Source organism: Ursus americanus, chromosome 23 (assembly GCF_024610735.1).
Source record: "Ursus americanus isolate L20-20 chromosome 23, mUrsAme1.1.p, whole genome shotgun sequence".
Classification (NCBI taxonomy): Eukaryota; Metazoa; Chordata; class Mammalia; order Carnivora; family Ursidae; genus Ursus; species Ursus americanus.
In genome coordinates, this window is record NC_142149.1 from 1275017 (window position 1) to 1397944 (window position 122928).

The window sequence follows — 122928 nt, forward strand, 5'->3', positions numbered from 1 at the left end:
GTGTAGAGAGGACTTAAAATCTTTAGAAGAAAATTCTCTTTTCAAGGTTCGATATAATTATCTCCCTTCTAAGCAAAATATGAAACGGACCCTTTATTTAATGTTTCCCTATAACATTAGAAATGATCACATGTTGTGGTCCCATTTTAACAGATGGCTTCCTTCCCAGGGTCACCAGCAGCACTGGTGGGGGGAGTCCATCCACCGTCCATCTGTCCATCGGACCTCTGGGCTGCGGTGGGGGCGTGGGCGCAGGCTGGAGGGTGCAGGGGGTGGGTGGGAAGCAAGACCTGGCCAGTGCTCAGGCGTGGGCGGTAGCACGCCTGCCTTGTTCCAGCTGTCGACGTTCATCCCTGTTTATGGCCGAGCAATCCTGCGTCGTGCGGACACGCCACACTCTGGTGGCCTGGTCAGCAGGTGGTGGACGTGGGGTCGTTCCTGCCCAAGCGTCTGCGTGGACACATGTTTCTTAGCTGCTGTAGCAATTGGCGGATAACTGGCAGCTTCCCTCCTCTCTGCCCCGGCGTCCCCCCCAGAAGCAGCCAGAGACAGCCCATGCGGCCCTGACCCATCCCACGGGCTGCACCTGCCGCCACGCCCCCACGTCCCCACGCCCCCACGTCCACTGCCCCCACGCCCACTCCTGTGGCCCCCGGCTTCCCCTCCAGTCTGCCGGAGGAGCTCAGGGCTCCCACTGGGGTGGCGTTCGTGGCTTCCCGGAAGGGTCGCAGTTCCGGCTCTGACATTCGGCTGTACGATCCATTGCCAGGTGAGGCTTGCGTCCTGCGAGCTGAGGGTCCGGCGTCACCCCGCGGCCCGCGGACGTCCAGTTGCCCAGCACCGCTGGTTGAAAGAATGTCCTCTCACCGGTGGGTGGTCTGGGCGCCCGCGTTTAAATTTCTTGACAACAAATACTTGGCATGTACCTTTTTGTAAAGTATGAAGTGTTTCTTTAAGAAAAAAAGGCCGGGGCCGACTGGCGGGAGGCCAGGTGAGATCCCTGCCCCGGGTGCAAGTAATCGGCTTGCCCCCCCCCCCCCCCGCCCCTCCGGGACAGCAGGTGCGGGCAGTGGCCCCCGGGGGCTGAAGGCTGGGGCTGACCCACCGCATTGCTCACACTTTCAGGCCGGCTTTGAGTGCCCACGCAGGAAGTGTGGGGCCCCTGGACTCGCCAGGCCCTCCCGCTGCCCTTCCACCCAGGAGCTCGGGCTCCAGGAAGCCGCAGCCGGTGGAGGCACCGCCTGCCACGGGTCCCAGTGCCGGGAAAGCGTCCCTCCCACCGCACCCGCCGTGCCAGCCTCACCACCGGGGTCCCTGCCAGACCAGCACTTTCTCCCCTTGGTCCTGGTAGGGACAGGCTGGACGAAGTTTGGTGAGATGCCAGCTGCCTGGATTGCCCGGGGCACGGGGACGTAGGGTGAGATGATTCCTTGCTCCAAACCAAAGCAGCTTCAAGGAGCGAGAACACGCCCCTCGGTGGCCCAAACCTGCTCCCTTTATAAGGTGTCTGGGGTCTGAGAGAGGTGGCAGCCTTCCTCCCGGCCTTACTCACCCCGACCCCTCCTGTTTATTATTGGGCTGTGGTTCTAGTTGTCTCAGTGGGGGTTCTGACCTGGGCACGGGGAGTTATGTGCAAGCCCCAAACCCCAAACTGTCAGAATTGGGCCTGGCCAGGGCTCTCTTTGGATGCACCCTGGCCAGGCCCGGCGGTGCCTGCCCCCCCGCCCCCCGTCCCCTGCTCCTAGAAGGCTCGCGTCAGCTTCTGAGATCCCAGGTGCGCGGCTGCTTTGTGCCGACCCCCAAACCAGGCCAGACCCCAACCCCCCGGCAAGGACGCGGGAAGCATGCCCCACACACCAAGTCCTCTGCTCAGAAATGGAACCTGGATCCCGCGCTATGGCGGGTTTTCAGGGGTGAAGGGGCCGAATCTGATAGTTGGCGGCAGGACCGAGCAGAGGAAGGACGGGGGAGACACCGCAGGCCGGGGCTGATTCTCAGGAAACCAGCTCTTCCAACGTGCAATTGCGGAAACTAGAGGTTAGCAAAGATGGATTCTTACCGTTTCTACATACAATGAATTACTGCTGGACTTACGTTCACATTTTTGCAAAGACTATTTTTAAGGATTTGAGATATAATCTCCAGCCGACTCTGTGCTCAGCAGAGCGTGATGTCGGGCTGGATCCCTCGCCCCCGAGATCGCGACCTGAGCTGAAACCCAGGTGCCTCTCAAAGACTATTTTTATTTATTTATTTTAAAGATTTTATTTATTTATGTGACAGAGAGACAGCCAGTGAGAGAGGGAACACAAGCAGGGGGAGTGGGAGAGGAAGAAGCAGGCTCCCAGCGGAGGAGCCCGATGTGGGGCTGGATCCTGGAACGCCAGGATCACGCCCCGAGCCAAAGGCAGACGCTTAACGACTGCGCCACCCAGGCGCCCCTCTCAAAGACTATTTTTAGATACGCGAGCTGAAGTATTTATCTATAAATGACTCCACGTCTGGACTCTGCTTCCAAATAATCTGGTGGCGGGGCTGGTGCGTGCTCCCCGCCGTAGCTGGGGAGGGGGGGGGGACACGCAGGTTGCGTGCTTGCACCGGGTTTTAGCTCAGACCCGCCTAACACCATATTTTGTTGTACACTCGAAATGCTCCAGAGCCAGAGGGTCGGAGGCCCTGATGTCTGACCGAGCTGCCGAGGGGCAGCAGCAGGCCCCGGGGCAGCATCCAACCGTCCGCAACTTTGAAAGGCCTCGGGGTGGCCCCCACACCAGCTGCTGCCCCCGCCCGTCTGTCCAAGAGCGTGTGGGCTGGAGAATGGGGGTCTGCCCAGCCCCTTTCTGGGCTTGCCAGACCACCGGCCAGTGCCCAAGAGCCCAGGACTCTGACCCCAGGGGCTCCTCCCACAGCCAAGAGCGGTGCGCCCAGGGCAGCTGGTCAGATCCACTGGGGACTCTCACAGCAGGGGGAGGGCCGTCTTGGAGCACCTAGGTGCCTGCTGAGAAGAGGCGGCCCCGGGCGCCCACGGTAACTTGGATCCAGAAACTCAACACTGACCAGGCCCCTGACCTGCACATCCTGCCCGCCCCCCTGCCTCACCCCTTCCCTCCCCTGGTTGCCTGTCCCCCCCAGTTCCTCTGCCCACAGGCCACCCCAATGTATCTGGTCAGGGCTGGGGCTTCTTGCTTCCTCTGGGCCTTCAGCCTTGCCCCCCAGAACCGGTGCTGAGTGGGTCTTGTGGCCCCCGGTCAGCGTCGCCGCCCACAGACCAGGCCAGCCGCCGACACACAGACAACCAGACATGGAGCACTCCGCTGTCCTTTATTAACACCTCTGCAGAGCCCCCGCTGCTGGGGGCGTGGACAGGCAGCTCCAGCAGCAGAACTCAGGCGCTGGCGTTTTGGGTCTCAGCTGTGGGGGGCCTGTGGACAGCCACCGTCCACACAGAGCGGGCCCCTGAGGACACCTTGCAGCCTGCCTCTGCCTGGGGAGCTGGGGGAGGCGTGGGCAGCGCGTGGGATACTGCCCACCCGGGAAGGCAGCAGTAGGCTCCTGGCTCCGAGAGCTGTTGGCAAAACTACTTGCAAAAGCAACAGGGGGCTGGCTGGACCTGGCGCCCGCGGGCCGTGTGCTCACCGTCCCTCCGGGACAGGCTGATTCTGCCCACGCGCCCAGGAGCTCTGGGGGCACAGCCACCCTTGAGTGTCAGGAAAGCTATGGTCCCTCTCCAGAAATAAAAGTGCACGTGCACACACCTAGTCCAGGGGGCCACGCTGGGGGTCGGTACCCCCCTCCCCCGGCTGCCACCCAGCTCCTTGACGGAAGCTGCCAGAAGATGCTGCTCAGGGCCCCAGACTCTAGAAGGCCTGGACAGCCCGCCTCCAGTGTTAACTGGCTACTCAGGGAGGGAAGAAAACCGGACCTGGGCCTGGACACCCCCCTCTGCGTCCTAAGTGTGCGGGGGGGGGGGGCCGCCGGAATACCAGATGGGGAGAGCCTGGGGTGGGCGGGCAGGAGGTGGAGGGGACAGGGTCACTGGAATGGGCTCCGGCCAGGAAGGCTGGGTGTGGGCAGGAGCCTGTCGGGGAAGGCCAGGGTGGGGTCCTGGCCGGTCGGAGGGAGGCCTGGGCACCGGGCCAGCGCCCAGCCCACCGGGCCAGCGCCCAGCCCACCAACCCCCCTGGGCTCTGGAAGAACCTGGTGCTGGGGTCTGGACATGGCTCAACCCGCTCCCCGGCCCATCAGGAAAGCACTTTGATGCCGAAGTGTTTGCGAAGCTGTTCCAGAAACACGAACGTGAGCACGGTGTGGGGCATGAGGCGGATGCCTGCAGGCACGAGGCCCTGGGCGGAGACAGGGGGACAGGAAGTGAAGAGAGCCCGGCGGGCCCGCCCCCAGCCCTAGCCCCGCCCCGCAACCACCGCCCCCCACCGCCCCCCACCGCCCCTCAGCCCCGGCAGCCCCACCCCCTCCCTAGCCCCTGCAGCCCCGGCCCCAGCTCGGCCCCCTGCCCCGCCCCCTCCCCCTCCCTGCCCCAGACCCCGCCCCTGCCCCACCTTGTAAAAGGCCAGCGGCCCGAGCTTTGCTGTCTCTACTGCGCAGTGGAGAACACCCTGGGGAAAACACAAAATAAAGCAATAAACAAAGCTGCTTTTTACTTGCGAGGTACAAGTAACACCCTCCCCAGAACTGGCCAGTGGCCCCGTGCAGTGAGCGGCCTGGACCAGTCAGAGGTCCTGACGGCAGGAGGGGCCAGCAGGCAGGAAGGTCAAGGGCCACCCTGCCTGCTGACACAGCAAAACCAGAACAGGGACAGGTGACCCGCTGGCACCCACGCCTGCGGTCGGCTGCGGGTTCTGGGCCTGCAGACCCCTCACCGACCTTCCCTGACCACAGTGAACCCCCGGCCTCTGTGATCACACCACGGAATCAGATTTAAAAACACACATGGTGGGGGGCCCTGCTGGCTCAGTCGGTAGAGCATGGGACTCTTATCTCAGTGTCGTGAGTTCAATTCCCACGTTGGGCGTGGAGCCTACTTAAATCAAATAAAATCTTTAAAGACACACACAGGGCCAAGGGCTGCTCCAAGGCCGGCTGGGAACAGCAACTCACGGAGGGGGAAGAAAGCCTCATCCACATGCCAGGACAAGGGCACGGGGTCACCCAGCCACGGAGTTCGACAGTAGCAGCATGGGGACCCCTCCCTGGTCTCCCGTCCCAGCCCCCACTCACCTGATACTCGCCCTTGGAGTTCATCAGCCGCGTCTTCAGGACGTCCAGGGGCTGGCACAGGATCGTGGCACACCCACCCTGCGGGGGGGGGCTTATCACCAATGGGGCTGCCAGGCAGAGTACGTGGGCATCCTCACCCCCCCACAGACCCACCCCCATAGAAGGCCCTGGGTTGCACCCCCGGAGGCATCCTCGGGGCCGCTGGGGGACACTAAGAACCATGCTGGCTGGGGCAGCGGGATCTCAGCGCCCGTTTACGTACGTAGCTCAAGGGACATCCGCCACACCTGCCCACAGCCCCCTGCCTTCTGCGCCCCGGCCTCTCCCTGGGCCCCCACGGCCAGGCCAGCACTCACTGCGATGAAGCTGGCAACGAAGTGAGTGAGGACGCCGTCAGACAGGTACCCGGTGCTGAGGACCAGCTGCTTGGCTTGATCGTAGCAGGACAGCTGTGGGGGTGGAGGGGACGAGAAGGACTGTGGGATGGGCCCCGGCTCCAGGCAAAGTAGACAGGGGCCCCCAGGGACACCACCAGGGCTGACCAAGCGTCTGCCCTACAGGCCCCTCCACGGCCACCGGGCCAGACAAATGGGGAGGCCCGGACCGGGAGGGGCCTCCCCACCTGCCCAGCCCCCACCTGCGGTCCGAGCCCACGGCCTTCCGCCACCACCTCTCCAGGGTGCCCCGAGAGCCCCACCGCCGGCAGAAGCCCCACCTGGCCCACGGTGACAAGCATCCCCCGACTGGATGCCATGCTCGCGCCCGAGAACAGCTTCTTCAGACCCTCTGCCGGAGAAGGGAGGTCAGGCGCCTGGCCAGATCCCGCAGGTCTCCCCCAGGTCCTGCTCAGCACCCCCCAGGCCCCACTGGCTCCTTGGGCCTCCAAACACGGGGCCTGCTCCTCTTACCTTCTCGGGCCACGCGGTACAAGCCGTCCACGGCGTGGGCGTAGCTGCCAGGGACAGACAACGGGCCTGTGTGAGGCTCTCCCTGCCCACCAGCCCCCACGGAGGGTCCTCCCCCGGGGACAGCCCTGCAGCTGTCACGGCGGCACCCCCCCCCGAGGCTGGCCCTGTCTGTGGGCTGTTCCTGAGGGTGCGAGGGTGGGGGCCTGCCTGACCCCCTCCACTCCATTCACTTGGTCCACTTTTGGTGGCTCACGCTCCGGCCCGAGTGGACAGTGGGCTTGCCTGGGGCCCCATTTTGCCCCTGGACTGTAGCCAGCGCCTGGCTGCTAGCTAGGGTGTCTGTCCGTCGGCAGCCTTGGAATCATCAGGATCTTAAGACTTCATAAAAAATGGTATTTTACCATTAAAAAAAAAAAAAAAAATCCCAGCTCCCAAACCTGTTTAAAGGCCCAAACTCACTTAAACTTGTAAAGCATCTTTCCTGTGACCGAGTACAAGATACCAGAAAGGGGGGGGAGTAGCCAGCCTCCGTCCCAGACCCCCCACCGGGAAAGAACCCAGAGGCCCTCGTGACTCAGGGCAGGGCCCATGGGCGCGGTGTCAGCCGGCTCTGCCTGCCCCCGGTGACGCCACAGGCAACATGGCTTGTTGGGACTCCCAGCCGTGGCCTGGCCCAGCCGCTCAGGTCCTCCTGCTCCGCACCCCGCGGCACCCCCAGAGCACAGCGTGGCCGGCTACTCACTTGCGACGCTGATGTGGGGGCAGCTTCATGTCATTCTGCATCCTGAAACAACCACACCGGCTCAGGGGGCGGCAGGGGCACCGGGGCTCCCCCTGGCCTGCCCCCCAGTGTCCAGGACCCCAAGGTCCAAGCGCTTGTTCCAGGCGGAACACACCACACACCCCAGTGAGTAAGCCCCCCGCCTGCTGGGGGTCAGGAAAGACCCTGACCTTGGGTGGGGCACACACTGACCTGACATTGACCATATCGGCGGGAGTCCCCACGAAGCCTCCAATGCAACCTGGGGCGACAGACCCCAGAGCCAACATGTGGCGACTGGCGATGCCCACCTGCACCCACCCGCCCCGGCCCAGCCGGCAGCTCACCGCTGATGGAGCCCAGCAACACCTTCTTGTAGAAAGGCAGGGGCCCCTGGCTGCCCTTGGTCACGTGGTCCCGCACGGTCTCATAGATGGCGAACCGAGTCAGGGAGTAGGTCATCTGGGGGCAGAGGGGCCCAGCTCAGAGGGTGCAGGTGGAGGCACCCTGCTGGGCATGTCGGCCCTCCCCACCCCAGCCCTTCTGGGGCACAATCATCACCAAATGGGCCATGGGGACAGGGATGGACCCTCCCAAGGCCACACCGTGACCAAGTGACTGAGCCAACTCATAAACCCGGGGATGGCTGAGTCCAGAGTCTCCCTCCCTGGGTTCAGTTTCCCCATCTCTAAGTAGACGCCTTGAGCCAGCTGTGAGAGCAGGGCTGGCCCCGTGGAAGGCAGAAGCACGCCCCAGGCCACCACACCCTGCCGATTCCCCAAGCCTTGTGGTTCCCTTCTCCTAACCAGCCTTAAGAAGGAAGACAAAGTAACGACCACGTCCACAGGGCACCCACAGCGCCGGGGACACGCCAGCCCTCCCCTCCACCTGCATGCGCTCTGGAACCAGGACTCAGGGAAGCCCTCGGCAGGCCCGCAGGGGGGACCCTGGGAGGCAGACGTGCCCTCCCAGCAGTCCTACCCACCCCACCCCCCGTCCAGGAGGGGGCCCCCGAGGCACCTGTCTGCACAGGGAGGCACTGAGGCCGTTGTAGAGCGCCAGGATGCCGTCGGAGCGCACCACCTGCAGCGCCATGCCCGTCATGCGCAGCTTCACCTCCTGCTGTGTCTGCAGGTGCACCTGCGGGGGGGGGGGGTCCCACAGCTGCTCAGAACAGGCCCCGCCCCAGGGCCCACCCAGTCCAGCTCTGCTCTGAGCCCTTTCCCACCACCCACCACTGCTACACCCACATGAGGACCCCATGGGCTGAGTGCTATCAGCACCCCAGTTTAGAGATGGGAAACTGAGGCACAGGGAGACACAGAGGTCTCCTAAGGGTGTCCAGCTAGGTGTAGATGGATTCCACGTCCACACCTGGCACCAACCTCTATTCCACACTACTGTGCTTTCCAAGTGACAATACCGGCTGACACATAAGCCCACCAGGCCCGTGAGAAACAGTTCACATACATGTCTGAGTCCTCACGGCACCGCTGCAGGAGTGGGGGTCATCAGTCCCACTTTGATGGACACTGAGGCAGGGTGTGGACCCGGCAAGGTGACTCTAGATCCCCATTTCTTAGTCATGCCACTTCTCAAGAGGGATCAAAAGTTATGGAGACTCAGAGACAGGCTGAAGAAACATGTTGGGCTTGGAAGTGATGCTTGGAGTCCCCCGGGGGAGAGGGGAAAGGACGCTCCTGGGAGGGCCAGGGCACAGCCACCCCGGAGTCTGTCCCTGTACACCCCACTCTGGGCAGGTTACAGACCCTCCTGCCTCAGTTTCCCTCAGTGTGCTATGAAGATTAAGTAGCTCAGTGGGTGTACCTTTCCCTTCCTTCTCTGTCCCTGCCCAGGGGCTTGGGTGGTGGGGCAGCAAAGGTGGGTGGGGATGGCGAGGGCTCTGTGCTCCGCTCAGCCACATCGGCCAGTTGGACAGGACAGAGGGCACTGGGCCTGGGGGCAAGGTGTCCACGCAGGGAGCAGCCCTTGTCCAGGCGAGCAGCAGCTGCAAGGACTGAGCCAGGGCATGGGGCAAAGGGAGAGATCACAGAGCTGTAAAATCATTTCTCCAGTGGCCATGCCGTCGAGAGGCAACGAGTTCAGCCAGGGCCTCCCTGTGAGGCCGCCTCCAAGGCTGTCCGCACTGCCTGTTGCACCCCCGCAGAGGGCTGATTACTCCCTGGGCCAGACAGCAGTCATCGTCCTGTGGCTGCCTGCCTCCCTTGACCCGCCCTCCCCCCGCCCCGCCTGGAAGCGTTCTGCAGCAAAACAGCACCGGGGGCGGGGGGCGGGGGAGGGCATGGGGCAATGATGCCCAAAGGAGCCTTGGACAATGGACAAGGGACTCGAGGCGGCTCCAAGGGCCTTGGAAGCTGTGCCCACCCACAATCAGACACAGAGCCTAACTCTCCAGGGCCCCACGGTGGGGGTGGCACAGGCGGCACAGTACCTGCGTGGGCATCGGAAGAGCAAACTAAAACAGACACGAGGGGGGAGGGTGCTCCTTCCCAAACCAAAAAGCACCTTTCTGTTCACTGTCACCCCTCTCTCAGGTGGTCACACCATCCTCCAGGCCTGGTCCTGCTCCCCCCCATGCCTCCCAGGCCCTGAGGCTACTAGGAGCCATGCAGGCCTCTCCCAGGACAAGCCAGGTCTCAGGTGTGCCAACGGGGCTACCACCTTAAGCCCCCACATCTGCTAATCCTGCCTTCACTGGCAGTGAGCGTTTTTACTGAAGTCAATCCCCTTCATTTAGGACAAAAAGCTGCTCAAAGAAACGTACTCCCAGGCGGAGGGGGGGGGGGGGCCTGGCCGGAGGCTGAGGTTTGGGTCAACAGGGCCACAGATGCCAATCCCGCCCAGGGCGTGAGTACGGGGGTCAGGCTGCTTCGGGTGGGGGTAGGGACTGCCCCTGGCCCACAGGTCCCATGTGACCACAGTCCAGGTTCCCCAGGGCAGGGCCTCCTGGGCAGACCAGCCTTTGCATCATGGGCCCTTTCTTCTTTGTTCTTTGTAGTGAGAAAGGGGCAGCAAACAACCCCCCCTTGGCTGGCCCTAGGAGACAAGAGCTCTGTGTCATACTGCCCCATAAGCATTTTTCCTAAAAAAAAGTAAAAGGAGCGTGAATGCTTCTTGCTCACCCTCACAGAGCAGGACCTGCGTGGGTGCGGGGTCTGTGGCTTCCAGGTGCCCACCCAGTCCAGGAGGAAGCAACCCAAAGCAGGGATACGCCCAGGCTGTGCACCCCATTCCCTCTTGTGTGCTGGGTACCCACCAGGCAGGGAGGCCACCTGGTCCATGCCCTGGGTGTGCCAGAGCCCACATGAACCCCACAGAACCACCCCAGCAACTCGAAACCAGGCAGAACTGTCCTCAAAACTGCGGGATGTAAATTGGCTCAGAGAGGCCAAGCGACTAGCCCAAGGTCACACAGGTAGTACTGGGCACAACCGGGGTTGGACCGCGGCCCGCGATCCCCAGCAACGGGGACCTCCACTTCGGAGTGGGCCAGGGTCTTCGGGTGGGGGTAGTGAACCATAAGGCAGCCCCATGTCTCAGGCCCTCCCGGGCCAGTGCACCGCCACGCTGGTCTGTGCCCAGGCGTGGGCGGGCCCCGCGCCTCCCCCGCAACTCCTGGCCCCTCGCGCCCGCCCCGCCCCTCCCGCGCCGCCCTTACCTTCAGCAGGTCCAACGGGTGCGTGCAGCAGGCGGCTCCGCAGGAGGCCAGTCCCCCGAAGTACCAGCGCGACACGCGCGCCTCCGCCGCCATGGCCCGCGCCGCGGACGCCCAGGAGCGCCGGCAGCCCGCTCGCGGCTCCCGCTGCCCACAACCCAGCCCCGGCCTCCGCCCGGCCCCGATCGGACCCCGACTGCAGCCCCGGACCCCGGCCCGCACCGCCGCCCGCGCCGAGTTCAAAGCGCCACCCGCCACCCGCGCCCCGCGCAGCCAATGCGCCCGCGCGGCCCTGGGGGCGGGGCCAGGGCAGGGGGCGGGGCCCGAGAGACCCCGCCTCGAGCCGGGGGGCGGCCCGCTTGCCTTAAAGCGGCCGCGGCCGAGCCGCGGGGCCGAGTGGGCTCAGCGGAGCCGTCTGCCCCTGCGCGTGAGGGGGTAGGGCGTGGCGGGGGGCCGCACCGACCTCAGGGAGCCTGCTGGGTGGGTCTGCTCCACTCCCCCCGGGAGCCTGGCGTCCCCCCACCCCGCTCCGCTCCGGCCGCCGCAGGGTCACCCCCCACGCCTAGGGCAGGTCTCCGAAGGTCACCGCCGAGGAGCGGCCTCGGCGCTCCGCCAGCCCCAGCCACTCCCGGAGGCCGGCCTCCTGCAAGCAGTCCGCCCCAGCCGCGGCCCTGACCTTGCACCCAGTGTCCCAGCCCCGCCACGCAGGCCCTGGCCCACGTGCATCTGCAGGAGGTGGCCGAAAACCTCCTTGGAGCCAGTCTGCGGATTACAGGAAGACTAGGAGCAAAAGACACTTCGGGGAGACTAGCGGCCCTCCGGTGCTCCCAGCCAAGGCCAGCCGCAGGTGTGTTCTGACCAGGCCGCCCCAGGCAGCCATCCCGGAAGAGGACGAGGAGACGGGAAGTTCCGAGCCACGGGGGTGCAGCCTCCTGGGAGCTGGCAGGTGGGAGGCTGCCTGCCCCCAGGACAGAGCCACCTGTGTGCAGGTCCCTACTCTCATTCCACCATCCCGCAAACAGGAGGTGCAGGTGTGCTTCTAGGCCAGAGATGCACCTGCTGGGCCAGGTGGAAATCTGAACCCAGGCCACTTCGCAGCAGGGACACACAGACCCCTTCCCCCCCGGAAGAACCTCCATCTCACAGTCCCAGCTTGGCCACTGCAGCCCCCCACCTCCCAAGGGAGAAGGGTGAGGCGCACTGGGGAAAGAGCTCTGGGTCCCCCGAACCTGCCGAGCGCCCCAAGTACCAAGTGCAGCCCTGCCTCTGAGCGCCCCGCCGTTACCCCGCTGAGTCGGAGGCGAAGTACGTGGCCCCGTTTGCTCAGAGCTGCCACTGGGAGACTAAGGAGACGTCTTCTAGAACCCCAGGAGGCCCCTGATCCCTGAGGTCATCAGCTGGGGAAGGGAACAGCTGCAGAGATGGTGTCTGGCCCAGAAATGCTGGGGACCCTGGGAGGTGGGGGGTGTTGGCCACACAGGCATCTGAAGTGGAGGGGCAGGATCGAGAGAAAGAGACTAGCTGCAGACTAGATGGAAACACGGGTGTGAGGTGCAGGTGGGGGAGCACAGCGGGGAGGGGTCACGGCAATTCTCTAGAAGAAACCAGGATGGCTGGCTCAGTTCCAAGGGCATGTGACTCTTGATCTTGGGGTTCCGAGTTCAAGCCCCACATTGGACATAAAGCTTACTTTTAAAAAATTCAATTGTAGAGGCGCCTGGGTGGCTCAGTTGGTTAAGCGTCTGCCCTCAGCTCGGGTCCTGACCCCAGGGTCCTGGGATGCAGCCCTGCATCAGGCTCCCTGCTTAGTGGGGAGTCTGCTTCTCCCTCTGCCTCTCCTCCTGCTCGTGCTCTCTTGTCTCTCTCTCAAATGAATAAATCTTTTAAAAAATAAATCTATAAAAGCCTTTTAAAAATTCAACTGTATTTCTCTATATCAGCAATAAACAAACTGAAATTAAATTAGGAAAAACAATTCCATTAAGAAAAAAGAAAAACAGAGATGTAGGACACACGCCAAAGCTCTGCAAGGAAATGTGAAAATACGTCACCAAACTAGACGGCTTCCACACCTCAGCCCTTTGTTTAAAGAAACAGAGCTAACAGACCGGACTGGTAGGTTGCAGGGGAGTGGCCTCCTTATCCACGGTCCCAGGTGAAGTAAGTAGCATCTTCAAGCACAAAAGCTGCCCAGAAGCAGGTCTCCTTCAGGATAATTCAGACTCAGCCCAAGGGCAAGGTCATCAGGTCCTGACTACAAAGAAGCTAATCTCAGAGGTGGCCAGTGGAAGGGACAGCCCAGAAAGCGAGGGCCGCCCCCTCCCTGTGGTCACGTCCTCAAGACAGGGTCCTACACCCGCAGCGGACAGGGAGGCCCCAGTGCACAGACCAGGACCTCCCCAAGTGAGCTTGGTGGATCCCAGAGGCTTCGGAGGAGAAACTGGAGATCTGGAAAGTGAAATGTGGAGAGCAGCCACGCAGCACGCTGCAACCCACCAACTCCCTCGACCCCTGGGAACGCTCGGGGAGAGCAAAGTGTGGAGCCATCCTGGAAAATGGAAAATGCACCAAGGATGGGGCACCTTTTTTAGAAACTGGTGGCACTTTGGAAGCTGTAGGTCAGCGAACTCAAAAAGATCCGCAGCCGAATTCTCAAATGGATAACAACTGGTGCATAAACCCGAGGTCTTAAGGAGCTGAGGCGAGCTACTGAAAACAAGGCTGCCTGGCTGGGCCTCTTGGGCAGGGGCCTGTCTGCGCGGCGGCATTCCCATGTCCTCATGCTGCCTAGCGAGGACGATGGGGTCACGTGGGGGGCCAGGCGGATCCAGGGTCCCTGGGATGGGCAGGAGGCAGGGGTCAGCTCCAGATCCCCGTCTTCCATGTTTCATTAGCCTGCACAAAGACCCAGCAGGCTAACTCCTCGCAGGATCTGGCAGGCCCTGTAAGGCTTTCCCGTGGTGCCATCGGGGCAACGCAGGATGCACGCCAGACCTACTCCCCTGCTAAGCCCAGGACTCCGGGCTCACCCACCTACTGCCAGGTCGGAGACACAACTTCATTGGCCAGCGGCAGACCAGAGCAGGTCAGCACTGGAGCTGGGGGGATGGGGTAGGACCATCAGGGCCCGTGAGGTCAGGTGGGGGGCACCAAGCGCACACCATCTGAGCACTGTCCTAGCCTGGGGTAAGGCAGACGGAACGGGGGTGGCCCGACAGCCTGATGGCCCTGGGGTGGAGCACCGCCTGCACTTTTGAGCAGCACCCCCAGTACGCCCCATCATCCCAAGAAGAGGTAAGGGGAGGGAGGCTGTCCTCATCATCACCCCAACTCCCCTGGAAAGACAAAGGGGCTCAGAGAACAGACTCTGGAGGTGACCTGAGGAAGGCCGAGGACGGTCCCTGAGTTCAGACCACTCCCCCCAGGAAAAAGCAGTTGGGTCAGCAGGACACTTGGCCAGCCATCCCTGCCCCAGGGCGCCTAGTAGTCACCTGTTGAGGGAAGGCACGCCCAGAGATCTGCTGAGGGTGAATCATTAACTCTCTAGGACGGCCAGGGCCGCAGACTTGGCCAGTAGGACTCTCTGGGTCAGGGAACAGCCTTCTTACAAGGAGTCAGCAGGAAGCATACCCTCTGTGTGCTGGGCGTACCCCCGAGAGCACAGCAGCTCCCCAGGCCTGTCCTGAGGGGTTCTATCCCACACGCAATGTCCCCTTCTGGTCCTGCCATTCTCAGGCACATGCCTCACCTCTCACCTCAGTCTGCTAACGGCCACCCCAGGTGCCCCCTACCCACCTCCCGGGTGATGAGCTGGTATCAGCCACGGGCCAGCTGCCCGCCCCCCCCCTCCCCGTGTGCCGCTGCCAGCCCTGCGAGGTCAGGCCCCTGCACACAAAGGACCCAAAGATCCCCGGCCGACCCCCACACATCCCGCTGGGGAATGATGGGGGCCAGGGAGGAGCCCTGCCACCTCCAGGTGGCTGTCCTGGCCAGCTCCGCCCTGCCCACCTGGCAGCCCACCCAGACACAGCAGTCGGCACACACCACGCCCAAACAATGTATTTTTCTCAGTGGCCACCAGGGGGTGCGTGTTGACCGTGGTATGTTCTAGAGTCCGTCTCCCCAGTGCTCACACAGGTGCCGCGACCCCAGGCTCAGCAGGTCCATCTGCCCGTCCCCGAACGGAACTGGCCCAGATGTCCCGGTGCAGGAGTTCTGTGCGGAGGCCGCTTCCACCAGCGGGTCCCAGATGTTGGGGAATCGCCCAGGTCCCAGGGAGCCCTGTCCACCAGTCCTCAGAGCAGGCCTACTCCAGAACCACGGTGCCACCCACCGCCTCCAGAGCTGCCTTGATCTTCTCTGCCTCCGCCTTGGCAACATTGGCTTTGATTTCCTGGGGCAGGGACTCCACCAGCTTCTTTGCCTGCCACAGAGCAAAGTCAGAAAGGGGGCCTGGGTGGCCGTAACCCAGCTGCCCCAGAAGGGACCAGTCCCAGTACCATTCGCGTGGTAGGAACAGCAGGGAGAGGCCCGTGCAGCACACAGAGCTCACCTGGACGAGATTTATGCCCTGGATGTAGTTCTTGACCTCCTTGATCAGCTTCACTTTGTCCACGGGCTTTGCCTCTGTTAGGCGGACAGTGAAGTGTGTCTGTTCTTTTTGTGTGGGGATGTCTTCTTCTGCCGCCTGGGGGAGGGAGAGACAAAGCCCCGGGTAAAGCAGGCACATTCGCTCCTGGGCCACCCTGTCCTGTAACCCCAAAGCCAGGCTGGCAGCTCCAGCAGGAGGCGCACCAGGCCTGCTGGGCTCAGGGCTAACCGCTGGGAGCCTTCCCTCCCACACACACTCCCCAGCTGAGAGCGGGCTCCCTCGCTGGAGATGCCGCCTTCTCCCCAGAGGCTGTTCTGAATCTGCGCCCCCCCCCCCCTTTGCCGGGCTCAAGTTCCCTCATCCCTTAAAAGGTGTAACTTGTGGACGGGCAGATGACACCAACAGCTCTTATCCAACAGCGTTTCAGGAAAGCAGGGCCGTTCCCATCTTCAGCCAAACCCCAAATCACGTGTGGATGACAAACCAACAGAGCCCCTGCTGTCACAGGTGAAGACGCAGCCCCCCCACAGAGCAGGGGCCACGTGGCCCGGCAGCCTGGGCAGTCCTGGTTTGGATCTGCCCCCCAGTTATTAACAGTATCCCTTCCTTCTCAGAAGCGTTCCAGTTTAGACAATAAATTTCATAGCAGTTCTGTCTCTCCTTGCCCCAAATATTCCACCTGAATCTCATCAGCCTGGAAAGCTACCAGTTCGCAGCACATGGGGGCAGTGGAGCTGATGCCGGTGCAACCGCCAGACACATCTGGGACATGGGACACTCCACAGGACCCCTGACCTGGACTTCTTAGTAGGGGATGGCCAGGGAAAAGGGACTGAGGACAGGAGCCAGACTTCAGAGACCCAGTGACCAGATGCGACACACAGACCTTGTTGAGACTGAGGTAAACCAACGGCTATAAAGTCCGGAACCATTAGCTAAATCTGAACAGACTGAGCCAGAGAATCACTGTTAATTACGTCTGTCGTGCAAATGGCTCATAGCTACGCTAAGAAAACACCTCTGTGTTTAGAGATACGTGCTGGAGCACTCAGAGAAAGGACAGACCAGACACGTGCCTTAAGCTTCAAGGGACAAGCAAAGTAAACACGGCAAAACCTTAATCGTTACTGAGACTGGGTGATACACACGTGGGTCGTTCTTTGTACTTGTCGATAACTTTGGAATTCTCCCAAGAGAAATTGCAACATCCACTCACCAAACCAAAAACCAACAAGAACCACAAGTTAGTGTGTGGCTTCAGGTCAGCTGGTTTCATCGCGAAGACCCAAACCTGCCCACCCCCCCGCCCCATCTCTGCTCCAGCCCTGGGCGTGCCCCATGGCTCTCGTGCCCGCCGGCCCTTTGCTGGGAATGCCCTGCTCTCTTCCCATATTCCTCAAATCTCCCCCACAGTGTCACCTCCTTATTGTGGCCTTCCTTGAAATTGTAACTCTCCCCTCCCCTTAAGTTTCTTCTGTTTTTCCCACAGCACTTTTTATGTTCTGCTATTCAATGAAATTTTTCTTTTTCCTCTTATTTGGTTCGTCGCCAATTTCCCTCCACAAAAAACATGGTCTCCATGTGGGCAGGTCATTGGCAGGAAGGTGGTCCCAAGGAGGCTGCATGGGGCCCACAGCTAGCATACACAGCTTTGCAGGACGTGTTGGCTGATGCAGGCCCAAGATGAGGGACAATGACAGAAATCTGGCCGCCTGGCCACGTGACACAGTGGCACCAGAGAAAAACCTTTTGCATGGAACCCTGGCCTGCGCTCACCTCGGGGGGTGCTGCTGCTGCAGGGGCCGCTCCGGGCATTGTGCCACCCATCGGCATGAGCCCAACATCCTGGATCTTCAGTGTTTTCTGCAGAGAGAAGGGAGAGCAGTCTCAGTAGCTGCCCATCAAATTCAGAAATGCCCACAGAAGCCCGGCACAGCCCTCATACGGAGGGAGCACACTTTGGACAATTTGCTATACTCCCCAAATATACCAGGAACAAGACCCAGGACTGGGCCCGTGATACCTTCAGAAGCTCGTTGAGATCTGAGATCTCCAGGAGTGTGAGGCTGGCGATGTCCTGGACCAGCTGCTGGATCTTGGGGGGGTACTCCTTGGGCGCGCTATCCAGGGGTGCACCGGCGAGGGCCTCCCCCATTCGACGGCTGCCGCATCTCATCAGCCGCACGGTGCAGACACGGGGCTCCTGTTGCCTAGCCCCCCATTCAAACAAGGCTGTCAGCCTGGCACAGACCAGGCGGGGAGGCACGATGAGCTCACGTCTAGCTCCCTGGTCCCAACCCGGGGTTCTCAGATTCCAGGGTCCACGCGGACAAAGGGATTTCCCAGCTACCTTAAAGTCTTCAATGAGCCTTAGAAATCCACCCAAGTAAGTATCTGCAGACATGCTCCCTACAACGTTAGTTTCCGGGTCGAAAAAACTATCCGCCCATGGGAGCAGAACAGTAACTTGAATGCATTTTGCTACACTAAGTTTCTCAGAATCTGGGGCCCTCGGGCGGCACAACGCCGGACCCACCGATAGAAGCCCTACCACGTCACTGGGGCTGCGGGGGAAACTGAGGCCTGGGGAGGGGCAGGGACCTGTGCACGGTCATCCGGGGCCAGGCCAGCACACTCTGCAGCCCGCGAGGGTAGGGAGTCGGAGGATGGGGGGGGGGGCGGCGCTCGCGACGCCCAGCTCCTCCGGGACCCGATGAGTGGGGGTGGCATCTCGCCCGCAGCGCGGACGCCACCCCCAATCTGCAGCCTCAGTTGCCTGCCGAGGGCCCCGACCCTGCCACCCCTCCAGGCTTCGGCAGTCCGCGGTACCTGGCGAGACGGAGAGCAGCGCCCTGAAGCCTGAGACACGGCCCCCAAAGGGGGCGAGCAGCCACCGGCAGCATCGGTCCGCGGGCGGGAAGGTCACACGCGGCTCCCGGGAGGAGGACGCTCTAGCCGCCGGGGCCGCCGAGCATACGAGTTGAATAAGGACGCTCTAGCCGCCGGGGCGGCCGAGCATTCGAGCTGAGTGAGGACGGTCTAGCCCACGAGGGCGTCGAGGAAACGAGTTGGAGAGGACGCTCTAGCCGCACCTCGCCCTGGCTTCCTCTCGCTCCCCGAGATTACCCACAAGGCGGCGAGCCGCGCAGGCGCAGGGTCTTGTTGGTGGCGGCCGGGAGTCGGGGTCGGGGTCCGGCGCTGGGGCTGGACGCTGAGCAGCTGCGGCCCTCTCCTCGCTAGGCGATCGAAGGCCAGAGAAGGCCGAGGCCCGGGGAGGCGGTCCCGGCCCCCGAGCAGTCCGGCCAGGGAGGACAGTGCAGTGACCTCTACTCCCCGACACCTGCCGAAGCCTCGCGCCGGCTGACAGCGGCTGTGGGCTCGTGACGTTTGCTCCTCTGCGGGGCGGGCACGAGGGTCCCAAGTGCCCTTTCTCAGCAGGTCCCGTGCTGGGCGCCACGCCCGCCCTGGCCGCCCGCAGCCTGAAGTCACCTAAGCGCCCAGAGCTCCCGCTGCCCTCTGGGCAGCCTTCTCCTTGGTTTCCTCCTCCCCTTAAAGGGTTGATTCCCGCGCGGAGCACGTTTTCTCTTGGTCTAGGCCGCCCCGGGAACGAGGCCGCGTCCTGGGCCCGCGCGTTTCCGCGGCTGAACCGGGGATTCTCTGCTGACAGGATAGCTAAGGGTTGTGATTGAGCCTGGAAGGGTCGAGTGATGGAGTCGTGGGCGGAAGGGCTAGCGGGGGGGCTAGCCCTGGCTCTGTCCTGCTGCCTGAATCCTCTGAAATCCTGCCTTCCTTTCCGTCCGGCTCCAAGCACTCAGCATGAGGGGCGCCGTCAGCTTAGGCCCTGTAGCTGCAGCCCCAGCCCCTCTGCCAGCATCCGCCCTGAGGGGTCTGGGTCTTCGCTACTTATTGATCAGTCTCTCCTCTCCCGGCTGATAGTTTCTCCGAGCCAGGCATGGAGCAGCAGTTAATGTTACATCAAATCGAGAAGACGGAGCTGTCCTCTGCCCAGCAACCTCCTGCTGTCCTGGCCCTGCCTTTGGCCTGAGCTCAGACAGCCCCTGTTTATCAAACCAGTCCGTTTCTTCATTGAAGAGCTAATGCTGGGGTCACCTAAGAGGTATTTAGGCGTGTGAAACGTTCTGAACTCCGGAGACGAGGGGGTGTGAGTCCGTACTATCTTGAAGTATTTTTTTCCACACGACGACTCTGAGTGGTGCAGAATCACATTCCATCCTCGGGCTCTGCAAGTCTGGGGGAAGTCAGGGCAGAGCAGGCCGGGTGGGGAGGACTGCTGCTGGATTCTCCAAGGGCACGGCTCCGTGGTGCGGTGTCAGGGAAGATCTGCAGCTGCTGACAGAGCAGCGCCCACCCCTGGAGATGGCTATGGAACCAGGCTGGCCCACAGGCACGTGCCTGCTCACCCCTGTCCGGAGCTGGACTTCCTGCCCACAACCTTCCCTCTGAACAGACAGTCCGACACTTGTTGAAAGACGTTTTATTATCAGTGTTCCATTCCGTCTACTCAGGGCACTGGATGAGATGGCAGCTCAGAAGCAGAGAAGCTGGAGACAAGCCCCCACCCTCCTGTGAGTGCCTGCTGACTGCAGGAGGCCACACCAGAGGGCTCAGAAGCACGCACACTAGTCAGACCACAGGCTGCGCAGTCTCCTGGGTGCAGGTGGGAGGGCCCGGGCTGCACTTCGAGGGACCCCACTCCAGCCAGCCCTTATGGGACCTGACACACTGGGCTGAAGGCTCCCTCTCGGAGAAGGTCCTTCCCTCCCACCCTCTGAGGCCCGGCCCTGGGGAAAGAAGTCTGAGACCAACTCAGGGAGATGGGGAGGAGGATGGGGCCCCGGGGGCATGAGGAGTCAGCCGGAGAGGGCAGGAAGAGGGCGGGGACCAGGGTGAAGGGCCACCCCCTGCACGCAGCAGGGACACTACATGGCAGTAAGAGGAGAGCGAGGCAGGAGGATGACGCTAGTTAGAAACGGAGACGGTGGTTCAGAGAACCGTAGTGTTGTTCTGGATGGCGCGCTCCCAGCGGGATCAGTCAAACGAGATGAGCTGGGCTTCGCTGCCCTGTGCCGGAGGGCCCTGTGCAGGCGGTGGCTGGGCTACGGGGGCCGGCTGTTGAGGGGGTCCCCCGGAGGGCGCCATCTGGGGGGAAGGCCCAGGAACCATCAGTCCTCCCACCCCAGACCCCGGCCTTCCCCCGTAATGGCTTCTTTCTAGAACACTCCACCCTGGTCTCAGCCCCAGTGTTCGGTCCCGGCAAGGCCTAGTCCGCTCCAGGCCTCCCTCCTCCCAGCTTGTGGTGGGTTCCCTGTCAGGAGTTCCCGACCAGCATCCACGGGGTTGAGTACGTGCGCGGTGTGGGCACCTGCATGCGTTGCTGCGTGCGGCCTTGTTCTGCCCTCACTGTCTGCTGGGAAGCAGTCCTGACCCGCACTGTCGCCCCCTCCCAGGACAGCCCCACCACCGTCCGTGAGCCGAGCTGGCTGGCAGCCTTGGGCGGGGCTCACCTGCTGGTACACGGGCTGCTGCCCTGCAATGTAGGGCTGCTGCGGGGGCGGCAGCGGTGCGTCCTGGCTGGGGAGGGTGCTCATGAGACTCTGAAAATGAAGCAAACCCCACATGAAGGAACCCTGTATGCCAATACGGGGCGGGGGGGGGGGTGCTTCTGACTCGGAAAATCAAACGCCCGCCAGCGAGGAGAGCGTAACGGTGGGGAAGGGGGTGGTGGACAGGACAGGGGGCCTACCCAGCGCTCCCCCAGCTTCTTTTCCATGTGGACACCCCCCTGCAGTCTCTCACCTGCATGCTGTAAGGCTGGTAACCCATGGACACCGACTGACTCCCCATGTAGCCCATGGCGCCGGACTGTGGAGGCTGGGACATGGCCGGGAGGCTCTGTGGGGCCTGGGAGGCCACGTTCTGCAGAGGGAAGGGTATGATGGGAGAAGGGCTGCGGGCCCTTGCCCGGGAAGGGAGTGGCCCTGCCTGCCTACCTGATAGCCCTGCGTTGGAGTAGGCTGGTAGGATGAGTAGGCTGGACTGGCAGTGGGCCCGGTGGGGCCCTGGGGGGCCGCCTGTGCACCGGTGGCCCCTGCTGGGTACATGTAAGCGCTCACCATGCCGGGATCTGTGGAGGGAGAGGAGCAAGCTTACTGCCCTGCAGCACGACTTCTGCAACCAAGTTCACTCTTTACGTTCTCGCAGAAGTTAAAATCAACGAGGACGGGAGAGGAGCTCTAACGCTGCGTGCAATCAGAAGAAACAAACTAAACTGTGTTGACAGGGCATTAACAGGACAGCACGGGGTGGGGGGGGCGGTGACCAGCTCTCGCACCTTCTGAAACTCAGGGCCTAAAGACCGACAACTACAGACCTAGTGAGCCCGGTCAGGAGGGCCTCTCCCCAGTGGCTTGAGCTAGCATTCCCGAAACCACTTTCTGTGTACTCCAAGAACGAGCAGAGCAGCCAATGGGAGGATGAGAGGCGGGAGCTACAGGCGCGGACAGGGGAGGAAGCCCCGTGCTGCAGCACTGAACCCGGGTGCGCCGTTTGCAGACGAGCCTTGGGCGTGCATGCCCATGTGTGAGCACGCCCAGGCCCCAGGCGCTGAACAGCCCCCACTATCAGGACCAGGGGCTCCCTGGACAGGGGCCACCTCCAGGGCTGAACACATGTGAGCACGGAATGTGAGTGGATGGTCCAGGAGCCGGCCACACCCGGGACCATCTGAGCAGCGAAACCAACTGTGAAATTTGCATAAAATGAGTCCACGCGGATGTGAATGATGAAAGAGTAAAGAGAAGGAAAAGTGCCTCCTTATGGTGGAAGACAACTGACCAACAGGGGAGGAATGCGGTGAGTAAGTCACTGGTTGACAAACACTGTGATAGCCTCAGACGTGACGGAGCAGGAGACACCAAAGCTACTGGGTGACAACTTAGGAAGGACAAGGATGTGTGCAAGTCTCGTCCCCACCGAACAGTTGATTTCCACAGGCCAGCCAGCCCCTTCCTGGGGCTGTTAAGGAACCTTGACAGGCTGCCGCACACCTCGCGGCCAGTGGCTGGCTGTGCCTTCCGGCTGGACACTCCAGCGCCCAGGACGCCTGGCCGAAACACAGCCATGGAGACCAGACACAACCCACAGAGGGGTGGTCTGCAAGACAGCAGGCCAGTGCTCTTCGGGGAGTCAGTGTCATGAACACAAAAGCGGACTAAGAACATTCTAGATCAAAGATGAAAAGCAGCCGAACAGTTAAAGACAACAGCCAGGGGGTTTCCTGTCAGCACAAGGGGTATTACTGGGACGGTGTGGGACAGCTGAACTCGGCGGTGGATGAGGTCACACCACGGCCTCTGTGGCTCCTGACCTGCATCTGTGCCCAGGCCATGAGGAGGTGTCCTGTGTTTAGGAAATACATGCTGACCGCGCTAGGAGCAAAGGGCATTGCCCCCACCACCCGCTCTAAAAAGGTTCAGGAAAAAAAGTTCACGTATATGTGCGCACACGTGAACCTATGAAGGGAGAGAGCAAATGTAATGAAAATGATAACGTTTGGAAAATCTGGAAAACCCTTTGTACTATTTAACTTTTCTGTAAATCTGAAATTATAGCAAAACAGAAACAAAAGAAGGAAAAAGTAGCGGTCTGGGGCTCATCTTGGCTGGCGGGCACCCGCGCCCGCCCCATTACCTGCTCCGGCCCCAGGCATGCTGGGGTAGGGGCTGCTGGCGGCGGGGGCCGGCTGGCTCATGTACACCGTGTGCATAGGGGAGCCCTCCACGGAGCCCGCGGGGCTGAAGGTGCCCGGGAAGCTTGTTGGGCCAGAGGGCTGGTACAACACGCCCGCGGCCGCGGGCATGGCCTGCAGCTGGGGACAGAGAGAGACGGCAGTCAGGGCAGTCCTCGGCTCCGGAGCCCGCAGCCAGGGGCGGCCCGGGGCTGGGTGCGTGCCTGGGCGTAGGGCAGGGAGAAGGCGGGCATCTGGGCGCGCATCTGGACGGTCTGCTTCTGCTGCTCCAGGCGCAGCTGCCGCTCCTTCTCCTGCTCCTGCAGGCGCTGGATGGCCAGCTGCCGCTGCACCTCCAGGTACTCCTGTGGGCCACAAAGCAGCCATCAGGGCTGTCCACGACCTCGGCACCCCCAAGCCGGGGCCGGCCACCACACCTGCTTCTTCTGCCGCATGATCTCCAGCTTCTGGGCCAGCTGGATCTGGCGCTGGCGCTCGGCCTCCTCAGCCGCCCGGCGGAGCTTCTCCCGGTGCTCCTCCCGCAGGGCGCTGAGGGCCCCCCGCGCATCGCGGATCTGCGCCAGCTTGTCCTGCAGCCCCTCATAGTATACTGTGGGGAGAGGGCAGCGCCACGAGGGTGTGGCGTGGGAGGGAAGCGATGGCTGCCCAGATCCGGGCTGTGGCCGCCAGCCCTGCCCTCACCCAGCCAAGCGCTCGTCTGCAGGGCTGGCACGTGGGCTCCCAGGGTCAGGGCCGGGGTGGGATTCTTCCTAGCGCTGATGATTCTACGCTCAGTGGGACATTTCCCCTCGCTAGGACCACCTCCCAAGTTGCCCACGGCCCAGAGATGGACTCTGGAGGAGCTGCTGCCCACCCGAGAACCTTCCCCGTGCCCACAGCAAGCGGCCAGCACACGTGCTCACACAACACCGCGCCGGGGGGCACTGCGAGGCCTCGACAGGGTCCCCCGCGCGCCGCGGCACCTACGCCTGCGCTCGTCCAGCCGGTTGAGCAGCTCCAGCAGCTGGGGGTGCATGCTGTTGATGGACTGGAAGAGGGACAGCACGGCCGAGTCGTTGGTGATGCTGCGGCCCCGCACGTGGTTGCTCTTCATGCGGTTGACGAAGGTGGTGACGGCGTTCTGCAGGGCCTTCAGAAACTGCGCGTGGCTCTCCTCCGACTCCCCGTTCTGGTACTGCTGCTGGGGGTGCACGTGGCCTCCTGTGGAGCAGCCCCCAAGGCAGGGCAGCCCCGCCCCTTTGGGCGCTGAGCTTGGAGCCTGCCGCGCAGGACTCATTCTCTCAGCGGTGCTATGAGGGGGCACCTGAGCACCCCCTTGACAAATGTAAACACGGAGGCTCAAGGGGGCTCAACTCTTGCACTTGGCTGTGGTGCTGGCCCGGATGGAGCTGGCTTCGGCTTGGGCAGCCTGGCTCGCAGCCCCTCTGTCCCTACCCTGTAGAGGGCCTGCCTCCCTCGAAGAGGCCCCGGTCTCTTAGTCCAATGACCAACAGAGCCAAAAAGCCCCAGATAGGACGTGAACTCATCCGGGTGGTTCTAAGCTGCCCTAGAATATTCTGATCCATTCTAGGCAGCAAGTGACCAGGTTCTGGACCACAGCCAGCCCAGAGAGGTTCCTCGAGAGTGGTGGGCTGGAATGGCTTGCCCCTGGGAGGTCACTGCGGGCAGGGCTCAGCCCTGTCAGGAGAGGTGCCCGTGCGGGGCCTGTGATGGAGCCACAGCTTACCTCACCAAAGGGGCCGCTGGAAGGAGCTATGGGCTGAGAGTCTGTCTCCGTGAGGGGGGTCTGCAAGAGGCCAGAGGAGGTGAAGGAGTTGTCCAGCCTGTCTCAGGGCCCCTCGCCCCAACAGGACGGGGGGCCGGGAGTGCTGAGAGCAGCCCACCTCCGGCGCGTTGGCGGGGGCGGCGTGCCCCTCCACAGGCGGGGCGGCGGGCTCCGTCAAAGGCACAGGTGCAGATGGCGTAGGGCTCCTGCGGGCCTCCTCCTGCTTCCTCTCCCAGTAGTTCCGGTTGAGGTACCGGGCAAGCTATGCACACAACAAGCGTTACTCCCAAGGCCCAGGGAGCAGCAGCGGAAAGCACTGCATGTGGGGGCGCCCTCACCTCAGGGTCCATGTCCTCAGCCAGCGGCGCCGACGAGGTCTGGGGAGACACAGGCCAGAGCAGCAGTGACCCACGGGCTCAAACATGTGCCCAACAACTCCTAGGCCGTTGCCTGGGAGGCTGGGACGCCACCACAGTGACAGTGGACCCCGGGCACTGGCCAGTCTGTCCGGGGGCCCCCTGGGGCTCTGCGATTGTGAACAAGGCACAGGGCAGTATCCTGCCAGCTTTCCTTGCAACAACAACGCCAGTCCTGACAGTGGACGGCAGGGCTGTTCTTAGGCCCTCGGCCACCTGGCCCCCTCCAGAGCCCCACAGAGCTTGCCATGACTTCCTAAACCTTCTGTTCCACCTGCCACCCACCCCCTATTTACAGAAGGGGCCGAGGCTAGAAAAAGGTAGGCCACCTTTGACCTCAGGGCTTGCCCACCTCCTCTCACTCTGAGAGGTCTCCAGCCTTTCCAGGGTGCTCCTCCCCTGCAGGGGACCCCTGACCAGGAGCAGATGGCTGAGGAGGGCCCGGCTGGACCCTGACCTTCACTGGCCTGATCAGGCACCATTCTTTCTGGGGCAGCCCTCCCACCCCCTCCCACAGGAATGTGGCCCAACCTGGGAGTGCGCTCACCACGGGCGAAGAGTACAGGCTGCCGGCAGGGGGCGCCGACGAGGTCACGGGCGCGGGCTCTGCCTTGGTGTACGTGGCAGCGGCATAAGCGGACTTCTGTCTCTGCGGGAGACGCAGGAAGAGTCCTGGCGCAGGTGGGCCGACCCGCCACACTCATCTGCCCTCCCCAAACATCTAGGGACACCCCCCACCACCAGGCGAGCCCCCCTCCGGCTCACCATCCTCTCCTTCTCCTCAGCCTCCGACTGTGACAGAGCCAGGGCCAGCTGCAGCTCCTCCTCCTCCTGCAGGGCCGTCTCATCTCGCTTGGGGGGCAGCTAGGGGCAGACGGGGCCGGTGAGCAGGGCCCAGGGCGAGGTGGTGGGCGAGGCACCCCCAGGGACCCGGGGCCAGTACCTGGGATTGCTGGGACAGGGGGCTGGTCAGGTACTCCGGGGGCAGCTCCGTTGTCGATGAGGCCTTTCCTTCTGCTTTCCTGGAAGCGAGAGGGCACTGGGTGACTGAGCACCATCCCCCGGCCCCCAGCATCCCCACGGAAGGACGCCAGTAGTGCCACAGGCCACGCTCTGGAGAAAAACTGGTCGCTCAAACCAGGTCTGTTGGCTTCGGGACGCGGAACCCCAGGCAGGTCACCTGGGCCTAAGCCCCAGCCCCCTCTTCTAGAAATGAGGTTCAAACATGGGAAAAGAACTTTCCAAGGGAGCGGCCCACAGACATCACCTAACCAAAGGATGAGCTCCCATCACTGACGCTGGGAGACGGACAGACGGACAGCACGGGCCCCCAGAGTGGCGGCATGGAGAGGGACAGCCTCATCCTGGGATCACGCAGGGAGCACACAACCTGACTCTAACCACAAGACCTCAAACCCAAACCAAGGGAAGCACCACACCAGCCCAGGCCCTTCAGAAATGCACACGTCAGGACAAAGAGGCGGCCTGCAGATCTGGGTCACGGGAGCTGAAGAGGTGTGACAGCCACCTGCCATGTCCTAGGGGCCTAGGCAGGCCTGACAGGGACAAACCCACTGCAGGACATGACTGGCACTTGCTGGAACCAGACAGGGACACACAGCAGCCGTCAGCGCCAGGCTGGCACCATGTGTCCTGGGCTGGTGGCTGTGCTATGGCACTTCTTGGGAAGTGCACGTGGGAGCTTTGGGGTATGGGGATGGGGTACCCGCAGCTCACTCTCAGAAAGTCAGAATGAACACGATACGTGGGAACACCCATGCAGAGGGGGAAGGGAGACCATGCAATTAAGCCCACACGGCTGCGTCCACACCAAAAGACTCAGGAGGAGGCCGCACCCCACAGGGTCTGCTTCCCACTCCTGCATCTTTTCCCAAAGTTTTTTTTCCAAGCTAAAATGTTAAAAAGCAGACAAACCAATAAACCAAACCCAAGCAACCAGCTGGCAGGCCCCAGCCCTGCACCCGGACGGCCAGGAGACAGAAGCCCGGCTTCAGGGAGCATAGCCGGGCCCCCGGGGCCCCCGGGCCCCCAGCAGGGAACTCACTTGTTCAGCTGCTCGTAGCAGGGCTCGCACACGCGCACCTCCTTCTCGATGCCGAACTTGGGGATGGTGGAGTACTTGGAGGAGCACTTGCCGCAGAAAATCTGGCCACACGCCCGGCAGTGGTGCTGTGACACAGAGAGGGTCAGCGTGCGGCGCGGTGCTGGGCTGCTGACCCCTTGCGCCCACCCTTCCCACTACTGCCTGCTGCAAAGGGCGCAAGGCTGGGCCTCCCAGGGTGGGCAGAAGGCAGGTCTGGGAGGCCACAAGGACCCTAGGGAAATGGCACATTTCCAGGCTCTCAACTGCAGCCACTGTTTGAGGGAAAAGTCAAACTAAAAAGAACAGTGCATGCAAATCCTGTGTGAGTTGTGCTGGGAGATAAGAGGTCCTGCTGATGGTGGGCCCAGGGAGTCTGCTCAGACGCCCTGGCCTCAGCCTTCACCGTCGCGGTCTGTGCTTCAAGAGGAAGAGAAGCAGTGGCTCGAGGGCCGCAGCACACAGGCTGTTAGCCGCGAAGGGCAGCGACAGGGCCGCAGGCCCAGGCAAGACACGCCTGAGCCTCCCGCAGCCCCAAGCTTGCCGCGTTCCTGTCCCCGGGGAACGCAGCATGCCCGAGCTTCATCGGACAGCACAGACCATCGGACTCGGGACCCCTTGGTGACCCCGCTCACCATGTAGCTAGGAGCTGGATTTGCTCCATGTACCACGAGCCCACAGCCAAGAGGAAAAGGACGCGGAGTGGCTTCAGTGGCCTCACGGGGACAGTAGGGGGTGTGGGGTCGGCCCTGGGGTGGGCACACTCACCTTGCGGGTCACCACCCCGAACTGCACCCTGCAGCGGTGGCACTCTTCAGCATCCACCCAGTCGGGGGCCTGGGGGGCAGGCAGAGTCAGGGTCGCGCCGCCCCACCTTCCCAGCCACGGCCCTGTTTCCCACAAATGGGATGCGGCCCCAGTGTGGGCTCAGGGGCCGAGGGCCCGGTCTGCAGATGTAAGAAAGGAACCTACTCCAAACGGACTCTCCTTTCTAAAGGTATGACCGCGAGACTCCCCACAGCTCCGGGTCAGTATTTGTCTTAACTGTGCGAGCCCGTCAGCCACAGCGCAAAAGCACCTTGAGCTGCGTTCCAAACCGAGCCGGCACAGGCCCGGCTGCCTGTCCCACACGTGTTGTTTCAGAGACAAAACGGCAGCTGACCCACTGATGTTCCCCACCAGCAGGGACCCCAGGACCTCCCTTCTGCTTCCTCAAGGCATCCTAACTCCCGGGGCGCCCGGCTGGCTCAGTTGGAAGAGCATGTGGCTCTTGATCTTGGGGTCTTGAGTTTGAGCCCCATGTTGGGTGTACAGATTACTTAAACATTAAAAAAAAAAAAAAAAAAAAAAGCAGCCTAGCTCCTAGATCCCCAGCACCCTGTGAACTCACTCTCTCTGCAGCAAACATGGCATCGCTCTCCTTGAACTCTGGGAAGACGTGTCCTGGAAAAAGGAGACCACAATCACTGCCAGTGCCACGCTGGCATGCAAGGCCCTGACAGCCTCAACTGTCCTCGCCCGGTCTGCCCCGAGACCTTTAGGAGCCATGTCCCAGCTCTGGGCAGCCACCTCCCCAAACAGACCTACAAAAGGAGGCCCAGAGCCCCTGGGGAAGCAAGTGCAATGACCCAGTAGCAGGCAAGGGCGCCCGGGTGCATGAGTGGGCCGCCCCGTCCTAGGGCATGGGGCCTGGCCTCACTCACCCCACATTGAAGCCTCACAGATCTTCCCTGGACAAGTCTGTCCGGCTCTTGGCCCCACACTCCAGCCAACTGTACCTCTCAGGACTCTTAAAACAGATTCCCAAGCTTTTTGGAGGCACAGACCCTTGAAGGTTCCATAAAGCTTTGGGTTGTCTCCCCAGGAAGTGAATGTGAGCATATACCCACCATCCCATGTCCAAGGTCCAGGATTGAGGGCCTGAGGCCAGCTCACTGACATGGACAGAACCCTCATCACAGTCTCCATGGGGTCCGAGCCACCTGTAGCCACCAGACGCCACCCCTGCTCCCAGCCTCATTTCAGGGCCTCGGCACAGGTGGAGGCCACCCCAGCACCGACTCCCCCCCCCGCCACTGCCCAGTGTGAGCACTACAGTCTGAATCCGCTGCCCTCCTCCCCAAGCCCCAGCAGATCCGTGTGGCCGCTGCAGCAGCTGAGAGGAATGCAGAGGTGGCCTTGAAAAGGTCCGCTGGCTGTCACAGCCCCGTTGCAGCCCTCCCAGGACTTCCCGCCATTCTCAGGGCACCCCAGCTTCTGCCCAAGCCGCTCCTGCAGGCTGGCACCTCCTGTGCCTCGTCCCAGGTCTGCGATGGCCCCAGGGCCTCGGACGACAGTCCACGCGGTGCTGGCTCGCTCACACGTTCAGGTCTGGCACACGAACTGCCTGCCCTCCAGGCCTTCTCCCACCCTTCATGTTCAATCAGCCCCCAAGAGGTCACAGCCCCCAGCTCTCCTTCCTTCCTAGGATTCAACGCTCAGGAAGTAGTTCCTCTACTAAATCTTTTCACTTGTGTGTTTTCAGCCCTAACTGCACATGAGGTCGGGAAAGGCAGGGGCTCCAGGGCCCAGAGCAGGCTGCCCCATGAGGACACCCACTCTATGCTCCCACCGCTGCCAGTCCTGCCGTAAGGCGCTGTCCCCCTGCCCCGCACAGAGAGCACACACAGCTGCTCTAGGCTCTGCCTGGCGCACAGCCCAACGCACCTTCCACCTTCATAATCTGGTACGTGTCCTGGACCACTTTGTACTTGGGCTCGTTCCGGAAGGCGTGTGCCCAGGCCTGGATCAGATACAGAATCTTGTTTCGGACGTTTACTTCCACCTGCCTCTGCATAGGAAGGACGAAGAAGGAAGAGAATGAGGAGGGCCACGGGAGACATGAACGCCAGAGATGTCTCAGCACGAGGAAGTAGCAGGAAGACTTCACCACTCTGAGCACGTGAGGCTGGCAGAGGCGGGGAGGGCCCCCCCTTTGTGGGGCACTGGGGCCAAGCACGGACCTACTCCCCAGGCCCAGCCCGCCTCCATGAAGCCTGGTCCCTGAGGACAAACTCATCACAGCAGTGTGCCCACTCGGGGCCTGACTTTTCTTTAATGCCCTGGGAAAAGCTGGGGAATCCCCAAATCCTGGTTCTCCAGGCCCACTGCCCTGTAACCACCTGCTTCTTCCTCCCCTGCCCCAGGAGCTTGGCTAGTGTCAGGGGCCCCTGAGTCTGTAAGCCGGTGTGGCTCTGGCAAATGCCAAACTCTAACAGGCAGTGCCCACCAGACCCGTGATGAGGGAGCACATGTGTAGCTGGCCGCCTCTCCTCAGATCATGGCCAGCCCAGGGGGGCGGGGAGCAGGGGCAGCCGCTCCAGGAGCTGCCCCACGTGCACAGCCACCACTTCCGCCAGCTTCGAGCACCATCAGTCACATTCCTAGAGCTCTCCGGGGATGCTCAGGAAGATGGAAGGATGAGAAAGCTGCTCCACGGAGATGCCAACCAGACTCACCCACTAGGCTTCGGTTCTTTCCCGTAATCTGTGTCCGCTCGTTGGACCCCTCTGCCCTATTGTAAGCCTCCCTCTCCAAGGGGGGCCTAACTGGCTTAGACCACATACAGCACAAACAGGACACTATCATGGGACACGAGAAGCACAGGGTGTGACCCTTCTGCTCTTTCAGCCTGGCCACAGTAAGCACTGGCTGGGTCACCGGGCAGGGCCCAGCTCAGGTCCAGATGGGCTGTCAGCCACGTGAGCTCATGGCCATCCGCACGGGTCTGGAACCTGCGGCTCCACCCACCAACAGCAGCAGAGACAGAGTCCGGGGCTATGCACCTGGCCACCGGCCTGGTCGCCTCACCCCTGTGGGACAGGGGCACCGCTGTACCACCCACTCTGTGTCACACAATCTGCCAGTGTCACCACCCACATCACAATCCCGGCAGGTGGGCAGCGCAAGCCTGGGGGTCCATGGTCGGTGGCCTGTGCAGCATTCTCTCTCAGGGCTCTGGAGGACTGTCCCTCCTCTACAAATGGAGGATGTGAGACCCACTCCCCAAGGTGTCCCTGATGTGCCGTGCCCCCGACCTCCCTCCATAAATACACTGGACTCACACACCTCCCTGCTTAGAATCCTGGCTCTGCATTTGGGACCCACCCAGAAGCCCTTTGGGGCTCCCCCAGGCCTCTGCCTGCACACCCTGCTCACAGCCAGTCCCACACACACAGCTCCTTCCCCTCCTTCTCTGCCACCTAGTGAGGCTTTGAGCCCTGCCCCGGGGAAGCCTTTCCTGACCCCCCCAGGAAGGGCAGGGTCTCCTCTGTCCCCCCAGACACAGCATCCCGGTTTGCTTCTGGTGAAGCCCTGACGTCATCAAGCTGGGATTCTGGAGCTGCGGGGACCACCAACACTCCCCTTCCTGTCCTCGGTTCTGCCTGGCCCTGCTGCTGCCTCAGGTGCCAGCAAAGCCCCAGGAGAGCACCGGCACGGCCTCGGGGAAACTGTGCCCTCCCCACGGTCTGGACCTCACTGCCTCCCGCCAAGGGCGCACCTTCAGCAGCTCCTTCAGCTCCTCCATGGTCTGCTTGTTGGCCACCTCATCGTGGACCGTCTGGCCGCAGTTCTTCACCACAGACTCCATGACCTGCAGGACCCAAGGAAGGGAGCCTCGAGCCACCGGCTGGGCGAGGGACACCCGCCTTGGACAGGCCCCTCGGGCAAGCTGGCCCATCAGGAGGACCCCCACGGCCGCTCCGAGTCAGGCGGCAACCAATACTACATGTGCCCCTTCTCACTCCACTTCTTACCAGCAGGGACAGAGGCCAGACTCGACCTCAGGGCCCTGAGTCTGTCAGCTTCAGCTGCGGCACGGAGGCACTGCCCTCCATCAGGGCTGCTCCTCTCTGCCCTCCCACCCCAGGCAGGTGGGCAAGGCCCCAGGGTCAAGCTGTCTCTGCCATCTGGACACTGGGGCAGTGACTCTTCAGGTGGCCAGAGTGCAGGGGTCTAGTTACCTCCAGGGCATACAAGGCCACGTGAGGATTCTTGTCATTGACTTTCTTTTTGATGGAACTCACGGCATATTTGGCTCTGAAAGAAGAGAATATCGGTAAAAGGGAAGACAAAAAAGAAACCATCCTAGAAGCTAAGTTAAGAAAGGCTCTGCCACCCTCTGGTCCTCAAAATTCCCAAGCAAATGTTAAGTACCTCCAGCCAGTACAGGGAAAAACCTTTCCTTGTCCCCAGATCCCAAAAACCTCAGCGTGGAGACTGCTCAATTCTCCGCCTGAGGCCTAAGGTGGTTCATCAGGGCTGGTCGCTGCGGGATCCTGGAGCATCACTGGGCTCCAAGGAAGCCGGGAGCGCCATGCTGCCGCCCCCCGGCTTCTGAGCAGAGATCCTCCTCACTTACTGTGTGTCCCCCTGGCGGATGAGATCACAGATCTGGAGGATGGACTCCCAGTCCGTCTCCAGCAGAAGCTGGCTGGTCGCTTTGTCTACAGCAAAAACACACCATTACTGGGGCTGTCCTCTGTGATTCCCCGGCTGGCCCCAGAGCTCAGCAACAAAGAGAAGGGACCACCTCCTTCCCATTTAAAACATTTGGACTGAATGGAAAACCACATGAAAATCCTCTTGATGCCCAACAATCATGACAGTGCTGTCCTTTCCAGAAAGAAGGCAAACTGCTTAAAAAATACTAACAGCACACCTGCCGTGCACTTGATCCAAACACTTTATGTGATCACCGCGTTCTGACACAACCTCCTGAGCAACGTCCTATTTCCATCGTCTTTCCCGACAAAGACAACAAAGCAGAGAAGTGAGGTCACTGCCCAAAGTCACACAGCTCACCGGGCAAAGCCAGGCAGGGTTTCACACTACACTCTGCCACCTCATCCCTGAGTCCCTGGTTCTCCCCACGTTTAACCTGTCCAATGAGATCTCAGCTGGGGCAAGGCTGGAGAAGATGCAGCCTGGACTCCAGTCTTCTGCTTCAAATGTTTTGTGGGATGGAGCCAGGCACGACCTCTAGGAAGTATTCCTCCACTAACACCTTTACTCTGTGTCCGTCACAGTTGCCTCACACACACACACATGCTCTGCTCCCCCAGCCCTGCTGGCTCTCCTCCCTGGAGACACATGGGAGGTCTATTAAGGTGTCCACACATAGGATCTGGTAGTAACTTCTGGATTGATCTTTGTAGGGCTGAACCACTCCTCAGCCTGCATGGTCTCAGAACAAGGAACGTGCCTCATCTGCGGTCTCCTCCAAAACCACATTCAAGGAAAAAGCAGGGCAGGCTCAGACCCACCACTGGAGCACCCACCCCAAACACAGAGCCCACCCAGTTTCACTAAGGTGGAAGCCATGCCCGTAAACATCCATTTTCCTTTTCCTAAAACTGGTGCCCTCCAGGAAGGGCAGAAAGGATTGGCTCTCCAGCTCTGACAAACAGAAAAGCCACCTCCCTAAACACCGGGGCCTTCCGGGAGCCCCGTGGGGACAGACGGAGCTGGCCTGCTCCCCCAGGGAAGCAGCGCTCAAAGAGCCTGGCAGGTCCCGGGGACGACACTACCGGTTCCACCCTTTGGAGCCCAAGGTTTGGGGCACCCTCAGTTCCCCTCCACCCTAGGTTTTTGTGGGGGAGGGGGTCTATTGGACTAGGTCACCCGTATTCGTGACTCAGGACTTGTGGCCCGCTCAGTCAGACGCTTGTGGCTCCAGGGCCGATCATTCCCCTGAGGACCTGCCCACCCCTGGCCCAGAAGCAGAGCCCCGAGCACGGTCGCCGCGAGCGCAGGCCCAGCCTCCTCCGCGGACCCTCACCCAGTTGGGTAGGGGCCCGCGCCCAGCGCCCTGGGCTGCCAGGTCCCCGCACCGCTGGCGCTCCCACCCACACCCTGGGGGCCCAGGTCGCTCCGTGGCCGCCCCCCAGCCCCGCTCCCGGGACGCTGGCCAGCCTCGAGGGGCGGGGGCCGCGTTACCTAGGAGACGCTCGAAGGTGCCGCTGCCGCGCCCCATGGCGACCCCGGACCCCGACCCGACGCCGCTGCGCTCTCCGCGGCGAACCGGCGCGCCCCCGACTTCCGCTTCCGCCTTTTCCTCGGGCGCGCGCACGCGCGCGTCGCCGGTCCGGGCCGCGAGCCGCGAGGAGGCGGGCTTTTTCGCTCGTCCCAGACGCTGTGCGCCGATTGGGCTGCAGGCTGCACGTTTTGAGGCGGTGAGAGCCGAGAACCAATGAGCAGCTCGGACGTGAGGCCTATCCAATGAGGGGGGTGGAGGGCGGGACTTGCTCCGAGCTATGGGTGCCGGGTGGAGTCCGGAGCCGTGATGTGTCTCCTGCTGGGGGCTTCGGGGGTCGGGAAGACCCTGTTGGTGAAAAGACTGCTGACTATCCTTCCGCGCTGGGCGGGTGGCCAGGAGGAGGGGGGCAGGGGACTGGTGCCGGGGTCAGGGTGCTCCCGGGGGAGCGGGGATAGGGGTCCCGGGGCGGGGTCCGGCCGCCGCCCGCCTTCTCTGCCCGGCTCGGGATCCTTGACTGCCCGCACAGCTGAGCTCCGGGGATGGGAAGGGCGACCTGGGCGATCCTCCCCCGACGCGGCCCACGGTAGGCCTCCCCTCTCCCGCGGGTTTAGCGGAAACGGGTACCCTTTACGGTTTGCAAAGCGCTTTGGGTTGTTTTAAGTGGAACCTGGAGTCCGGCGGGTCAGTGTGGTAATGCAACCCTCGCGAGGTGAGCGGGATGTCACGGGAAGGGGCCTGCCTCCCGGGACAGAGCTGTGGCGGACGTGGGTGCATGGCAGGGCCCCGAGCCGCCCGCCCCTCGCCACTCTTCACACTGCTCTCTTTGGTCGCCCCGAGGCGAATCCCACTGATGGGTGTTGGAGCTGCGGCCACAGCCGGCTCTGAGGGTTAGGGCGTGGACCTCTGGAAGCCACTTCAGCCTTCCTTCCTTAGAGTTGTGCTTTAGGGTCTAAGCCCTTGAGAATGGCCGTGTTGGTGTTTAGATCAGTGTGAAAGGTGATGCACGTTCCTCTCCAGGAGTTCCCAGTGGGAAAGAGCTTATGTCCCTAATGCTTCCTGTTTTTTTCCACAGGTGGGCACCGACCTTACTGACATCGTGGTCCCAAGCAAGATTACCATCCGGGAGCTAGGGGGGTGCATGAGCCCCATCTGGCCCAGCTACTATGGAAATTGCCATTCTCTCTTGGTAGGTCATGATCCGGGGAACTTTTTAGGCATCATCTAGTGCTGGACCTCACTCCGTACAGGCTGGAGTTTGGGTTCCTGGGCAGTTATGCTAGTCGAGGACTTCCTTTTGGGAACCCAATTTGATCCGTAGTGCTCCTGGGCCAGAGCTGAAGTGAAAGCTCCCGCGGGGCTTGCGGACAGTGTTTCTTCCCTGCCAGTAACGTGCTTGCCCTCTGCATTGTTCCCCTGCCTCTGCTCTTATGTTTATGCTTGACTTCTACATACCTTTCCCATCCTAGCAAGGCCTGTGCCCCAAATCCTAGGACCCTTCCTGAGAGAACTGATGGTCACGTGAGTAGAGAGACTTTCTGTGGGTAGAAACAAGTGACAGCAGGTCACTCTTCTGCAACTCATTTCCCTTTACTTTCGCAGACTCCAAGGACCTTTGTTTAAAAGGCATTTTCCTCCTCTGAGCCAGGTCATGATGCCCAAGGAAGGGGATTTGGAAAGGACTGTCTCCCTCACGGGGTGTCCCTGGCCTGCATTTTCTTCTTCCCTAGTTCATGGTAGACGCCGCTAACCCCACTCAGCTGTCTGCATCCTGCGTGCAACTCCTGGGTCTCCTTTCTGCAGAAGGACTCGCGGAAGCATCAGTCTTGATCCTCTTCAATAAAACGTACGGGTCTGTGATCCTGGAGGAGTGGGGGGGTGCCCCCCAAGAGGGTGGCTCCTGGGGTGGGGTACGGTGGGGGCTGGGGTGGGCTTGTGGCAGCCCACCGTGACAGGGCGCTTCTTCCGCTATAGCGATCTGCCCTGTTACATGACCGTAGAGGAGATGAAGTCTTTGATCAGGCTCCCAGACATCATCGCTTGTGCCAAGCAGAACATCAGCACAGCAGAAATCAGCGCCCACAAGGGCACCGGCTTAGCGGGGGTGCTGCATTGGCTCCAGGACACCCGCAGAACTGACAGCTGACCATCAGGAGGAGAAGCATTACTGGCCGGCTCTGGGGAGGAGGCAGAGAACGGCACTGCGTGGCCTCCAGTGATCTGTCCTCATCAGGGACAGGATGACCCAACATAAGCCTAGGGGATAGGCTTCTGGCCCAAGTTGTAGTGATGGGTAAACTGAGGAACCCCGGTTACAGAAACTCCTGACAGCTGGCCTCTGAATGAAAAGATCGTCCCCAGGGCTTAGAGAGGAGGACAGGCTTGCAGGGTGGCTGGGTGTCCTACTCCCATCCTGGGAGTATTCTTGCTCAGAGGTGTTTGGACTGCACAGCCCCATGGACTTGGTCTCTCGACTGTGATGCAGGCTGTACCTGTTGAGTTTGTGACAGGCTGACGACGTGACCCCCCACCGTATGAGAACATTGTCCTAGGAAGACCTGAGCCTGGAGTCAGAACGAGAACGGTGTTTTCATTCGTTCATTTGCTCAGTGCACGTTTATCGCCAAGGAGGGCATAGGGGATCCCGCGGGCAGGTGAGAGTGAGGAGTGGGTCAGAGCGCAGGAGGTCCCGGCAAGCCCATCCCGACTTCAGCTGAGGGGCTTGCTGGAGAACAAGGGTGTGCTCGTGTGCTAGGGCCTCCATAACAAATTGCCACAAGCGCGGGGACTTGCAACGACCCAAATTTACGCTCACAGCCCTGGAGGCCAGAAAACTGATAGCAAGGTGTCAGCAGGGTTGGAGGGGGAAGGATCTGGAGGCTCCGAGAGAGGACACGTTCCTTGCTTCTCTTCTGGCTTCCAGTGGCTCCTGGAATTCTCGATATAACTTGGCTTGTGACTTGCAGAACTAGAATCCCTGGCTCTGTCTTCATGCGGCTTTCATAGGGCCCACCCTAAATCCAGGATGATCTCGAGATCCCTAATTACATCTGCAAAGACTTTTTTTTGGAAAAACAGTCACGCTTGTGTGTTCCCAGGGTTACAGTGAGACGTCCGTGTGGGGCTGCTGTTCAGCTCGCTGTGGTTGGTTAAGAAGCCCTCTACTCCCGGGTGTGGTTGTGTGTTTTCTGTAAATGGCTTTCTCAGTGGGCAGTTGAGGCTAGTTGGTCTGTGAAGAACTGCCAGACATCTGTCGCCCCCACCCCCCACCCCCGCTGGCATGCAGAACCGAACGGCAGCCCAGGACCTCAGCGCGAGGTTTCCAGCAGTTAGCCGCGTTATTGCGGGGATGTGTGTTCACACTTGGGTTATAAATGATGCCTCATAAAAGCTCTTGCAGCGACTGCAGGGCCACAGGGGCTCCTGTCTCTTCCCCTCACCCCCACCCCATGGAAGCACTCGTCTCTGGGAAGGTCTGGTACTGTGCACTCCTGCGCCACTGCCCCAAGTCACACCGCGCAGCCGCGGATGCGAGTGTCCACCCCGAGGGCGCAGTCCTTACGAATTTCAGACTTCACCCAGCGTAACCGGCTTTCATCCACCCCCCATTTCAGAGAACTTAAACACAGGCTCAGGAGACAAGCACCTGGCTCCGTCTCTAGGGGTGACCCCTGGCGCGGGGTCCCTCTCAGATTTTGGCCTGGCGACATCTCATGGTAAAGCCAGCCTGAGCCAAGTTGGTGAGTTTTGGGGACACTCTGACAGGCTGAGGTGGTTTGAACCTCATTTTAAAAGGCAAACCTCCAGCCACGACCCATTTCCACCTTCCTGCTTTCATGCCACGCCTGGTGGTGTCCAGGAGCGCAGGTGTTTCTCAGGGACTGCGTTCACCCCTGGTCTTGCCGCCCTGCCCACGTCCTGGAATCCTACTGAGCACCCTGGAGCAGCCACGCTGCCCACCCCCTACCACCTGTGCTCCACCATGGCAGTGGCAGCCAGCACTCCCAGGCATCCGATGCAGGGGACAGGGCCCCCACCACACAGAAACACACCCCTGAGGTGCTAGCCTTGAACACAAACACAGCTTCAACTCAGAAGTTTTTAATTTGAAACAAACACCAAAACATTGTAGAGGATACCGAGAGGATCCCCCAGAGGCACACTACCCCACTTTCTGTAGGGCCACCCTGGCCAAGGCTGAGAAGTAGCATTTCCCGAGCTATGCGAGCCCGAGGAAGGAGCCGGGTGTTGTCCTCATGAGGACAGGAGCAGTAGGACTGTTCGACTGCTGGGAGCCCCACAGCTGAGCACACTGGTAACGTCTGGGTGCTCCCTCCTGTGGCTCTGGTGGAAGGTTCACACCTCACCAGGCCCTGCGGTTGGCAGGAATTCCCCACGTAGCCCTTTTAGCCACAGGAAGGTCCTGAGCCACGGTCCTGTCCTTGCCTTTGAGCTGCCTCAGACCGGCTCCTCTTTCCCCAAAGACCTTAAGAACACAGACCTCCTCTCAAACCCACTCGGTGGGAGGTGTCCGGTCTCCACATCCCAGTGAAAGCGGGGGGGGGGGGGGCCTCCACCTGCCTTTGCAGGGATAAGGTGCCAGGAGCAGATCCCAGCAGCCCGACGCTGACCTCTGCCCTCCACAGCCCCCTCCAGCCCACGCTTCCAGCCGTGCTGCGCCATTGGACCACATGGAGCTTTAGTTACGGGTTCAGCTGACCAAGTCTGCAGTGTCTCCAGTGGACTGCGTTTCAGGACAGAATTACGGGATCGTCCTCCCTCCCTAAAGTGGTCCTGGGGTATCTGAGCCTGGACTCGTGTCTTCAGAACAAAGCTGCGATGGAACGATGCCAGGGGTGCTTGACTGGCTGTGTCCCAAACAGGAGCTGGCCACTCTATGGGGACTTGGGACAGACCGTGCTCCGTGTGAGACAGCCTAGCAGATGGTCACTCGCAGAAGAGCCATCTTAGGGAGAAAAAATGAGAGCCAAGGCCCGGAGCCCTCTTCTGCGCTGGCCAGCAAGTACATAAGAGGCCTGGGAGTCCCAGCGCATGTTCCAGGCCATCTACCCGTCCTCCCCAAACCCAGCTGTGGAGGCCCTGGTCTCAAGGTCACAGACGTGTCTCTGCCTTCTTCCCGGAAGCGAGGTGCTGGGAACAGGGCGGCTGTGGTGACTGAGCCCCCTGCCGCTGCTGCTTCTTTAGCGCCCTATAGGCCTGCACGGCCCGCTCTCTCTCCTCCCCAATAATCCGCTGCCGGGCCAGCGATGTGGTCAGAGGCTGGGACACGCCAGTAGGACTCAGAAGCATCCTCAGCATCAGCGACTTCTTCCCAGGCTAAAGAACAGAGATGGAAGGTTGAGGCACAGTTTAGGAAGGAGGGGAGATAACAAAGGGCCCACGTTGGTCCAATAGCCGTATGCCCGGTGAGAATGTGGCATCCCGAGCACAGGCCCCGGACCAGGCAGCACTGGGCGACACACAGGACAGATGCCTCTGCTTACCTGGCCCCGGCTTGTGCTCGTCCTGGGCTGGGCGGTCAGCTCTGGGGGCTGCAGGGCAACCTCACCAAACTTCACCGTGTCTGGGGGGGCAGAGGAGCACAAGTGATGCCTCTGGCCACACAACCACCGCAGTCCCCACCCCCGCTGCGGCACAGGTGCCCAGGGCCAACAAGATCGTTCCAGGAAGAGCTACCTCGGAGCAGCTCCTGCTCCAGCCTTTCTGCTGCCTTCTCCTCCCTCCTCCGCCGGACTCTATCCAGTCGCCGTTTCTGAAACCTGGGGAAGAAAGCACAATGCCGTTCAGGTTCCCAAAGTCTCATCCCACGGGACTCAGAAGGCAGAGGTCACCCGTGCCCAGGAGGATGCCCCACAGCAGAGCCCAGCAAGCTGCCGTCAAGTCCCCTCTCTGGCGACCACCTGCCCCCCACAGCCGTGCGCTCTGAACAGGCCTCTGGGGTTTCAAGGGCACATTCTCATTGGGGGCGACTGTGCCCCCAGAGCACATCTGACGGCGCTGGGTTGTCACAACGTGGGGGCTGCTCCTGGCACCTCGGGCAGAGGCCAGGCTGTCGCTCCACGCGCTGTGCCGCCCAGAACGGCCGCCGCCCCAGACAATCACCGGCCCCGCACGCCGACGGTGCTCCTGCATCCAGAGGGTCTTGCAGAGCAGCACTGGGTTCGGGAGACGGCTGTGGCTCCGGATGGTGTGTGGTTCGGGTCTTCTGTGATGTACTTTTCGTCACTTAGCCCCAGCAGAAGCATGAAGAGCGCTCGGATCCAGGCAGCGCCATGGGGCCGCAGACCCTCTCCAACTTCCACAGCTATGACAGAAGCTTCGGATGAAAGCTTGGATCCGCTCATCTCAAGAGCTGCAGCTGTGGCAGAAACCACCTCCCCACCCCTGCCCACAGGCCCAGGGAGGTGGCACAGGGCTTCCTTCCTTCTCCAGGGCCGGGGGGTAGGGGAGCTACAGCTGGCAGTGGGCTCCCTCCTGGTGCCGGATGCCACCCTCAGGAGCCCTGGAAGGACCTCATCCAAGCCCCCACTGGAGATGCCAGCATCCCCTCTTCACAGATGAGGCGCCAGAGCTGAAAGGTCCCAGGATTTGTGCATACGGCCCAGCGGAAGGCCCTCAAACTTCTTTCAGGGCAACGACCCCAGTCCAGGTTCTCAGGTGGAATCAGCCAGTCAGAAGCAGGGAACCCCAGAGCTGCATGGGATCCCCTACTGCCCAGCAAGCCTTCCCATCAGCCTCATCTTTCCCCCCCTCCCTATTGCAACTGGTCAGGGTGGACAACTGGCCTCTGGCTTCATCTGGCTCTTGTGCCCCCTTGATGCTTTTTCAAACAAAGGCAAAGACAAAGCTAGACCTTCAGAGTTCCGTGGGCTCAGAGGCTCCCTGAACCCCCAGGGTTGAAAAGCTCTGATATAGAGAAAAACACTCAGCGACTGACCAGGTTTCACGTGTTTCTATGCTCCCCCTGAATCATGGGGTGGGCTAGGGCTCCCCCAGTAAGAAAACACTAGCGCTTCAGAGAACAGTCACAGGACCCCTACCCCACCCCACTCACGCTTTCTTCCGCTCCGACTTCTCCTTCTTGGGAGCCGCCTGCACCTCGGGCTGCCGGGCCACCTGGTTCTTGCTGAGGAAGAGCACGTGCTGGGCCTTCTGCTCCATTCGCTGGATGTAGGCCCCGTCAGACTCCCACTTCCTCTGCCTGAATCTGGGGACAGCGATGTCCGGCTCCGCTCCCTTTGCTTCCTTCTCTAATGTCTTTCTGAAGGCCACCTGGGCTGAGGACAAAAGGAGAGGTCAGGGGGTGTGGTGCCAGGCTGGCCGCCTGCCCAGGCTCGTTTCCCTGCCCGGGGCCACAGGGAAGGAAGACCAGACTCAAGTGGGGGCAGCCCAACTACAGGAGCTAAAGATTTACGATGTCCAGCTAGGGCACCCATGGGGATGGAAGCCCCACAGCCCACTGCTGCACATCAGATGTCCACCACAGCTCAGGTGAAAAAGAAAACAGGAAAGAAACTAAATGTTATTTAATCATCAGTGCCGGACTGGCTGAGTAACCACCCTATGATCCTGTGAAGACTTGACTGCACAGACCCAGAACGTTCAGCGACGCACAGGATAAACGTGCCGCTTTTCCGTCGTAAGTATGTGGAGACCTGCAGGACGCTTCTCTGTGGCCGGCACGGCAGAAGATGGACAGCACGCTCTTTCAGGGCGGAAGAGAAGGATTCAGAGACGGGGAGGGAGGCTATGCCGCACCTCACACCTTCCACCCGATTGCTTTCCCACGTAGATGAGTTTACGTGTTCACCAAAAACAAGAGCCAGCTCAGGGAAGCACAGTCAGACTGGGTCACCTTCCACCGGGGCCAGTGCGTCCTCCACTTCTCACCATCTCTTTGATCGCCATAGACCCCCAACGAAAAGTGTGAGGTTTACGAGAAAATTATAAAACGGCACTGATGTAAAAACAAGCTCATGTTTGGGAAAACAAATGTACATACACAAAATACCAACGTGCTGGACTCCATTCCCCAAAATGCCCCGAGTGTTGTCTCTGGCAGAGGCTGGCAGGTGGGCACCCGAGTGGGTGAGGGGTTGGAAAGTTTTTCAGGGGGGGGTCTGACCACGTCCCTCCTCAACCCCCCCAGAGAATATCCACTTTTCTCCCCCACCGTTTCTGCACTCCCGTCCAAGAAACAGCTGTTTCTCACGTGCAAGAACTTCCCTGGCCTGCCCTGTCTGTGCCCTCAATTGTTACACGGGGATCTTTTCTCAAAGTCAGTCTGAACCCACCATCTCTTCTGCCTGATCTGCATTAATTTGGGAGGGGAATCAACAATTCTAACGGGAGGCGCCAGAGGCTCCTTTTGGAGCCTCGTCCGAAACCACACCAGCACCTGCTGCCAGCCACCTCTGGCCCTGGTGACGCCAGCCTTCGGTCAGTGCTCCACAAGCTCCTGCACCTTCAGACCACTGGGTGTCCAGGGACCTCTGCTGCCCGAAGCACGACTAACATTTAGGCAACGAAGTGGACTGGGGCACACAAAGCTGTATTGCCACCCAGCATGAACCTGCACGTTACCTTCTTTCTTCCTCTTTTTGTTACTGATGGGATTTTTCATCTCCTGGCGGCTCCTCATAATCTCTCGGAGCCGGAAGGGGATTTCCTGTTCATCCTGGTTCTTGGGCTTGCAATTCACTTTCTTTTTTTCTTTGCTGGGAGCGAGAACAGGAGGGTGAGACGCGTCCTAGGTTCCGCACAAGCAGAATCAGACACAGAAAGCGAACCTGGCGGGCCACCCCGGCTTCTGAGCCTCACCGGAGACTGCCCCTGAACTGGGTTATCGCAGGAGCCCCAGGAGGGCAGGGACCGCACCCTGGAAGGTGGCCAGTGCCACGCCGGAGAGCCTCGCCGCCGCTCACCCGGCCGATCCTCCGGCGCACCCACTGCCCGGACAGAGCCTGGGGCCAGGTAGGGACTGCGGGACGCTGAGACCCACCTGCGTGGTCCGGGCCACGGCGCTGGGAGCTGCTTCGCCCGCAGCTGCTGTTGCCGCCCCTGCGGCCGCCCAGGCCCCCCAGGCCCCGCCGACCCCGCCGACGCAGCACCTCGGCGCCGGGGTCTCGCCATCTGCACGCCCGGCGCGCCGGGAGTAAGCCACTTCCGCCCTTCCGCACAGTCCCGCCCCATGACCGTCATTTCCGCTTCCTGCGCTCAGCTCTGCGTCCATTGGGGCGGTGCTGCTCCCTGGCGGACCAGGATTGGCCCGAGCGGCCGCCCCTCACTCCGCCTCGGGCGGGGCCCGGGGTGCGCCGCGCGTGCGCCCGGGCTGGGCCGCCGGCGATGCTGCTCCGGAGATTGGTTGGGGCGGGCCGGACGGTGGTCGCCGCTACCCGCGGTCCGGCAAGTACCAGCGGGGCGTGGGCCGGGGCGGGGTGCGTTCGGGAGGCGGGGGCCCGGCAGGGACCGGAGACTGCCGGCCCGCGCGCCGCCTGCTGTCGTTCCTGTCCTAGCCCCGGCTCCGCGGGAAGGCCGGCCCGTTCGGCAGTATCCCTTGCGCGCCGGCTGTGTGCAGCCGGTTGGGGAAGCCGCAGTGAACAAGGAGCTGATCCTCCTCGAAGGAGTTAGGCAGAGTGCATAAGTAAGGTCAGGGCCGTGGCAGTCAGTGTTGGGGGCCCCGGAGGCCGTAGATCAGGGGACAGGACCCTGGGGCCGGGGCCGGAGAAGGGAGGGAAGGCTGCCCGCCCTGCCTCTGGGGCGCTGGGGAGGAGGGCTGCCCTTGGGACCTTTGGGGGATGACCTGGTAGGAAGACAGGGATGAAGGGGCTTTGCCGTCAGTCAGGATGGTCACAAGGGAGGAGCGGGGCTGCCCTGGTTGGAGAGGGAGAAGCCCCTGTGTGGCCCCAGCTCGCAAGCTTCCACCCTGCCCCCATTTCTGCCCAAGGAGGTGGGGTGCCAGGGTATCCCCCACCCCACCATCTGCTGGAGTGCGCACCCAGTGCTTGTCCCCAAACCCAGCATTTCTCCAGCCCTTATGGCCACTTCACAGAAGGGAAACTGAGTCTACAGGGGCAGTAACTTGTCTAAGGTCTCCTGAGAGATGAGGAAGCAGAGAAGCACCCGGAGCCGCCTGCCAGTGACAGGAGGCTGAAATTTCCCTGGAGCTGGGGGCCGGCAAGACCTTACCAGCATCTGTCTTTTCAGGGGCCACGTCTCTCCAGCTGGGACCGGTGGCAAAGGCTTCCTGGAGGTGACAGCGTTCTTTACGGGCCACGTGCCTGGATCCAAGTCCGTGAAGGCCACAGAGATTTCGGGAAGGACCACGTGGAGGGGGGCGCTCAGTCAGGTGCAGATCGCAGCAGGCAGCCCAAGTCGCCCTTGCCTGGCGGGGGCCCCCCAGAGCCCCCGTATCCCCCACCGCCTGAGCTCCAGCCCCCCACAAACTGCTGCATGAGTGGCTGCCCCAACTGCGTGTGGGTGGAGTACGCAGATTTGCTGCTGCAGCACTACCGGGATGGCGGTGAGCGGGCCCTGGCTGCGCTGGAGGAGCACGTGGCCGACCAGAACCTCAAGGCCTTCCTCAGGGTGGAGATCCAGCTCCGTGTGAGGAGTGGGGGCTGAGCCACTTGCCCAGCACCCACACCGGCTTCAGCCTGACAGCCCCTTCTCAGGAAGCAGCACGGAGCTTTATGTGTGGCCCTGCACGAAGCTGGTGTCAGACAGGAACAGGATTATTTATTGACTTTATCTGAGAATAAACAAGTCTGTGGTGGTTAGATGGGAAGCTTCTGCATTTTTCTCTGTAGGGCTTGTGTTACATTGTCAAAGAAAGCAGGTACAGCTCAGCGTTGAACTTTTATTCAGAGCCTGCAGCTTTCACCAGCCTGGAAGGGTGAAGGAAAATCCATTTCTTTGACTGCCTATGTGACGAAGACCCCAGGAGTCCCCTTCCATGTCCCAGCACCGCAGAAGTCCTGCCCCAAGGTCAGCTCTGGTTATTCTCAGTGGCAGAGGGAGGACAACCTGGGCCCATGAAGTTGCTATTGGCAAAGCCCTTGGCAGGCATGAGCACCTGTAGGCAGCCTGGGAAGGGCCCCATTCTTCCAGCTGCAGGGCTCCTTGGGGACAAACCCATTCACCGACTAGGTAGAAAGCTGTAGATCAGCCCGCAGGGGTCTGAGCCTCCAGTCCTTCCCACCCACTTAGACACAATGATCGAGGCAATTGACCAGGGTGTAAGGACCCAGAGGCCTCTAGCATCAGCCCCAGAATCAGCCTCCCAGCACTAGCCTGGTCGTTGGCTGCATACCCAGCCGCAGGACCAGTCAGCCCGGGAAGAACTTTATGTTAGGGCCCTCACTGCCCATCCCCATCTCCTGCTCACTCCCATCATGGAAATTGCCCCACCTTATCTCCTTCCCCCAGCAGTTCCAGGCACTGATACCAGTGGCCTGGATGGGGCAGGAGTTAAAGGAACTTGTGTGTGTTTTATCTCTCCTTATTTAAAGAAAAAAAAACTAAGATTGTAGCATAAATTCACGAGGGGTTTGAGCTGATAAACAGGCCTTCCCAGGTAGGGGCCTTTAATGTAAAGCTGGCACATCACATAGAGATGTGTGGGTGAGAGAATGGAAGCAAAACGTGGTGCCTAGTTAGACACCCGTGGTTCAGGCTATCTTTCTGGACAGCTGCGTGCCCTCCAGAAACAGTTTATGTATCTATTAGGTTGTATCTCGGAGACCATCTCATCTAACGTATCCTCATACAGATTCAAAAACATCCCAGAAAGAGAAAGGTTTTCTCCAGGGACAGCAGCACAGCAAAGCTTGGTGGGCTCCGAGGCTCTGTGAAGGGGTGGCTTATCTCAGAGACAGGTTTTCCATATTTTTTTCCAAAATTCAGATTTATAAGGGGTTTCTGTATGTACTTGGGGACATGTACATGTATACATCCCAAGGATCCTACTAAATTAGGCCTGCTGTGGAATGCAGGTGTCACAGCGCAGTCCCGTCCCCAGGGGCAGCCGCTGGCCTTGCTCCTGGCAGCGAGGTGGGCTCCTCCACGCATCCCACGGCAGTCGAGGGTGCCCGTGCGGCACCAGCAGCAGGCTCGCGAGACTCGCGCAGGTGCGGGGCTTGTCTGCTCATGCGGCCGTCTGTGACGTGTCTGGCACTGGGCTGGAAGCTGGGGTCCAGTAGAAACATCTGCTGCATTCCACCCCAGCGTGGAATGAAGAGGTTAACAGGAGCATTGTCAGGATGTGAGCAAGTCCAGCTGCAGTGAGGGCCTATGACATAGGCACCCTGGTCTCGCCTGAGGGGTCACCCTGAGGAAACGACCTGGGGCAGAGCTCTGAAGTCCCAGGAAGGGGGAGCTGAGGGAATGAGGAGAGGCGCACAGGACACCCTCAGGCAGGGCAGCAGGTGCGAAGATCCTGGGGTACAAGGGGCTGGGAGCGTGGAGAGCGCGGCGGAGGCATCGAAGGTGAGGTCAGAGAGGTAGATAGTGGCCAGACTACACAGGCTTCGGGGGCTGTGAAGGCAGATTCTTCAGAGGTCGGAGAGCTGAGAGTGGGGAGACTCAGGACCGCAGTCAGCGTGCTTTCCTCTTTGCTTCCAAGATGAGCAGCTTTGGGAGAGGGTCTTGCCCCTGCCCTGCGGTTTGTAATGGCGCATCCCATCCCTGTCCCGGCCCCGTCCCCGGGCCCTTGCCCGCCCCGAGCCCCTTCCCTCATCTCCCTGACCCCTCAGTGGTGCCCTCCCGCCCCCCCCCCCACCCGAGCGGCCCTGACAATCTCCTTAGTGTCGTGTCAGGGCACGATCCTAATCAGCTTACCCAGAAGCAGGATAAATGCCCCGCCGGCCCCCTGCTGAGCGATGCCTGGCTGCTCACCCCCATGGCCCCCTGAGTCCTGCCCCGTGCTCCGTGAGTACTGACCTTCCCCAGTCACCTTCTTGGCAGCCACTTTCCCAGGGGTGTGGGGTATCTGCCCAGAGGGTGGGGAGTTGGCGGGCTTTTCCCCACCACACCGAGGGCTGGATCTACAGGAGTCTGTCCCCCGTCCTCGTCAGAGCGGTTCCCCAGCCAGTCATTTTCAGCTGCCCATATCAAAGGATGGTTGCAGGCAGTCCCCAAGGTCTGTGATCCACACACACTCGGCCAATTTGAGGGGTCGTCAGCCACAGACTGGACTGCGGCTGGGGCAGCTGGGAGAGCTTGGACCCTGGTTTCCACGAGGCCAGCATCTGACAGGGAGCTCCGTCCGGGTCAGGGCTGCGCACACCAGGCCCATGGCCTGGGACTGGGCAAGGGGTCTGGCTAGGCCTATGGCATCTAGGCTGAGGGGCGGGCATGATGGGCTCTGAGCAGCCAGGTCCGCTTGGACCTGTGTACGCCCCCCTGGGCTGCTGCAGGTCCCCTTGGCACAGAGGATGAATGTTAGGGGGAAAGGTCCATGGTGGGGCGCACCTGGTACCGGGCCCCACCCCCACCCCTCAGCCTGCCTCGCCCGCCAGTTGGTCTCAGCCCTGGTGCTCTAGCCAGCTGCCGGTGGTAACTGAAGGCTGGAGTCAGGCGCTGCAGCCCACAAGACGGGAGCAGCAAAGGGGGCCCACGAGGTGGTGCCTGGGGCATCCAGTGCCAGGGTCTCCTCTCTGTGTCCTGTGCTTAGCCCCAGAACCTTCCAGGCTCACAGTGGCCCTGAGAGATTAGAGTCGCCCTCTGGTGCTAATAGGCTTAGGGGAAGCCGAGCTGCCCTTGAGCTGGTTCAGTGGGGCTTAGGGCATCCAGGGAGAGGCAGAGGGGAGGTCATCCTGTGCGGTGGGTTCAGGGACACCAGCAGGTGACACTGGTGCCCAGGGCAGTCTCCCAGCACAGTGAGTAGCCAGGGGATTTACCAGTAGAAGGAAGAAACTGCCTGGGGGGGGGGGGGTTGCACAGCTCAGCTCGGGGCTTCTCCTGAGACAGGCCCCTCTCTACCGCACATCTTGCCCTCCATTTCTCTGTCATCCTTCGTTGCCACTGCTAGGTGCCTGGCCTGCCTCCAAGAAGGAGGCCCAGTGTCCCGACCCCCAGGGATTGAGGCGGGACACGCAGAAGGGGAGACACCTGAGGGGGGTGCACCAGGGGGCCACCGGTACTCTCATTCCCCGTCTGACCCCAGCTGGAGCCCCACGTGGTGACGGCAGGGGGCTGCTGTTGGGGTCATGCTCAGGGCCCCCTGGGTTTCCTGTTTCAGGACTTCCTCTGTTCTGCTGGGTTGAGACCTGCAAGGGGGGCGGAAGCAAGGGGGCTGACCAGGACCCCCCCAGCCTGGTGTGCCCACAGCCCACAGCGTGAGGGAGTCTAGAAGCCAGAGGTCGCCGTGGGGTCTCTGCCAGCCTGGCCATGAACCTGGAGCCACCCAAGGCCGAGATCCGGTCGGCCACCAGGGTGACTGGGGGGCCCGTCACTCCCAGAAAAGGGCCCCCCAAATTTAAGCAGCGGCAAACCAGGCAGTTCAAGAGCAAGCCCCCCAAGAAAGGCGTCCAAGGGTAAGCAGAGCTGGTGGAGGGCCCAGCCGCAGGCTACACAGGAAGGGGGGCTGCATGGTAGAACAGGGGGCACGGCCACCCTTTCCTGGCTGAGGTCATTCCCAAGGGTCCCCCATTCCTCAGCACGGGGGGCGGGAGGGGTCGGGGGCTCCAGTCACCCTCTACCTGTCACTGCCACTTAGGGGCTCAGCCACAGCCCTCCCGCCAGCGTGCGTCCCTGTGCGCACACTCAGAGCACTGGCGCACCGAGGGGCCTGCACTCAAGGGCACGTATGCCCCCACGCACCCCCACCCCCCTCTTCCCAGCCACTGGCCCTGACCACTCTGTCTTGCAGGTTTGGGGATGACATCCCCGGAATGGAAGGCCTGGGAACAGGTATGGCGGCTGCCAGGGTCTTCCAGGTCCCCCCACTCTCCCGCCTGTCCGTGCGCTTGGGGCCCCATCCTTCCTCCACTTTCTCCAGCCCAAGCTTACCAAGAGCGCCGCCCCAAGCCTGTCCTTCATTCTCTGCCCCAACATCAAGCTGTAGGCCTCACTGAGGTGGGGCTGCTCCATTCAGTGGGGTCACTGGGTACTGGGAAGGGTTGGAAAGCAACAAGGAGGCCTCTTTGTCTCCCTCTCTCCTCCCTGGCGTGCTGCACGCATCCTCTTCCACTCGACACCGTCAAGCTGGTGTGCCCTGGGAGGAGGCTCTGCACCCAGGACTTCCACTCTCACCACTTGGGGTGTAGACAGGAGGGCCCAGAGGGGTTGGTGGCCCTGGGGCCATGACCCTCCTGGTGCCACTGTTCTTCTCCTGCAGACATCACGGTCATCTGCCCATGGGAGGCCTTCAACCACCTGGAGCTGCACGAACTGGCCCAGTATGGCATCATCTAGCGCCAGAGCCTGACCCAGAGCCTCAGGGCCGTACCCCCTGCTGCCCGCCCCGACCCCTGCTCAGGATTCCTGTGAGGAGGCCGGCCCCCCGAGTGTATCCAGATTTCCCAGTTTGTGTCTGGAGCCCCTTGCAGGGTGGCATCCTGAGGCCCCCAGATGCCAGTTACCGGAAGCCCACCAGCTCCCTGCAGGACACCTCGGGGCCAGTCAGGCCCTGCTTAGCTTCCAGAAACACTGGCCCACACACCTTCGCTTAAGGCTGGAAAGCCAGAGCAGGGTCTCCCAGGAATGTCCCTCACACCCGCTCCCGTCCTGCGGCCTGGTGATGAGAACAAGCTCCCCTTGCTAGCCCTTCCCAGCTGCCGCCATTGGGTTGGGGGAGGGGGGAGTCCTGACAGCATCTGGTGGCATCCGACCGATACCCCTCCAAACCCATCACTGGCAGGAAACGCCCTTTCCAAAATGGCCCACGCTTGCTGTCCCTGTTTCAAAATAAAATTCGCATGCCCCCACTCGCTCGGCTGGAGTGGGTTGTGATGGGGGCAGGGCCCAAGAACGTGGGTCTCCGGCAGGAGCGCAGGGGTGAAGGTGCAGGGTGGTGGGGGCAGCAGGGGCCCAGCTAGTCTGAGAGGGAAGGAAACCCACTAGACACGGAGTCTGTGAGGCTGGGGTCCATGCAGCCAGGCCGGCTAGGCTGGGAGGCAGCCCCGTGCCTGCCTGGCAGGCCTCACCCAGGAGGTGGACAAGGCCCAGCGACAGCTTACGCCAGGAGGAGGGAGCGCTCGGCCCTGCCTCACAGGTGAGGAGACAGGTGCAGAGAGACCGGGGAATTCGCTTAGTGGCCTAGTCAGCCTGTCCTTAGCTGTCCACTGCCGCTGGCCAGGTGCCCACCGATGACCCTGCGGTCCACTCCCGACACCACACCCAGGGGGATCCGGTGCACCTGTGCTCACAGGCCTGTGCTCACCCATCCGGAAGCCTGCCAAGTGTGTGTCCACGTGACCGGGTGCATTCGTGGGGCCCGTTCACACAGCCCAGATGATGATTCTGGGGAAGGGCCCCCCTGGGATCCCATTTTACGTGAAAGCCAGAGAAAGCCACGGTCACTGAAGGCGATGAAGGCCGGTCGGGGTGCCCAGAGGGAGGACGCGAAGCAGCCTGCTGTGGCTGGCTCCTGACCTGGCCGTGGGTCCACGCGGGTTTACAGGGGGAAGAGTTCCTCACGCTGCCCACTTAAGACTGGTGCCACTTACCGTCCGAATGATACAGCTCACTACAATTTATTTCCGCCTGAGCCTCACCTTCAGCCACCACAATGTACGGGAAAGGGCCAGGCGGTGGTAAGGGAGTGGGGCCACGGGGTGGGCTTCAGAGGTGGGGTTGGAATGGAGGTCGGAGGCAGGCCTCAGAGGTGGCTGGAGGTGGAGCTGGGAGGTGATGGTCGGGGTGGGAGTTGGGGGCTTGACAGCAGGATTTCATCCAGTCCTCGGAGCTGGTACTCCCCCCACCGGCCAGGTAGCTTTGCCTGGCCTCCCCGGTAGGAGGAGGATGCTGGCCGGCAGCGCCCCGCAGGGGGCGGCTCACACAGGCCACAGGGTGTTTGCAGGGAGCAGGCAGTGCCTGGCTCCGTGGTTGAGAACAAAAGTCTCCAAAAGAGAGTGCAGTCTGGCGGTGGTACCGGGAATCGGGAATCGTTCACGGGGAAGGAGGCGGGCATTCCCGGCCTCAGGGAAAGGGGCCTCTGGGAGCGGGAGGCACAGCAGGCAGAGGCAGCCCAGGTGTCCCAGACGCGGCGCGGTTACTCTGACACCTTCCCCGGGTGTCCTCTGGGGCTGTCAGCCCTGGGCCAGTTTGGCAGGGGACCTTTGCGACCCCGCAGTTCTGGGGCTCTCCACCAGCCCCCGGTGGACAGCCAGGGCCCGTACCAGCCGGGCGGCCAACAGGAGCTCCACCCCCTGGACAACCACGACCGCGATTGCGTAGGCACCCGCCCCGCGGACCTCGGCACGCAGCCACCGTCGGAGTGCAGGGCCACAGCCCCCCAGATGCACCCGCCTCAGAGCGGCACCCTCATCCAGGCCCGGAGCTCCGAAGCCGCAGGGGTCGTTGGCAGCTGCTCTGTCTTCCCCCGGGCTGAGGCAGCAGGAGGCAGGAAGGCTGCAGGCCTGGGCCGCAGGGGAGCTGCAGTTAAAGTCCCTGTAGGGTACACCTGGGCGTCGGTCCGGAGGGCAGGGCCCACTGTTCCAGGACCCGGCGCCAAGTTAAGTGTCTCTTACCGACCCTTCACACAGCTACGGCCACGGCCTCACAGACACGCCTGCACGTACGCACACGCACACGGGAACAAAGAGCCCGCTCCCTGTAACTCGTCCCGGCGCATGGCGCCCACGGCAGCCTCTGCACATGCAGACGGAGGTCAAAGCCTCTTGGCTGGAAGGGACGGATTGGGTGAGACGGCTGGAGGGAACACAGGCATGTGATGAGGGGTGGGAATCAGACAGCCTTGCCCAACAGGGCTGCTGAGTTGGTCTGAGCGGGTAAAGCTGGAGGGGAGAAGGTGCACTGAAGCCTGGGAGAGCGGGTCATCACAGGAGGGCGAGCGGCAGCACTGGGCAGCCACAGGGCGAGACGGAGGGTTGTTCTCCTCATGGCCCCCAGCTCCAGACAGCCTCCAAGTGTCCCTGGCCTTTGCCTGGGGTCCTGCACCTGCCCTCCCTCACAGGCATGCTCTCGTCCCCCAGAAGAGTGGGCCTCACTAAGGCAAGGACTCAAAGGCCAGCAGGATGGGTGACCACGTGACACCACAGGGGGCTGGCGCCAATCCAAAGTCACACACAGCCCACGAATGAGAACACCCATGTGGATGCTTCTAGAATGCCTGGCACATTTCAGTGACTGCTGGATATAAGTGGCTGGTTTTAAAGTCTCTGTATGACTCCATCTCTCGTGGTCAGTTGTCCTCCAGCAGAATGTAAAAGATACACTGCACGGTGTTTCTAAATAGACAACGCTTACACACACAGAGACACGCACACACACAGATACGCACGCACATGAATGCACACGCACATACACGCACACACGCACACGCCGTGGAGGGAGAACTGTGGAGTCCAGAACGATGTCCCCACTTAAGTGCAGTTGACATTGAGATGTTTTGTGTGATGTCCTCACCAAAAACACTCCCCAAAGTGACTTTCTAAGTCTGCTGGCTCAGCTTCTCCACTAAGATCCCTGTCCAACTGGTCCTGGTTGGAGGGAGCAGAAACACGCAGGGGGCCCACGTATGTGCACGGGCATGTGTGCACACACTCGTGTGTGTGTACAAGTGGGCATGTATGCGAGTGAGTGCACCCATGTGAATGTACATGTGGTCTGGTCTGCTGGCCCCTGGGGACTCCCCCCCCACCCTGTGGGCTCCAGGACTCACAGGTTCCATGTCCAGTCCCGGTAGGAAGACACGCCACAGCACTGCAGCCCCAGCTGGACCTGGTCAATGAGGAAGTGCAGGTCCGGGTCATCCTGATAGTGGGTGATGGCTGCACGCAGGGTGGACTCCAGGCCATCCTGCAGTGGGCCCCAGAAGGCCACCAGCAGGGCACCCACCACAGCCTCCAGCGCCAGGAAGGCGATGAGACCCCCAGAAAAGCAGTGCAGCAGGCAAGCATTCTCGCAGAGCGCACCCAGGCAGCCCGCCAGGCTCACTGCACTGACCGCCAGTCCCCCCAGCACCAGTCCCAGCAAGGGGTCTTCAGGCAGGGCCGCCCCCCCACTACTCCCCAGAGACCCTTTGCCAGCCAAGCCCCAGAGCCCAATGGCCAGGGCCAGCAGACCAAGCAGAGAGAAGAGGAAGTTGAACAGGAAAGTCAGGTACTTCAGGCAGCTGCTTTCCAAGGGGAGAGAGGAGGCCGGGTCTTCCCCAGGGCCTGCCCTCCAGACCTGGTCCTCTTGGGGTGCCAGACCTGAGTGGCTGCTCCCTGGCGGGGGCTCCTCCCAGCACCCAGTGCCCTGTGGAGGAAGGAGGAACACACAGGGAGACCTCACCAGCAGGACATGATAATCAACAGGGAGGTAACCTCCTCATGGCCGGGGGTCAGAGCCTGGCAGCGGGGAAGAGGCTGGACAGTGGAGAGAGAACGGGAGGCTCGGAGACCCGAGATAGCTGGGGAGGGACGTGGCAGCATCCAAGCTTGTCGCCCGGCCAGGCAGCAGGGGGGACGGGAAGGGCCTAGCTCCTGCAGAGCGGAGGGTTGGCTACCCCCTGACAGTTCATGGTAGAGACTAAGCAGGGCAGTCCCGGGCAGCAGGCGCCTGTCCTCGATCCCCTGCGTGTGATGGAGGATGTGGGTCCGGCAGCACAGGCACGTGGCAGGCATCTGTGTGGATTGGTCTGTGCAGTCGAGGGAGGGGCTTCCCCACTCAGGCCAGGAGGTGGAGGCCCGCCAGGCAGAAGGGCTGGCCCAGGTGACTGCCCTTTCTGCTTCCCCCTCTCAGACCAGCCCCAGTGTCCCAGGACCCGCACAGTCTGCTCACTCTGAGCACAGACTCGGTGCTGGGCCAGCCAGGCTCCCAGGGCAGGGAGAAGTGCAGCCAGGAGACCAGGGCTCTGTGGGAGGCAGGGCCTTCCAAGGGGCCCTGTCTTGCCCTCCAGCAGGACACTCAGCCATGCTCTGGGACACTGGTCATACCAAGTGCGGAAAGTAAGGAAATGCTGACCCATCTCCCTCCCCCAGTCCTCCCACAGAGGAGTGGCTCATTGATCCTGAGGTTTGAAGAAGCAATCTCCATTTCAAGTCTGCCTGCCCCCCCCCCCCCCCGCAGGCAGGTGTGGGAGAAACTTCTGTTCTCTCCCTGCAGGGAGGAGAGGGACAGTCTGCCCTCGAAACCTGGGAGAATTAGGAAGCTGTGGCCCCACACCTAGGCAGGGTCTCCCTTCCAAACCAGGAAGAAGCTGTCCTCCACTCCCCACATCCGACTATGCATTGAAACTTCATTCACTGTGAACTTGGAGGAGAGGAAAGGAGTATTTGTCAGCCCCTCCAGATCCCAACAGTCAGTGGGAGCAAAAGGCCAGGCTGCTGGTGCCAGGCTGGGGGGGCCTGGGGCCATCAGCGGCCTTGGGCTAGGCCAGGAGGTTATCCTGCAGCTGCGCAGCCAGCCGGGAGGGGTGTCGGGATGTCGGGGTGTCGGGGTGTCAGCCTCCAGCCACTCCCGAGCCAGAGCTCACTGTCTTGCTTCCAGACCCACGGGCAGCAGTGGGGGGGGGGGGGGAAACAGGGCCATAAGAAGGCCGAGAGGCTGGGGGTGGGGGTCCCAGGTGGAGGCGGATGGGCAGGACACAAGCGAGGTGCTGAAGGGCCGGTGGGCACGTCCCCTGAGTGTGTTTTCTAAGAGTGTGGATGCACTCGCTCCAGGGCAAGCACAAGGGCAAGGATAGCAAACGTTCCCGAGCCGGGGCAAGGTGCTGGGTGATCAGTAAAGGCCCCACCCTAATCTTAACTCTTCGTGGGTGTCCACCTACTGGCAAGGCTCAGGGTGGGGCCTGGGGCCAGGGTGGCTGAGAACCCGGCCCTCCCCAGGGCCTGTGGGGGCGGAGACATTTCCAGTCCGGGCAGAGGCCACCAGGGCACTGGCTTACCTGGGACAGCAGGGGGCTCCTTTCCCCCTCCTCCATTCCGCACCAGGACAGGTGTGCTGGTCCCGGTCTCTAGCTGGGACACGGAGCTGCTGCTGCCTGTGCCCTTAGCCGTCCCGTGAGCTGCGCAGCCCAGGGCCGGGTGAGCTGCCAGCGGAACCAGGACGCCTCAGTCATGACCAGATCATGTGAGGCATCACACTGTAGGGCTTAAGACAGCCTCTGCTTGTTGAGACGCAGACCCTCCTACTGGAGCGCGGGTTTTCAGCCTTGCTCTACGGATTCCCTGAAGCTCTGTGCTGGCGTGACACGGCTGGGGCTGGCACCTCGTGGCCGCCGCTCCAGGGTCCCCGTGCGGGCCTCGGCCTGGCAGGTCCAGCGGCTGCTCCCCCAGCTCAGCCAGGACATCAGACCCCTGAGAACTGGCTCACAGAAACAAGCCCGGGAGACGGGCCGGCAGTTAAATGCCAGGTTATCCCCCAATTTATTCACTGTAAGAATGAGACGGTGTCCACTGGCCAGATCACTCCTTCCTGGTTTTGAGGGACGTGGGCTCCTTCTTGCTCCCGAGGGTCTCTTCTCAGGGGCAGGACTCTGTCACAATCAGCATTGTGCCCTAGTGCTTGGAAGGACCCGAGCCACACAGCTGCCCCGCACACAGGGGCGCACAAGGCTCTCTGACCCTGCCCTGTCCTGTCCTCTCTCCTTGGCTTGCATGGCGGTGGGAAGAAAGGCTCAGAGGCATCCCCAGCACTACCAATGCTTTGAGAACACTGGCACATAACTCTCCACGCCTCCCCTGTTCCTTTGTGATGTGGGAGGTTATGACAGTCTCTGGCTTGCAGGGACCTCTGGAGGCTGTGGGGGGGAGCACACACTGCAAGGGGACCCTCTGCACACATGTGTTCATGGTAGGAAAAGGGAGGGGCCTCCTGGGCAAGGCCACGTGCCCAGCCTGTCTTCACCATTCTCTCTCCCCTGCTGTTTCTTGGCTTCTTTTGTTGGACATTCGTGCCCTAGCCTCTCTCCCTCACTCTTCCCACCACCTTACAATCCAGCCACACAGGCTGCTTGCTGGCCCCCAACAGCCCAGTGCTCACGTGTCCTTGGCCTTTGCCGTCCCGTGAAAACCCCTCCCTGTGTCCAGCTCCGGACCACCTCCGGCCCCACAAGCGGAGGCCTCCCCTCTTCTTTTGGGAAACCATTCACTTTATTTTGTAGTTATTTGTGTTCTTTTTTTTTTTTTTTAAGATTTTATTTATTTATTTGACAGAGAGAGAGACAGCCAGCGAGAGAGGGAACACAGGCAGGGGGAGTGGGAGAGGAAGAAGCAGGCTCACAGCGGAGGAGCCTGACGTGGGGCTCGATCCCAGAACGCCGGGATCACACCCTGAGCCGAAGGCAGACGCTTAACGACTGCGCCACCCAGGCGCCCCCTGTAGTTATTTGTGTTCTTGCTTCATGCTCCCCGCCCCCCATCTTCCCACACGACAACCACCCAACTGAGCCCAGTCTCAATTCCTGACCTGCAGAATCGGGAGGCTGGCAAATGGCTGTTGTGTGAAGCCACTGTTTTGAATGAGTTCACTTACAGCAGTATTGTGACAATAGATTTGCAATAGTGAACACAATTTTACAGTAGGCAACTGGGGATAATAGATCACTGATCTAAGCCAGGGAGTGTCCCGAGTCCTGGCGACACCGCAGCGGAAAAACCTGTCCACCCCTAGTCAGCAGGAGCTTACCTCTGGTGAAGAGGAGGTCATAAAGCCAGCGAGTAACTATGTGAATACATGTGATTTTATGTGGTCATCAGAGGTGTGAAGCCCAGAAAGGAGGGTGAAGAGTCAGGGGGCGGCTCACTGTAAGGCATCTGGCTCCTAGGTATGTACCCCACAGAACTGAAAACAGGGACTCAAACAAGTACACATACACGCGCGGTCATGACAGCATTACCCACACGTGCCAAAAGGTGGAAACAACCCAGATATGAATCAACAAAGCACGGACAATCACGACGTGCTCTACGCCCCCAACGGAATATTCCTCAGCAATGAAAAGGAGCTCGGACGCCTGCCGCAACATGGACGGACCTGGAGACGTTATGCTCAGCGAAAGCAGCCAGACACTAAAGTCCACAAACACATCCTTCCACTCACATGAAATACTCAGAATAGGTGAGTCTGTAGGTTGGTGGTTGCCGGGGGCTGGGGGAGGGGAATGGGGAGCTGCTGCTGAACGGGTGCAGGGTTTCCTTCTGGGGGGTGATGGAAATGTTTGGGAAGTAGATACAGGAGGTGGGCGTACCACACTGTGAAAGCACTGAATGCCACTGAATTGTTCACTGAAAAACGGTTGACTGCATGCTGAGTGAATTTCATCTTAATTAAAAAAAAAAAAAAAAGAGGAAGGGGAGAAACGTGGGGAGGGGAGGGAACGAGCCAGGTGGGTTTTCTCAGGTGGGGTCCCTCCGAGGGGGAGGGGTGGGGTGAAGGAGCATCCCAACCTGACCTGATTCGCCCCGTGAAGGGAGCATCAGGCTGCTGTGTGGGGGCCGTAGCTCAGGGCGAAGACGAGAGCTGCAGGTGTGATCTCATGCAGCCGAGCCTTCACTCCTCTCTCTCTCGAAGCGACAAACCCAGACCCCCTCAGTGACTGCATCCAGCTGCAAGTCCAGGCTCTCAGGGGGACGACAATCACCTCTCCAGCTCCATCTCACTCCTGTCCCGATCCTGGGCGACGCTGAATGAAGTTATAGTTAGCACCACTGTGAGGGGCTGAACTGCGTTTCCCCCAAATCCATATGTTGAGATCCCAACCCTCAGAACCTCAGAAGATGATTTGGAGAGACAGCCTGTAAAGAGGTAATCAACTTAAAACGAGGCCAGTGTTCTCATACAAAGAGGAAACTGGGACACACAGAGACACCAGGGAAGCCTGAGCACTGAGGATAAGATACAGCGGTCTGCCAGCCAAGGAGAGTGGCCTCAGAAGAACCCGAGTGGCTGTCACCATGGTCTCTGACTTCCCGCCTCTGGAACCAGGAGAAAATAAATGTAAGTGATCCCGTCTGTGCAATTTTGTTAAGGCAGTCCTAGCAAAGTGATACAACTACCAATATAACTTAAAAAAAAAAGTCAGAACCTCCCTGGTACCATGGAGTAGGTTAAAAAGGCAAGCAGCAAACAGCAGATAACACGCCTGTCATCAGGCAGTGCTTGCCCACGAGTGCCCCGGGGGGACATCATGGAGAAGCCGGAGTCTTGCCCTCCTGTAAAATGAATACGTTTGGATAGAAGAAAAGCGAAAAGGTCAGAGGCCATTCTGTAAAAGAAGAAAGTAAGAGCATAAGGTTGTATGTCCGCAAAATACAGCCTAGCACCTGAGTCTTTGGGGCAATCCTATGTGCTCTCCCTCCAGTGTTTGTCTTGGATCCCACGCCTCTCTGCCTCTGTCCTCGGGGCTGTCGCAAGGCCTCGTCCCCCAGCTCCTCTTTCTGCCTCTCCACACTGTGTCTGCATTGCGCGACCCGAGAATCCTTCTGAACCGTAGCGGAGAGCATGTCTTCTTTGCTCTCATCCCTCCAAAGGCTAACATAACACACGTAGAAGAGACTCCAGAGGCCTTCCACGTGTCTCGCGGCTCTTCCCGACCCCGCTCTCCTCCGCCCTCACTCAGGTCGCTGGGCCCTACCAGCGGCTGCGCTGTTCAGGCAGCACCCAGCACCTGCCAGGCCCTGGACCTTTACACATGCTTTCCCCTCGTCCTGTTTCTCTCCCATCAGGAGCTTTGTCCGGGACCTGCTCTCCCGTCCTCAGGGAGGTCTTTCTTGACCAGGCTCTCACCCTCCGCCGCTCGCGCGCGGCTGTGTCACTGGACAGGGCTAGTCACAGGTGTGATGTGTTCACACGAGGCCTCCTGCTGGTAGGCTCCATGGGGGGGGGGAACCCTCTCCGGTTTCGCCCTCTTCCCCGCCTTAGCCGGCCACACGCAGCCGTGGAGACCCCTAGTCGATCCTCGTGGGTGGGACGAGCGGGGAGCTGAAGCAGCTGCCGACCCCGAGATGAGGCGCGGAGGTGAACACGGCTTCTGCTAACAGGGGGTAAGGGTGGGGACAGGGTCGAGCCATGGCGTCAAACCACAGATTTGGGCCTCCTAGACGTGCTGGTAACTTCCCCGCAGTCACGGGCAAGGTCGGCTACGGAACTGCAGGGCCTGCGGCGGCACGAAAGCGGGGACCCCGGTGGAAACCCGGAGAGGACGACAGGACGCGCACAGCCGAGCCGGGATCCCGGGCGCGCAGCCCTGCGCCGAGACGCTGTTCGAATCCGGCCGTTCGTCTTGCTAGAGTCGCGGAGGCGCCTTCTCTCCGTTCGCACAGCGCGACGGTGCGAGGAGCGCGTCCCGGCACGACGTCCCCGCCGGCAGCGGACCCGCAAGCCCCTGGCGCACTCCTCCCGCGATTATAACCCGGCAATGACGGTCTCCGGGCGAGGTTCGGACGCTTGCGCTTGTTTCTCCTCGGACCTTCCTGCCTCGCCCGGAATTTCGGGAAGGAGCGCGGGTCACCAACGCTGGGGCGTCCCTTCCGCCTGCGGCGCGGGACTCCGGATCCAGCTCCCCGCCCCCCTTCCCCCTCCCCCTCCCCCTCCCCCCTCCCCCTCCCCCTCCCCCCACCGCGGGCTCGGGGCCGCCCCGCCTGCGCATGCGCGGCCGTTGGAGGGCCGGAACTCCGTTTCGGGGCTTCGCGGCCGGCGGAGCGCGTTGGGCGAGGCGCCGGACGTCGCGCTGCGGTGGCGGCCGGCGGCGAAGCTGGAGCGGCGGTGGCGGCGGCGGCGGGAGGCCGGGGCCGGGGCCGGGGCTGAGGCCGGGGCTTCGAGGCCCGCTGGGCGGCAGGCGGCGGCGGCCCGGGGCTCGAGCCCGGAGACCGGAGCGGCCGCCATGGCCGAGAGCATCGTGAGTGCGGCGGGAGCGGGAGCGGGGCGCCGGGATGAGGCAGCAGATTTACCGGCGCGGCCTGTGGGGCGGCGGCCCGCAGCCGGCCCGCCTCCCGCCTCCCGGCCCGGGCTCGCGACCTCCCCTCCCGCCGCTCCGCGACCGCCGGTTCTGCGGGCACCGCCGGGCGCGTGCGGGGCGGCGGGGTCGGGTGCCGGGCCAGTGCGGGGTGGCGGGCCAGGGGCGGGGAGCCGGGCCGGGGGCGGGCCGTCGGAGCCGGGGCGCGCGCGCTGCAGCCTGGGCTCGAGTCCCGGACGGGAGAGCTCTGTCTGGAGGGGGCGTTGTGGACTCCGGGGCTGTAAGGAGGGGAGACACGGCCGCTGACGCCTTCTGTCCCTTGGTGGCAAGGACGGTGTGACAGCTACCTGTTTGAAAAGGGAGGTTCCAAAGGTTGATCTCACTTTTACCTGAAATGAGAATTGGCATGCCCCTCCCCCGTCGCCCCTAAAGTAAAGGAAGTCAGTGAAAACGAGAAAAATAAACCCTAAAACCAAAACAGTCCTGCGTTTACTTGTGGCAAGTTTCCCTTCAGAAGTAAATGCGGCTGGGAAAAAATCAGATCAGTTGGACGGCAGAATTTTGGTTAACATTAAGGAATATTTGGGATTTCTGGGGGAAAGCAAAGCAGTACTGGGTGGCAAGTCACGTTTACGCTTTCCTCCGCGGATGGCCTCGACGCTCCCTTCTGGGTGTCTTGGATTTACGGAAGGAGCTCTGGAGTTTAAGGCTTTCTCCTCCTCCTCTTCCATCTCTTCCTTTTCCTCCTCCTCTTCCACCTCTTCCTCCCCCTCTTCCTCCTCCCCCCACTCCCCCCTCTTCCCCCCTCATCCCCCCCACTCCCCCCTCTTCCCCCCTCCCTCCTCCTCCCCCCCCCCCAGCTCTCCGGGGGCCCTGGTGTCGTGTTCCCCAGCCTGGGGATGAGCAGAGGGAGTAAATGGCCCAAGAGAAACTTAAGAGAAAGTGACTCCTTTTAAAATAAGATTTCCTAATCATTGATGACTTCTAGAAGAGAATAAGAACCTGTGTTCAAATAAATGTACTTTCGGACTTTCTCTTTACTGTAATACTTTTGATTGAAGCAGCCACGGACAAACAAGTTGTTTTAGAAAAGGCCATTTTTCTACTAGTGTGTATACAGGGCTAGGTGCTTACTGATAGCATTTGCTCTTCTCGAATTCTGTCTGTGCGTAACTGATTTTTGTCTTGCCAGTTCTTTGACTCTCCCAAGAAGTATTTTGGGCTCATCTTCTTATAAATGGTGAAACCTAAGTTACCAGGAGGCTGCGTGTCTGTGTTGCCAGGTCTGTCTCTTCTGGAGTGTTTTATCTTGTAGCCTGTGTCAGACACCAAGTGAGAACTTCCCTCAGTACAAACTATGTTTGTCTGTTGGAGTTAACTACTGGGCTCAGTCGACAACCCTGGACTGCCATGCCCTGTTGTAGATGATCAAATAGGATGACTTCTTAAACTTCAGAACCCTCCGGAAACATGGAAGCCAGACCCTTTAGCTCCTCAAGGAGTGGAGTGTCGTGCTCTTGTTCCCAAGTAAACAAAGGAACAGTCACAAAATCTCCCACAGAGAAACTGGGCTCTTCTTACCACACCAGTGTGGGAGACAGATTTCAGAAACGAATGGAAGTAATTGGTCAGTGCCCATGCTGTGTATTATGAAGACATTTTCTAGGTGTTGAATCCAGAGTGAAGGGTAAAAGAAGAATTTGTATTTGCGCTCCTTGCTGATGAGTGAGAAAGTTAAACAGATGTTAAGAAGCAAAAGATAGAAAATATTTTATGCCTTAACAATTGGGATTTCATAAGGATTATTCAAAACAGTCTTAAAAATTGGGAACAATATTGGGGCAAAGTATTTTCAGTCAAGTGAAAGTAGAAAATGGAAAAGTCAAACTGTTTTAGGAAAATCTAGATTAATCTTATTTTGTTTGATAGAAGTGGACAGTAGATCAAAAGCCATTGTGGCATTTTATCGTGTATCAGTGAAATCTTTTTTTTAAATTAAAACTTTTTTTTTTAAGATTTTATTTTTATGTAATCTCTACGTTCCTTGTGGGACTTGAACCCACAACCCAAAGATCGAGAGTCGCAGGCCTACTGACTGAGCCACTTGGGCACCCCAGTGCAAATCTTTTTTAAAAAACAATGGCTTGTGACATTTTTCATGTGTAAAGGGTTGTTTTTTAGTGTCGTTTTCAGTACAGCGCACAGAGCAGTAATTGCTGAGAAGAGAGACCACCATAAGTACTTAGTGGTGTATTCCTGCCTTTCTTCCTACCACTCGGTTGAAGCATCATCTGCCTTGTTTGCGGCAGGGCTAGTCTTTTCATGCTGCGTGACGAAAGCAGAAACTTGTATGGTTGGCCAGGCGTATAGTCACTCAACTTCAGAAGGACTTTGATCTGTATAAAAATCAAGTCCTAGAAGGTGATGCTCTTTGTGCAGTGTTCCGGGCCTGCTAACCATTTCAGGCTTGCCGTCAAAGTATTTTTTTTAAGTGCTTCTATGTTTACCATGGTGTTAAACACCTTTATTTCTTTTCTTTTAATCTTTCTATGAAAGGTAAATAACAAATTAGATGATATCCTATGGTTCTTTTAGATCATTCTAATTTTTGCATATAGATTGTAGAACAAAGTGAGATCTTTTTTATTTATTATTATAATTATTATTTTTAATCAGTTTTGTTCTAAAATTTTTATTTATTTTTTAAGTAATCTCTACACCCAATGTGGGACTCAAACTCACAACCCCAAGATCTGGAGTCGGATGCCTCACCGACTGAACCAGCCAGGTTCCCCCAAAGTGAGATCTTTTTTAAAGAACCCAGTCATTTATGATTCGTGGAGGTTTTTTTGTTTTGTTTTTTTGCTGTTTTGTTTTTGTAAATCTAAAGAGAAAACTGAGTGTTTCACATATATTCCTTGAAAGTAGTGGTTAAACATTTTTCTGAGTAAAATGACCAGAATCGAGAATCAGGGCAGTCCTCTCAGGATGTCTTTGCATAGGTTGGTGAATCTCCTACCTCTGCTTCATCTGTTAGAAACACTTGGGTGTTACATGGGGAAGGGTGAGGTCTGGCTCTAAGTTTCGGTGACCCAGATTCTGAAAGACTACAGATGTTAGTCTCAGTAATAGATCAGGAACTTTGTGCTGTAACCACCTTGTTTCATTTGTGACAGATAATTCGTGTCCAGTCCCCAGATGGGGTGAAGCGGATCACAGCCACAAAGAGAGAAACAGCTGCAGCGTTTTTGAAAAAGGTAGTGGTGGCTTGGGTATTTGCATCTTCACCCTCTCCTGTTACTCCCTTCCTGTCTGTGCCTTTCCTCTCTTCCTCAGTTCCTGATTCCACCCAGTCCCTAGTTCACAGTCTCTAGCATTGCTCTTCTCTGCCATGACTGGATTGATCCAGGGTCAGATTGTGTCACAGTTGACCATGGCTTACAGCTGTGGTGGCCAAAGAGAGTCCAAAGATGCATGTAAAAATATTTCACGAGACTAGTACTTAGGAGAGTGAAAAATTGGAAAAATTATAGAGTGAAAGACTTGAATTGTCCATAAGGAGAATTGTTAAAAACATGTATAGAATAATCCCACTTTTGGGGCGCCTGGGTGGCACAGCGGTTAAGCATCTGCCTTCAGCTCAGGGCGTGATTCCAGCGTTATGGGATCGAGCCCCACATCAGGCTCCTCCGCTATGAGCCTGCTTCTTCCTCTCCCACTCCCCCTGCTTGTGTTCCCTCTCTTGCTGGCTGTTTCTATCTCTGTCAAATAAATAAATAAAATCTTTAAAAAAAAAAAAAAAAAGAATAATCCCACTTTTTTTTTTTTTTTTTTTAAGAAAATTAGAGCCACGGGGGGCACCCGGGTGGCTCAGTTGGTTAAGTGTCCAACTCTTGGTCTCAGCTCAGGTCATGATCTCAGGGTCCTGGGATCGAGCCCTATGTCAGACTCCGTGCTTAGCATGGAGTCTGCTTCTCTCCTTTTTCATCTCTTGCCTGAGTGCCTGGGTTCTGTCTCTCTCTCTCTCTCTCTCTCTCAAATAAGTAGAAAGAAAGGAAATGAGAGCCACATACACAGATCTGTTGTGAATTTTTACAGAATGCAATGTGAAAGAGCACAGCCAGACTTAAAAAGGGTAACGCTGGGAGGAGAGCCCTGCAGTAAGGAGTGGCTTTTGCTTTATACTTCATAGCAGAGATCAGCAAACTATGGCTCATGGGATAACCTCCTATTCTTTTTTCCCCTTGGCATACAGATTGCATTTCCCTGACCACCTTTTTTTTTTTTTTTTTTAAGATTTTATTTATTGGGGCGCCTGGGTGGCGCAGTCGTTAAGCGTCTGCCTTTGGCTCAGGGCATGATCCCGGTGTTCTGGGATCGAGCCCCACATCAGGCTCTTCTGGGAGCCTGCTTCTTCCTCTCCCACTCCCCCTGCTTGTGTTCCCTCTCTCGCTGGCTGTCTCTCTCTGTCAAATAAATAAATAAAATCTTAAAAAAAAAAATAAAGATTTTATTTATTTACTTAGTCGCAGGAGCAGGGGGAGGGGCAAAGAGAGGGAGAATCTCCAGCAGACTCTGAGCTAAGCCTAGAGCCCAATGTGGGGCTCGATCTCATGACCCTGAGATCATGACCTGAGCCAAAACCAAGAGTTGGTTGCTTAACCGACTCAGCCACCCAGGAGCCCCTATTTTTGTAAATAAACTTTTATCAGAACACAGCCATGCTCACCGGTTTAGTTATTGTCTGGCTGCTTTTGCACTCCAACGAGAGAGCTGAGTAGTTGTGACAGAGACTGTATGGCTTGCCAAGCCAAAAATATTTACTGTGTGGCCCTTTCCAGAAAGTTTGCCAACTATTGCTTTTTACATTCTACGTTATTTGAATCTGTTGCAAGTGGGTGTTACGTTTGTAATAATAAGTGTTCTTATTTTCTTTTTTTGTTTTTGTTTCTCATTTTCATAAGCACATATAAGCTGTATGCTTATAAACTGTCAGAGCCAGGGGGAGTCCTCGGTGTCGTGGAGTCCAATCTTTTTATTTCCACAAAGGTGGAAACTGAAGGCCTAGGAAGTAAAGAGATTTGCCAAGGATCACTGGGTTGTGATCTGTTAGTGAAGCCACAACACTTACTTGGGAATTTTGGTTCCTAAAGGGTAGTTGCTATCGTGATTGCCATAGGACTGCTTGTGGGGCCATATTTATAAGAATAAGAGAAAAAAGAATTAGGTGCAGTAAACACCAGAGAGGAGAGTCTCTGAGTCTTTAAGACATTTGTAATTTCCTACTGTTTGCTTTTTGAGTAGCCACTGATCGTGGCCAGCTTGTTCCTAGAGATGGTACTAGGGTATGGCGCATGCTGGAATTCACAAGAGCTCATCCGAGACAGAGACGAAGCACCAAGTAGCTATTGCTTAGACAGTTGTGTGGTTGAGCACCAGGCATCAGAGGACTGCATGCAGTTCTTTTTTTCTCTGAGCCTTTGTGGTAGGGAAATTTTTCTTTTTTTTTTTCTTTTCTTTTTGATAGGGAAATTTATTATTATTATTACTATTATTTAAGATTTTATTTATTTGAAAGAGATAGGAGAGAGCACAAGCCGGGGGAGGGACAGAGCGAGAGGGAGGAGCAGAAGGAGAGGGAGAAGCAGACTCCCCAGTGAGCAGGGAGCCTGATATGGGACTCGATCTCAGAACCCTTGGATCATGACCTGAGCCGAGGGCAGACACTTAAACGACTGAGCCACCCAGGTGCCTCTGATAGGGAAATTTCTTAAACTTAAATTTGCAGTAACCATGTAGGAATATGATATTGTTTTTAACTTGAGACTTTTGTGCTTGATATCAAATGCAGAGTTGTCAAACACATTAAATTGAGAAGGTTTCAGAGATAACCTAAAAACATGATATTATAGTTCTCGCTTTATTTTCATCAGTAGTATTCCTAAAATGCTTAGATTTCCCCCTGGATAGTTCGTGGTTGTCTCGCACAGGGAGACAGAATGATAGCCAGTCATTGGGAGGGTTGGGGTTGGGGGATGTAGTTTAGTTCTGACCACTTGGTCCCTGAAGCCATCACCAGTACTGTAATTACTGCTTAGTGGAGATTTTCTTTGAAATAATCAAAAACAAACATGTTTATTACTCTGAAATATGTTTCCCCTCAAATGAAAATCCTTTCTTCTGATTATAAGGATAATATGCATTAATTATGAAAGGCTCAAACAATTCAGAAAAGTATAAAGAAGCAAGTAAGAATCACTTGAAATTTTACCACTCAGAATAACTGTTAACATGGCATGTCTTGGGGTGCCTGGGTGGCTCAGTGGGTGAAGGGTCCTGGGATCGAGTCCCGCATCGGGCTCCTCGCTTGGCGGGGAGTCTGCTTCTCCCTCTGCCTGCCGCTCCCCCTGCTTGTGCTCTCTCTCTCTCTCTCATTCTCTCTCTCTGACAAATAAATAAACTCTTTAAAAATGATAAATTAAAAAAAAAACCTGGCGTGTCGTTAGTGCTCACATGTGTGCACACACATACTTAGTTCACGGACTTTGGCCAAAATGAGATTGCGCTGTACTGTTGCTGTATTTCATCAAATCTAAGACATTACTGAGTTTAAGGAGAAGTATTAATGTACAATCAGGAAAGGAGAAAATGCTTTTACACCTGCTTTCCTTTGTCATTTAGAGTTTATACTTAGAGTGTTTTTTTAGACTTATTTGGAAATTATTTTAATCATGTGTTATTCTTTTTTTTTTTTTAAAGATTTTATTTATTTATTCGACAGAGATAGAAACAGCCAGCGAGAGAGGGAACACAAGCGGGGGAGTGGGAGAGGAAGAAGCAGGCTCATAGCGGAGGAGCCTGATGTGGGACTCGATCCCATAACGCTGGGATCACGCCCTGAGCCAAAGGCAGACGCTCAACTGCTGTGCCACCCAGGCGCCCCAAATCATGTGTTATTCTTATACATACATAAGAAGGAAAACCTAAATGAAATTAATTGGCTAGGATCTCTCTACAGGGTCACATTCAGAGTCTGGCCCTTCTGAGCCATTTGTTGATTTGGCTGTCGATGTCCCTGTTCCCCTGTAGAGGGTCATCATCCGTGCCGTCAGGAGGCTCAGTGCCAGCTGTCAACACCTGTTCTGTAGATGCTAGCACTGGATTTTTCTCTGTCTTACTAGCAGGGCTTGACAACCCAAATTCCTGTTTTTCCTTATTGATCATTAAATGGCTCGTTTGACAGAAATGTTGAACGATGACAACTGTCCGACCATGCTGCCTGGATGACACGTTGACATGAGCCCAGGTAGTCACCCGTATGCCCTGATGCCCCGCAGGCAAGAGCTGTAACACCTTGTTGTTCCTAAGAGATGCGTCAATGCCAAGGATGTTAAAGTCTCACTGTAGGATAATTCATAATCCTGGTTTTTTTCACTTGACGATAGGTTAAGGAATGGTTTTATGTCAATCAATGTAGATTTATATCTTTTTAAAAATTGTGTTTAAAAATAACACATAACAGGGCGGCTTGGGTGTCTCATTCGGTTAAGCATCCGACTTTTGGTTTCGGCTCAGATTATGATCTTAGGGTTGTGAGATTGAACCCTGAGTCGGGCTCTGCACTGGGTGTGGAATTGGCTTGAGATTCTCTCCCTTTCCTTCTGTCCGCCCCCCCTCCGCTTGCTCTTGCGTGCACGTGCACTCTCTCTCTTTCTCAAAAGAAAGAAATAACACACAACAGGGATGCCAGGCTGGCTTAGTCGTAGACTATGTGACTCTTGATCTCGGGATGGTGGGTTCGAGCCCCACGTTGGGTGTAGAAATTACTTAAAATCTTTTAAAAAAAATAACGTATAATGTAAAATTTGCCATCTAAACCAATTTTTTTTTATTATTTAAAGATTTTATTTATTTATTTGACACAGAGAGACAGCCAGCGAGAGAGGGAACACAAGCAGGGGGAGTGGGAGAGGAAGAAGCAGGCTCATAGCGGAGGAGCCTGATGTGGGGCTCGATCCCATAACGCTGGGATCACGCCCTGAGCCGAGGCAGACGCTTAACGACTGCGCCACCCGGGCGCCCCTTAAACCAATTTTTAAAGTAATCTCTATACCAACTGTGGGGCTTGAACTCACAACACTAAGATCAAAAGTTTCATGCTTCTCCAACTGAGCCACCGGGTGCCCCCGGTCTGAACCATTTTTAAGTCTACGGCTCAGTCATGTTAAGTACGTTCATGTTATGCAGTCATTACTACCATCCATTTCCGGAACTTCTTCATCTTGCAAATCTGAAACTGTATGCATTAAACAACAGCTCCCCTTTTTTCCCTGCCCCCAGTCCTTGGTAACTACCATCCTATTTTGTGTCTTTATGACTACTTCGGGTATCTTTGTAAGTGGATCATACTCATCTTCGATAATTAGTAATTTGGCTGTGCATATGTGCGTGAGTGGGCTTGAAGTGGCCTTCCTGTTCCCTCACAGACTTGTGTGTGGACCACTGTGAACGTGACTGGCTCCAGCTTGCTGTCGCCACATTTGATAGCCTTGATCCTGCTTTAATATGTGGCATTATGCCCTCTTAGGAGTTGCTGTTTGCAAGTATGAAGAGATGGGTGACATTGAGGATATCTCAGAATTTTAGAGTTGTTGGTTCTTTTGACACCATCTAGTGCTGTTCATTCTGTGGCTCCTCACACCATAAGCCCTTCTCACACAGTTCTTCTGTCCTGCTCAGCTCTCCCCCTCAGCTCACTCTGTCGGGCTGCTGCTGTCACTCCCCTGCTTGGGCTAAGGTATGGCTCTATCCTGTCCTAATTGACCTCCGCAGTCTGTGACCTGTGCCTTTCTCCTTATATTTAATTTTTTCTTTTTTTTCTCACCAAATAAAGTACATACTAAGAAATGCTTGAAAATTATGGACAGATGACTGATGGTGAAGCAAACACTTAGGTCAAGGAGGGCACAGCCGGTGCTGCAGAGTCGGTCAGCCTTCCCTACTCCCTCACCCCCTCCTGGATCGACGAGGATGGCGTCCCCCTTTTCTGTGCTGTGCTACCTCAGCGTGCATTCCTAAACCCTAAATTGTAGTTTTGCCTGGTTTTGAATGGAAATGAATGGAATCCTGCTATGTATTCTTTTTTGTTACCTTCAGTTATAAGCATATTAATTTCATTCCATACTGTGTTTCTCGTTTTATTACATCAGTTATGCACAAAGTTTACCTCAGGTGTGAATTTAACGTTTTTAAGATTTTAAAGATCTATTTATTAGAGAGAGAGAGAGTGTGTGTGTGTGTGTGTGTGTGTGTGTGTGTGGGAGGTGGGGCAGAGGGAAAGGGAGAGAATCTTAAGCAGACTCCGTGGGGGCTCAGTCCCAGGACCCTGAGATCATGACCTGAGCCAAAATCAAGAGTTGGACGCTCAACTGTGCCACCCGGGTGCCCCCATTTTTGAGATTTTAATGATGCTCTTGTGAGACTCTGCTAAGATTTTTTTAAAAATGGTTCGTGCCCCTTGTTAGATTCCTGTATCTTTAAAAAACTCAAAAGTTCGTAGAAGCAGTTATGTTCATGGGAGTAGAATAAAAAAGTAATAGATCTATTTCTGTATCTCAGAAGTGGAATTCCACACGTGAAGTACTAATGCTGGCTGTCATATTTGAAAATGCAGCTGGGGGGCCTGGGTGGTAAGCAGCTCGGGTAAGCAGCTGACTCTTGGTTTTGGCTGAGGTCATGATCGCCTGGTCGTGAGATTGAGCCCTGAATTGGGCTCTGTGCTCAGTTGGGCTCTGTGCTCAGCGTGGAGTCTGCTGGAGATACTGTCTCCCTTGGCCCCTTCCCCTGTGCGCTCTCTTGGTCTCTCTTGCACGCGTGCGTTCTCTCTCCCTAAGATAAATAAATAAATCTTTAAAAAAAAAAAAGGCAGCTGTATCTCAGTCCTCATAGGAAGCATAAAGCTCTGGTCATGTGGTCCCAGGGGGCTTACCTTTATACCAAGGGCTGACCCTACAACAGCCCTGCCCCATTTTGGAAACTCCTTTTCATCCTGGGAGTAATATGGTACGCTCACACTTCTGGCAAAAGCTTTCTGGTTTTTTGGAAATAGCTTGCAGGGTGTTGGGTACAGAAAAACACAATGCATTTGCAGAATAGCTGAAATGCCACAATTGGTTGATTTCAGTTTATATCTAAGCTATTTCAGAGAAGAGTCAAAGACATTATTTTTAGTCTTTAGTCTTAACTTTTTTTGTAGTTGGGAATACAAATTTCACAGTCTTAATTTGCTGATGCTTTATTTTATTAATGCCACTTTTAGCTTGGGGAAAAAACACATTTCAGTTACTGTTTCCTGCTGTAGAATTTCCATTTAATTCCATTGTATTGTTTGTTTCTCTGCTGAGCAGACTCCCGATCTCTTCCTGTGTTTGCCTTTACTCTGATGACCCCTGAATGTTGAGCTACAACTGGACTCCTCTCCTGGCCCCAGATTCAAATGCTGACTGCCTGCTGATGCCTTCCCCGGGGTACCAGGCACCACCTCAGTCTCAGCGTTGAAGGGAAGGGGAAGGCCTGGCCTTCCCTTCAGTCTTCCTCCTCCTTCACCGTCTTCCGTGCTTCCTTACCGATGTGGCCTTCCCCCCAGTTCCCAAGCCAGAAATCTGAACACTGCGCTGATGTCCTTCCTTTCCCTCACTCCATTCTGCCCTCCAACCCACATTAGCAAGAGCTGTTGATTGTAATAGCTGGAAAGTGTGCTCCTCCCTCCATCTCCGCTGTCCTGGCCTTGTCTGAGCCCCGTCTCCTCTGGGCTGCACAGCTGGCTCTTCTGTTTCCTCTTCCCACCTTCAGCAGAGTGTCGATGAGAAGTAAGTCTCTTGGCTTGGCCACCCCTTGCCGTCGGCCCCTGTGGCTTCCACAGCTCCTGGGCTGGAATGCAGACTCCTAGCCCACATAGTCCTGTCTGCCTCTCCGTTCTTGTCTCTTACAGTTTCCTTCTTACCTGCTGGGTTCTGGCCTGACTGGCCTCTCTCTTCTCAACCCCTTCCCGCCTCTAGGCCTTTGGCTGGCTCTTCTCCCTTGCACTATTCTTTCTCAGCTCTGTGAGTAGCAGCATTAGTCTCCTCCTCTGGGGCTCTGCTCAGACGTGCTCCTCAGAGGCCTTCTCTGTCCTTCTGTCCAGAGTGGCCTCTCCCATGCTTCTCTCTTCCTTTCCTGCCTGGTGCTTACCTGCACCTGTGGTTCTCGTCTGTTAGGTTTCTCTCCCCCGTTTGATGCCGAGGGCCTTGATGGCAGGAACCTTGTCTGTTTTTATTCATTGTTAGTTCTGAGCATCCAGAATGGAGCTGGCACATGGGACTGCTTACTGTTTGTGGAGTCAGTGAGTGAATGTTCGCGGCACCTGGTGTAGTGCCCATTGTGCGTACCCTTGTCAGGACTGACTTGGTGGCACCATTCTTCACTTCTGTTTTTCTTCTCTTAGGTTTCAAAATTGGAATTTTTTTTTTTTTTTAAGATCTTATTTATTTATTTGAAAGAGAGAGCATGAGCAGGGGGAAAGTGTAGAGGAAGAAGCAGGTTCCCTGCTGAGCAAGAACCCCGATGCAGGACTTGATCCCAGGGCCCTGGGATCATGACCTGAGCCAAAGGCAGCCACTTCACCGACTGAGCCACCAGGCGCCCCCGGAATTGGGTTTTTACAATTGATTTCAAAAGTAGAAGTTTAACTTTCCAGATACAGCCATGACTTTTGCTTGCCTCAAACTCTTAAATGTGTCATATAGTCTTACCACTTTCACAGAGCTTTGCTTCTGTTTGGCCACTTTTCTCATTTTACTTGACATCTGTGTAGGCAGTTCAAATTTCCTTACAAGAGAGCAAAATCACAAGAGAAATTTGGTTCCAGAGGAGCAGTTTCTAAATTTAATGAGTGTTGTTCTAATACCATCTGATGTATATGTGGCCAGAGTAGGGAGACTCAAATATTTGTTTCAATATCTGTTTTTTGGGGCTCGTTTTAGGTCGCAAAGGAGTTTGGCTTCCAAAATAACGGCTTCTCGGTTTACATCAATAGAAACAAGACTGGAGAGATAACAGCATCGTCAACCAAATCCCTCAGTCTGCTCAAAATCCAGTAAGTGCTGTGAGGGGACGACAGGGAGTGGGAGGGGAGACTGCAGAGGCCCCGAGGCTGCTCGGTGCTTCCCGGTTTCCCCTTGACGCCGCCGTATTTCTCGTGGGTAGCCAGCAGTCACACTGGGTGTGCCGCTCCTTTTGTGCGGAGCCGAGTGACTTGCAGACTGTGACGTGTGTCACAGAGGAGAGAGAGTTATGGGTTGGGGGGGGTGTGCAGCTGCACACTCAGCTCCTTCTCTGCAGGGAGGGACCTTGAACAGAGCTGCGTGCAGTTCTGCCTTAGGACTGCTTGCAGGGTACAAGGGGCTGTTGCCCACACGATATGTCTTGGAGGCATGACCCCCTTGAGCTCCTCCAAGGTGGTCAGTCATGTCAGTGGGGTTTCGGATGTAAAGCCCTCTTCCTGCAGCCGCTGCCTGTTCTCGTGGTTTAGCTGGAGCCCAGCCACATCATTCGTCTGTGCGTGTTCCTGCCGTGAGGGTAGAGCTGAGGGATCGTGGCACAGACGGCATGGCCTGCAAAGCCAAAGATATTTACTGTTTGGCTCTTTACAGAAGATGTTTGCTGACTCCTGTCCGACCTGTCTGGGTACACCTCCTCGTGTATCAGTTCAGTCTTCAGCGAGCTCGGAGCACTCCTCTCGGCTGCAGGCAGCATGGCTGCTGTGGCCACTGCCGGGTGATTGGGCTGGGCTCTGCTGTCAGCTGACCATGTGCCTGTTTACCAGTCAGAGTAAGAGGCTATCTTGACAATTTGTGTGATCATTTTTAGGTTCACGAATTAGTACATCTAGGAAAAAATATGCAGTTAGAGCATTCATTCATTTGTTCCTCAACAAATATTTGTTGGGCACTTGCCAATTGCCTATCTCTGTAATTAGCTAAAGCTTTTCATTGTTGTTGATCTCATCCACTTCCCACGTGGCCAAGGTATATCCTTCCTTTCAGGCTGTAAAGAGCTTTTGCGTCTTGAGAATCATTTCTCACGAATGTTACGTGGCTTGTGTTCATACTCCACCGCTCAGTGCAGTGGGCCTGGGGAAGTGACTTAACCTTCCTGGGCCTCACCAGCCACGTCTGCAGGCGGGTGGTAGTGCCGCCGGCGCGTGGTTGCACGGTGCCTGCGCGTGGCAAGCTTGCAGGAAATGAGAGCTGTGTGTTAAACTATTTTTATACCACATACAAGCAAAGGAGGCTATAGACACCCCCTGAGAGAAAGCCATCAGGCTGTGGTGTTGTCGTACTAGTGCTGTCCTGGGGGGGGACCCCAAAGCGGGGAGCTGGCTCCAACATCCCGAGGGGGCACTTGGAGGGGATGTCTTCCTCAGTCACCCTTGAGTGTATCTCTCCGGTGATAGTCCTAATGCCTATTGACCAGCTTGGGTCTAACCTTGAGTGCTGCGTCTGTCTTACCTGAAGCGTGTCTGCAGGAGGGAGTGGTGTTCCTCTCCTTGAGCTCGGCGTTGGTCTCTCCGCTTCTAGCTTCTCCGCTTGCAGTTCAGTCTGCTGTATTGTGTTGTTCACTTATAAGTGATCATTTTTTTCCCCTCTCTGGCTGCTTTTAAGATTTTCTGTTTCTGTTGGGGACCTACAGTTTTTCTCTGACTTGTCCAGGTGTGGATTCCTGGTCTGTTTGTTTAAGCTTACCTGATGGATGTTGTATTTTCTGTACCTGCAGATCAGGTCTGGAAAATTTGTGGCCATTATCTCTTTAAATATCACTTCTCTCCAGTTCTCTTTTTCCTGTTTCAGGAATTATATTTTTCACTTTTAAAATATTTGATTTGATTTCTTTTCAGACCAGGCTGTTAGCTCGTTGTGCTCACGGGGGCTGTGTTGCTCTCACATTGGCCCTACGGGCTTCCATTTGAGGACCGCTTGGCTGCTTGGGGCTCTGCCTTGGCCCGTCACACACGTGATGCTTCCCACTTGGGTCTCAGGGTGTCTGAGGTGGTCTGTCTCCCCCAGGTGGAATCAGGGTGGCACTGTTGTGCGAGCTGTCCGTGGATTGGCTGGCCTGACCGTATGAAGGGCTTTGGGAAGATTTACCCAAATCTGTGGCCCCTGCCACCCTGCTTCCCAGAAGCCCCTGTCGTTTTGGGTGGCCTCTTGTTGCCTGTGCTCTTTCCATCCCGTTTCCATTGAACATTCTGTAGACGTTTATATTCCATGTCTTGCAGTTTCAAATCTGAAGTCCTTGGCTGTCTAATTCTGTTACTGTTGTGTCTGCCCACTCTTTGGAGTGGCTTTGTTCTCTTGTACATTTGGTGACCCATTTTTGAGAGCTTGTAATTGACCAGACCTGGTAGAGGGGAGTCCCTGAGGGCGGCTGGCCAGTGGCTTTCCTGTGGGGAAGCTTGCACTTGCTTCTGTTGGCACAAGGGAGCGCTGTGGACCTGGCACTCCCTCCAGTGAATTTCTGTCTTTGGGCTTCCAGAGCCAAGTAGCATCCCTAATTCCACCCTGGATGCATGGCACAGCAGGCCTGTGGTGACAGACTCTCAGACGTGACTGTTTTTCCTACTGCATGGTGGATGCAGGAAGACAGGGTTCCTCCTTGGTTCCTATTTTCAGCTGGTTATTCTTCCCAGCTGCTGAGACACCTGGCTTTATGTGGTGTTTCGGGCTCAGCAGCCTGCCGCAAGTAGGCAGGCTCGCGGACTCGCCTCCTGTTGCCCAGAAAACGACTGTGTAAGCCAAGCCCAGGGCTCCCGTAGGGCGGTGTTCTCTCGCCCTTCCTGTCGGCACTACTGTGGGTTGTTTGGACCCGTGGCAACTCCTTACTTCCGCTAGAGCTCCGCAGTGCATTTCAGAGCATTTCTGTTAAAGCTGATACAGTGACTGAGCCAAGTAGTCTATGGCTGGAGGGTGTTTAGGAATGTCTGGTCCGTTGCTAGAAGCAGAAGTCTCTAGTTACAATTTGGCAGTTTTATCACCCCTAAATTATGGAAGGAAGAAGAGGAGCGAACAGACCTACCCAAGAGCTACAGCCAAGCCTCTTAGTGCCCCGTGTCTTCGGTGTTTGCGCTCAAGGCCTGCTGCCCCGCCCCTCCCCAGTTTGTTGGGTCAGGGCTGCAGCAGGCTGTTCCTTCCGTGTGTGTATTGTCGACAGCAGTCACGTATTTCCCAAACGGTAGTACTGCAGCTTTTCCTCCAAGACTGAGGTTGATTTTAGTGTCGTAGCCGCTCTGTCTGGGCGTGGGAGCATCTCACACCCTGGGTCTCGTTGGTCCGGCTGCGCTGACCAGGTCCTGCCGTGAGTCAGCAGTGTGAGTGAGCAAGGAAAGAGCGTGCCATACACAGAAATGACGGGAAATCAAGCAGTGCTGTTGAACTACAAATCGCAGCCTGTTTGGAAAGTAGCACATCGGTGACACCGCAGATAGCACCCTCCGTCTAGCAGGGCCACTCCTGGAGATGTGCCCTGTAGAAGTGAAACCACGCAGCTGCCTGTTCTTGGGCCTTTCCTCAAGTGCTGTTCTTGGTGGTAGAACCTGTCGGTGGTGCACGTGCCCGTCGGTGTGGGAGCACGGGCGTAAGTGGTGGGTCGGGCCCGCTGCAGGCGCTGTGCCGCCATCAGAGGCAGTGACCAGACACAGACCCCGTGTTTGGAGGGACCTGGGGCCAGGTATTGTTGAATGAGAAAAGCAAATGCAAAATGCGTGTCTTTGATAATCTCATTTTTGTCAAGCAGCATCATATGGTGTCTGAATAGACGTGTGTGTGGGGGGGGGATGAGCGCAGAGAAAGAAGCAGAAGGCTGTGTACCAGGTAGGTGAAGTGTCGGGGTGCCGAATAGTAGACGGTAAGGAATGAACAAGGAAAAGCGGGAGCCAATCCCAGAGTGAGAAGTAGGAAGAACGCTGCCTGCAGGCCAGGTGTGTCTCTTGTGGCTGTATTTCATCTGTGTGCAGTCGCACGGGCATATGGATTTTTACAGCTGTAAAAGTAAGTCACGGTTATGAAGAACCCGCTCTGACCTTTAGAATGCTAAGGAGCATAGGGGAGGTGCAAAGGCAGGATTCTGGTCTCTTAAAGTTAGAGGCCTCATTATTCAGGCTTTCAGGGAGGTTGGCATTTGCCTCTTGGATGTCGGAGACCCTCACATGAGGGTGAGCCGCTCATCTGTGCAGCCCAGGTTGTGGGAGGATAGAAGGCAGGCCCTGCCCTGTGTTTGTCGTTTGACAGGCATGGAGATCTGCTGTTCCTGTTTCCCTCGGGCCTCGCTGGCCCCTCCTCGGAAATGGAGACGTCGGCCCCGCCAGGGCTGAAGGCCTGCGGTGCTCCCAGTGTGGTGGAGGATGAGATCGACCAGTACCTCAGCAAGCAGGACGGGAAGATTTATCGAAGCCGTGACCCACAGCTGTAAGTGTTGGTGGGGTTCCGGTCCCTGTTGTGCTGACCTGAATGGCTCAGGGAGTGAGATGTTTGTAACGCGCCCTGTTTGAGTATCTACTGAAGAAACACAAGTTTTGAGTTTGACCATCTGTTTTCAGATAAAATTTCACTTCAAGTTATTTTTCAAGCTTTTTCTTGTTGCGTGAATCTCAAAGTGTGTTCCCCATGTCCCCATGTACTTTCAAAAGCTTTCAAGTGTTTGGAACTAAGAAATTTGGAGAAGGGAGGAAACTGAAACCCAGTCTCGACCGCGACGCACTGCTGAGTTCTTGCCCGCCACGCAGTGCATCGGGCTTCAGCAGGTGCGCCAGGGCAGGAAGGGGTGATGGCGGCCCCCCAGCAGCGCGAGGCGCTTGCTCAGCTCATCTCGTAGGATGGCAGTCGGGAAGTGTCGGCGTCACATCACAGCGCGCTCTTCCCATTCTTTTCAGTGGGTGCTTCATGTGCTCAGCATGCTGCTCCTTGGAATATTTGCCCTTCAGCTAGGGTCATATGAAACAGAAATGTTTGAGTACGTTTCTGTATTTGTGATTTTTTGCAGTTCTTTTTATTTTTTAAAACATTTAAAAAATTTTTAAAGATTCATTTATCTTAGAGCGCGCAGGCATGGTGCAGACGTGTGGGGGAGGGGCAGAGGGAGAATCTGGGGCAGACTCCCCACTGAGCGTGGAGCCAGATGTGGGGCTTGATCCCATGACCCCGCGATTGTGACCTGAGCTGAAATCCAGAGTTGGGCGCTTCACTGACTGAGCTACCCAGGCGCCCCGGCAGTTTATAAACTGGTTAGAAATACCTGCGTTTACACTCGGTGATGTGAAATGTCTGAGCGAAGGTGGTTTGTCTCTGCAGTAGAGCCTTCTGTAACTGCATCACTCCGTAAACATGACAGGGTGCTGACATTGAGATATCGGGGTTCTAAGTGCTGCATTAGCAACTCGTTTTAGATTGAGGAGCCTCAAATGGCACTCTGCTGCGGCTGGCGTGGAGCGGCTTCACAGCATCGCCGTCAGCCCGCATGCCCCTTCGTTTGCATTTCCTCCCCGGGAACCCGTGCTGGCTCCCCCTGTGATCTGTGTCTTCAGGGCTTCATTAGGGATCTTCTGGAGGGTGCTTGTGTGCGTGTGTGCGAGCGTTCCGGCCTGCCATCTGTAAGAGCCGGCTGTTAGGAGACACAGGCTGTCTCTACTCTGAAGTGTAGAGCGCACGTGCATCCAGGAGTTGTGACCCCATTCAGGAAAGGATCCAGTCGAGCCCAGAGGGACGGCCCCTCTGCTTTCCCACCAGCCACCACCGCCTCCTCATCCGAGCACATTGTGCGTGTGGGGCATCGAAGGCTTCTCTGACTGCAGTCACTGAAACCCATAGAGCCAGGCGTCTTCATGCTTTTTCCAAAACGTGCACGAAATGGGTGTTTTCCCAACTGGAGTTACTTCTGTCCCGCTGACAAGGTGTTTTTGCCACGTCCACATCCCAGCTTCCTTAGTGTTTGCTTAACATCTGTTTAAATCTGTTTTTAGCCCATTCGCTTTTGCTTGTATTTAGTGTCATTTTAAGCAGTTGTTATCCATCGAATCACAGGTTTGACGTGGTGGGCAGTTTTTTCTAATACAAATAGAAATAAATACTAAACCATATTAAAATAAAAAATGCTCACCTACCATCTAAAATAATTCCATACGGGGGGGGGGGGTGCCTGGCGGGGCTGTCGTAGAGCATGCAACTCCTGATTCGGGCTTGTGAGTTTGAGCCCCGTGTTGGGCATTGAGTTGACTTAAAAATAAAGAAAGGAAAAATGAATAAAATAATTCACACAGGTAGGGAAATACTCTCTTAAGTATGGCGTACATTATAAATATCAAAAACTTAGGGAGGCAGCAACAGGAGAGCAGGCGTACTAATTGCTGTGTGTTTCTCTTGCCCTGTGCTCTCAGGTGCCGACACGGCCCCTTGGGGAAATGTGTGCATTGTGTTCCGCTAGAGGTGAGAGTCCGTGCAGCGTAAGTTCTGGGCTGGCGGGAGGGGCTGCTCCCGGAGCACGTCAGTACTTTCCCTGCGCCCCTGTGCTGGGTCAGAGTGGGGAAAAGAACTTACCTGTTTGTTGCCCCGGGCCTCGTGTTCCCACTAGTGCAAGCTGCTTGAGGAGGACGAGCCTTTATTTGTGGGAGTGACCTTCTGGGTGGATTACGAATGGCTGAAGCGTTTGTACGGCTGTGATGGAGGCCCCTGGACAATCGTTTTAAACCCTGACACAGAGCTGGGGCTGGCAGTTTCTGTGCTCCTCACTGCTTTGATTTACTTTCCCCTAGTCTCACGTCCTCCTCCTGATTCGTCCTGGTGAGGTTGAGAGTTACCGTAATAATGCTGACTGGTAACTGGTTAGTGCTGAATTTACGGCAGCGAGGCCAACCGGATTTTCTTCATGAGCCTCCTCTTCAGCTTATGGGCTACTTTGTTTTTCCTCAAAATCTTAATATTTACTTGACCTAGAGCATTTTGTACTGTAATAGAGATTCATTTTAGTCTCGGAGAGATAACTAGCACACAAAGAAACCTTTGGTTCCGCGCTAGAATGATAAGTGAGAACCAAGCGCCTGTCCTCTTTTGTTGCCCTCCACGGGTCCTGGCTTGGTCTCTCCCTGCGTGCAGCGAAGCTTGGCTGCCCGCCTCTCCGGCCTCGAGACGCCCGCAGGTGCGTGACTGTACTGACTGTGTGTGTTTTGGCAGCCGTTTGACGAGGACTACCTGAACCATCTCGAACCTCCTGTGAAGCACATGTCCTTCCACGCCTACATCCGCAAGCTGACCGGGGGGGCCGACAAGTAAGCAACTTGAGCGGAGTTAGGCTGTGCCGGTGTGGCTTTGGCGAGCAGAAGCTCCTTTTGTGTATCTGGCAGGTGTTGCTTCAAGCCTGTGAGCATATGAATGAGAAGAGCAAAGCTCAGGGTCTGGGCACAGAGCATTCGAGTTGTGACTTTTGCCCCAATTCAAAAAAGAAACAGGGGTGGAGACTCTGACACCCTGTGGTCATCCGCGTGCCCGAGTGTGGGGCAGATGCCAGGTTGGCAGTGGCCACCGTAGAGGTCCTGGGGAACACCCCCAGGCTTCCTGCAGGCGGGTAACTTAGCCTTACGTGAGGGCGGAGGAGGTAAGGTGCGAGGGTGGTGAGAGCTCGTCCTCCTCTGCTTTTCAGAAAAACTGAACCGGCCCATGGTTATCTCGGCTCACCTATTCCACAGCCCCCATCAGCCCCTTGCCCTGGAGCCTGCCTCTTTATCAGCTTGATGGCATTGCCATCGCGGAGGCTGAAGCAACGGTGCCGGCCGCGGCTGGGCTGTCCGCGGCTGGGCCTCGGCGCCTCGACGAGAGCTGTGCAGGCTCAGGCGGGCGGTGGGGCGGCCATCTCCTGGCTCCCCGCGCAGGCTGTGACGGTGGCCGGAGAGGGCTGAGAGCACTGTGATTTCTTTTAAACCATGTCAAGTACTTCCTGAGCGACCCCTTTCTGTTGCCTGTACGACTACATGTTCACCTTCCCAGAAGGTAGTGGACTTCATACCATGGTTTTATAATTCCCATCAGTGCAGCAGGAGGAGATGGCGGCTGAACCCAAGTCAGCAACATTTTGTGAAGAATGTCATGTTGGCCTGATTATAGTTTTTCTCTGACAACCTGCTGACACCCTAAAATGGCTTTTTTAAAAAAGACCACGAGAAAAAAATCCTACCAGAAACCCATTCTTGCCTGTCAGTGGGGTAAGCCATGGAACTTTCTGGATTAGGGAACGAGTAGAGCTTCGTTGTGCTGAAATCCGTCAGCCTTCTACCAGTCTGGGTCCAGGCCCCGGTATCCCATGGGGGCGCACATTGGCAGCTCTCGGTCCCCTGTAGGCTGGTGGCGGTCACTGCTTCCCAGGGGCCCACAGGCCAGTATGCTCTTGGCCTGTGAAGACAGGATCGAGTTCCTGGACCGTTCTGTCCGTGGGAAACTGGCAGAGGGCGAAGGCACCTGTGTGCACCCACCCCACGTCAGGGTGGGGCCCTGGATTCCTCGCTGGATGGTCTTTATTTCAGCCAGTAGCCGGGGAAGGTGTCTTCTTGAGGTGCCCTCATCAGGGTTTCTCCCTGTGATTCAGAGTTTTTTACAAACATGTAAGTACTGGACTCATGATGTAGATGTTGCTGATAAGTTAATGAAACTTAACAATAAGCTTTGTTTCCGGTCAGCAGCTCAGGTTAGATCAATAGGGGTTTAATAGTATCCTTGAAAATCTTCATGGGTGGTAGCGACAGACATTGAAAACAGAGACTTTTATAGAGAAACACTTCTATGTTTCTGCATAGTCTCCGTGTGCAGGACAGAAGCTGGGGGCCCACGATAGCAGTTCTTCACGCGTTTCCCCTGCTGCTGCCTGCCACGTGCTTAGCTTCCTAGAACTCTGTTCTGCAGGCGTAAGACATTTGACATGCGATTTCCAGTCTCCTGCTAAAGTTTTCACTCTTGGAGTGTTGAAGTAATTAAGCTGCGTCTTCTTACTCAGGGGGAAGTTTGTTGCCCTGGAGAACATCAGTTGCAAGATTAAATCAGGGTGTGAGGGACACCTTCCGTGGCCTAACGGCATCTGTACTAAGTGCCAGCCAAGTGCCATCACGCTGAACAGACAGGTGAGTTGTTCACTGTGTCCGTCTAGACAGTGGAAGGCAGTAGATTTGTGTTCATGGCTCAGAAGCGAGCATTTGCAGAAAAGGCCCTCCTTGGAGGGAGCCGCCCCTGGCAGAGTGCGCTGTCTGTGGCAGGTCCAAGTGCACTTCCAGGTCATACGCTGGAGACGGTATTGGTGAGATGTCTAGCTGTTCCTCGCGTGGAGGGGGGAGTATTTTGTTTTCTCTTTGGTCGGCTTGCATGGAGGCAGAACTTTCTCGGGGACTATTTAAAATGCTTCGTGCTTGCACTTTGCCTTCTAAGAAACCATGGCTCTGGAAGCTGGTAACAGAGCCGTTCAGAGCACCTGTCCAGGTAAAGAAGGGAGCTGGGCTCTGGAAGGAGGAAGAGACCAGGGAAAGCTGCACGCAGTGTTTTGGCTTCTTCCCCTCTGGTCTCTGTGCCCCCCTCATCTTTTCTGCACTGCTGGCCCACGTTTGCTCTGTAGAGAGCTCTCCACTACCTTTGGGATTGCTTGGAAACTGCTTTCTTTCTCTTCTTTCTCCCTGTTCTCTCTTTTTGAAAACTACCTTTTGTGAGATTGTGAAAACCTGCACTTCAGGTGAAATCCCAGTGAGATAAATTTGAATTAACTTATTGAGGAATCCCACCCCTTACCCCACCCACCCTCTAGAATCTGAAACGGTCTTAAGGGCAGAGCACGTTTTAAAATGTGTGCGGCGTGTGTAAAGAGCTGGGTGGAGATTTATGAATGGCTTATACTAGAAAAATAAGTTATTTCCAACAGAGTGGATTCATTAGCCCGTTGTTTGCTCTACAGAAATACAGACACGTGGACAATATCATGTTTGAGAATCACACGGTTGCCGATCGCTTCCTTGACTTCTGGAGGAAGACGGGGAACCAGCACTTCGGCTACTTGTACGGACGGTATACGGAGCACAAAGACATCCCTCTGGGCATCAGGGCCGAGGTAGCTGCCATTTACGAGCCTCCTCAGGTAGGCGAGCTCAGGCCTCACCGGCCGCGGCCTCTGTGTTGCCCGGCTCTGAAGGCCGTGCGGGACTCTGTCTCACACTTCATTTCACTTCCTCTGCTCTGTCATTTGCCCAGTCTGTCTCCATGTCCGTCTCTGTACACACGCGCGCAGGCGCAGTGTTTATTTTCAGAATTCTTGGAGGGTAAGCTCATGGCCGCTCAATATTTCCGTGTGCATTTCTAGAGCATAAGGACGTTGTCTTACCTGATAATAAGGACTCTTGTCAATGTCAGTAAATCGGACGTTGATGCAATATTTTAATCTCTTGGCTGTGTTCCACTTCTGTTGGTTTCCCCAAAGTGCCACAAGGACTGCTCCCCCCCTTGTCATTCTCTATCTCCTTCGCCCATGTCTGTGGTCAGCTGGCCCAGAAATGATGGAGTTAGAGGATCCCGGGGTTACTCGTGTCCTTTATCCCACACCATACACGCAACTGCCTTAGAATGGCGGTACCAAAATCACTACCAGTGTAGGACTGCAAACGGTTGAAGGTGGTTTGTTTTTGTTTTTGTTTTTTGTGGAAGGAGGAGGATCTTCAGGCTGTGTCTCATGAGGGACCAGCAATCACTCTATGTTTTAAAGTCACTTGGAAGGTTTCTCTGTATGACTGTGCCATCACCTAGGTAACACATTTATATGTTCCTTTGTTTTATTTTCGGTATTTAGGGATTGATTTTATTTTTTTTTTTAAGATTTTATTTATTTGAGAGAGCGACAAGAGCACAAGCAGAGGGAACTGCAGAGGCAGAGGGAAAAGCAGGCTCCCTGCTGAGCAAGGAGCCCAGCGCCGGGCTTAATCCCAGGACCCTGTGATCTCGGAGGCAGACGCTTAACACACAGTTTCAAGATTCTGTAGGTCTGGGGTGGGGCCAAGAATTTGCATTGCTAATAGTGTTCACTTTCCTGTTGCACGTCTGGGGAATCACCCTTTTAAGAACCATGGTCCTACACAATTAACTGCCCCCATTCATAAATACAGTATATCATCTACTGAGCCACCCGGGCATCCCGGGATTGATTTTTTATATATATATTTGTTGTATAATGCTATGAAATATTTAGGCAGTATGTTTCATCGTGTGTGTGTGTGTGTGTGTGTATTCTTTACAAAAGTGGAAACCATAAACATTGAATTCTAGTCCACGATGTGTGTCGTGAGGTACTTGGGAGGAGTCCTTGTGTGTGCAGTTTACTGTGAAGTGTAACAGAAAACGAAGAGGGCTTGGGGGTGACCAGAGGGGTGGATTGAGTAGAGTAAGCATTTGTAGCCGAAGCTACATAACGGGTATGTGGGTCCTCACTGCGAGATTCTTTAAACTTTGCTGTATGTTTGAAATTTGTAGGGGCGCCTGGGTGGCTCAGTCGTTAGGCATCTGCCCTCGGCCCAGGGCGTGATCCCGGGGTGCTGGGATCGAGCCCCGCGTCGGGCTCCCTGCTCTGCTGGGAGCCTGCTTCTTCCTCTCCCACTCCCCCTGCTTGTGTTCCCTCTCTCGCTGGCTGTCTCTCTCTCTGTCAAATAAATAAATAAAATATTAAAAAAAAGAGAGATTTGTAGTTAAAATGTTGGGAAAAAAGGCTTCCAAAGTCAGATCTACAAACAAGCCTTCATCCTATCCCTCTTTTTCTAGAATGTGTGGTGTAGGTTTTTCAAGTTTTAAGTTTTTAAAATACAAGCAAATACACAGATATTCATACCACTCTCCTTCTTTCTTTGGGTGTATGCCATACTGTACTCACCGTAGTCACCTTGCACTGTGTCTGTGAGTCACCCCGTGACCAGCCGACGTCCTAAGTAAATCAGAGTGAAGCTTCAGGCCCTGTGGCTGCTGGCTCCTGGCCGGTCTGTGGCTCCTGCGCACATGCCGTTGTCTCCCTGGCTGTGTTTATGCAGAGCTGGAGTGCAGTCTACACCCCTTTGCCAGTTTCCATATTTACTGAGAGCTGCAGAGGTGGGGGGGCGGGGGGCTTCTGTGCTGGTTCATTTAAGACACTAGGTGGCGATGGAGACCCCGCCAGGGAGCGGGGATTACCTAACCGCCAGGGCTCCGTGACGCTGTGTGCTCTGTAACCAGGGAGCTGCTTGTGGAAGCACAGGATGTTCAGATTTAATTTTGTGGAAAGCGTCTTTCGTGAGGAGTTTCAGCAGTCGTGTTAGGAGCGTGATTGAATAAAACACGGAAACAGGAGCCTCTGGCGACCAGATTACTAGCGGCATCACCAGAGCCCCCAATGTGGGGATCCTGAAGGTTGAAACCACTGACCTCCAGTAACCTGCAGCTCATTAGAAGTTGAAGCTCATGCTGCCACAGGTCATGAAACCGGATCCTTAGATTTGTTCTGAGTTTGCGGTGCGACCTTTGCTGCGGAGGGATTAAAGATCTCTGTATTGCTAGTACCGAGCAATAGAAAGTTCTTTTGTTGTTTTGCCAGAGTTTGACTCATTTGCAAGGATATACCTAATTAGTATAACTTGGTTTGGGATTACCTTCATTTTCCTGTTCCTGTGGCCGGGCTTTCTGCTACGTATGATACTTACTATTAATGACCCTCGAGCTGCATTTCAGGGCAGAGGAAGGATTTCGGCAAGCTTTGTCTACTGCAGGAAGTTGGGGTCCTGTGGCCGGTTTAGGCTGCATGTGAGCCAGTCAGAGTCCGGGCCCCTGTGCCGCCCCATGCCCAGTGCTCTGCCCATCAACCAGCAGGTTGCTGAGTTCAGGTGCCTTTTCCATTCATCTCTTGTCTCGCACTCAGTACTGCCTGTGAAGCTCAGCAGTACCCCTGCAGGAGCCGCACACAGATTTTCCCAGCCCGTTTTCTGGAAACAAATGCTACCTTACAGCTGGAATCTTGCCTGATGTACCCAAACCTATTTGGAAGGAAACTCTTTATCCGAAGGAGTTTTGAAACTGACTTTCCCTGGTGAAGGAACCCACCAAAAGTATGTGTAGACAGCCTTCCTCAGTCCTGAGAGCAACCACACACTTGACAAGAAACTGTGTGATGTGAACCAGCCTGAGTGTCACCATCTTCTCGTCCCCTGAGTCTTGATTGGAAAGCACAACGCAGCCTGATAAGGGGCAAAGCCTGGAGGGCTCGGGCTGTGTTTTATCTGGATGTCAACTTTTTCTGCTGCCGTAATTCTCCTTTTTGGCAAGGGGTAGAGGGGTGCCCCTTGGGACTCCTGAGCCAGAATCGGACTGGGATGACCGCAGGCTCCTCTGAGTCCGTCTTCTCCCTTTACTACCCTAACAGATTGGCACACAGAACAGCCTGGAGCTTCTGGAAGACCCGAAAGCTGAGGTGGTGGATGAAATTGCTGCCAAGCTTGGCCTGAGGAAGGTACTGAGGCATTCTGCTGGCCTTTGAAGGGGGGACCAGGGCTCTGTGTTGGGAACATCCAGGTGGGCGGCATGGTCAGGCCTTCTCTGGAACTGACCTCCCAGCTGGTCGAGGTCGTGCCGGGCCCGGCATGTTGTAAAGCCTGCTTGTGTTTTCTGGACGCCGTAGCTTTTATGATCCTCGGATTTGAAATAGAAAGAGAACATTTCTCTGATTTAAAGTAAAATGAAAGCAATGATCCCTATGCTGGGGCTGTTACGTTGAGATCTGTCTGTCCCACTTCCTGAGGACAGCTTCAGAGGGTGGAAGAAAGAGGCAGCAGGAGCCAGACCCCTTCTTCCTGCCCAGGAAGGAGCCTCGCTGCTGCCTGCACACCGAGGCCTGGCCTGTTTGTGGGAGCCCTCCCTTCACGTGTCCTTGCCGCCCCTTCATTTTCTGCCCCGGGCGCTTGGACCTCTGGCACTCCCTCTTCCGTCATCCCTGGATTTCCTGTTGCTAGTTCAGCTGTGTGCGCACGTGAGGTTTCCTAGTTTCACTGGGCGGTTAGAAGGCGGAAGAGCTTCTGTGTTGAGCCTGTTCATCGGGTCTGTGTCACATTCTTGGTGGAGTTCCCAGGAGCTTTACAGGAGGGCTTCTATAGGGAAATGGTGAAGGTGAATTTGAATACCTCTTAGAATTTCAATGTTCATAGCTATGTAAGTTTTATCCTTTTTCTTTTTTTTTTAAGATTTTATTTCTTTGTTGGACAGAGAGCACAAGCAGGGGGAGCAGCAGGCAGAGGGAGAGGGGGAAGCAGACTCCCCGCTGAGCAGGGAGCCCGACATGGGGCTCCATCCCAGGACCCTGGGATTGTGACCTGAGCCGAAGGCAGATGCTTCACCCACTGAGCCACCCAGGCATCCCATAAGTTTTATCCTTTCTTTGTTAATAAACTTAGTGAAAAAATAACTCCCTACAGATAAACGGGGGAAAATAGGGAATGTGTTTGTAAGCCTAGGGGCTTATAGAGCAAAGTCATTTTAACATAAGTTTTAAGAAAACAGTGTCCTATTGTTACTAGTAAGGAATCAGCATCTTTTTTTTTTTTTTTTTTAAAGTAGACCCCACACCAAGTGTGGAGCCCAGTGTGGGACCAGCGTGGGGCTTGGACTCACAACCCTGAGATCATGACCTGAGCTGAGATCAAGGGTCATACACTTAACTGATGGAGCCCCCCGGGTGCCCCAGGAGTCAGCATGTTGGTTTAGGGTCATATTTTGGTTTAAATTTTTGAAGTTTCTCTTGTTCAGTATCTTTCTCTGCTGCCCTAGCTGATTTCCGCCTGGCTTTGGCTCTGCTCTACTCACTGCCTGGGCCCGTTGACACCACAAGGTTCCATTCCTTTGCTGCATCCTCCATGGGTTTTTTGTTTGGGTATTTTTAAAGAAAATGAAGTTCTCCACGTTTGCCTGGTCTTATGTTACAGGAGATGTTGAAGCGTTCTGTATCAGGGTTCTGCTGGACAGGGTCATGGGCACCACGTCCCTTCTCCAAAGGATGTGTACTCGGGGTCCAGCCCCACTTGTAAACCTCTCAGTCCGGTTCTGGTTCAGGAATGGGCAACCGGCTGTGAGGTTCATGCGCGCAGGAAGGCTAGGGACCACAGAGCACACAGACAGGCAGCTGTCTGGGACCGGCGGGAGGGTGCCCCAATAACGGGGTTTCAGCAGCTCGTGCCTTCACTTGCTCTCTTCAGTCCTGTAGCAGAGCACAAAGGGGCCACTCGGTAAGGACTCCGTGGTGGTGGTCCTTATTTTAAATGCTTTCTGTAGGGAGTCCATTTTCTTATCTCATGGAGAAAACCTTAGCATTTGAAATAGCATTGTCTCTGTTTGCTCATTGTCTGTCTTCCTCTTTGGGGTGTAGGCATTCTGTTAATCTGGTTCACCCCTGGGGGTTCCCCCTGAAGCCAGCACAGTGCTGGGTACAGAGTTGGTGCCCTGGGGCTTCTAACAGAGAAATGAGCTCTGCTCATGCACTGTCACCTCCAGGCCAGCACCGCCAGAGGAGGGTGGCCATTTTCATCTGGGTGGCGTTTGAAAGCTCTGGTAGCTTAGCTAAGGATCTGCCTCACCTAGAAAGAACTGGGTCACAGAAGTCTCTTACGGAAATGCTCATAAGGTCTCTGTGCAGAGGCCAGAAAACATTCGTCACTTGTTTCAGGGAGAGGCTCAGAGGATACTTTCCTTTTTTGTGCAGGTTGGCTGGATATTTACAGACCTCGTCTCAGAAGACACCCGGAAAGGGACCGTCCGATACAGCCGGAATAAGGTGAGATGAGATGGGAGTGCCCAGTGTCCACTTAGCTCAGCCTGCAGCTTGGTTACAAGCCAGCTCTGGCTCACGCTGGCAGGGTGGCTCTGCACAGCTTATCCTGGCTTTTTTTTTTTTTTTTAAGATTTTATTCATTCATTATTTGTCAGAGAGAGAGAGAGAAAATGTGCACACACAAGCAGGGGAACGGGAGGCAGAGGGAGAAGCAGGATCCCGGCTGAGCAAGGAGCCCATGTGGGACTCCATCCCAGGACCCTGGGATCACGACCTGAGCTGAAGGCAGATGCTTCGCTGACTGTGTCACCCAGGCGTCCCTCATCCTGGTTTTTAGACCAAATTATTTTCAACACTGTGTTCTTGATAAATTAAGGCTTAGTCTGTTGATTGTGTCTTGCAGAGCAACTCCTCCGGCCTTCACCCAGCAGTGTTTTTTGGAGGTCAGCCCGTGGGGGTGGATGCCTGATGCTTCTGGCCTTCCTAGTTATTCATGGTGGGAGAGGAGGAGTCTGTGACAGCCAGGGACTGTGGGTGTTTGTTTCATGCAGTATTTGACAGGCTACGTTAAGTTCTTGATATTTTCTAAAGAAGAAATAGGAGTATGTTTCCCCATGGTGCTGTAAAACTGGAAATGCCGGCTCTCTTTTCTTAGGACACCTATTTCTTGAGTTCGGAAGAATGTATCACTGCAGGAGACTTCCAAAATAAGCACCCTAACATATGTCGACTCTCTCCAGATGGACATTTTGGGTCCAAGTTCGTCACTGCAGTGGCTACAGGTATGTGCTCTGCTCCTCTCCTGGGAGAGTTCCAGCCACGGTAGATTTCCTTAATGTGCCTGTGGGACATGATTCCTCTTTCTGTGTTATGGTAAAAATCCTGAACTTACCCGCACCACCCGCAGAACTACTAGAATCGGGGCCTCAAATAGCTCTTCTCTCATCCGCTCAGCGTTCTGAGTTGAAGTCAGCTTGATTCTGGATCTTCACTCAGGGCTGCTTTTGCTCCTTCCAGTAACCAAAGATGACTGTCTGTCTGGCTGTGTAGGAGAAAAGGATTTACGGTGGGAGTCATTTTAAGACCATTTCTGAGTGTGTGTGTGTGGGGGAGAAATGATACGTGTATAGTATTCCATGCTATGTACATCATAAGTATGTAATAAAAAATCATCACCTATGAGAAGGTAGCCAAATCTTTTATAACATGCTTAACATATGCTGTCTTAGAAAAAACACCGGTCATAGGACTGTACAGTTTAAAAAGAATGGGAATTATAAACTTGGAGAACCAACTCATGAAAGCACATGTATCTGGTCATTTTTTTAAAGTAAACACTAACTTGGATCCTGTGAAGACCTGGCTTCTACTCTCACTGAACAGTAACCCAGTTTGTTCATGGTAGCCATCCTTCCCCTAGTTCTGTAGAAAGAAGCACCCCTAATTTAACAAAGACAAGTTTACAAGTAGCCCAAACATGTTGGTAAGTAACTGGATCCCCTATTAATCCCAGTTGAGGGAACTGTCATGAGAACCATGGAGAAAAACACTGCTTGAATTGTTAAGATCCAGTCGGATTGACAGCACTTTCTTTTTGAAATGAACGTACTTTTGAGGAGTGAGAGGCAGTGGCAGCACTTTCACAGGCTAGTGTGAATTAACTGAGTTGATTTATTTTTCTAGGACTGTTGTTGGGCCAGGTACTTAAGGGAGTGGATGGGAGTGTTGACCAGGGTTACAGGAAAGTAGTTCCTTGGCATAGGCTCTTTCTGTGAGGACAGCCGGGGAGAGCAGCTCAGACTGCACGCCAGGGAGGGGAGCAGGGAGGAGCACCTTTTGCGCCATCTGGAATTCTGCCATGCCCGTTCTGTCTGTGCCCCGGGGGGGCAACGTGTACCTTTTCCCTCCCCACAACACACCAGGCGGATGTCCTGGGTGCCACTGCTTAAACTGCTGGTTCTCCAACCTGCCAGACACCCTTTGAAACCCCTTGTTCAGGGTACTTTGCGATACCCTTTACTGTCCAGAGAGTAACGTTCATAGATGATACACCTGTCTGCACATGTCAGTGTAACAGAGGAAGCAGAGTGACCACCCAACCATAGCACAGAGCAGCCTACTTCTGTACGCCAGTGCTCGGGGACGGAGCCAGAGCTGACGTTCGCTCTCGGGCCTCACTGGCGCCAGTGCCGTGCTTTCCTGAGATGCTCACCGGCCCTCCGTGAAGCGCTGAGCTGGGTGTGTCCCCACCCCTTGGCTAAGAGAACTCACCATGGATTAAAACTGCGTATTTCTTTTTGTGCTTATGTATATAAAAAATGGTGGATTCTTCTTCCCTTTTTTTAAAAGATTTTATTTATTTGAGAGCACGAGCAGAGGTAAAGGGATAAGCAGACTCCTCTCTGATCAGGGATCCCGATGCCCTGGGATCATGACCCGGTCCCAAGACAGACATTTAACTGACCAAGCGACCCAGGAGCCCCTTAAATACAATTGATTCTAATCTGAGATCATAAATGGGGGTTTTTGCCTATAAGAATGTGCAGGGCATATTCAAGGTCGTGTGGGATGTGGAACGGTCCTTTGTTGTATGGGATTCCCCCAAACACCAGTGAGGTGTCCCACCTCTTCCACTCCAGCTGGCAGCCCTCCCCACCCCCCCAGCCGGGTGCCCCATTGTTGAGGGCAACCAAAAATTACTTTCACGGATTCCAGAACTGCTGTCTCAGGTTTCTGTGGGCTCCCATGGTAACCTAGACCTTTTAATTACTTTGTCTGTGGGGAGTTATTCAGTGGGCCAAAGGAACTGGCACATTTTTAGGATTATAAATAATTTCTACCTGGGGGCTGCCCGTATCTTCAATTACTGATTCATACCTCTTGTTGGGAGGTGGGAGAGTCTAGATCATCCACGGAGTTTTTCCTTCCGAATTGCCACTTAACTGAAAGGCTTCAGAACTATAGACAGTAAATAACTCATCATAAGATCTGCAGTTAGAGTCCCTTTGTTTCTCTGCTGACTTGTCCCCCTCGTTGAACACTGCAATGAGCTCAGGCTTGCAGTACTCTCCCACTCTCAGGGGCGGCCACCGGAGGGGGGGGCCATCCACAGCATCCCACACCTTGGACCCCCAGACAAAGTGTGCTGTTCCCCCGCCTCAGTGGTTCTTGACCAGGAACGTGTTGCTGCCCCATGAAGCTGTCCGAGCTGCGCTGGCCGTACTCCATCCCTGAGTCCCCGATGGGCTGGGAAGGAGCAGGCCTGTGTGTTTGTGGCCGTCTCCCAGGAGACTGACTGTTGCATCTGGGGTTTATGGTGCTTCTGCGGGCACCGTGCTCACAGTTCCCCCACAGCTGCTGCTGCAGCTGTAGGCTCCACGTTGTCTCTTCCTGCCAAGAACAGTTCTAGACTGAGACCTGTGGAGAAAGAGAGTCATGATTATACGTGGGGTTTGTGCCTTTGAACTCGAAGGATCTAGCAGAAGGAGAATGCAGCATTGAGCCTAAGTTTAAACTCCCTGCCCCGATGGTGGCCTCTCTGTCTTGGTGGGCTGGCCACCCATGTCTCTGGGCTGTAAGAGTCCCTTCCTGAGGCTGCATCCCAGGCACAGAGTTCTTCTGCCACAGGCCCTTTCCTCCCATGTGCAGGTTTCCTTGGCAGATTGACTTGAGAAGGGAATGATCCTATCGTTAGGTTGTCCCACCGCCTCTACAGCCCAGCCAGTACAGGGTTTCCGGAAAGGATAAAGAAACCCATCAGGGCTTGGTGTCTTCTTCCTCGACATGGAAAAGGGCAGTTGGCAGTCCTCTCACTGAATCTACCTTTGGAAACTATCCATTTGGATTAATTTTGCTTTTGTTTTTTTTAAATTTAGGGGCTCCTGGGTGGCTCGGTCGTTAAGTGTCTGCCTTCAGCTCAGGTCATGATCCCAGGGCTCTGGGATCAAGCCCCACGTCAGGCTCCCTGCTCGGCAGGAAGCCTGTTTCTCCCTCTCCCTCTTCCACTCCCCCTGCTTGTGTTCTCTCTCTTGCTGTCTCTCTGTCAAATAAGTAAAATCTTTAAATTTTTTTTTTTATTTGAGAGAGAGCTAGAGACCATGTGTGGGGAGGGGCAGAGGGAGAGAGAAGGAGAGAAACTCCAGCAGATTCCTTGCTGAGCTCGGAGTCTGGCTGAGGGCTAGATCTCATGACCCTGAGATCATGACCTGAGCTGAAACCAAGAATTGGACACTTAATTGCACCACCTGGGGACCCCTGGATGTTGCTTTTTTTTTTTTTTCTTAACAGCCTTCAGTTTTACAACTAATGCTTTCTCTTTCTCTGTTTCTCAAAGGCCAGATTTTTTTCTCCTATGGCCCGTCACACTTCAGTGCTCAGGCTAGAAGCCAGTGCAGGTTTACGATACCTGGAGTCAAACGAGAGCCAGAGGCACTCGCGGAGGGTGGGCGGCCCCACCGCACTCCTTCCCCACCTTGCCCGCTGCTCCTTCTAAACCATCGCGCTCATCTGTGGTACGATGATGGCACTTCTAACCCCGAGCACGCCAGAGGGTGAAGCTGCCTCGATGTTAGGGAGTGGTCACGGCCAGCTCTCCTCAGCGTGTGAGTGAGGGCCAGAGAGATGCTAGGCTCGGTTGTTGAGTGGGCCTCCGGAGCCCGTCTGTGCTTTTGGAAGCCGGCTACTGTTGGCCTCTGGTGCGTGAAGCCGAGCAGACGGCAGGCCCCTGGCTTGTCCCCTCTTAGGCTGTTCTGCAACCCCCCTTCACTTCTCTGACTATTTGGCCACCAGGTCTGGTTTCTGGTAAATGTTGGAAAGCCAGATGGAAAAAATTTCTATTCCCTAATCAGTAAATTATTTTGTTTTTGTCAAAGTAACTAAAACAGAGATGTTGAGGGTTTTAATTCTCCAAAGCTGGAAATGATAGCAGACATTAGTGTTGCCAGAGCCTGACCAGATGGCTCAAGTGCACGTGTGTGTGTCGGTGCAAGTCAGCACCCTCTGGTTGTCCCTCCTCCAAAGGCTCGGCCTGCCTTCGACAGGGGGCCCGTCCTTCTCTTCAGGATCTCGTCTCGGCCAGGTCCCTGATCCGTTTAACTCACTGGGTGCTTCCCTCTCAGCGGCTTTTGCGCTGTGTCCCTAATTTTACGTCACACTGGACAGTTGATGGCATGACGACGGAGAGGTTAGGGGTGAAAGGCACGCGGGCCGTGCATAGCACAGTGAGCACGGCGGCCCCGGCTCTGCCGCACTGTCCGCACCTCCCGAGTGTGGTGCTGGAAGACCGTGTGGCGGCTCTGTGGGCATCTGCAGCGCAGAGACCCCGGTGCAAACTGGCCTTGTTTCACCTTTTGTCCTGCCCATCTCCATCCCCCTGCTCTGTCCACTCGGGAACAAAAGTCTGCTGGGATGTGGGGCTCTGTCTGCCGTTCACGCCCCTGACACCTGAGGACAGCACGCACAATTAGGGCGGGTATCAGAGACCTGTCGGAGGAGCTGCGGTGGCATCTTCCTGCCCCATATGCAGGCCACGTGCTCAAGCCACTCGTCAGGTTGCCGTCAGATGCTTTTGAATTCTTACCCAAGGCAGACTCTTGAGGGTTTATTGGTTCTGTGGGTCGGAATTGACGCGTAACACATACAGACTTGGTTTGAGTCTCCTCTGGTGGATTCTCCATGAAGGTCTCTCTCTTGCAGGTGGTCCCGACAACCAGGTCCACTTTGAAGGGTACCAGGTGTCCAATCAGTGCATGGCACTGGTCCGCGACGAGTGCCTGCTGCCCTGCAAGGACGCCCCTGAGCTCGGCTACGCCAAGGAGTCCAGCAGTGAGCAGTATGTGCCCGACGTGTTCTACAAGGTAAGAACACCACGGTGTGCAGAGATCGTGGATGGAGAATGGTGTGGACGCTGACCTGTGTCAGACCCCGTGGCCCTATCAGCGCTGGTCTTCTGGTGCGGTCCAGAGCCCACCTTGTGGATAACGGCATTCCAGATCATGTTCGAGGCTTCTCACCAGTAGTAGAAATAACACACACGGGGTTGGGGATCTGTGACACCAGATCAAACCATCGTGACACAAGCACAATTTCCATTTCTGAACATAAGAAGACCGGATATGTCAGAGCCTCAGCAGGAGTCATCAGTGGAGCTGTGGGGTGGGTACGTGGGCTCTCCTCAGGGCATCAGACGTGAGCTAACAATTTAGACACGTCATTGTCCATTTCTAAATCTTTGTTTCTTGTGAGAGCTATAAAAGCTATTTTTATTGGAGACTGTCCTGTTTGAACGCGTGAGGAGTTAGGTGCTTCCCTCTAGGACCGGAAGTCTGTTTTCCTCCTCAGCTTGGCAATTGCTCCTGCTTACAGGCCAGGCACCTCCTTGGTTCCTGATTGGGCAGACTCGGGTTTCTCTCTGGCACCGTCCTGCTGTCTGGACGGTTCCTTCAGTTCTCTCTCCGGGCGCGAGGCAGCTTTTGTCTGTCGGAAGCGTATCTTGTCTTCATGTTGAAGCTGTTTTCACCACATAAAGGATTCTGGGTTAGCAGGTTGGTTCTGGTATTACTAGATTCTGGGCGTTTCCAGTGGGGAAGCCGGCTGTTACCCTCATGGGTTCTTCCACCCATAATAGGGCTTGCCCTGCTGGCCGCTTTTTATGTTCTCTCTCTTTCTCTCTCTCTCTCTTTTTAGGATTTTTGTTTATCTCACAAAGAGAGACACAAGCCAGGGGGGGCAAGAGGCAGAGGGAGAAGCAGACTCCCCACTGAGCAGGGAGCCCGATGCGGGGCTCGATCCCAGGACCCCGAGATCATGACCTGAGCCGAAGGCAGACGCGTCACCGACTGAGCCCCCAGGCGCCCCTTGTGTTCTGTCCTCATTACTGCTTTCTAGCAGCTCGGTCTTGATGTGCTTGGGCAGTTTTTCTCACGTGTCCTGCATTTAGGGTTTGTGGAGCTTCTTGGGTCTGTGAGTTGCGTCATTTTTTGGCCATCGTCTTCATTTTGTGTTGCTGCTGTCACAAGTGGCTGTCGGTGTGGTGGCCGTAAGACCACACACGTGTGTTTGCTCACAGCCCCATGCTTGGGCTCTGGGCTGCGCTCAGCCTCAGTGGTGCTGGTTTGGCTCTGATTTTATTACCTGCAGCGTGAGGTGTTGGCAGCCCGAGCGCCTGGGCGTCCAGCCCTGCAGCAGTTCACAGCGTGGCAGTCTGCTGCTTCTCCCTGGCGGCCCGCATGAGCGTGTCCCTCTGCCCGCCTCTGCCCATGCGCGCCCTGACAGGCTCTCGTTGTTCCTTCTGGCCCACCTAGCCTCTCCAAGGTCCTCTCCTGACTTTAAAGTCGGTGGATTAGTGACCTTAATCACACCTGCAGAATCCCCTTTGCCATGTGGGCATGAGTTCTCGTCTTACTCACAGTCTTGGGGAGGAGGCCGGAGATACTTCAGGACCATTTTTAGAATTCTGTGGGTGCCAGTCGTTCAGTATCTTTTTGGGGCTTTTTTTGGTTTTGGTGGTTTTTTGTTGTTGTTTGTTTTGGTTCCTCCCTCTCCTTCGGGGACTATTTGGCTGCTTGAAGTCATCCCACAGCTCACAGATGCTCTGTTTGCTGTATTTCAGTCTGTGTGTGTGTGTGTTTTAAGATTTTATTGATTAATTTGGGAGAACAGAGATAGCAAGAGAGCGTACAAGCACGGGGAGCAGCAGAGGGAGAAGCAGACTCCCCACTGAGCAGGGAGCCCGACGTGGGGCTCGATCCTAAGACCCTGGGATCATGACCTGAGCCGAAGGCAGACACTTCACCGACTGAACCACCCAGGCGTCTCGTCAGTCCGTTTTCTCTCTGCTTCATTTTGGGTCTGCACTGCTGATTTTTGCAGCCCGTAGTCCTGACTTGAGTGGTGTCTGGGCTGTGGCCGCTCCTGGATGGCAAACTGTGTGGCCCCGGGTGCCGTGGCTGTCGCCACCGCACCTTTCACCTGGTGCTCCTCTGTCTCCACTTGACTGCATGCCCATGTGCGATGCAGTTATAATGAGCGTTTTAATGTTATCTACTAAATCTGTCTGTCATTTCTGGATCAGTTTTGATTGGCTGATTTTTTTTCCCTTCTGATTATGGGTTGTGATCCTGGTATTTTCAGACTCTGCATCCAGCATTTGTATCATCTGTGCGTTTGCAGCCGTTGTCTGTTTTTCCTTTGTATTGTCCGTCTTTTCTTTTCAGGTGTTCGGGAAGTTTTTGTTGTGTGCTGGTCACGGCGTATTAAAACCCACAGACCCTGGAGGGCCTCTCCACCAGAGAGGGCTGCCCCTTCCTCTAGTGGGGAAATGGGGTGATGGGCTGTCCACTGCATGGACGCAGTACTTAGCTGGGTCACGTCTGACTCACATCTGTGTAAGAATCCATTTGCTGCTGATTCTTGCCTTTCCATAAGGTGTCGTCTTCCAGACTTTGCACTTTTGTCTCCTTGGCCCTGAAAGACTGGGAGATTTAGTTTTTGTCCTTAAGAAGTTTCCAGCTTGGCTGCTGCCTCGTGCAGTTTAAACACCCCATACACTGCAGAAATTTTGCATCATCTTGTTGGAGAATGGCCGTGTGTTTGAAACCCCAGCCCTGTGTAGAGCGGGTCTCTGTCTGCAGCAGTGGCCCTCCAGCAGGGGCGGAACCAGAGCTGCCAGCCCCTCGTGCTCTCAGGAGTGGGGAGAGCCTCAGTGTCACTCAGCACTCTGTCTGAGTTTTTGCTGCTTAGCTGTGTTGTTTCCAGGCCCTTCCTGCCGGCGGTACTTTGGGCCCCAGGTGCAGGCACGCTTCAGAGATGCTGCGGGCCCAGTTCCAGTCATCGCAATAAAGCGGATAGGGCAATAAGCGGGTCAGATGGGTGTTTTGGTTTCCAAGTACACGAAGAAGTTAAGTGTACATAGGATGATGTCTAAAAAACAGTGTGCATACCTTAATTTACAAATAGCTTATTGCTGAAAAATGTTAAGGGTCATCTGAGCTTTCAGCACGTCAGTCTTTTTGCCTGGATGTGGGTGGCTGCTGACTGATCAGGGTGGTGGCCACTGAAGGCTAGGGTGGCCGTGGCAAGGTCTTACTATGACAGCAGTGAAGTTCGCAGCATCGCTTGTTCCCTTCACGGCCCAGTCCCGGTAGCTTGTGATGCTGTCTGAGAGCAGTTGACCAGGAGAGCTTTCTTTCTGAATTGGAGTCCATCCTCTCAAACTGTGCTGCTGCCCCTTGGCAAGTCTGCGTAACATGAGAGATCCCCGTCCACGGGTCACCCCACGCATCCAACAAAGAAGGTTGAAATGAATCGCCAGAATGTGAGCAAATACTGTGGGAGAAACGGCTCACCACAGGGCTGCCACACACCTTCAGGCCGTGAAAACTCATGGTGCTTGTGAAGCACGGTACGAGGCGGTGAGACGAGGTGCGCCTGCTCCGTGCAATTGCAGGGGCTGCTCCCTGCGCGTCAGCGTTGAGCGGTGTGTCGGGGCAGCCCAGCCCACCCCGCGAGCAAGGCATCGCTGTACTGCTCCGCCACAGTGGCTCTGCACGTGCCAGTGGACGCCCGAGGGCAGCCTCCGGAGATGAGTCCTCTGCACCCTCGCCGCCCTTATGCCCACAGCTCTCTAAGAGCTTTTAAAATGCAGCTAGAGGGGCGCCCGGCTGGCTGAGTTGGTGAAGCGTCTGCCTTCGGCTCAGGTCATGATCCCAGGGTCCTGAGATCGAGTCCCACATTGGGCGCCTTGCTCAGTGGGGAGCCTGCCTCTCCCTCTGCCTGTCGCTCCCCCTGCTTGTGCTCTCTCTGCCAATAAATAAAAATACTTTTTTAAAAAAGAGGACATTATCAGTGCTGTAGAAGCTCTAGGGAGCCCCCTCTGACAGGTTCATCACTCCTTGGTTTTTCTTACTTGTACTGCTTGTATGTATCATCGTGTACCCCTTTTCGTGTGTGTTTCAGTGGGGTCACCGTGGTAAAATTTCTTGTGTGACCGCCCCTCACGTTCCTCACGTGTAGAACCAGAGTGCATTTGTTTCCACCGATGAGTAAGGTGCACCCCAGCCAGCCTTGTTCTCCTTGCCAGGGCTACACTGGTGGTCTGCAGGGTTTTGCTTCTACGAGTAGCTCAGGTCTCTGAATCCTGGTGCCCATGTGGGAGCAGCTCTGGGTCCTAGAGGCCAGGCGGGTGCCGAGGCGTGGAATTGGGAGGAGGTGGGATCTGGGGCTTTCCTCTGACCAGGTGCCAGCAATCAGGCAGTGCTGCTGTCTGTGCCCTCACCCTCGCTGTGTGTGGTCAAGTATGCCTTCCGCACATACTACTTCAGTCAATAATGAGGCTAAGTATTTTTTTTTAAGATTTATTTATTTATTTGAGATAGGGAGGGAGGGAGGGAGAAAGCAGGGGGAGGGAATCCCAAACAGACTCTGCCCTGAGTGCGGAACCTGATGCAGGGCTTGATTCCATGACCCTGAGACCACGACCTGAGCTGAAACCAAGAGTTGGATGCTCTCCCAGCTGCCACCCAGGGGCCCCGAGGCTAAACATTTTTAATGATCCCAAATTTTAGTGATTATAGCTTTTGTTATTAAGAATGGTCTCTGTGGCCACTATACCTTGTCCAAGATATCTAGGCCAAAATTTGATGATATAATTTCTTTACAGTGAATTGGTGGTTTTTCTAGCAAAAAAAAAAAAAAAAAAAAAAAAAGATTTTATTTATTGATGAGAGAGAGAGCGTGCACAAGCAGGGGGAGCAGCAGGCAGAAGGAGAAGCAGGCCCCCACCAAGCAGAGAGTCTGATGTGGGACTCGATACCAGGACCCCAGGATCACGACCCAAGCCGAAGGGAGACACCCAACTAACTGAGCCCACCTAGGCGTCCCTCCATCAATTTTTAAAGAAGATTTAAGTAGTTAATTTATTTATTTATTTGAGAGAGAGAGCAGGAGGAGGGGCAGAGGGAGAGAGAGAATCTCAAGCAGACTCCCCGCTGAGTGGGGAGCTCAATGCCGGGCTCCATCCCAGGACCCCAAGACCATGACCTGAACCAAAGTCAACCGCCCAGCTGACTGAGGCACCCAGGGGCCCCTCAAGTTACATGCTTCTGTGGCTTTTCTGAGATAGAGCTCACATGCAGTACAGTCCATGCGTTGAAAGTGCAGAATTCGGTGGGTTCTAGCGCGCTCACACACACTCCTGTACCGCCGTCTGATTTTAGAACACTTCTGTCCCCCAAACAGAGACCCCGCCGCACCTAAGCTGCCCGTCCCCGAGCCTCCCATCCCAGAGCTCCTGGCAGTCCTTCATCCACTTTGTCTGTGTGTCTGCCCGACAGAATCACGCCGTGTGGGATCTCTCGTGATGGGCTTGCTTCACCACTTTCCCAACATCTTCAGGTCCAGCCGTGTCTGTAGCGTGTAGTCCTCAGTCTTTGTCTTGCTGGATCTCATTCAGTGCCGAGTGGTGGGGGGGGGGCGGGGGGCACGCCCAGATGCTGAGGAGCTTTGGGCCTGGCCCTGAAGAGGGACTTTTGAAGCTGGGGACGACCTCCTTTGTAACAAAGAATTCACTTCCTCACCCATCAGGGAAAAGCAGAGGCTGAGTCGCTGCGTGGAATTGCATCGTCTGTGTTGGCGGGTCTGTGCTACTGGCCGCGGGGTCAGCGGGAGCACTGGGGCGGCACTCTGGAACCCTGGCTGGAAACGCGGGGCCGGCAAGCAGAGGGGTGGGTCCCAAGGCACAAGGTGCGCTCTTCCTGTCAGCCGCTCTCTGAAAGGCCTGTGCGGCACGGGACGGCGGCTCTGTTGCGCCTGCTCCTTCCAGACTGGTGCAGCTGAGGGACCGCCCACGGGGACGCCTGTCAGGTCCGGGGGCAGTAGTGGAGCTAGTGGTGCGGGGCGCTCCTTATCAGTCTTCTGAGAAAGCGGTTCCTAGCCCGTTGCGTAGGGGTTCCTCTCCTCTCCTTCATCCCCCGTGGTGTTTAATAAAACAGTTGGGCTTGAAAGCATAGGCCTCACTCTTAGTTCCTGTTTGTGGAGCAGGTCCTTTAGTGTTAAACCATTATTAAATGTCACATCAAACCACTCCATGCTGGGAACCAATATGAGAAACAGGAGCATTAGTTACTGCCTCCCCCCCAAAGTTCGCATCTTAAAAAGATGCATTTGTGATGTGATGTTTTGTAATGCAGAATCAGTGTTTTGACTCATTTTTAGGACCTGAGGGTGCCATCCTGAGCATTTGGACAGGAATTTCATTTAAGCCTCTTTAGGAAAGTTTATGGGTCTGTGGATGACAGCAGAACCTGGTGTCCTCATTAAAGAGCTCAGTGTGTCTTACATCTGAGGTGCCTCACCCAGGCTGTCCAGCGCCTTCAGCACCCAGCACACGCTCAGGAAACCCTTTTGTGCATAAGATGAAGGAATATTCCCTGTAGCTTAATCGGACTGCCATCTGTTTCTTTTCAGAGTTTTTAAAATTAAATATCAAGTAGATAGGAAAGATTATTTATAAAATGTGTTAAAGAGATAAAACATCACTTAATACCAAGTCTCCAATCTGGAGTTTAAGGGACCAGAACATTCCTGGGACACTCCTGTGCTTCCACCTGCTCCTCTTTCTCCAGAGGTGACCCCTGCGCAGTGTTGAGCTCCGACTTCCTGCTTCTGTCCCTGCGTCTACCTCCTGTGTTTGTTTTCTTAAACCAGGCGACTTGTGTACTGCCGTGGTTGACAGAGACTTGCTGGGCCCCCCGCCAGGACGGTCCCCCGGCCGCGTGTAGCTGTCAGCCGCCCCTCAGACTCCCACACGCTCTGTCGTTGCGTTGTAACTTGTACTGACCTGATGATGAGTGAGGGCAGACTCCTTCTTATTTGTGTGTTGGCTCTTCCTGTGTCCTGGGATGTGCGTGTTCAAGTCAGCTTCCTGGTGTTTCTCCTGGCTGGTTGTGTCTTTTGCCTTTGATTTGTAGGCGTTCTCGCAATGTTCCGTCCCCTCGCTTTGTCCGTCACACGTGTGACAGCTCTTAGCACGTCTCCTCTTTCCCACTTGTGGTGTCTTGATGCCAAAGGTTTATGTTTCATTGTGGTCAGCTTTGTGCCTCTTGTCCGTATGGTTCAGCATGTCAGGTCATAGGATAGTCTGTCATCTTGTATGAGGTTTAGGATTTTGTCTTGCACATTTGGGTTCTTAGCCCACCTGGAATTGTTTTCAGTGTATGGAGTGAGCAGAGACCCAACTGCTTTCTTATATTTTTTTTTAATCTCGTGGATAATCAATTGTCTGAGCACCATTTATTGAAAAAAAGCCTCTTCTTTGACCCTGTTGAGCTGTGGGGCTTCTGCCGTCTGCTTCCCCTCACCCAGGATGTGTCTCTCTGCTCCTCTCTGCCCCATCGGCCAGTTGTCCTGAACCAGCGCCAACACCATGCGATTGCCATCAGTCTGACCGTACAGTTACCCTCGGTACCTGATCTTCTCCCGACCCTTTACTCATCCACAGAAGATTGAGAACTAGCTCGCGAGTTGCACCAAAACAAACAAGTCTTATTAGGATTTCTTCACCCCCTTTTCTGTGCTGAGTTCCCCTGCGAATGTCGGGGGTGCTGCACCTGTCCCATGTTCCCCAGTGTGTCTCAGGGAGTTAGGGTCATCTGCATAGAGGTCCTGCCTGCCATCTGTTAGATTGTTCCTAGGTACTTTATGGTTTCTACATACTATAAATTGTGTCTTTTTAAAATTACATTTTAAACTGTTGTTTGAAACCGCTAAACGTTTGGCAACTTTGCTATCTGTTATTGGTTCCCCAAATTTACATGTACATTCTTCTGGGTTTCCTTCCTTCCTCCCTTCCTCCCTCCCTCCCTCCCTCCCTCCCTCCCTCCCTCCCTTCCTTCCTTCCTTCCTTCCTTCCTTCCTTCCTTCCTCTCTCCTTCTCTCTCTCTTTCTTTCGTTCTTTCTTTTTTTTAAGGTTTCATTTATGTGAGAGAGAGAGAGGGAGAGAGCACAAGCAGGGGGAGCAGCACGCAGAGGGAAAAGCAGGCTGCCCGCTGAGCAGGGAGCCGGATATGGGACTCGATCCCAGGACCCCAGGATCATGACCTGAGCTGAAGGCAGCCCTTTAACCAACTGAGCCACCCAGGCGCCCCTATTCCTCTGGGTTTTCTGCACAGATGCGCGTATTGTCCAGGAATGGCAGTTGTCTCTCCCTTCCCGTTCATTTCAGCTCCTGCTGGTAGGGCTTCCAGAACAATGTCCAGTGACCAGCGCTGTTGTCTTATTTTTAACCGTAAAGGAAGTGCTTTCAGGATTTCATCATTAACTACGAGTTTGCTGTGCGTTTGTTTGCTAACACCCTTCATTGGGTTGGAAATTTGCTTCTTACTTCCATGTCTTGTAAATTTCTTGCTCTTAAGAAGCGAGCTTCAAGATTATATTTATTTATTTGAGAGGGAGAGAGCATGGGCAGGGGGAGGGGCAGAGAGTGAGGGGGACAGAGAGAATCTCAAGCAAACTTCCCGCTGAGCAGGGAGCCTGACGCGGGTCTTGATCCCAGGACCCTGAGATCACGACCTGAGCCAAAGTCCAACACTTAGCCAGCTGACGCCCCCGGGCCCCCCAGGAAGTGAGCTCCCCTTGTCCCAGAGCTTGTGTTGTTGCTTCAGGTATGCTGTTGTTTTCTTGGCCTGCTTACTCGCCTGTTGGTGAAAGCAGCCTGGCAGTGCTTCCCACAAGTTTTTATACTCTTGCAGGACTTGAGACACTCATTTCTCATGCGTTTTAGGAAAATCAGTTTGAACAAAGAGACCTCTAAAGGCAAACATGGAAGTAATCCTCTTGGTCGTCCTGTGGGCTGTGGCTGTGGCTGGGTTGAGAGTCAGCCTTGCGAATGGCACATGCACCGAGTTTCATCTAAGGCTACTCGTCATGTTGTCTGTGGTAACAAAAATGGGAAGCAATCTAAAAGTCCAATAATGGGGCATTAAACTAGAATATATCTCTGGGGTAGAATATTATGTGGCCACTGAAGTCATGTGCTTGAAAATTATTTAAAGATCTGGGATACAAAGACACAGACGTGGTGATCTGAAGGGGCACCTGCCCCCCCAGTATTTATAGCAGCGATGTCCACAATAGCCAAACTATGGAAAGAGCCCAGATGTCCATCGACAGATGAATGGATAAAGAAGAGGTGTGGTCTATATGCACAATGGAATAGTACTCAGCCATCAAAACACATGAAATCTTGCCATTTGCAACGGCATGGATGGAACTAGATGGTATTATGCTAAGTGAAATCAGTCAGAAAGACAATTATATGATCTCACTCGTGTGGAATTTAAGAAACAAAACAGAAGATCACAGGGGAAGAGAGGGAAAAATAATAAAACAATACAAAATCAGAGAGGGAGATAAACCATAAGAGACTCTTCATCATAGGAAACAAACTGAGGGTTGCTGGAGGGGGTGGGAGATGGGGCAACTGAGTGATGGGCATTAAGGAGGGCATGTGATGTAATGAGCACTGGGTGTTGTATATGACTGATGACCTCTACCTCTGAAACCAATAATATACTATATGTTAACTAATTGAATTTAAGTTTAAAAAAAAAAGGTCTGGAATAAAACTCAGAAACTCACAATGTAAAACCATACATATACCTGCATATGCAGCGTGGAGATACGTGTGTGGGTGTTTACGTGCACATTCTTATGTGCGTGTGTACAGAGGACAGGCCTGGAGAGCTTGGGGGTCCGTGGGAGGGTGGTCGGTGCTTGTCTGCAGCTCTGATGTGTATGTCCCGGTGGGTACTGTGCAGCCAGCGAAGAACGGCTGGGGGAGGAGGGGAGCGGTGTAACCTAGAAACACCGTGACGCTGGAGAAGGAAGGGACGGGAGTACTGCAGTGATATCCAGGGCCTGTTGTTTGTAAAAGTAGGTGCTTTTCTTGAGTCACCGCTTGGCACGTGTATCCTGGGGGCATGCAGGGTGGAGGCGAGTGTGGTCTTTTCCTTTCTGTCTCTGTGCTGCTTTGCTCCACACATGGGTTCTGTTTATAATTTACAGCAAGAGTTTTCTGTGTTCGTGGTCACACACTTGATCCCTGCAGAAAGACACGAGGAAGGCCTGGTGAGCAGTAGCCACTATTTGCGTCTGGCGTACTTCCTTCTTTCTTTCCTGTTGTTTTAGATCGGTTGTTTAGATGGTGATTGTAGGGATAAAGGAGTACGTTACTGAGCGTGTTTAACAACTGGTGGCTACTTCGCTTGTTCCTGGATATCGTTAGGACTTCTGGTGTGCGTTGGTGCTCCCCATGGTGGGGTGGGTGAGGCGCACCTGGAGGTGGGTCTGCAGGTGTGCTGTGTGTATGGTGTTCGGGGCTGTTGCCTGGATGCGATCGTCGGGGCCTAGAGCTGGAGATGAGCATCCAGGGCCAAAAGAGCCCTGGGCCTTCAACACGGACAGGGCTGCAGCAGAGACCAAGTGTGTACCCCCGGGGTGCCAGGGTACACCCGGAAGCCAAGCAGAGGAGGAGTTTCCTTGTCACGTGGTGCCGACAAGTCCAGAGTGGGGGTGCTATCACCCCGTGTGACTGTCAGGGCCCTGAGCAGCTAGTGTGGAGAAGATAGGGCTGGTTAGCACGGGTTTAAAGAAGAGACTGGGGAAGAACCGAGTCTGCTGGGAAGGCAGGTGGGGCAGTGGATGGTGCTGGTGTGGGAAGCAGGATCAAGACACTTTCTTGTATGTTTTTTTTTTTAAAACAGAGAACCCACATGTGTGTGCTATTGGCGTTGGTTCTGTGGCAAGGGGTGACTGGTGGTGGGAGAGGACCTGATGTGGGGTAGGGGCTCTGGGGCATTCAGAGACAGGAAGGGACCAGGAGGGGGTGGACATGGGCCCCGAGCTCCCGAGCTGGCGGGCAGCTGGTGGAGGGCTGGGACTGGGAGTCTTGGAGGGGCGGTTTGCTCACGGGAAGTCCGTCATCAGCTGAGAGCAAGGCAACGAGCTGGTGGAGCTGCTGGGAGCTTGGAAGTGAGCATCTCGATAGCGGGTGAAGGGATGGCCGGGGACGGGCAGCAGGACCTCGAGGGGCTCATGTCACAGTTCAGTTTCGTGTGAATCAGGAGTGGAGGTCTGTCTCTAAGTTAACGTATGGGACATTTTACTAATATGAAATCAAATGTTTGTTTATTGGGGAAAACTGAATTTTTGGTTATAGGAAAATAGGCACCCCAACACCATTCCTCACCTGCCCTTCTGTCACTCACTGAGCACACGTGGGTGCAGGTGAGCTTATAATGGCGTCATCAGTGGGTCTGCAGGCTCTTCACTCAGTCCGGACCTAGAGACTATGCCAGGTGTCACACCTGGTTCCTGGGACGACAGTGGTGGGCAGGTCACATTGGTGTCTTCCTTGTAGGCTGTCTGTGGGGCAGCTGGGGAGGGTGTCCCAGTGCGGTGTGACAAGGTGCTACAGAACCTTGAGAGTGAGAGCCAGGTGGGGAAGAGCCCATCTAGGGCCCACACGTCCGGAGGGCACACTGTGTCTGGGAGCCAAGGCTCTGTGGTAGCTTCAGTGTGCTAAGATGGTGAGGTGGGTGGTGGGAAAACATGGACAGAGACGTGGAGGGTGGTTCTGGGACATTCCTGCTGGATGGGACGTGGAGGCAGGAGGATTTCGCAGCATGCAACACAAGCTTCACGTGCCAGTGGTTGGGCTGGGAGAGGGCGGCACGAGGGACATGTGAGGTAGGCCTGCAATCAGTGTGAGACGCAGTAGGAGGGGGCTGGAAAGCAGGTTGCGGACAGGAGGTCCGTGTTGTAGAAGACCCTTCTGGGGCACAGAGTTAGGGACCCCAGTGAGAAGGCTGGTGCTATAGTGCAGGGGCATGTGTCCACTTCCTGTGGCCTTTGGGCTGAGAGCCCTGGAAGCCTCCAGGATGGCAGGGAGGAACCCAGGCTGGAGCCAGGTCTCTGGCTGGGATGAGCGGGCAGGAGCTGGAGTCAGAAACTACGATGAGTAACACACTGAGAGCCAGGGACCAGTGTTTGGTGTTTGAGGTCTGGCCTGGTGGGTCGGGAACAAAGCCAAGCAAGCCGTTTTTGGCATTACCTACATTGGAAGCCCTGGAGGAGGTGAGAAGACGGAGGTGGTGGGGCAGGAAGGTTGTGGGGAGGAAGGTACGTAGGCGGGGCTGGGGGCGCCCCTCCTTTAAGGAGCTGTCTGTTGAGGGACCCGGGCTTGGCCTAGTGCCTGGCACTTTGCGCAGTGCTTCGTGGGCTACCCCGCGCCGCGCTCTTGGTGTGTGCTCCGCATTGCTTGTCGAAGGAGAGCTGCATTTCAGGGCATGATGCGTTCTCCCAAATCTCCAAGAAGGTGGCGCAGTTCCTGCGTGCAGGCTGGGCTGCAGACCACCCTGCCCTTACCTGTGCATGGGCGCGGCGGCGCTCCCAGGACCCTGCTCTGCACCTGCGTCCTCCCAGGTCTCCTGTGTCCTTCGTGAATTGCTTTGGCGGGGGCCGCACGTAGGTATTTGTAGGCGAGTCGTTGTTTCTGCATCGTTTGTCGGGTCTTTGTATATTAACCCTTTGTCATATGTTGCAAACACGTGCCAGGCTGTCATTTTCTTTTTGTTTTTCCTACAAAGAAGCTGAAACAGTTTCTGATCTCAAAGATCCTTTTTTGGGGCACCTGGGTGGCTCAGTTGGTGAAGCATCTGCCTTTGGCTCAGGTCATGATCTCAGGGTCCTGGGATCCAGCCCCGCATTGGGCTCTCTGCTCAGGGAGGAGTCTGCTTCTCCCTCTCCCTCTGCTCCTCTCCCTGCTTATGTGCTCTCTCTGAAATAAATAAAACCTTAAAAAGAAAAAGATCCTTTTTCACTATAATTTGTGCTTTTGTCATCACATTTAAGAAATAATTCTTTACTCCAAAACTGTATATATACCTATATTTTTTTCTAGCGTTTTTTTTTCCCCCTAAAGATTTTATTTATTTGAGAAAAAGAGCACAAGCAGAGCGACAGAGGCAGAAGGAGAAGCAGACTCCCCGCTGAGTAGGGAGCCCGATGTGGGGCTCGATCCCAGGACCCTGAGATCATGACCTGAGCCGAAAGCAGATGCTTACCTGACTGAGCCCCCAGGCGCCCCTTCTAGTGCTTGTATCTGTTTATTGTAGTTCCATAATACATTTTTGTATTTGTCAGAGTAAGACCCTGCATTCATTCAGCTTTTTTAAACAAATGTTTTAATTACAGGAGATTATGTTTGCTACACAACGGGCATTATTCAGGACCATTTAGCAACCAAGAAATTGCCAGGGCGCCTGGGTGGCTCGGTCGGTTAAGTGTCTGCCTTCGGCTCAGGTCATGATCCCAGGGTCTTGGGATCAAGTCCCTCATCGGGGTCCTTGCTTGGCGAGGAGCCTGCTTCTCCCTCTTCCTCTGCTCCCCCTGCTTGTGCTGTCATGATGTCTCGCTCGCTCTCTCTGTCCCAAATAAATAAGTAAAATCTTTAAAAGAAAGGAAAGAAAGAGATGAAGGAAGGAAGGAAGATTGCCAATAAGAGATTCTGAACAACGTATTGGCATAATACCCCTGTCTAGGAACAAGGATTTTGTGGCACCCGTGGCACCTGTTCTTTCCCTTGAGTTGGAGGTAGCAAGTCTTGCTCAGCACGAGTGCTGTCAGGACCGGGGTCTGTGGCCACAGAGTCCCTACGGGGGGGGGAGTGGGGCTGGAATGTGTGACCTCACGGCGCCAGCACTGGGTGGAGGAGGAGAGTGCCCAGTTCCGATGCTGAGCTCCTGAGTTGATGTGGGTGGACCGGGTCTCTAACCCCCTCCACCCCTACCAGGCTCTCGATCTCAGGCACATGAATCACCTGGTAGCCCTTGGTGTCCTCATGTGTTGAGGACCGGTGGTTGTAGACACATGGCTAGCCTGGACTGTTCACCACCAGCGCCTAATATATGTCAGCTCCTGGTTCTTTTTGCATCAAGAGACACTTTGGTGCTTATCGACAGGATTGTTTCCTAGACAGTGATTCTTTGAGAAACTCTGTTCTGAGAATTTTGATTTTTTTCTTTGAGGTCAAATCAAGCTGCTGGCTGGCGTCACTTGTTACCCTTCTTGCCAGTTGTTTCGAAAGAAGAACAATACAGTGGGGATTCCATTAGCCTTTTCCAAGCAAGATGGCACTCCTGGTCAGTGGCGCTTGCCCTTGTCCTGGCACAAGCACAGACACGGCTCCCTGGACTTCTCCAAGATATCACGGTGGTGGCGCCGCTGTCTGCAGACACGGCCGTGGCAGGTGCCGGGGCACCGGAGACCTCAGGCTCTGCCTGTCCCACAGGCTTGCTCCCTGTGGAAACAAAACCGCTAACGCTTTGTCGGCTGCCGACCTGGGAATTAAGAGGCCCTCCTCCCCCAGCCCAACATCTGCTGATGCCCATAAAAAGTAATTGCTTTTGAGACGCTGTATTGGGACTGGCTGGCAAAAACATGGATGTGGAGGCGTGGGGGAGAGATAGAAGTTACCTCTTCCCCCCCGGGGAACAGAGGGGGATGCAACACCTTTATTTTCTTGGGGAGCAGAAAGGTACAGTTGGGTAGTTAAATTTGAAAGAGAATAGCACGACACAGAAAAAAGAGAGAGGGGCATTTAACAAGAAAAATCCCTAGAGGGGAAGATTAAAGCGAACAGGTGCTGGAAGAATGTTTCTGCATATTAGAGCTTAATTAGATTTGAAGATGAATTCCAGATGGGCTAATTATGTATGAGTTGTTGCAGGTTATTTCTTGTAGGGGCAAGCGTGTATTTTTGGAAGTGGTGATTTAGTTTGATTGGATTTGATTCCTGCCTCCTACCATATCTCCTTCATCGAGAAACTGCCACTTCTGGGGCCCCAGGACCCACTCAGCCAGCTTGTGTCTCGGGCTGCCGCCGTCCAAGCTGGTAGAGCCACAGAAAGCTGGGCCCAGCCTGACTGCTGCAGAAAGTAGCACGGGGCGGCCACCTGTCACATGAAAGGACACGTGACTTACCCAAATGGACTGGAAAGTAATTCCAACTTCAAAGGAAGGCAGACAGAAAAAGCGGTGTGTTGTTTCCAGGAATGTGTCCTTTGATGGGGTGCTAATGCTTCCTGTGTAGCTAGCTGGTTAGACAGATTTGGACCGTTTTCTGGGAGAGCTAAGGGGCAGGTTCTGGTTGGCAGCTCTCTTAAGTTGTGAATCGAGGAAAGGTTGGGAAGGCATGGATAAACTGAGAAGTATTGCAGACCAGAAATTTTAATTTCTAAACCAAAGGATCTGGGACAAATAGGACCTCTGGACTTGCCGTTAGGATGACAGACTTGCTTCAACTGAGGAACAGCCTGTGAAGGTTGCCTCGAAAGATGGTGTGCGCCTGTGACGTCCCTGGAAAGGTGGGATGTGCTGGGGTGGCCTGGCGTCCTCCTGCAGGCCTCAGGGGCATCTGCTTGGCATCCATTCGGGTCTGAGGGCTTTAATAAATGTAAACTTTTATGGAAGGCCCCATAATTGGAAGTTACGGCTGTATGATTTATATCTGACTCAGTAAATGATTTATATGATGTTAAGTGATGATTTAGATAGAAAATATGACCCCCTCTCACAGAATCTTTAATGAAGAGTTGGTTCTTATGAATTTATTTCTAGAGCTCTGTTTGAACTCAGCATGTTTGACATAAATCAGATATAATTGTCATTTTATGATTAATGAACATATGCTGGCCGTTTTTCCCCATAATTAAACTTTATGTTCTGTGCATCTGACAAAGCAAAACAAGTTTAGACTTTGACAGATTGGTGGTGGGGGTTTTCCACGTCTGCGTATTTGTGCGTGTGCTCATTTGCGTATGTATTTGTTTTATTAACGTACGCATATTAAGTCAGGTTTCGGGGGTGTGAGTAGGATCGTTAGGAGCCAGCGTTCAGACCCAAGACGGAGGGGCGCTTGTGCAGGACGGGGAGGCACAGGTGCAGCCTGGGGGGCAGGCGGGAGGGAGCCCCGGGCCCGTGCGTTGCTCCCACGGGGCAGCATTAAGGCCAGGCCTCGTGTGTGTGCTGGGCAGGGGCCGTAACGCACACTCCCAGCGGAGACTCCCCGTCAGCCCAAAGCACGGCTGCTGTTCATGTTATGGCCGTCATACAGAGCTCTAGGAAATGACGGAAGGTAGATACGTAGCAAAAATACGCAGAGTTTCCTCTCTGCTCTTCACACACTCCGTGAGACTTACAGTCATTGACAAGGTAAGAAAGACAAGCATGTGGGGCGCCTGGGTGGCACAGCGGTTAAGCGTCTGCCTTCGGCTCAGGGCGTGATCCCGGCGTTATGGGATCGAGCCCCACATCAGGCTCCTCCACTGTGAGCCTGCTTCTTCCTCTCCCACTCCCCCTGCTTGTGTTCCCTCTCTCGCTGGCTGTCTCTATCTCTGTCGAATAAATAAATAAAATCTTAAAAAAAAAAAAAAGACAAGCATGTGAAAGACGAACCACGTCACTGGTCAGCACATCTTCACTCACCCGCTCGCTTCTGTTTCCTGTTTCAGGACATAGACAAGTTTGGCAATGAGATCACCCAGCTGGCCCGGCCCCTGCCCGTGGAGTATCTGATCATAGATGTAAGTGTGCAGCGTCCACCACCAGCCTGGGCGGCCGGGTGGGGGGCTGGGTGAGGGTGGCAGCGGCAGCTTGGACAGTTGCCCCTCTGCTTGGCCCAGGACAGGCACCCAGGAACGAGATGAATCAATGAGCTCCTGTCATCCCTAAAAAGCGGGCGATTTTAAGGGCTTTTTCTTCTACTTTCAGGGTTTTTTAAATTTCCTTAAACAGCTTAGGGTTTACCTTCTCCCAAACTAAAGTGCAGCAAAGGACCACTGACCTGGCCAGGTCGCCTCTGGAGGTCAGCAAGCCCAGCGTGGTGCCGTGCGCTGCCCTGGTCACAGCTCAGCTGCCAGAGCTGGGCTCATGATGGGCCACTCCACCTGAGTCAGTCCCTGGGGCAGCCAGCCGTGACTGTCCTCGAGGGAGGTGGTAGTGTGCTTTCTGGGGGGAAACTCCAGGACCCCAGAAGGCAGCTGGCTGTGATGCGCGGTTCCGGTCTCAGCTCCTCTCTGGAGGCCCGCTCTGCTCAAGGAGGTGTGGCCCCAGGCCAAAGGGCAGCAGAGGGCTCCAACATGAATGCCCCACACATTAGCAGCAGTCAGCTCTGTCCCAAGGGGCCGGGCAGTTGCTCACTCCCTAACTGCTGCCTGCCAGGTTCTCTTCAGGCTACGTTTGGCCTCAGGAAGGGCATGTGATGCAGGCTGTAAAATATCATTGCCCGTGGAGCAGCGGGTCCCCAGGAGCCAAGCCCATCGGTGCTCCATTCCAATTGACAGCTCCCAAAAACGTATTTATTGCTTAGGCCGTAAAGGCATCTGTTTTTAGACTACCTGGGGTGTAATGAAGATGAAAACAGGTTGATGGAACATACACTTAGGAGGGGTCGGCGTGATTTAAAGCCAACTTCCTGAGGTCTTCTCTCCCCGCGGCCTCCCCACCCCTTTCTTTTTACAAAAGAGCCAAGTTCTTGCTTAGTGTGCTGTGTCAGTAGAGTTTGGTTGTGAAGGAACATTCCGCCTTGTGATTGCCAAGCTCTCCGTTGTCGTGGAATGAGGTTGGAGCAGTCCCTTGAGAGCAGGTGTCCAGAGAGGTGTGGTGTGCCCAGCCCCTCGTCGGGCCTCATGAGCGGGCCGCTGTTCAGGCGAGAGAAGGAAGGGGCCACATTCCCTGCGCTGCTGTGGAGGTGTGCGGGCGTCGGCCAGATGACCTGACACAGGCTGGGTTCTGCACGCCTTGCACCCTCCGTGGGTGCCTGGGATATTCACAGACTGCCTGGTGAACTTTGGTTCTGTCGTGCTCTAAGGGGAGGTTACAAGTCTAACAGAGACGTCTCTTAACTCCACATCTGTTGCCTGTAGGTGTTCTGTCGTTGCTGGTCCAGCACGTGTCTGCCTTCCCAAAGCAGAAGTGCTGTGCCGTCCACAGGCCTTTGTGTCTGCAGCGCAGGGAGCTCTCCTGCCATCTGTAGAGCTGTGACAGCAGCGGAGACTGGCAAGGGCTTGTGTCTGAGCCTTAGTGGCTGTAGGCACGCGGGGTCATCTTTGACGGAACAGACTGAGGCTTAGGATCCGTAGCTGACAGAGGCCACGCCCCCAGTACGTGGCACTGTGGCCGGAGTCCACACGGCTGCATGGTCTCATCGATGAAGGACCAGTGGGAGGGACGCCTGGCTCCTGGCTCAGTCACTGGAGCGTGTGACTCTTGATCTCGGGGTTGTGAGTTCAAGCCCCACCTTGGGGGTAGGGGGGACTTAGAAATAAAGTCTTTAAAAGAGCAGTGGGTTTCAGGTCTCAGAGGCTGCTGCCGGCTCAGCTCGTCCTTCAGTGTGCTGGTCACAGCGGATCCTGGGGCAGCCAGCCTGAAACGGCCCACTGCCTTCGCTGATGCAGAACACAGACCAGAACAACATTTTCATTCTTTAGAAATAGTCCCAAAGGAGCCAGAATAGCTCCCCTAAATCGGGATGAGGTGTAATCTGCTGCCACTAGTGTCACATCGTAGAGGAAAGGCTGTGTCAGCCAAAAGGTGGTTGACAGCTCACACTTGGGTGCTTTCGTGGGGAGGGGCGTCTGCGGGGGGGGAGGGGGGATGAAAAACTGTATTTGTATTGATTCGTCCACATTTACCACTGTCCCCATAGTTTCTATTGATTACGTGTTGGATTTAAAATGCCCTCTGTTGTTACTGAAGCATGTCTGAGTCAGATGAAGGGCTTAGGTTCCCCTTTGTCACAAGCTCTTGACTCCAGCCTGTCTGACGGGGAGAGCAGGACTGCCGTGTGCCGCACCTTGGAAACGTGGGTTCTCTTGCTGCCTGGACGTGCCCTGGCTCCACGCAGTGAGGCCATACGTCCTGAGGGGCCTCAGCAAGCTCTCTGGAGGTCACTGCGTCTCTCAGACCATCATGGCTGACCCCGAGAGTTCTCCCGGCCTCGGGCATTGTGTCCCCACAGCTCACCGTCTGGCTCGTCCACGGGCAAGGGCTGCAGTCTGAGCGGCTCGGCAGACAGAGCGCAGAGTTAGGTGTTACGGAGGCCGGCACACCCACACTGCCCACAAATGGCACGATCCTAAAACTTGTGAACGATAATCCTTCAGTTTGCTTCCCAGATCAGAGTGTCAGGGTTTTCACTTCAGGGTATCATTAACGGGGGACCGTGGTGTCTACTGGGGAACAGTTGGGACTCTTTGGCCAGAGCCTGGGGGCAGGCGCTGCGCTCAGGGCTGCTTGGGGCACCTGGGGCCGCCTTCACCCCTGTGTGCAGCACAATTTATCAAGGGTTTTTGTTTTTGTTCATTAGATCACAACAACTTTCCCCAAGGATCCAGTTTATACTTTTTCTATTTCGCAAAATCCATTTCCTATTGAAAACCGGGATGTATTGGGTGAGACACAGGTAAGCTCTTTGTCTTTAGAAACATAATTTAGAGTAACTACTGCTTGTTTATCTAGTGTGAGTGTTGTTTTTTCAGAAAGTACCAAGCTTTCATACTCTCCTGATTGATTCTTGTGACGAAGCCCAGCTAGGACTTTTTCTGAGACACTATTGATCACCGCAACACCTCTCTGGGGCCGGGGCTGACAGATAATTGCAAAGGCGATCCCCATAAGGCCTCAGGCCTGTGGATCTGCCAGAACCATTTTCCGTTGACTTCTTTTCTTCCCCAAATGTATTTGTCACTTGTGTCCTCTCCCAACAACTTTTTTATTATTTGTTAACAAGCATCATCTCCTTATGGAGATGTGTCACTTCACTGTTTGCTCTGGCTTCCTCCCCTGTCACCCTCCCGCGTTTCTCACGCACTCTCCAGGCCGCGTGGGCCTTGTGTGGCCTCGTGTGGCCTGGCCACCTGGGCTTTCCAGCACGTGGTGCGGGTCCCACACTGCACGTCCTGTGGCCTCCGCTGCAGACTTGCCTCATGCTGCCACACGGATGGTCTGGGACACACATTTGTTCTGAGGTCCTAATTGCTAACAGGTGTTGCAGAAAAGAATATAAGGAGATTTTCTTGAGAAGTGTGGTGCTTTATTTGCAAAACCTCTCTGATGCTTTGCTCTCCTCGTGGCCCGTCTGTGCAGGGACTTGGGGTGCTTTTAGAGGTGCAGAGCCACTTCCTGGGTGGCACTCTTGAATCTCCTGTGTTTAGTTTTGCTGAAGGTGGGAGTGTTGCATCATCCCCCCCGACACACACACACACACACACACACACACACACACTCCTCGCTGTCTGGCTGCCCGAGGTCAACAGTGCAGCTAGACAACAAGTGCAGACAGGTCTTCTGGCCCCAAAGTGATCCCACAACCCACTCTCCACCTGGAGGGGCAGGGGGCATTTTCTGTCTTTTTGAATGTGTCTTCCAGCTGGATCAGCTGTATACACATGCTCTTACGCATGTCGATGAGTCACGTGTACTGACAGCATCTTCCTGGGGGCATAGAGCCATAGCTTATGTTGTAGCCGCATGTTGCTCTGGCCTGGGTCCCCATCAGTGCTTACAGAGCAAGATGGGGAGAGGTGTGTGTCTGCACTCTGCATTCAGCCGTGCCTCAGGAGGGGACAGATGGCTCTCTCGGCTGGGTACTGCAGCTGTCCTGGGATGCTCGTGCTCACTTGATTCCTCCTGCCTCACCCCTGTAGGACTTCCACAGTTTGGCCACCTATCTGTCCCAGAATACCTCATCCGTGTTCCTGGATACCATCTCGGATTTCCACCTCCTGCTGTTTCTGGTCACCAACGAGGTCATGCCTCTGCAGGTACAGGCCTGAGTGCGCGTGCCCGCTGAGCACCTGGCTTTGGTGGTCCCCAGGTGGGGTTTGGCTATAAACAGATGCTTCCTTTCCTCACAAGTCAGAGCGTGGCTGGGAAGCTGGGTTGAAGTCCCTCTTACTTCCTGTGGGCGGTGGCTTCTCACAAGAGGCTTACTGGTACAAGGATGGAGTCTTCCCATCTAGCATTTGGACTGAAACAGCTTCCTTAAGTGTCTGCCCCCATGCTGGAGGACAGTCCATTTGTTAGAATTCCACGGGAGCAGAGCGTCCTCTGGCGTGGAGCAATTTATAGAATTCCTGTCCTAACAGTTCTAGAATCACAGCCTCTGCTTCTTACCGATCCCGCCCCTCTTCCTGAGTCAACGTTCGTTTTATCGCCTTGGCCCAGAAGGTTGGCTAGCATCCAGGCCCTGAGTGCACAGCTGCGTAGTTGGCACTTTGAAGACACGCTGTTGGGGAGAAGAGGCCGTGTCACTGACAGCGGCTGCTATCTGAGCAGTGTGGGAGCTATGGGTGCAGCCAGGAGGCCCTTACTTTGTGCCTTTTTTTCTGCCTGAGATCCAAGGAAACACCAGAGGGAGGGGATGAATTCTTTCTGAGCCTCTGACTTGACACGCTCCCTGAAGGTGACAGAATAGAGTGGAGAGGCCCCTCTGTCCCCACTGCTCTCTTGCATCAGGCGGCCTGTGGCTGTTTCGCTGGTATCTGTATTTCGTCCCCAAATGACCCACTTCCGACATTGGACATCAGGCATCCCGAGACTTCCCTCTGGCTTTGCCTGCCTTGTTAAGCCCAGAGGGTGGCCCATGGGCCCCAGGTGCAGCCCCTGCCCGTCTAGTTGGACAGGCGGCAAAAGTCTGGGCTCTTCACACCAGGGCCTCCTCGCCAGTAGATGGGTACTGCTTGGCAGTCACCTGTTAGAAAACATGTTCTGGGGAGCCCTTGAGAGCCCTCAAAGCCTTATTAGATTCTCATTATATAAGCTCTTTTAACTCTCTGCAGTTTGACCCTGGAGGCCTAGAATCTAGAGACATGGATGAGAAGATAGAGAGCCTGCAGGGAGAGCGTGAGGGTGGAGGATGGACCCCATGACCACGGGCACCTGTCCGTGCGTCCACGCCCTCAGGATAAGGGACGTGAGCTTTAGTGTCTTGGTGGTGGAGCGCACTGGTCTGCTCATGACAGAGAGCAGCACGGTCGGGCTATTTGGGAAGAACTTAAATTTAGCTCTAAAATTTAGCACTTGATTTTATAGACCTCAGCGTGTGGTGTTTTGTGTTTCATAGTGACAGCCTGTGAGATTTTGTAATTGCCCCTGAACTGTGTCTTGATGTTGGGGGAGGAGAAACTTATTAATGAGAGTGTGACCACCATCGCAAAGCAAGTGGGAGCCTTTGTTTTTGGGTTCTTGTAGGACAGTATCAGCTTGTTGCTGGAGGCCGTGAGGACCAGAAATGAGGAGCTCGCCCAGACGTGGAAGAAGTCTGAGCAGTGGGCCACCATTGAGCAGCTGTGCAGTAAGTGTCTTCCCCTTCCTCAGTCCTGGGGGTCATGCCCTCGCACTGCCATTGCCACAGCCCAGGGAGCCGGACACAGACTCTGCAAACTCAAAGGTCTTAGAAGCCTGACCCCAGATGCGTTGTGATGGGTGTCGCAGGCACTCAGACAAGGACACAGGCATTTTCGTTGCTGCAGCCTGCGTGCTGTCGGGGTCACGCACATCTCGGGTGCACAGCTCTGCACGTGCGTGGATAAAGAGGACACGCTCATCATCCAGCGTCTTAGGAGCAATTTGAAAGTCACTGTGTTAGAGAAACAGAACCTTCCATTCACCACAGTGTAGAAAGGTCACAAATCTTTGGTCTTCTCAGGCTTTTCTTTTTCCCTTCTTTTGGCCTGTCCTCAGAGCTTTCTCGAAGGATAAAAAGGAAAAATCTTACAGAATAGGTTGTCCAGGAGCCTGAGTCACCTCGCTGCCCCAGGGGGAGCCTTTGTCTTCAGTCCCAGGCAGGAGCTCCCAGTGCAGTCGCCCCGTCAGCCGGGAGCTCCGGGTGGCAGGCTGCTGGCGCCATCCCTTTCCCTTTGGCTTTGAGAACTACTGGAATGCCCTCGTCAGACAGCTTTGAAAATACATATAAAAAATGTTTGTACCATTTTCTCAGGGTAGTGGATTAGATACTAGAGCCAAAATTAGCCAAGGAAAACCTCAGTGGAACCCAAGCTGCGAGGGAGCCTAGTGGACCGTCCTTCTTCTCTCTTGATACCAGTGCCGGCGGGGGTCAGTGGTCTGCCGTGCCTCGGTACTGGTTGTGCTGCGCTTTGGGTCACGCTTCCCTTTCTGCAGTTCTGACCGAGCGGTCGTGTGGCTGGCCGGATGTGCGCTCCTGCCCTCGTGTTCTCAAGTGCTATGCAGTTATTCTAAGGCCGAGGACAAGTTCTTGCCACTAGATTCCCTAAAGCGAAGGCCCGCAGCCTCGTGTCCTCGGGTGGACAGTGGTGCGGTGCCAGCCGGCGGCGCTCAGCCCCGGTGGAAGTCTCCTGTGTGCCGGACCCTTGGCGTCTACACACACGAACACCGGCCGCAGAAGCTGTTCTTTTGTGGGGCCGCCGGTCAGCCTGGGGAGCAGCCAGTAGTGTCGTAACAATGTGAGGTGAGGGGGCACTGTGCGCCGTATAGGACTGTCGAGTCCCTGTGCTGTACCCCCGATACTAAGAGGACATCCTGTGTCCACTATACTTGGATTAAAGTGACTCAGACCTTTCACAGAAAGAACAGCACCGCTGACCAGGGAGATGGAATGTACAGCCCGTGAGCCTGTCGCCATTCGTCTGAGCGGCTATGGGGCAGCTGGAAGCTTCGCACGCACTGCTGACAATATGAAAGCCGCCAGGAAGCCTCGTAGAAACATTCACTTACTCGGGTCCAAGAAGCCCGCTTCTGGGTTTTTCGCTGAGACGTGAAAACAGGCCCACACAGAGATGTGTGCGAGCGTATTCTGGCAGCTTGTTGATGATAGCCCCAAACTGGCAGCGACCCACACGGTAGCCAGAGGTGGTGCGCTCGCTGAGAACCCACACGCAGCCCAGCAAGCCAGCAGGGTGGCGGTGGGGTTGAGTCCGTTCTGCAGACAGCGGCTCTGCGCAGAGGGTTGTGTGTGCGAGCCAGGGCCCCGCCGCAGCCGTCCTAGAGCCCCATCTGTGCCTGTGGCTGTTTGTCTCAGAGTCGCGCTGTAAGGTAGAGCTCTCGGGGAGGGGCGGAGACACTGGACGGTGACAGACGGCTTCTCTTCCCACCCACAGGTACCGTTGGAGTGCAGCTTCCGGGCCTCCATGAGTACGGCGCCGTCGGGGGCCCCACGCACGCGGCCGCGGCCGCCATGTGGGCCTGTCAGCACTGCACCTTCATGAACCAGCCGGGCACCGGCCACTGCGAGATGTGTAGCCTGCCTAGGACCTAGGGCTCCCGGCCCTGCTGGCGGGACGGGGCCTACCCCCGCCCTCTCCGAAGCCGGGACCATTGTAACCATCGCCCCGTGGGGCAGCCCTGAAGGGCTGGGCAGGGCGGCTGCCTGCGGGTCTCTGACCCACAAAGCTTCTCAGCACCGGGCTCCCCTGGAGGGAGAGCTAGGCTGGTGCTCTGCAGGCTGACACCAGCCTCCTAGTGAGGCAGCACGACGGCCCTCTGGACGCCCCGTACCATCCTCCAAGGTGGTGGAAGGATCTGGGCACCTCCGAGCCACCACCCAGGGTTGGGAGGGGCGGGGAGGGCTGACTGCCGCCATCCAGCTTTCTCTTCCCTTCCTTTTGGTTGCTTTTTGTTCTTGCCCCTCCCGTGGTTGCAGTTGGCGGTGTCTGGTGGCCGCTGTACCCTGTTGCTTTGGCCGCACCCTGCCTGTGAGGGCTACTTCTTCCCCTGCCGGTGGCCGTGTCTGGTGAAAACATGAGTGGGCCCAGGGTTGCTGGCCTCCCTTTTGCTTGCCCTGCAGGTTAATTTGCTGCCCGCCCTCCTTCTTGCTCTCACCTGACATCTAGGTGGGATTTTTAAAGTCTGCGTTGGTTGTAATAACAGTTATCAGTAATTTCTGCCCAGAAGACTTTTATTTATTTATTTCAAGATAAAAACTACATAAAGGGGAGCGAGAGAGACTAGTTCCCACTTCCTTCTCTCCCGTAGTGAGTCCCTGGGAGTGGGGGTGGGGTGGACACAGGGTGGGCAGGGGTGGACGGGGACCCACAGTCAGTTCTTGGAAGTAAACCTCAGTGCCTGAGACTTTCCTGCCAAGCCACACAGCTGCACACTCAGTGGTCCGGCCGGAGGACAGCCATCGCTCCCGCCAAGCATCGGCCCCTCCAGATGGACCAGGCTGCCTGGGGCGAGCTGGGTTGCCCAGGACCTGAAGCTCTGGCCCCTTTTGCCCTGTACACCATTCTTCCCGTTGCCCTGCCCAGCCCCAGGGGACAGAGCCATTGCAACAGGCCTGCGTGAGAGAGTACGGGGCTTGGCCTGGTGTGAGGGTCACTGGGACTGCTGTGGGGGTCCCTGAGACAGAGGTCACAGTCAGGCCTTGCACGTGTGCTCTGGGGTCCCCAGGGAGTTGTGGGCGGCACCCCGATGCCTCTTTGCCTTAATGAGGGCCATGTCTCTGAGCTGCATGGCACCCACAGGAGAGGCTGGTCTGGACGTGGACTGTGCTGGGGACTTCATTTCTCTGCCCTGGGGGTGAGGGGAGGCCTGTGTGACCCTCCCTTACCCGTGGCACTGTGGACAGAGAACTGTGTTCTCTGTGCGTCGGCTTCTCGTGGTAGGGCTGTGCCTGGCACCTCTAGGTCTACCTGGCATCTTGTCTGCTCTCGGGGCCAGGGACCAATCAGGTTGGGTCTGGCTTCAGCAGAGCCATCGGTTGTTGGGGGAGGGGTGGGCAGGAGAGGCACGGAGTATAGACCCCTGCCAGTGTGTGGTGGCTGTCTCAGCTCGAGCTTGGCTCCCGGCCACCTGTGGAGGGGCTGTCCACGTCTCTCCAGCCCATGTCGTGTGGTCCCTGCCGTCTGGTGTGAGGCTGCAGAGGGGCCTGGTATTCCTGGGCCCCACGCTCAGCCTCTGTATCCTCCAGGTCCCTCCCTACCAGCTGTTCCCTTGTGTCGCCTTCACCCACCAAGCTGGCTCCCGTCTCTCTTCAGCCAACATTCTCCTCACTCTGAAGTTCTGGCAGATGCCTAATTCATTTCCTTTCGTCTTTTAGCTGAAGGAAAAGCGTTGTGATTTCTCTGCTTCTGGTTTTGAGTCACTCTTTGTTCAGTAACGCACTTTATTTTATTGTCCAAATAAACAGACTCTGAGCTCAGCGTGAGGGTGTGGAGGGCACCCTGCCAGAGGCCTTGGCCATGGGCAGCTCAGCCACTTCCTCCTGCACAGGGAAGGGAGGGGCCCCCCAGCCCTACCTGCATCCTGCTTGCCCTCCTGTGGACACAGCCTCTCGCCATCGGGCGAGGGGTGACTGTGCGCTCTGCTGTCCAGGTGCACACAGCTGGCTGCCTCGGCCTCCTCTGACAGTCTGCTCCTGGTGCTGCCGCTCCAGCTCCACTTGGGGCTGCAGGGGTACGTGAGCTGGGCTTGCATTAGCGCTACCTGGACTCCGGTCCCGCCGTGAAGCCAATAAAACTCCTGAAGCAACTGCTGAGCTCCCGATTGTGTTCCTGGGCCTGAGGCCATCCCTGCATGCCAAGCGCGTGTCTGCAGGCCGTGTCCCAGTCTGCTTTGTGTTGTGTGACTTCACTTTTCTCCACACGTCACTGTCCTCGCTGATGTATTTGGACCACTGAAGGATAGAGGCCCCGGCGTGTCATCGGGGTGGAAGGAGAGTGTGTCCTCCCTCGGGGGCTTTCCTGTCAGCCATGTGGCTGCTTCTGGGCCTGGCGGAGGGGGGAGCGGGGGGAGGCAGGTGCTTGCAGCAGGCAGCAGGTGAGGGATGCAGTCTGGAAGTTCCCCTGACTGTACAGCTGTGGGGGTGTGAAGCCTGGAAGGGACATGCTGCCTGTCCTGAATTACTTGCCAACGGCAGCCAGAGGCATTCCCTCTTGGTGTTTGGGTACCCCCCTGTCCTCTGACGCATTGCTCCCTGGACAAGTACATAGAAAACAGCACCTGCCGACGTCAGGGGACCCTGGGTGCCTCTGGTCCTGCCCCCAGGCCTGGCTGCTCCCAGGAGTGGTGCAGTGCACACTGCCAACCATAGTCCCCAAGTTGGGGTGACTGCCATATGTGGCCCTTAGTGCATCTCAGACTGCTGGAGCTCTGAAGTGAGCCACCCCCACCTCGGGAAACCACAGGAAGGCGGTGTGCGGCCGCCCTGCACACACCGTGGCTTCTCCCCAGCGCTGGTGGTGTCTTTTGCCCTTAGGAAGATCACACTGCCCGTAGATTAGGCATAAAGAGCACTGACAGGAGTGCACACCTTGCACACCCACGCAGGTGGCTGCCTTACTCCACATCACCTCTCTGCTGTCCGAGCCGGCTTTCAGCCCTTTGTCAACCAGGGATCGGCGCCCAGCGCCCCGCTCTTTGTTTAGATAGACTGTTGATCATAAATCCTTCTATCACAACAAAGGGAGTAGGGAACCAACCTAACAGTGTCTGCAGGAGCATCCTGGCCAGCCAAGGGCTAAACCGGGGGGGGGGGGGGAGTAGGCCAGCCCGGCTCAACCCACCTCTTTCCAGATCCACTTCCTCATGTGCTCATTTTCTGCAGGATAGTCCCTTGGTGTTGGGGAGCAGCCTGGGAGGACTGAGCTGAGAGTTAGTGTGAGTGGGCAGTTCACAAGGAATGGTGGCCAGACTGGCCCAGAAGACTTGTGCCCTCTCCTAGGAGAGGAGCCTGCCACCACTTTCCAATTATGAAGGCCTAGTGGGAGTTGGTCATCTTCATGCCTGCCCCTCCCCATCCCAGTGTTCCCAGCCCAGACTTCACCTGGGAGCAGAAGGGGTAAACAATGGACTGTAAATGCCACGTTCACAAATGCCCCTGGGAGTTCACCCCAGAAAGAGAGAGCAGTGGCTACCCACTGCCCTGTGGGCTGAGTGCCCACCTCAACGTCAACCTCTACAAGACGGGTCAGAACCTGCCCCAGCTCGGAGTCCTGGCAGACACAGACGTGCCAGACTCCGTGATGCCAGCTACACGTCCAAGCCCAGGGGACGCTGGGCAGCACAATGTTGTGGTTCACACCCACAGATGCCTCTCTCGCTCACGGGTGTCTGGCCTTGGGAGAGTCTCCCATGGCCTTAAAGAAGGTGTACCTGACCTCTCCATCCACAGACACGCTCAGGGACGCTTTGGGTCTCCTGACTCATCCAGAAAAGAGCTCTTGGCCCCTCTCTGGTCAGCACCTCTTTCCAAAGCCCTGGGGAATATGAGGGGGAGCCGCCAAGGTGGTGGGGAGGAGAGGTGTCTCGCTTCACCCTCACCCCCAGACTGATTGCTGTAGAGCCATCGTCCAGTCAAACCAACACACCCACGAACAGCTCGTGGCCAGGCGTGGAGGGAGGGGCCCCTCAAACCCTGGGGTGGGGCGGGCATCGCGCAGCTCAGCTGCTCAGAGGGAGGTGACCCATCCCCCGAGCAATCCAACCGCTCCCCCAAACCCCACAAAATCGCTCTAGGAGCGGGCTGTCTGCCCCGAGGAGGTGGCTTCCCGCCGGCCCCCGCTCCCCGGCTCTGGCCCAAGGGAGCCTGCGTCCAAGCAGGCCCCGGAGTCGGCCGGTTCCAGGGTGCACGAGGGAGGCGCGACGCGACTTCGGGCCCAGCCCCCAGGGCCGAGAGGCCCCGCACAGAGGTGGGAGGGGCTGCAG

General features: G+C 56.2%; 9 protein-coding genes across 11 annotated transcripts; 4 read left to right on the forward strand and 5 right to left on the reverse strand.

Moving 5' to 3' along the window:
- Positions 1 to 3302: 3302 nt before the first annotated feature.
- SLC25A10 (solute carrier family 25 member 10) lies at positions 3303 to 10826 on the reverse strand. Its single transcript, XM_045774974.2, has 11 exons — positions 10583 to 10826; positions 7924 to 8043; positions 7251 to 7365; positions 7117 to 7165; positions 6886 to 6927; positions 6144 to 6187; positions 5951 to 6021; positions 5592 to 5684; positions 5236 to 5313; positions 4557 to 4613; positions 3303 to 4343 (listed from the first exon to the last, which is right to left on the reverse strand). Exons 1-11 carry the CDS (start codon positions 10673 to 10675, stop codon positions 4242 to 4244), a joined length of 864 nt encoding a protein of 287 aa, XP_045630930.1. The 5' UTR covers positions 10676 to 10826; the 3' UTR covers positions 3303 to 4241.
- A 3794-nt stretch (positions 10827 to 14620) lies between these two features.
- On the reverse strand, positions 14621 to 18530 carry MRPL12 (mitochondrial ribosomal protein L12). The gene is made up of 5 exons (XM_045774953.2): positions 18000 to 18530; positions 17194 to 17380; positions 16947 to 17033; positions 15132 to 15266; positions 14621 to 15002 (listed from the first exon to the last, which is right to left on the reverse strand). The coding sequence occupies exons 1-5, from the start codon at positions 18071 to 18073 to the stop codon at positions 14886 to 14888; spliced, it is 600 nt and encodes a 199-aa protein (XP_045630909.1). The 5' UTR covers positions 18074 to 18530; the 3' UTR covers positions 14621 to 14885.
- A 1119-nt stretch (positions 18531 to 19649) lies between these two features.
- HGS (hepatocyte growth factor-regulated tyrosine kinase substrate) lies at positions 19650 to 34339 on the reverse strand. Of its 2 annotated transcripts, none has more exons than XM_045774952.2 (22): positions 34199 to 34339; positions 32622 to 32706; positions 32224 to 32299; positions 31761 to 31853; positions 29927 to 30050; positions 28611 to 28663; positions 27989 to 28057; positions 27185 to 27309; positions 26063 to 26141; positions 25885 to 25983; positions 25667 to 25768; positions 25042 to 25080; positions 24822 to 24965; positions 24665 to 24724; positions 23905 to 24115; positions 23355 to 23527; positions 23142 to 23282; positions 22881 to 23058; positions 21182 to 21315; positions 20988 to 21107; positions 20696 to 20785; positions 19650 to 20330 (listed from the first exon to the last, which is right to left on the reverse strand). In XM_045774952.2, exons 1-22 carry the CDS (start codon positions 34233 to 34235, stop codon positions 20220 to 20222), a joined length of 2343 nt encoding a protein of 780 aa, XP_045630908.1. In that variant the 5' UTR covers positions 34236 to 34339; the 3' UTR covers positions 19650 to 20219. The 2 variants fall into 2 exon arrangements, with proteins under 2 accessions (XP_045630908.1, XP_045630907.1); XM_045774951.2 differs by having other exon boundaries at positions 23905 to 24118.
- A 183-nt stretch (positions 34340 to 34522) lies between these two features.
- On the forward strand, positions 34523 to 37407 carry ARL16 (ARF like GTPase 16). Its single transcript, XM_045774983.2, has 5 exons — positions 34523 to 34605; positions 34763 to 34821; positions 35311 to 35424; positions 35966 to 36081; positions 36210 to 37407. Exons 1-5 carry the CDS (start codon positions 34545 to 34547, stop codon positions 36379 to 36381), a joined length of 522 nt encoding a protein of 173 aa, XP_045630939.1. The 5' UTR covers positions 34523 to 34544; the 3' UTR covers positions 36382 to 37407.
- A 913-nt stretch (positions 37408 to 38320) lies between these two features.
- Positions 38321 to 43426, reverse strand: CCDC137 (coiled-coil domain containing 137). The gene is made up of 6 exons (XM_045774981.2): positions 43258 to 43426; positions 42840 to 42973; positions 41311 to 41533; positions 39933 to 40015; positions 39740 to 39819; positions 38321 to 39572 (listed from the first exon to the last, which is right to left on the reverse strand). The coding sequence occupies exons 1-6, from the start codon at positions 43386 to 43388 to the stop codon at positions 39348 to 39350; spliced, it is 876 nt and encodes a 291-aa protein (XP_045630937.2). The 5' UTR covers positions 43389 to 43426; the 3' UTR covers positions 38321 to 39347.
- Positions 43427 to 43509: 83 nt separating this feature from the next.
- On the forward strand, positions 43510 to 45036 carry OXLD1 (oxidoreductase like domain containing 1). Its single transcript, XM_045775032.2, has 2 exons — positions 43510 to 43661; positions 44463 to 45036. The coding sequence occupies exons 1-2, from the start codon at positions 43602 to 43604 to the stop codon at positions 44877 to 44879; spliced, it is 477 nt and encodes a 158-aa protein (XP_045630988.1). The 5' UTR covers positions 43510 to 43601; the 3' UTR covers positions 44880 to 45036.
- A 75-nt stretch (positions 45037 to 45111) lies between these two features.
- PDE6G (phosphodiesterase 6G) lies at positions 45112 to 50174 on the forward strand. Its single transcript, XM_045775033.2, has 4 exons — positions 45112 to 45242; positions 48496 to 48790; positions 49126 to 49166; positions 49594 to 50174. The coding sequence occupies exons 2-4, from the start codon at positions 48645 to 48647 to the stop codon at positions 49668 to 49670; spliced, it is 264 nt and encodes an 87-aa protein (XP_045630989.1). The 5' UTR covers positions 45112 to 45242; positions 48496 to 48644; the 3' UTR covers positions 49671 to 50174.
- Positions 50175 to 51505: 1331 nt separating this feature from the next.
- On the reverse strand, positions 51506 to 55344 carry TSPAN10 (tetraspanin 10). The gene is made up of 3 exons (XM_045775019.2): positions 55309 to 55344; positions 53101 to 53678; positions 51506 to 51866 (listed from the first exon to the last, which is right to left on the reverse strand). Exons 1-3 carry the CDS (start codon positions 55342 to 55344, stop codon positions 51506 to 51508), a joined length of 975 nt encoding a protein of 324 aa, XP_045630975.2.
- Positions 55345 to 60101: 4757 nt separating this feature from the next.
- On the forward strand, positions 60102 to 120760 carry NPLOC4 (NPL4 homolog, ubiquitin recognition factor). 2 transcript variants are annotated; one of them, XM_045774892.2, is made up of 17 exons: positions 60102 to 60261; positions 63495 to 63575; positions 72339 to 72451; positions 76641 to 76817; positions 78782 to 78830; positions 79575 to 79669; positions 81385 to 81508; positions 82327 to 82506; positions 85798 to 85884; positions 88123 to 88194; positions 88847 to 88973; positions 93886 to 94046; positions 110757 to 110828; positions 113612 to 113707; positions 114951 to 115067; positions 116497 to 116599; positions 118383 to 120760. In XM_045774892.2, the coding sequence occupies exons 1-17, from the start codon at positions 60247 to 60249 to the stop codon at positions 118538 to 118540; spliced, it is 1827 nt and encodes a 608-aa protein (XP_045630848.1). In that variant the 5' UTR covers positions 60102 to 60246; the 3' UTR covers positions 118541 to 120760. The 2 variants fall into 2 exon arrangements, with proteins under 2 accessions (XP_045630848.1, XP_087710127.1); XM_087854001.1 differs by lacking the exon at positions 85798 to 85884.
- The last annotated feature ends 2168 nt before the right edge of the window (positions 120761 to 122928 follow it).

Bases quoted from the DNA above. Each gene is read 5' to 3' on its own strand.
- OXLD1 (XM_045775032.2), top strand. From the start codon at position 43,602: ATGCTGCTCCGGAGATTGGTTGGGGCGGGCCGGACGGTGGTCGCCGCT. The intron at 43,662-44,462 runs GCAAGTACCAGC...CTGTCTTTTCAG, and splicing joins TCGCCGCTACCCGCGGTCCG to GGGCCACGTCTCTCCAGCTG.
- NPLOC4 (XM_045774892.2), top strand. The intron at 79,670-81,384 runs GTAAGCAACTTG...CTTCTTACTCAG, and splicing joins CTGACCGGGGGGGCCGACAA to GGGGAAGTTTGTTGCCCTGG. The intron at 85,885-88,122 runs GTACTGAGGCAT...TTTTTTGTGCAG, and splicing joins CCAAGCTTGGCCTGAGGAAG to GTTGGCTGGATATTTACAGA.
- PDE6G (XM_045775033.2), top strand. From the start codon at position 48,645: ATGAACCTGGAGCCACCCAAGGCCGAGATCCGGTCGGCCACCAGGGTG. The intron at 48,791-49,125 runs GTAAGCAGAGCT...TCTGTCTTGCAG, and splicing joins CCCAAGAAAGGCGTCCAAGG to GTTTGGGGATGACATCCCCG. The intron at 49,167-49,593 runs GTATGGCGGCTG...CTTCTCCTGCAG, and splicing joins AATGGAAGGCCTGGGAACAG to ACATCACGGTCATCTGCCCA.
- ARL16 (XM_045774983.2), top strand. From the start codon at position 34,545: ATGTGTCTCCTGCTGGGGGCTTCGGGGGTCGGGAAGACCCTGTTGGTG. The intron at 34,606-34,762 runs CTATCCTTCCGC...GACTGCCCGCAC, and splicing joins GTTGGTGAAAAGACTGCTGA to AGCTGAGCTCCGGGGATGGG. The intron at 34,822-35,310 runs GTAGGCCTCCCC...TTTTTTCCACAG, and splicing joins CTCCCCCGACGCGGCCCACG to GTGGGCACCGACCTTACTGA.
- CCDC137 (XM_045774981.2), bottom strand. From the start codon at position 43,388: ATGGCGAGACCCCGGCGCCGAGGTGCTGCGTCGGCGGGGTCGGCGGGG. The intron at 42,974-43,257 runs GTGGGTCTCAGC...TCTCGCTCCCAG, and splicing joins CCGTGGCCCGGACCACGCAG to CAAAGAAAAAAAGAAAGTGA. The intron at 41,534-42,839 runs GTAACGTGCAGG...TTTTGTCCTCAG, and splicing joins CAAAAAGAGGAAGAAAGAAG to CCCAGGTGGCCTTCAGAAAG.
- MRPL12 (XM_045774953.2), bottom strand. From the start codon at position 18,073: ATGCTGCCGGTGGCTGCTCGCCCCCTTTGGGGGCCGTGTCTCAGGCTT. The intron at 17,381-17,999 runs GTACCGCGGACT...ATGGGGGGCTAG, and splicing joins GCTGCTCTCCGTCTCGCCAG to GCAACAGGAGCCCCGTGTCT. The intron at 15,003-15,131 runs GTGAGCTCTGTG...GCTCTGTGGCAG, and splicing joins AGGGCATAAATCTCGTCCAG to GCAAAGAAGCTGGTGGAGTC.
- HGS (XM_045774951.2), bottom strand. From the start codon at position 34,235: ATGGGGCGCGGCAGCGGCACCTTCGAGCGTCTCCTAG. The intron at 28,664-29,926 runs GTGCGTTGGGCT...TCCTTTTTCCAG, and splicing joins CCAGATTATGAAGGTGGAAG to GACACGTCTTCCCAGAGTTC. The intron at 21,316-22,880 runs GTAATGGGGCGG...CTCCCTCCACAG, and splicing joins CATGCCTGGGGCCGGAGCAG to ATCCCGGCATGGTGAGCGCT.
- SLC25A10 (XM_045774974.2), bottom strand. From the start codon at position 10,675: ATGGCGGCGGAGGCGCGCGTGTCGCGCTGGTACTTCGGGGGACTGGCC. The intron at 6,928-7,116 runs GTCAGTGTGTGC...TGGTTGTTTCAG, and splicing joins GCCGATATGGTCAATGTCAG to GATGCAGAATGACATGAAGC. The intron at 6,022-6,143 runs GTAAGAGGAGCA...CTTCTCCGGCAG, and splicing joins GTACCGCGTGGCCCGAGAAG to AGGGTCTGAAGAAGCTGTTC.
- TSPAN10 (XM_045775019.2), bottom strand. From the start codon at position 55,344: ATGGAGGAGGGGGAAAGGAGCCCCCTGCTGTCCCAG. The intron at 53,679-55,308 runs GTAAGCCAGTGC...CTTCCTCCACAG, and splicing joins GGAGCCCCCTGCTGTCCCAG to GGCACTGGGTGCTGGGAGGA. The intron at 51,867-53,100 runs GTGAGTCCTGGA...TGTACCCTACAG, and splicing joins CGGGACTGGACATGGAACCT to GGACTTTAACTGCAGCTCCC.